The following is a 141,315-nucleotide window of genomic DNA, read 5'->3' as shown; positions in this document are numbered from 1 at the left end:
AAGAAAAGGATCCAGAGGCTTGTGCTTTAGTCACAAAACACATGATCCATGGTCCATGTGGTGTCATGAATCCGAAGTCACCATGTATGGATAAAAATGTGTCACGAAAAAGTTTCCTCGGGCGTATAATGACAACACTTCGGTTGACAAGTCGGGATATATATTGTATCGTCGGCGCCGGAACGAAAATGCGACTGTGGTAAAGAATGGAGCAACCTTGGACAACACTTTTGTCGTACCTCATAACATCGATCTCCTGAAGAAGTACGAGGCTCATATTAATGTTGAATGGTGTAATCGTACAAGTGCGGTCAAGTACTTATTCAAATACATTACCAAGGGTGTTGACAGAGCAACAACTGTCATTAAGAAAGGAAATACGGCCAGTACATCTGACGCAACAGCCTCTGGCGGATCGAAAGAGAGGGTCATCAAACACCGAAATGAGATTCAAGAATACATAGATGCTCGATATCTATCAGCTTGTGAGTCTATGTGGCGGACGTCTGCATTCTACATACATAAGAGAAAACCATCAGTTGAGAAGCTTATCATTCACTTAGAAGGCGAACATAATATATCAGTTAAAGAAACTGATAACCTCGGCCGTGTAATCCGCAAGCTAGGTATTGAGAAAACAATGTTCACTGAATGGATGGTTTTATGCAGAAGGTCGGAGTTTGCACGAACATTAACGTATGTGCAAATACCAGAATATTTCGTATGTGACAATAATACTAAAGTCTGGTCTGAGCGTAAGAGAGGCAGAGCCATAGGAAGAATTATAGCTGTTCATCCATCAGCAGGTGATCGTTACTATCTAAAGATCCTCATAAATAAGATAACGGGTCCTAGAAGCTACGACGAGCTCAAAACATACAACGATGTGAAATATCCTGATTTCAAATCAGTTTGCTACGCACGCGGATATTTGGACAACGATGTCGAGTGGCTCGAGAGTATGTCAGAGGGTGCTTTATGGGCTACCCCATACCAGCTCCGCGAAATGTTTGTCACGTTTCTAAATAATTGTTTTGTTTCGAGCCCTAAAAACCTATGGGAAAAATCGTGGAGATCGATGAGTGAGGAGATACTCTACAAGAGGCAGAGAATCTTAAATCATGCAAATCTGGAGCTGGATGATGATACTCTTGAGCAATACACGTTAATTGAGGTGGAAAAGTTGATGCGCCTGCATGAGCGCTCACTAGGTGATATTAAAGAGATGCCAAAGATCAAACCTGTTTACTAAGAAAACTGGGAAACAGTTTTTGGAACCAAGAACTGGATTACGATGTTGCTGGGGAAACTCTAAGACATGACATGCAATTCAACAAACTTAATCCTGATCAACGTGCGATTTACGAAGCGGTCTTAGACTCTGTTGATAAAAAGGATGGAAAGCTATTCTTTGTATATGGCGCAGAAGGCACATGGAAAACATTCCTATACCAAACCATTATATCAAGGATTCATTCAAGGAAACATATAGTTTTGCCAGTTGCCTCTTCAGGAATAGCCGCACTATTGCTACCTAACGGTAGAACTGCGCATTCACGCTTCAATATCCCTTTAAAGCTCAGTGAAGATAAGCTCTGCAACATCAAACCTAGAACAATGCTGGCTGAGCTAAACGAGAAAACAGATCTTATAATTTGGGACGAAGCACCTATGACGCATAAGCATGCTTTTGAGGCACTGGACAAGACGTTGAGAGACATAATGTCAAAAAAAAAACCTTCTACAAAGGAGCAGACTTTTGGCGGTAAGACAGTTTTGTTAGGGGGTGATTTCAGACAGATTCTACCTGTGATTCCACAAGGCAACAGAGCTGATACTGTCTTGGCATCGATAAGTCACTCATACCTATGGGGTAGCTGTCACAAATTCTCTTTAAAAATAAATATACGAGTCAATCAGGAAGAAAAGGAGTTCTCCGATTGGCTTCTGCAGGTCGGGGAAGGTCATCCACACCTAGAATCGGGGTATGAGTGTGACAACCACCATGAACAGATGATAGCAGTTGATAAATCGTTGATTCGTGTGAGTGGTGATGATTCACTAAAAGAAGTTGTGGATGCCGCATATGGAGACATCAGGAAGATGACTAATCCGCAGACATCCTGCACTGATAAGGCTATACTCACACCCCGTAATGAAACCGTCGATGAAATCAACGCCTATACCATCTCGCAAACCGACGGGGTTTCAAGAGATTATTTTAGCTCCGACAGCTTTGAGATATCGGACACTCGATCCAAACATAATGAAACATTATACTCTATCGAGTATCTCAATTCATTATCGAGTATCTCAATTCATTGGAATTCTCAGGATTACCCTCGCACAAGCTCAGTCTGAAAGTTGGTGCCCCAGTTATGCTTCTACGAAACATAAATAAAAAAAAGGATTATGCAATGGTACCCGTATGATCTTAACCCGCATAGGCGACCGCGTTCTGAAGGCGGAAATTGTCACTGGCTCACATATTGGGAAAGAGATCTTAATACCAAGAATTGTTCTTTTGCATGAAGAAACAAAGCTACCGTTCACATTACGACGGCGACAATTCCCTATCAGACTGTGCTATGCAATGCCAATCAATAAAAGTCAATGCCAGAGTTTAAAAGAGGTCATCTTATATCTGCCTAAACTAGTCTTCGCTCATGGTCAACTTTATGTGGCTCTATCACGTGTCACAAGCAAAGTATGACTAACGATCATCAAATACGAAGATTCGCACCAGCTGAGGGTAAAAAACATAGTATACAAAGAAATCTTCAAAAGCCTTCATCCCCACAACAGTAATTTTATTAATATATAATTCTTCATATCCATCAATTTCCAAAGCTCATTTGAACAATTACTATTTTCAAAGATTTACAGTCCCCAGCATATCAGCCAAACGATGGTACAATCAAATGAAGAAGAGCTTACAAGGAGTTTATACCCAGCTATGCCATGTAAATATCTTCTTATATAAATAACCATGGCTTAGTTTATACTTATAATTAAATTAACTAACTCAATCTTTTACAATTTCAGGCTATTTCTTTTTTATGGTCCACACATCATCTCCTATTATCCAAATGACTTGAACTTCTTCTTATATTGTTTTTGATTACCTAGACCATTTTTTTTTAAACAATAGCAGAATATTGATATTCACCATATTTCTTTTTTTTTTTGGAGAATACAATTCTTTCATTCAAATCAAAAACTCAAATTTTATAATCGTAAAAAGAATGTCAAACCAAAATCTAGAACTCAATTGTAAATACAAAGTGAAAGCACACCAATTCAAACAAAAATATAAATCTGTTAATACCTACTATGTTAGAATAGTGATGTGATGTGTTCTCAGATTTGGCACATGTAATACATGGTTCATTTCTGTCACAACCAAAAGAACTTTACTTATGACTAATAATTTGTTTCATGATAACCCAATATATAAGATAAAACAAAACTAAGCCATATATAAACAAACAAAACATCCGAAACCCATAATACATACTAAACTCATTCCGCCGCGTAGCGCGGACAAAGATTCCAGTCATTAATAATAAAGCAAACTAAATGATTTTTCATCTCATAAAAAATATTGAATTCAAGTTTATATTAAATAAAACTTCCAATAAAAGTGCTACGGCATATCAATAATAAATTATAATCTGAACGATAAACTTAAGAAAATGATAAGAAGATTAGTCAATATGAATTCATCAACACGATAATACAAAATATAAAAATACAACTCAACAAAACAAAAACAAAGAAATCTTACACAAGATTACAAGAAACATTCAATGTAAAAGATATACTAAATTTTTTTTATTAGAAGTTACAAACTACAAAATCAATTCTCAAATTATGTAATAGATTACAAAAGGTGTTACAAATCTTCATGTAGAACTACAGAACAAGCAAACATTATTTATCTTACCATCAACTAATATGTGACATACTTTTGGAAAGTAAAACCAAATCTATTTAATTCCATTATACAGTCATACATACAAAGTTCACTACTATATATCATAGTTAACTAAATAAAGTAGAAGATAAATCTAATACGCTAGATTCTTTATATTATATCTCAACATACAAAATATTACTTAACTTAGTAAAACTTAGTTATATTTGTATTTTTTATCTAAGAAAAACTATTTAATATTAGTTATGTTTAGCAAAATATTTATTGTGATTGAATTTTTATATCTGAATATTAATACTATCACATACATACATTTGTTAAAAATAAGGAAAATTATTTCAAATACATATCTGCACACAATAATATATAACAATCGCACATTCGGTTTTAAAAAATTTCTAAATAAAAAGCAAAGTTAAATACTACGCATATAGATTAATCTCTTATGTCAGTCAAATAAATAAAATAGGTAAAATAAATGATAAAAATATTTAATTAAAATAGTATAGTTGTGCTTATAAGTATTGAGTAATCTATCTAATAATTAAAAATTAAAAATTTTCTTAAATAATATAATTATGTGTAGACACAAATTATAAATAGATAGATACTATATGGTAAAAAAACTAAAGAAAATATTATATACAAACACAAGTAGAGAAAAACAAAAATCATCATGTTTTAAACATTTTCATAGACATAAATATTCTATAAATTAATATATTTTGTAAATTTAAAATTTAAACTAAAATATTAAAATAGTATAAAATCTAGTTTTCAATACAAGTTAACAACCACTTCTTTTTCAATCTACGATGATATACGTTATAATGCCTTCATTGTTTCGAAATATGTCTATTAAACTTCGAAATGGAAACGAAAGAAGAGTGCTTGTGATCATACATATATCCAAAATGGCATGAGAAACTTATAGAAGCAAAAAAAACTCATATGTGAAAACGTAAATTCGAAAAACGTACTTTGCGGCGGATGCTGCAAAAATAAAACAAAACTTAACGTGTTATTCTTTCCTATAAAAAAAGTTTCATCGAAAATGCCTTCATGTATTAGAGAAGGATGAAGACGCATCAAAGTTCTTTAAAATTTCTTCACAGATCTTCTGGACTGTAGATGTCCTGTGAGAACATAAAGAACAAGTCGAGTTGTTACCCAAAAGGAGCTGGTTCGTGATTCATTCCAAAAAAAAAGAACAAGTCGAGTCTAGTGATATAGTTCCCTACAATATTCCCCTTGGCATAAACGTTCCCAGAACACAGTATTTATATATAAACGTTACTTTATTCCCAATCACGGATTTATCCGGGATTTCAAGTTTAGTCCCGGGGTTTGCCTTCACTGACACTTTCCCCTTGAGAACAACACCGGAGCCGAACCAGACATCACCAGCGACCTTAAGACTATCAAGCTCAATTATACTCGGGATCGACTTGAACCGGCTAAGGAAGCGTGACCGAGGTACACTCACACCTAAACTTACATAATCTTCATCAATTAGTGATGAAGTGTAACTCTTACGTAAACTTAAGAGTTACACTTCATCACTAATTGATGAAGATCATATAACATACTATTAAATAAAACTTATTTGAATAGAAATAAATACTTGAAAATGAAAGCAATAACAGCTTAGATAATCTTAAAACAATATCATAAAGAAACAAGCCAAACCGGCAACAAACATAACATTGTTTTATCTAAGGGCCTTCCCTTAGACATCAAATTATTATAAGTTTTTAAACCAACCAAAAGCATGAAAGATATGAGTTTGATTCAATAAAGAATCATCAGAGAATAGTCTTCTCACTCAAAAACATTAAAAAGATTTAAAGAGAACGAAACTAGTTTGAGAACTGTGAAACAGCTCTCACTGACCATCATCGCAGTTAAGCATGCCTTTAACCCTTCGAATAGTCGAGCTAAGCAAGGTATGGACTTTGGTGGTCCATTCATTCATTTGGTCTTCTTCAAACATAGTCGGACCAGTGACGAGGATCTGGAAAGCCACCGTGAGGAGCGTCTTACAATTGTCGAGGCCACCGTCTAGCTCAGCGGCAGAAGGAGGACGGCCGTCACGGGAGATGACGAAACCGGATGGGAGGATTGGAATGCTTGAAGGATCGACATTGCCTAAAAAGGCAGCGTGTGCTGTCCTTAGGTCCACTGGTGCGTAGACCACCATACCTCCTAATGCGTCTATGAAGCTGTCTTGTATTATCATCAAGGCACCATTCTCCGTTGCACTTGAAGGCTACATAACATATTCATATACAGATAAACGAACCATTAGTTATCTTGTCAAAAGAATCAAAGTTAATGCAATGACAAATACATTAAACTGCAATGTAAATACTTCCATGAGAAAGTAATATAGATGTGGGTTACTTTGAAAACATAGAATATTTGATCTACTAAAGAGATGATGAATCAACTTGCGGTTTGTGACACCAAAAATGTGAAACATATATGAACGTTATTTAACTTAACTCTATCCATTGAATTTTTTTTTGCACCTTATCTATAACAACATCGCTATTGAAAATGTTAATGTATATTATTAGCTCTTAAAAAGAAAGAAAGAAAGAATGAGTAATGTATACCTTGAGGATATTCACACAATTCTTATTGTCTGCTCCAGTGACAAAGCGAGCGACCTCAGTGACCGGACTCGCTTGGCAGAGAACGTCCCACTATTTTTCACATACAACAAATAGATTTCTTGTTAATTGACAACAATGTGAAAATAACTACATTTGTATCAATAGATATGGACTTGTGCAATCAAAAGATTCTTGGACTTCCAAGATTCTTACCTGGTGGCGAACCTCAAGATTTTTGAGGAAGTTGTAGACTTGGAGAGGAGCCAGAGGGAGACATAAAGATAAACCAGCGCAGACAATGAGACCGGCAGGTTGACCTACTTCTTCGTTTACCCGCACCGATATCCTAACTCCGCTACTGTTGGTTGCAGTCTGTTGCGAAAAACCGGATTTTTCAGGCATTTTTAATATCCATGCGAAATTCTTCGACATTCTTTCTCCTAAATCCATGACCCTCTTTCTTCCGTCCATGGTGTCCACAACTATATAAAAAAGAAGAAAATAAAGTATTTAAAAGATTAATTAGGCACTATAAGAGATTCATGTTTAAACGGGTGCTTAGATGTAGCCTACACCAATTTTTAAAATATCGTTTTAAAAAAATTTAAAAAGACGTCTAGATGTAGTCTATATTAATTTTTAGAGCACTAATATATGTATATATATAAGATTTTTACCTAATAAAACTAGCATTTGTCAGCATCGTTGTTGCATATTAGAGTTTTTTTCCCAAAACTCAAAATATTACTTTCTCAAAGAAAAAAACCTCAAAAGATTATGAATAAAAATAATTTGTTTTGTTTTTTTGACAAGGGTTTAAAATCATTTGGCTCACACATCACAAATATTAATTTGACCAGGTTGATATTATATAGTATGGGATTCTGATAAATAATATATGTACCTCCGGGGAAGTCGGTGGTCGGCAAGCCAGAGACGGAGTAGAGAGACAGCCTCTCACACATTCTCTCAAGAGTAGCGGTCCAACGACGAGCTCCGTAGCCAAAGCCGCCGCATAAGAGGTCTCTGTAAATCCGATGTGACCGGACTTTATCATTTACTTCCACGTGCTCCATCCACGTCACCTGCTCATTTTTCTCTCTCATAGTTTTAGTTTCTATATGGCATCGCCAAAATATATTGCCATGTTTTACATGTTTTGACTATTTTGTTTTCCAGCAAAATAGTGTGGTATGTTTTAAAATAATGATCAAATCACATTCTAATTTTTGATTACGAAGGCAACTGAAAAGCATTTAGGACTATAGTAAACGAATCAATCACATTCTAATTTTTGTAAATAAACAAATATATTTTCTTTATAACCTCACTAGACGTCATTAGTCAAAATTTGAAGTGATCTAACACCGAACGATTTTTAATAGTTTTTGATGTAAAAAACCTGGCTAGATGCTACCTTAACAAGATATATGAAACTATTTAAAATAAGTGAAAGCATATTTATATATATATATATATATATATATATAAATTCTATTTAGACAAAATATGAGACCTTAGAGTGACCATTGGGCAAGGCTTGGATGAGACAACCGGAAGGACGTTTGACGCAAGCCGGAGTCTCAAACTCAAACTCAAAGGCTACTTGATGGTACGAAACGTCAGCAATCACCCATACATCTTCCTCCAATTGTTGGCAACATCTTAGGATCATAAACTCTCTCGGCGGCAGCAATGGCGACAGTATGTGCAGTTGCTCATACATCTATTTAATGTATCAGCCCGTTTTTATGTGTTCACCAAGTACTTATATGTATATATTAAGAGTTAAACATAAAATTATAAAATATTATAAGATTCATACCAATTTCGAGAAGTTTCTTCGTGGATCCATGGATTCTAGCACGTGAATCGTTTTAGCTTCACTCACAATTGTTGAGAAAAGATTAGCCCATTTCTCCTGTAACAATTTATATATTAAAGCTGAAATAATTTATAAAAACAGTTTTCTTTCTTATTTGCTAAAGAAAAGGAGTTTTCTTATCAATTTTCTTATAATCATGGCATATAGACTAACAAAAATTTACCCAAACTTTTTATATACATTAATTTTAGTGAAAGGACAAAACTATAATAATAAAAGTTTAATAAAAATTAGTGTGTAATTGTAAACATCTTCATCATTTATATATGTTAATTTAAATATATACAATATGGAAGAAAACAAAAAAAACAGCAAAAAATTGTCAAAATATAATAAAATTCCTATGTAAAATGAATTTAAAATATAAAATATCATAAAATAAATATGGTGTAAAACAGATTAAACTAAATAAATATATAATTATTATTAAATAGTTGATTACTATAAATATAGATGTAAAATATGATTAACTATTCGAGTAAAGTAAAAGATAAATGTTGGGTCCGTAAAATTTGTCATGTGAGAAGGGGTACTAGGAAGCAACATTTTTATAAGCATTGAACACGGCTCTAACTATTTAATATAGAACAAATAAGAATATCATTTTTTAGTAAAGTTTAAATAACATTACGTACCGTATCTAAAAGCATGTTAACCAAGTTTTTGGCATCCATTGGAATCACCGCGACTTCCTTGGAAGACTCAATACGAGAACTTGGACTCTTAAAATGACTGGGATTGGTAAACGTTTTCTCATAGTTCTTTTGATCAATGACGAGTCTACCATCGATTGATGACTGGATCCACATCGATTCTTCAGTTTGAATTAGAGTTATTACCTCCGTCATGGCAGTTACCATCGCTTCAGTCATCGTTACTTTCTCCATTTGAGATAGCGGCTGGAAACGTTGCAGTTGTATAGGGTTTCGCGGTTGAGGTGGCTGGCCAATGTTTATGCGTTCACGAGAGTATGGTTCTCTAACCAAGCTTGATGGCTCCACGCGATAGTTGGAAGAGCTTCCATATGTGACATGTGGATTGTTGGAAGCTGAAGCATACAGTGATGGAGCATGGTGATAGGCCAAAGCATTGAAGCTAGGTCTCGAGTGGCCTTCGCTCTTGTTTACCAGACTTGAGAGTCTATCTCGCTGATATTCATATTTTGATCAATAAAAACATTAGTAATGTAGATTTATACACTTTAGTTTGAGAAAAAGTATGACAGTTCGTAAAACCATATTAACAAAAAAACAAATCGACAAGCCAAAAAGTTCAACTAAGAAAATCATTTTAAATTAAAAGACTTGTTTGTTTTGTATATTTTATAGATTTATTTATATTGTCTATCCATGACCATAAATATATTAAGTTTAACTCTAACCAAGATATTATAGTGTTAGATTTAAGATATTCATTTAATAAGAGAACAATTGATGAAAATCACAATACTAATTGAAAACTGGAAATTTATGCATGAAGACATACCTCTTCTCTGAGATATGTGTTATGTGTCCGGAGGTTTTGGAGATAGAGTGCGCGTTCTCCCTTCCCAGGACGAGGGCCACCACATGGCGGGCAAGTCACAGTGTTCAATGCTTCTTGCAGAGCTTCATTCTCACGTCTTATTTTCATATTCTCTGTTCTAAGTGATGCATTGTCTGCTTTTTCACTTTGAGTCTGTAATTTATTTATTTAAAATAAAACAAATATATGTTAACAATTTTGAACTCATCTAAAAATATTCATATTTTTATTTTGAGTATGCAGATACTGTTTAAACTCTATTGTAGTAAGAAAGAAAAAAAATCTGATATACATCCAATACTTTATTTTTAACGAATTAAATAATGACTGGTAGTGTTTCAAAATAATAATAATAATGACTGGTAAATTACTCGCACTTGTTTTAGTTAAAGAAAATTAGTTCATGTCATGTACGGAATTATAGTATGTAGAAATAAATACTAACTACAACAAAAAGTTACTTTGGCTTGTGTTCTTTTGTTTTGAAACCAAAATTTGATTTGTTTTGGTTTAAGTTTCAGTTCTTCTCCCAATTTAAGTCGCTGTGAATCGTCTGGATGATGACACTCCTTGAAATACCTAAAGTTTACAAAATATTAATTAGTTTTTTTTTTTTTTTGTCATCAAGAAGTTTTTCATTTTTTAAAAATAACTATAAACTAAATTAAGATCTTACGCTTCGAGCCTTTGAATTTGATGGTTAGAGTGGCGATGGTAATTCTTCTTATCCCCATCGCTTGTGTTAAACGAAGTTTCCTGTTCATCACTTGAACTGCTATCACGACTAGAAGCCATTTTTCAGCCCAAATGAAAGAAATATGCATAATCTATTAACCATGTAAAAGCTATTTATATAGAAAACAGTGAAAGACATATGGTTTAATTTTTTTTTTATTATTATTTTTCCATGGTGTAAAAGTTTTTTCTATGACCTCAAATTTTTATTAATAATAAACGAAAGGCATAAAACCTCATTTTTGTCAAATAAAAACTCAAAAACAAGACAAAATAGAATCATTTATGAAGAAAATCTCATTGCAGATTTCTTTTTTCTTTTATAGACGTTACTGTAAAGGTATTATTGAAATATTTTTCTATTTATATATTTACTAAAAAATAAATTATTTTCTATTACATTTCGGATTTACAGTCAGTTTCCACCTAGCGACATTGGATAAGGATTAGAGGACATACTTTTAAATTAATAATTTAAATATTTTTTTTGTCAACAAATTAATAATTTAAGTATATTGCCTAGCTATGATTTAATCAAGGTGAGGTGTTGACAAACAAATGTTGAAATGCGAAAACGGATTTTTATCATCCCCTAAATTAAAACATAATAAAGTTTGGGTGTCCACTTCTAATAATAAGCATGATTTATTTAAATGATTAAAGTAAATTATAGAGGGATTGGCAGAGAAATTAAGAACAAAGGGACATATATATTGGCAAAACAAGTTATCCATGGAAACCAATTGTTTCAGTTTCATTATTATGTTCCAACATCAATATCCAATGTATTGCATCACGATTATGTATGCTCAAATTCAAATTAATGAAAATATAAGTTGACTAAAAAAAGAATAATTAAACAAAAAACTTCAGATGATTTATTAAATTACGTTTTACAAATCTAGAGTTGGACTTTTTTCATGTAACTATATGTATATATATTGTCAAAAAACTGTATAAATAATTTATGCACCAAAAAATTATATATTTTAAAAACTTTATATACACAAATATGCTGAGCGCTATATTTAGCGTATTTAGTCAATTTTTAAAATTATGAATTCAAATTTAATAAAACCAAACTTTAAATATACAAAATATAACTATAAACATATTTATTTCTTAGAACATGATACTTATAAATATTAATATAAAAATTCTATAAATAATTTTACAAAAGAAACAGACGGACTATATGTTAGTAATATCATGTTATAATTTTATATTAATTCAAATAGTTACCATGATTTTTTTTTTGAAACATGTTCTATACAACTGTATTTGAATTTTTTTGCTTGGTATATTCAAAATAATATTTTGTGTGCATATTCAAAATATTATTCTATCCATATATCTTTTGTGTGCGAACTCTAAACATTGATAAAAAAAACAATAATATGGTATTAGTACGGAAAAACCAAAAAAAAAATATATCAAAGACCAATATTAAGGAAGTTTAGTATGTTCTTTGTGAAAAATCATTTTGGTATATCAAATAGTATTTAAAAACATGAATAAAACAAAACAAAACAAAACAAAACATAATTGATTTCTAAAAGTATTTTTTATATGGTATTAGTGAGAAAAACAAATATTATAGACAAAATTTGAATGTTGTTTAGTATGTTCATTGTTTATGTTTTAATATTTTTGAAAAATCAGTTTGGTATCAAAGAGCATATTAAAATTATGAATATAACAAAATAAAATATAATTGAATTCTAAAAAAAATTATAGTTGAATGATATCAACATATATATTATCTAATTTAATTTTTATTCTAACAACTATTCAATTGCTTATGTATTAAGTTTTGATTTAATTTCATGCTAATAATTATTCAATTATTTATATATAATAATATTGATTTATTTTTGATTATATGATATAATTAAAATAAGCTTTAGGTTTATACAGAAAAAATGACTACACTATTTTAAAGGATTTATTCATTTGCTATATAAAAAAATTAAAATTTTACTCATATAAGTATAAATTTTAATAAATAACTTTATGAGAATATTGGAAATCTATTTTTTTAATAAGCAGAATCTATAAAAAAAGATAATTAGATTTTTATGTAAAAAATTATAGGATTAAAATATAATTATTAAAACATATATATATATATAATAAAGATATATGTAATTCATAAAATATAAGAAATAAAAAAATTGCAACATATGATGATTATAACACATATTAAAAATCGACATATGAAATATTATAGCTATAATAATGTACTTACATATATATATGTATATATATATATATATAAATTGATTTGGTGCATAATTTTAAAATTTTAATATTTGATGTCTTTATTTTTAATATGTTTTATCTAGTGCATAATTTGAAATTGTAATATTTGATGTTTTTATTTTTAATATGTTTTATGTAAATTTTGTGGTAGTTTTGGCTTTTCTTTCTCAAATTTGTCAAAAATTATGAAATTATTTAAGTAATTTTTACATTATATTAAACAGATTTTATAAAAATATCTTATCATATTTTATAATCAAACTATGAATAATAAAATAATTTCAGTAAACTTTATTTAATAAGATGATTAAGGTAGTATAGTGTTTATGGTATATATCATTAATTATCAAAACTAAAAGTACAGACAATGAATCTATGGAATACAATGATTTTTAATAATATAAATTGATTTATTTCTTTAAAAAATATATTCCAAAACTAATTATTACAATTTGTAAGATAATTTTACTTATATAAATTTATTTTCATATATCTGTATATAGAATAAAATATTCTAATATATAGAGTATTATTTGTCAACCAAAAAATATAGAAAAAAATTATTTCTTTGTCTTTATTATAATGACCAGAAACCAAAATTACAGAAAACAAAGTTTTTGTAATAAAATTATTCCAACTATACTAATTTATCTATTTATATATATTTATAGTTAATAATAAAATCACATAAAACAAATAAATTGTTGAATAGAAAAAAAAAATAAGAATTTATTTTCCTAATCAATGAAATAGGATTAGTTTCCTATAGATAATTGATACTAACAACGCTTAGTTGGCTCCAACTGTACCCGCCAAATAATATAATAAAATACTATAAAACTGATTTTTTAAAATTTTATTAATATTTATACGGTAAAATTTGAAAATATTTTTTAAGTTAATAAAATACCATAATTTTAATATTATTAATTTATTGAATTATTACTGTAGAATATTTTTCTAATCCATGTATATTTTCGGATTGGTACCAAAGATTTTCATTCCTTACATATTAGATATGTGTCACGCATTTATTCAGAAAGACCATTGACCAAATTGATATTATTCATTCTCACTTCCTAATCTAGATATATTTGTTTCCTTACAAATTATAAATTTGGTCAATGGTCTTTCTAATATGCAAGGAATTTGACCAAATTTATAATATATAAGGAAACAAATATATCCGAATTAGGAAGTGAGAATGAATAATAACAATTTAGTCAATGGTTTTTCTGAATAAATGCGTGACACATATCTAATATTCATAAAGACCATTGACCAAATTGATATTATTCATTCCCACTTCCTAATCTAGATATATTTGTTTCCTTACAAATTATAAATTTGGTCAATGGTCTTTCTAATATGCAAAGAATTTGACCAAATTTATAATATGTAAGGAAACAAATATATCTAGATTAGGAAGTGAGAATGAATAATAACAATTTGGTCAATGATCTTTCTGAATAAATGCATGACACATATCTAATATTCAGAAGGACCATTGACCAAATTGATATTATTCATTATCACTTCATAATCTAGATATATTTGTTTCTTTACAAATTGTAAATCTGGTCAATGATCTTTCTAATATGGAAGGAATTTGACCAAATTTATAATATATAAGGAAACAAATATATCCGGATTAAGAAGTGAGAAAGAATAATAACAATTTGGCTAGTGATCTTTCTGAATAAATGCGTGACACATATCTAACATTCATAAAGATCATTGACTAAATTGATATTATTCATTATCACTTCCTAATCTAGATATATTTGTTTCCTTACAAATTATAAATTTGGTCGATGGTCTTTCTAATAAGCAAGGAATTTGACCAAATTTATAATATGTAAGGAAACAAATATATTTAGATTAGGAAGTGAGAACGAATAATAACAATCTGGTCAATGGTATTTCTGAATAAATGCGTGACATATATCTAATATTTAAGGAATGAAAATCTTTGGTACCAATCCGAAAATATACATTGATTAGAAAAATATTCTACATTAAAAATTCAATAAATTAATAATATCGAAACTATGATATTTTATTAATTTATAATATTTTCTTTTCAAATTTTACCATATAGGCATTAATTTAATTTTTAGAAAATCAATTTTATATTATTTTATTATATTATTTGGCGTATATAAAATATGTTTCATAAAATTTATGGGTTGTTTTGGATATAATATTACCAATATTAACAAAATATATTGAAATTTTAAGAAAAAATGAATTTTATTGTGAGTATAAATAAATAATATAATTTTTGTTTGTACTTATATAAACTATATATATATATATATATATATATATATTTACATAGGATTTTCTATTAAAATATTTTACTATTATTTTATCGATTCATGTATACATGTCCAACTAAAAATATAAAATATTTATCATTTTATCGTGTATTAATTTATGAAGAAAATAAATCAATTTTAAATAAGAAATTAAAATAATTCTTTTAAGAAAAGCCGAGGATAGTATCCTTCAACTTAACTCATATAAGATGATAAGACTTTGTGGTTTAAGAAAATTACAATTTGTAAAGTTTTATCAAAATCTAAATTCAAAATTATTCATATAAAAATACTCTAGTTTGACACATTGACTATATGTAACTGTCATAATATGCTCGACAATGAGGCTTTAACAAAACGATCAGTAAAATATGAACAATAGAGGAACAAATAATCCATATGGACTTAATCATATACAGTAGTACACCTGTATAGTTTGAACAATACATTAAGGATACTAAATACCTGACACAAATCAATTCGATAAGATCATGCATTATCCTATTAGACACTAATTTTCTTTTCAGTCTATTACATTTAGTTAACTAATACGATTTTTGCCACAACTTATTTTAACTTTTATATTTTGTTTAGTCACAACTAATTTTAAAATTTTATATATGTAAAAAACCTTCTTATATAATAAAATTTTAGATATCAATATTTTTGTCGATCATACGAGTAAACATGACCACGTAATTGAAAGTGATCTGCTGCACTGATATTTATAAAAATAGTGGTTCTCTATTTATATAATATTTTTATATAATTAAATATTAAAATCTAAGAGAATATAAAAACTAGATTGAAAGAAAATTTTACCAATGTTTCCGAGAACGAGATGTATAGATGAGCCGAATTCAAAGGTATGAGAAATATCGTATGTGGATGCCAAAAAGATAGAACCAGTTTATATTCATGACAATATTTTTTCTCTATTCTATAAATTTTTTGTGTATATATAGGATAATCCGAACGTTCTAGAATTACAAAATTTGACCTAAATATATTTCTTACTTTATCGTATCCTGGACCGGTCCTGGACAAAGCCTAACGAAACATTGGCCTTAGATTCCCAAAAATTTTAGAAATAATTACATAGAAAAAAGCCTCCAAAATTTTTTTTTAGACCCCCAAATTTACCCAAAAAAATTTATAGTTGAAATTTTTTAAAAACCATCTACAATCCCTAAATTTCAGGGCCGGCCCTGATCGTATCTACAGATGTCATTCGAGCTGATCTATTATACTTTGACCCAAATTCATATAAGCTCGTAAATATATGAGTCCAATCTAAAGTTATATTTACATTCTAAAGTTCAGCCCAATCCTAACTAAAAGACTTTTTTGGATTCTTCGGGTTTTCTTTTTTCAAAAAGCAAAACAGTATAAAAATAATTAAGTATAAAAACAAATAAAAACCAATCATTAGTATATTTTCATCAAAGATAATATAACTAGAATTCTTAATGATTATAGTGTTATTATCTTTTATCTAAAAAATAACAGTTTTCAATTTATAAGAAACATGGGATACTTTCAAATTATAAAATATTTTTAGAATACTAATCAAATCTTCCTAAAAATAATTATTAGGCTATATAACCTAAATATTTGTTTTACTAAGATTTTTGATTCATCAAAAAAAAACTCAAATTGTTAGTCCTACAAAATTTCGAAACCTCAGGTTGAGAGATGTATATAATATTTTTTGATAGATCAATAAATTTTAAATTTCATCAAAAGAAAAATTTTGAAACCTCAAAATGTTCAGGCCTAGTTAAATTGCTAAGAACCTTAATATTTTTTCTTATAACACAAACATTCATTCATTAACTTCTAATCAAAGGTAGTTGGGTCATTATGGTAAGCTCAGCAGACAAGCCCTGCTTGCCAACTTATTTTAACTTTTATATTTTGATTAGTCACAACTAATTTAAAAAGTTTATATATGTAAAAAAATTTCTTATATAATAAAAATTTAGATATTAATATTTTTGTCGATCATATGAGTAAAGATGGCCACGTAACTGAAAGTGATCTGCTACAGTGCTACTAGTAAAAAAATACTGATTCTCTATTCCTGTAATATTCTTTTATATATATTTTTTTGGTCGAGTAATATTCTTTTATATAATCTTTATATATTATTTGAGAAGTCAGTTTCTTATGTGTCGCTTTCATGTTAATTTTCACGATGGTTTATTACACTTATACCCGTAATGATTTAAAAATATTACATTTAAAATACTTTTTTTTAGTTTCCTTTTAAAATTTTTCCAAAAAGAATATACATATAATAAAAAAGTAATTTTTTTATAAAGCTAAAAAGAATCAAAAAACGAAAATATATGTATATATAATACGATTTCATAAAAAAAAAAAATTCACAAAATAGTAATATTACATCTAAAAAGTATTTTTAAGTAACATAAAATATATATTTGAAGTAATAAAATAATTTCTTTATATATTTATATTTTCTTAAATGAAAAATATCTCTATAATATTATTTGAGAAGTCAGTTTCCTACATGTCGCGTTCACGTTAATTCTTAAGACAGTTATTTACAGAGTTACCATTAATAAATTTAAAAGATTGAATTTAAATAGTATTATTAATCTTTTTAGTTTCCTTTTCACGTTTTCCAAATAACACATATAAAAAAAAATATATAAGTTAAAAAAATGTAAAACGAAAATATCTGTATATATAATATAATTTCATTAAAAAGAAAAGTTCACAAAATGGTAATATTCCGTTTAAAACATATACTTACATAGCAAAAATATACGTTCAAAGTAGGGAGAATTGCCAAGTGTGACTCAAAACTTGGAGTCAAACCCAAAACAATACCCCAACTTGGGTCAAACGCAAAAGTAACCTAAAAGGCTATTGAAATTACAACTATCCCCTTGTGACCAAACAAAAAAACGGAATTTTTTTTACGTTTCTACCCCTCGCAAGTCGTCTGTTTAGACGACTTGAAAATAAGTCGTCCAGACGACTTAACTGAAAGTCGTCTGGACAGTTAGTCTTAAACATAATTTAAAAATTTTGTAAAAAATATTTTGATAAGTGAAAAATGAGAATTATGTAATTAACATATGTCTTAGGAGGTATAAATTAAGATATAACAAATTTCAATTGTTTTCAGCATAGATGAGTGAAAGTAGTGAGTCATGATATTCTTTAGTTTATGTTTCATCAACATATGTTGTAGTATTGTATGTGTTCTTAGGGTTAGATTTTGGAAAGCATTAAAACCGTTTTTGAAAATTTTTAAAATTACTTATGCGTGTTCATTTCTGTGTATAGTAAACACTATTTAAGTATAATTTGATTTTATAACGTGGTTAGTTAGTTAATCTAGTCATTTTAGTTTAGGGGTTCATTTTAGGGTCTAGGACGACTTAATATTTTGTCGTCTGAAAACAGACGACTAAATATTAAGTCGTCTGTTGTACATTATCAGCCAGAATAAGTCGTCTAAACCGGACCAAACCTTAAAGTTTACCAATGTACTTTTAAAGCTAACCGGATTATTTACCCAATATATAAGGTGATTTTTTTTTTTTGTTTCATTTTTCGCGAAATTCAGAAACCCTAACAGTTCTCTCTCAAAACCCTAACAGTTCTCTCTCAAAGGCGATTTCGAATTCCCACGATTTCCGAACAAACCATCGTTCTCAACGTCGGCTATCTATCTCACTTCATTCTCACCGTTGTCGCCGCAGCTTCTTCTAACCCTAGCGCCGCCGATTCCTCTAAACCCTAGCGCCGCCGATTCCTCTAAACCCTAGCGCCGCCGCTTCCACTATTTCCGAACAAACCGTCGCCCTCGCCACCGTGGTCACCAACGTTCTCACCGCCGCTTCCTCTAAACACTAGCGCCGCCGCTTCTTCTAAACCCTAGCGCCGCCGCTTCTTCTCTGTAAACCTTAGCGCCGTTTCTCTGTAAACCCTAACGCCGCTAAGTCATCAATCTCGAGGAAAAGATGAACATAAAACGTTGTCTCTATCAATTTACTCATTCTCACCGTTTCACGTTTATTTTTTCAGATCTATAACCGCAATGACGAGTACTCCAACTCCTTCTGCGACTGGAAGACTTGTAAGTAATTTAAGTCGTCCGGCTTTGTCTTCCAACTGGACGACTTAGTAGATGACTTAAATATAAGTCGTCCATTTGGAAGACTTTCCAGACGACTTAATTATAAGTCGTCTACTAAGTCGTCTGGACTTATATTGTTGTCTTTGATTATTTTGCAGACAAAAAGGATGGATATTCCAGAACTCCCCCGTAGGTTATACACATCAGGGGAAGAGCCAGAAGCCCACAATAGCATTTCGTATCATACGGATAACAGCAAGTTGCATACTGCTCTTAGGAAAGCTCTTACTGATGACGAATTTGAAGAGCTCAAGGAGTCGAGTTTGGGAGTTTTCATCAAGTTCAAGGAGCAGGGATTTGGTTGGGCTTCAAGGCTGGTTCACTACATGCTCAGTTTCAAGCTGGACATTAAGAAGAAGTATGAGATGTGGTCTCTCGTTGGTCCAGAACCTTTGAGGTTTTCACTGTTAGAGTTTGAAAACCTCACTGGTCTAAACTGCGAGTACATCGAGGACCTTGAGACACCAAAATGTGACGTTACCCCAGAGATGGTTTCTTTCTGGGGGATGCTGGGAGTTCATCTGGAAGCTGGGCCAACTACTGATCAGATAATAGCAGCACTGAAGAGATGCGGGGATTGGTCCAGGGAAGATCGCAAGCGGCTCGCGTACCTCTCCATCTTCACTGGATTCATTGAAGGGAGAAAGTTTTCAACCGCTACACGATCTACTCTGGCAAGGCTAGTGATGGATTTAGAACGGTTTGAGAATTATCCATGGGGGAGAGTCGCGTTTAAGGTGCTGATGGACTCTTTGTGGAACAAAGAAATTGCTGGCTGTTACACTGTGGATGGGTTTATACAAGTTCTTCAAGTCTGGACGTACACAGCTATGCCGGAATTGGGTGCTAGTATTGGTGGTCCCAGAGCAGACAGTCCGTCTCCACCGATACTGGCTTACGAGGGCAGCAGAGGCCGCAGATCAATGAAAGCTGCTATCTTGAGTCAGGTATTTACTTCAATCCAAAAGACTGCGCAGACGACTGGAAGTCGTCTGGAAGGTCGTCCAGCTTGACGACTTATCGGACGACTTATAATAAGTCGTCTGGAAAGTCTTCCCAGCTGGACGACTTATCGGACGACTTAATTTAGTCGTCTGGAAAGTCTTCCATCTGGACGACTTATTAGACGACTTATAATAAGGCGTCTGGAAAGTCTTCCCAGCTGGACGACTTATCGGACGACTTAATTAAGTCGTCTGGAAAGTCTTCCATCTGGACGACTTATTAGACGACTTATTATAAGTCGTCTGGAAGGTCTTCCATCTGGACGACTTATTAGACGACTTATAATAAGGCGTCTGGAAAGTCTTCCCAGCTGGACGACTTATCGGACGACTTAATTAAGTCGTCTGGAAAGTCTTCCATCTGGACGACTTATTAGACGACTTATTATAAGTCGTCTGGAAGGTCTTCCAGCTGGACGACTTAGTAGACGACTTATAATTAAGTCGTCTATTTAGTATTTTTTTTCAAATATCTAACTCGATTCTTCTATTTACTGCAGACCCGCGTGATCAACTTTGTTGAGAAGGACATTAGTGAAATGTGGCCAAAATGGGACTCTGAGGTTGAGGACCTGCCCGCGGAGAACATCATTAAAGTCATGTATGAGCGGAGACCGTGGAAGTGGACCATGGATTGCTGGGAAGTCACTGGTACTAAGGTCAATACAAAACCTAAGGTTGTGACTCCATCGAAGAAGGCCAAAGAGATGGTTGTGTTGGAGGAGGAGGAGGAGGAGGAAGACAATCCAAGACCTCGGAAGAAAGCTCGTAAAGAGGCTCCTGAAGAGGCTAGAGAAGAGGCTAGAGAAGAGGCTAGAGGGGTGACCAGAGAGGAGTTGGAAATTATGTTCAAGGGCGTAGCTGAGGCTATGAAAAAAGGGTTTAATAAGTGCATGAGGGAGTTTAGGAAGTTGTCTGATAGATTGGAAGCTGTGGAGAAGAAGGTTGGTGTCACCAATCAGGCTACCCCTCCACCTCTAACCAATCAGGCTACCCCTCAAGATAAACAGCCTACCCCTCTTGCCAAAGAAACCGGGGGTAGAAACAAACAGGCTACCCCTCATGCCAAGGAAACCGTGGTTAGTAACCAGCCTCCTCCTCATCAAACCAAACAGCAGCCTCCTCCTCCTCAAAAGAAACAGCAGCAGCCTCCTCCTCTTCAAAAGAAACAGCCTCCTCCTCAAAAGAAACAGCCTCCTCAAATCAAATATGTTAGTATCAAATCCAGGGTTAACTAGTTGTCCAGACGACTGTAAAAGTTGTCTGGACGACTAGTTGACCCTGGACGACTTAAACGTAAGTTGTCTGGACGACTAGTTGACCACGGAAGACTTAATTTTAAGTCGTCCAGGGTCAACTAGTCGTCCAGACAACTTTTATTTAAGTCGTCCAGGGTCAACTAGTCGTCCAGACAACTTTTATTTAAGTCGTCCAGGGTTAACTTGTGTGCAACTTTTATTGCAGAGATGGTTGCCGGAGGATACAGCAACCGAGGCGAACTCGGTAAATAAAGCAGATGGTGTCACCTCCAAAGAGATTGTTGCTGTCACTTCCACCGATCACCAACCGAGCCTCGCTTCCACAGATCAACAACCGAGCCTCGCTTCCACCGAGCCAAGCGATCCAGTTTCACAACCGAGCCTGGTTGTATTGGACAAGCGTGCAAAGAGTAAACGAGCGAAGAAACCTGCTCCTACTGTGAGATCTCCTTATATGGCAGAGAAAAAAAAAGATAAAGTGGCAGCCTATAATCCATTTCCGCCAGTAAACAAAGAAAAGTTGAAGGAACTCGCTGATTGGTTGAAAACTGATCCGTAAGTGATTGCTTTACCCATAATAGCTTGATTTAGTCGTCCAAAACTGATTGCTTTTTTGTTTGCAGTCATTATTTAACTAAGATCGAGGACAAACCACGTACATCACCAACAAGGTGGTACCACTTCCTCCGGACAGCCAGAGGATGGCTGGAAGACTGCGTAAGTCTTCTGCACACGATTTAAGTCGTCTACAAAGTCGTCCAAGTAGACTACTTTCCAGACGACTTAAAGATAAATCGTCTGGAAAGTCGTCTACTTGGACGACCACGTAGACGACTTAAATATAAGTCGTCTTCGTCTGGTAACTTCTAACTTGTTATATTTAATATGCAGCATATAGATGCTTGGATTAATGTGCTAAGGCAGAGGTATCAGGAGAACCCACAAGCTTTCAGGAGCGAGCGAATGTGCTTCCTGGATCACAACTTTTCTCAGTCTTGGAGAGAGCAGTATCAGCTCTTCAAAACATCGGAACCTGATCACAAAGGTTTAGGAAGAGTTCTACCTGGTGGGGCGTCGTATTTTTATGACGGATCAATACCTTCATTTTGCCAATCAAACAAGAAGTGGGGGGAGGACATTGATGATATCTATGCGCCAGTGAACTTGGACGACAAGCATTGGGTTGCTATTTGGATATCGATCCCTAAGAGGCACATAGTCGTCTGGGACAGCATACCTTCATCTAGTGTACCAGACGCATGGGATGCGATAATGGAGCCTTTTCTCCAGATGGTCCCTTATCTGCTTGTTGAGTGCGCAGCCACCGACGAAATGCGGGTCAAATACGGGTTGGAGCCATACACATATGAGAGACCGCTGAAAGGTGTACCCACGGCCAACAATGGTGATTGTGGCGTGTACACTGTAAAGTACATTGAATGTCATGCGCTCGGGGGCTCCTTTGACCCTAAAGACTTTGCTAGGTGCAACGCGAAGAAAATGAGGGATAATATGGCGGTGGATATATGGAAGGAGCTTGTTGATCAGCATCTGAAAGAAAATGTGGATGGTGATAAGTTCGTGGGCATGTATGATTAGATTTGTATTTGAACATGATTTTTTAACATGATTTTTGTATTTGAACATGATTTTTTAACATGATTTTTGTATTTGAACATGATTTTTAACATGATTTTTGTATTTGAACATGATATAAGTTGTCTGGAAGAAATAAGTCGTCTGGAAGGTTTTCCAACTGGACGACTTACAAATAAGTCGTCTGGAAGGTTTTCCAACTGGACGACTTACAAATAAGTCGTCTAGAAGGTTTGGACGACTTATTATAAGTCGTCTGGAAGGTTTTCCAACTGGACGACTTACAAATAAGTCGTCTAGAAGGTTTGGACGACTTATTGTAAGTCGTCTGGAAGGTTTTCCAACTGGACGACTTACAAATAAGTCGTCTAGAAGGTTTGGACGACTTGAAGGGATAGTAGAAGGTAGTCTAAAAATAAAATACACTTGAAGGGATAGTAGAAGGTCGTCTAAAAATAAAATACACTGGACGACTTAGTAGAAGGTCGTCTAAAAATAAAATACACTAGACGACTTAGTAGAAGGTCGTCTAAAAATAAAATACACTGGACGACTAAAAATTTAGTCGTCTGGACGGGTAATCAAGACTGGACGACTTAAATTTAGGTCGTCTGGACAACTAGTCAACTGGTTGTGTACATTGTGGTTTCGTATGGCCAGTTTCCTTGCAGTTTGAGCATCTCCGTGCCCTGTGTTTCTTCCTGGGTTTGTGTCCTCTCATCCTAGATAGCTCCAACCAAGATTGCCATCTTGATTTCTTCGGTCTCCCCCGACCACGCTTTAGTTCTGGAGGAAAGCATTCTCGTTCCTCAATATGTTGTGACACGATAGGATATATATTCTCTGAGTATCCTGCATACAGATAATTCTTTGAGTACAGTGGACATACAAGTGTGGAGATATGCAAACCAGCATGTATTCCAGCAGCTATAGCATGAGAGCAAGGTATTTTCTCCACTCCATAGACACCACAATCACACTTTGCATGTTCCAAATCAACCACACAGTCCATTTTGCCACCTTTGACAAAGAAATGCCATCCATCAATTGGTTCGACCGTCATCGTACCCGCTATCTCTTCTCGAACAGCAAGCAAGTATTCAACACCCCCGCTATGTTCAGTTGTGAGACTCAAAGCATCTTGTCTCCTTTTCCAATACCATTTTCCTAACTTCTGCCTTATGAACTCCAGCAGGAACGTAATCGGAAATCCTCTTGCTCGCTTCAGTGCGGAATTAATAGATTCAGCAATGTTGCTTGTTTTTATGTTGAACCTGTTCCCCTTACAATAAACCCTTGACCATAGCCTGACGTCGGCTTTCTCCAAATACGTTGCAAGTTCCGGGTTTGCACTCCGTATCTCAGCCATGTACCGGTCAAAATCGTAAACCGTGTGAGCATAAGCAGCCCCTTTCACCAAGTACATGAGATGTTTCCCTTTAAACTTTTTGACAATGTTATCTTGAAGGTGATAATAACATATTCCTCGGGTTGCCCAAGGAAACACCTTATCACACGCACTTTTAATGGCCTTGTGCCGGTCGGAGACTATCACCAGAGGCTTGTCATGAGATATACAACTAGCCAATTTTGTGAAAAACCATTCCCAAGAAGGTATATCTTCCTCATCCACGATCCCAAAAGCCAATGGGAATATCTGAAAATTGCCATCTTGTGCGGCTGCAACTAACATAGTTCCTCCATACTTTCCACTTAGGTGAGTTCCATCCACCACAATGACCCTTCTCTGATACTTAAAACCTTTGATAGAAGCTCCAAAAGAGAGAAATAGATACTTAAATCTTTTCATAGAATCAAGTTCTATCGCCGTGATAGAATCAGGATTTGCAATGGAGATTTGCTCGAGATATGATGCCAGACGCGAATACCCTTCTTCTGCTGATCCTCTCACCAATCTTTGTGCATATAACAGTGCTCTGTATGAAGTGGTGTAATCAAGCGCCATGCCAAACATGTTCCTCATTGCATCAGTGATATGCTGCGGAGTTATCCCATCAATGATTCCAACACGATCAATGAAAAGACTACCTACATACTTCGGAGTACAGTGTCTCCGCTGAGCGATTCGGTCTCCCGCTGAGCATAAATGTTTTTCCACATACTTTGTTACCCAAAACGTGTTTGTCCCATGTTTGACACTCGCTCTGACCTTCCATCCACAATAGCTAACCGGACATGTTGCCACAACGAGAGTTTTCGTTGATTTGTATAATCTGAAAGAAAACTTACCCCTCACTGCTGCCAACCGCAGCTCTGAAAGCAGTGCACCCTTGCTAACAAAACTCTGGTTGACATAGATACTGGTACCATTCGATTTTCCTCCTTCAATAGCATTTGTCTTAGCATATGTCTTTTGGATTTCTTCAAAACAAATATTATCATCATCTTCCTCGTCCTCATCTGGAACCTTTCCATAAAGACTGTAATCCCCACCATTCTGATCCGTTTCACCAACAATAGAATTATCAGCATCCTCCTCCCCATTTTCCTCCTCCTCATTATCACCAACATCTTCAAAACATTCATCAGCTTCATCATCATCACCAACATCTTCTTCCCATTCACCAGCTTCATCATCATCACCAACATCTTCTTCCCATTCACCAGCTTCATCATTATCACCAACATCTTTTTCCCATTCACCAGCTTCATCAATATCCCTTTTCTCTGAAACCGTTTCGACCTTGCTGCGGCTTGATACACAAAGACATACTCTATGGGTTTTGAGTATCTCCAGCAAGTTTCGAACTTGTCTATCACTTGTAACATGAATGGGAAGACTGCCTGGAGCCATCATCATTTCTGCTGGTAATGAGTAGCTAATCTCCACACTCACTGTTCTCATGTCCAGGTTATAATCTTCTTGAGCCATTGCAACAAGTTCAGCATGTGTTGAATCTTCATTCAATAAAAACAATCTTGCTCCTTTGAGATCATCAACCACAAAATCCCAACGGAAATCTCTCAACAACCATTCTCCATACACTGCATGTAACTGAAAAATCATCTGCAAATATTCAAAATAAAACACATTAGTAAACATAGAGAAAATGAAGAAGTTCAATAAACATTGCCGCAGACGACTTAGCATTAAGTCGTCCAGAAGACTTAAAGGTAAGTCGTCTAAAGAGGTCACTTTTGCAATTGAAAATTAAAAGGGACGACTTAATTCTAAGTCGTCCGGCTTTGTTTGTTAAAAAAAAAACTTCAGACGACTTATATATAAGTCGTCTACGAGAAACGGGCTAGTTTTGCATTTGACCGAATCGTGTCAGATCTTTGACTATTTCTGGACGACTTATAATTCAGTCGTCTCTGGGAAAGTTAAAATTTCAATATTTTATGAAAACTTGACGACTTACGTGTAAGTCGTCCTAGGTTAGTTTTGTAATTGAAAAATAAAACTTGAAATTTAACTTTCTCCAGACGACTTAGATGAAAGTCGTCCAGCTAAACGACTTAATTTAAGGTCGTCCGGGATAAGCAAGGTTTGACCAGAAAATTGGGAAAAATTCTGGACGACTTCGCTTTCCCCGGACGACTTTAAATTAAGTCTTCTGGAGGGACGACTTTATATTAAGTCGTCTGGTTAAAGTTAAATTATGAAGTTTTATTTTTCAATTACAAAACTAACCTAGGACGACTTACACGTAAGTCGTCAAGTTTTCATAAAATATTGAAATTTTAACTTTCCCAGAGACGACTGAATTATAAGTCGTCCAGAAATAGTCAAAGATCTGACACGATTCGGTCAAATGCAAAACTAGCCCGTTTCTCGTAGACGACGTATATATAAGTCGTCTGGAGTGTTTTTTTTTAACAAACAAAGCTGGACGACTTAATTTAAGTCGTCCGTTTGACCAGAAGACTCATCAGTAAGTCTTCTACATACAGATGACTTACTAGTAAGTCTTCTACGCGAACAGATCTTGAAAAAAAATTCAAATTCGTACCTTAAACTAGGTGAGATGACTTTGTTTGCACACAAGGTCTTCTCCAACCACCCAGAACCTCAAACGAAAGCAACCGTAAGTCAAAACGAAAGAAATATGGCTCTGTCAACCATAGCCCATATTTTGAATCAAAAGCTTGAGTTTTTTGGATGAATATAGAGAGAAAGTGAAAGAAATGTTGTTTTTAGTTCATAACAATTGAAACAGAGAGAGTGTAAAGAGATTTACGTGCATTAAAGGGCAATAAAAGCTCCAAACAGTTCGTACAAGGTTGTTGCCACTATTCATTGCAGTGGCAATATTGTAAATACTTGAAGAAGATGAGGTTGAGACAGTAAAGAAGCCATTTTGAAAAAAAAAAAAAAAAATGTTAATGGCATTTTCGTAGATAAAATGCAGGTGTGGGGTTAAAATCTCAAAAAAAAAGGAGTCAAAAGAAAAGGTTAGTTTTCTGTTTGACTCCAAGTTTTGAGTCACTTTTGCAAAAAGCCCTTCAAAGTAATAAAAATAATAATTTCTTTATATCTCTCAATATATAATAAATATATTTTCAAAGTAATAAAAATATTTTTCTATCTATCTATTTTTTTAGATGATTACATAAAATAATTAAATAACATAAACCGATATATGTGTAACTGACTAAAAATAGTTTATAATAATTATTATTAAAACAAAATTCAGAATCTTTAGCTGATTATAATATCTTACAATTACAGCAAAAAACACCTGTAAATTATATTTAACTTATATAATATGATCTCACAAAAACAATCATAATTTAGTGCTGATTTTAAGAGATATTAAAAATGAAACATAAAATAATTTTTTATGATAAGTAAATTTTGATCAAAAGTTACAAAATCCTTATTGAATTTTTTTCTTCATATTTAGTTTCTTTTTGATTTTATGTTTTATTTATGTTTGTGGAACTTAATATACTCATAATCAAAATACCCAAGCAAATCTGAATTCTTATTTTTAGGCATACAATTATTTGGAAGTTATAAAAATATTTTAATTATTGCAAATATTGATATTCGTTCATGAGCTTAAAAACATTATCAACTATACTTATGTACGTAGTTTCCTATTGATCATCCCTTTATTATCTAATATTTGTTTTTAAAATTAACATATAATTTGATTAATATTATGAAAATACATGCACATTTAAGCAAGAAATAAAAATAATTTGATTTGACTTAATTAAAACAAAAAATAATTATACTTGAGTTTGAATTTGAAAAAATATATGTAACTCAATAGTTAATAACTTAATATACTCACAACATGAGTCACTAGACTAATTCAACTTATATCCAAAATCAAAAAATTAACTACAAAAAGGAAAATAAATTTTATAATAAGGATTTATTTATCTTATACATATAAATTACAGTATGACTCAAAACATATTAATAAATAAAAATAAAATATTTACCAACTGTTACAATATAGTTATATATATATATATATGCATAAAACTTCAGAATATTATCGTTATATTCATTTATGTAATTTTGAATCAAACATTTAAGTTTATTTTTATTTTATTCTAAGCCCAATGTATAATACGTTATAAATAATCTTACTAAAATATTTTTAAATTTCTAAGAAAATAACCAATCTAGATGCAAATAAGAATTTAATAAAAATTAACTATATTTAGAATAAAATATTATAGTTGAATTCAGAGAAATAGATGTAATCCAATATACCCAAGTGATAAACAGATTGACCAAAAAAAAACCAAACTGGCTAAATATAACATATCAAATATATATGTCTAATTAAAATAATATAATATTATAAATATAAATATATATATATATATATATATATTTTAAAATTATTTAAAACCAAAAGTAAATATCAGTTAATTATAATATAGTAACTTTATAAAGATTTATATCCGTGCATGAGCACGGGAGAATCAACTAGTTAAATATTAAAATCTAAGAGAATATAAAAACTAAATTGAAAGAAAATTTTACCAATGTTCCCGAGAACGAGATGTATAGATTCTAAAAAAAATTTCGGAGGATCTACAAGAATATTTATCCGGAAAGAAAAAAGATTGGAAAAGATGAGTTGAATTCAAAGGTACGAAAAATTGTATGTGTATGCTAAAAAGATAGAACCAGTTTATATCCATGACAATATTTTTTTTCTCTATTTTATAAAAAAATTGTGTATATATAGGATATGTCGAACGTTCTAGGATTACAAAATTTTACTAAAATATATTTCTTACTTTATCGTATCTACAGATGTCCAGTCTAAAGTTATGTCGAGCTGATCTATTTTACTTTGGCCAAAATTGATATAAACTAGTAAATATTTGAGTCCAGTCTAAAGTTATGTTTACGGTCTAAAGTTCAGCCTAATTCCAACAAAACAAAATATTGTTTGGACTCTTCAGCTTCTCTTTAAAAAAAAGAAAAGAAAAACAAATATAAAAATAAGTATCAAAACAAATCAAAATCAATCATTAGGATAATTTAATCAAAGATAATATAACTGGAAATCAAAATATGATCAAATAAATTTAAAAAATTAATATTATTAGTTGAGTTTAGACTAAAATTTGCTTTAACGTTTCCGAAATTGTACTATACTTCACTATAAATGGCTAAAAGTTAGGTTTTAAAAATGATGAAAGTGTTTTTTTAAATGATGATAGTGTTATCATCTTTTATCTAGTAAAATAATAGTTTTCAATTTATAAGAAACATGGGCTACTTTCAAATTATAAACTACTTTCAGAATACTAATCAAATCTTCCTAAAAATAATGCTTAGGCTAGATAACCTTTTTTTTTTGGACAACAGGCTAGATAACCTAAATTTTTGTTTTACTAAGACTTTTCCACTCACCCAAAAAAAATAAAAAAAAATAAAATGTTAGTCCTACAAATTTTCGAGACCTCAAAATGTTTGGGCCAAGTTAAATTGCTAAGAACCTTATTTCAACACACATATTCATTCATTAACTTCTAATCAAAAGTAGTTGGGGTCATTATGGTAAGCTCAGCAGACAACCCTGTTTCGCCAACCTATCCGCTACACTGTTTCTCTCAAGCGAGATCCAGCCAAAAGAAATGAATTCAAAAGAAGATGCAATAGCATCAATGTCAGCAACAATGCCATAAAGCTTTGCAAAGGAGCAGTCAGAGTTAATCGCTTTGATAAGCTGAGAGGAGTCCGATTCACATCGGATCCTTGGATGGCCAAAGTCTCTGCATGTTAAGATTTCTGTCACGAGGCCTAGTCCTTCCGCCACAAGAAGAGAACTTAAAAACCTTGTGAAAGAAGAGAAGGAAGTAGCTCTGATCTGATCTACGATAATCCAGCCTAAGCCCGCGACTTTCCCTGCCCCGTTCCAAGCTGCATCAGTCCTTACGAGTAAGGAGTTAGTTTGAGATATCTATGTAGTCGGTACGCACCAGTTGGTTGTTATGTTTTCTGTTTGACTTGAAGCCCATTCCGAGGCTACTGCAACTGCCATAGTAATATGTTTTACATGTTCTTGAATGTAGCTTATTCCTGGTTCAACGTACAACTTGGTATACTGTATATACGATTTAGCATACTATTAATTGTATGAGTGCATTTTAAATAAGCTTTCAGCCAAAGGAATACACAACTGACAAAAAAAAACTAACGATATATAATGAAGTGCACTTTCTTTGTTTTTGCCAACTAAAATTTTGATTTGAACTCTTGTAAACATAGAGTGCACTTTCTTTTGTTATCGATGTAGTCTTTGCTTATTGGTTTTTTTAAAGATGAAGAACTAGTGAAATATATGACGCTGCATTAGGCCGACTCAATAATAGAGGCGAATCAAATAACATCACCTTTACAGTTAGTTCTTAGTTGGATAGTAATCATATCATAGATCGGTAAACAATATTATTACAAACATCAACCATGCACTACGCAGGATCTTATGTAGTAAATGATGAAATATGATTAAATTAACCAATACCGTGTTGGCCAATACGCGTCATCTTCCGCGTTCCAACAATGTAAAAAAGTAACCAACGTTTGGTCTGAATGCATGGACCAACCAATTCATGAGAAAGCATTTTGTAACACATAGTCACAATTTAACAATGAATGTATTCCCAAAAGAAAATAAAAAATGACTTTTTCCCCAGATCCCATTCATCAATCACTTGGCAAGCATTGAATATTTTCATCGTGTTTCTAAATCAATTTTCTTAAGAATTACTGATAAGGAAACAAAATAATCAATCGTATTTTAACTTTTATAGGATCCATATGCTTTTCATGCGTTTCCGGGCCCTCCATGATTCTAATTTTGATTTCGAAACACAAATCGAACTTCAAAACAAAATTTCTCAAACTAGATATTGGGTGTAACAGTGAAAACGAAATTACAGGCACTGTTCTGTTAATTCAAACAAAGTATAGGCCCTTGGAAGAAATTTTAGAAAAAGGAAACTTCCAAAAGTTTGTTAATTTCATAATACCCATGTAACCCACATGGTTAGTTGGTTACCATACAGTATCATTTTTGTTATTAATATAGAAAACCCATTAGGTGTTGTTCATTTCATTCCATTCATCACTTTCTCTCTTATCATCATCTGTTGTTATTCTCTCTCTCATCGCCGTGATGGTGCTCTCTCACGCCGCATCGGATTCGGACGTCTCCGTCCACTCCACATTCGCATCACGCTATGTCCGAACTTCACTTCCTAGGTAACATATAAAACAATCCTGATCATGTTATATATATATGTATGATCTTGACTATAACGAAAACGTAAATATCATCAGGTTCAAGATGCCCGAAAACTCGATTCCGAAAGAAGCAGCATATCAGATCATAAACGACGAGCTGATGCTTGACGGCAATCCAAGGTTAAACTTGGCCTCCTTCGTAACGACGTGGATGGAGCCTGAGTGTGATAAACTCATCATGTCCTCCATCAACAAGAACTACGTCGACATGGACGAGTACCCTGTCACCACTGAGCTCCAGGTATTGATTTGATCATATAATATACATGTCATGTCATGATCGTTTCAAAATCGAGTTTTTAAACATAATTATGTCTCGATTTCTATATGGAGAGAAATGATTATAGGATCTTGGGAAGTTTTATTTTTCAAACGATTTTTTGATATTATGTGGCGGAGATATTATGGTATGTTTTGATTGATGTTTTGGATCTGTTCACACCATAATTAATGATTAGTATTTTCATAAGATGCACTGTTATTAAATCTTGTTCTTATATAGTTATATGTAAACCAACCACATGTTGACGTATTTTATCAGAAAAATATGATGACATTTTCTATAGCTGTGATTATCAAATTTGGGACTATATTTTATTATTAACACTTTATCTTGGAAATACTAGCCATTTGTGTTAGGTAGTTGCGTTACTTTGAGGGTTTTCTTTTAATCTAAGATCTTGACTCGATATTTGATAGTATTATTATTAGTTTGTAGCTGTATTAAGATGCTTAATTATTGAATATTGGTTCTAAATGTATACATATGCACCAACTATATATCTTGACTTTTTCTATGACCGTATGTTTCATCAACTTTGGATTAATTTGGACTAAAGTAGTAACTAGTGGGAATAATGGCACCACTTTATTTCCGCAAATGCCAGCCATTGTGTTCCTACTAATATTTAAATTGGCAGCCGGACAAAAAATAAAGTTTAGTGTTATTTTCTGAACGGGCCATCACTGAAATACAAATTATTTGTAGAAAACTGAAATTGTTCTTACAAATGGTTCGTGTTTAAAATTAATAATCTAAAGTCTATGACATAAAAAAAGTCTATGACAGAGAAAAATAGTAGGGTCAATTACCTGACCGTAATTATTTACATTATCAGATTTACACGATCTCATGTTCGTCTATCGAATAGTTATAATTATCATGACTGGTTAATCTCCACCACCTAAGTTTGAGTGTGTACTATTTTAGTTTTACTCTAAAGACATGTCACGTTGCAATTCACTGAAATTATTATAGTTAAGCATCAATCTCGATGACAATACGTCATTAGTCAAGTGGGTTTTCACTAATTAATCAATCTTTATTGTTTTAATATGTTAAAAACAGAACCGATGTGTGAACATGATTGCACATCTATTCAATGCTCCGCTAGGAGAGACAGAGACAGCCGTCGGAGTAGGGACCGTTGGATCATCTGAGGCCATAATGTTAGCCGGTTTGGCTTTCAAACGTAAATGGCAGAACAAGCGTAAAGCTGAAGGCAAACCCTTTGATAAACCCAATATTGTCACCGGAGCCAATGTTCAAGTAATTAACGATTGCTCAAGTTTAATAATTATAATTAAATTTGTACTTGTGATCAATATATCTTACAATAATGAATCAAAATGTTAGGTGTGCTGGGAGAAATTCGCTAGGTACTTTGAGGTTGAGCTTAAGGAAGTGAAACTAAGCGAAGGATATTATGTGATGGATCCGGAGAAAGCTGTTGAGATGGTCGATGAGAACACTATATGTGTTGCGGCCATTCTTGGTTCCACTCTTAATGGAGAGTTTGAAGATGTCAAACTCTTGAACGATCTCTTGGTCATAAAGAACAGAGAAACCGGGTAAATTAATATTGGTTTTCATACTAATGGATTGTATAAACCAATCCATGTGGATCATTCAACTAAAAATATGCGTCCATTTGCATGTTTTTAATAGATGGGACACACCAATCCATGTGGATGCAGCAAGTGGAGGATTCATAGCACCGTTTTTGTATCCAGAATTGGAATGGGACTTTAGATTGCCGTTGGTGAAGAGTATAAATGTGAGTGGTCACAAGTATGGGCTTGTGTACGCAGGTATTGGCTGGGTCGTCTGGAGAAACAAAGAAGATTTGCCTGAGGAACTCATCTTCCATATCAATTATCTTGGTGCTGACCAACCCACATTTACACTCAATTTCTCCAAAGGTATATATATATTGATTTTAATTATTTTTTCTTGCTAGTCTTAATATTTTTTTTTCATTTTTACTCGCCATGATTTTAACAGACTAACACTAAGGTGATGGAAATTCACTTAAGCACGTCGTATTTGTTTCATTTTCATCAATTTTTTTTGTTAGTTTTAGTACATGATCATCATCAAAGTGATGGAGCTTGCCATTGAGGTCAAACTTTTTTCCATTTAAATAGGGAACATCATTTTTAATCTCCAGTACATGTTTTACTTTGAATAATGGGTAGAGTACATGAACACATCAAAGTATTGGAGGTCAAGTTGTACCATTTTAAAATAGGGGAAAACGTAACTCTTAGACGTTGTTGTCGTATTCTCACTTAGGTTAAAGTTTTAAAATTTTGGACCTTTTCTTGATTGTAGCTTATTCCTGATTCAACGTACTACTTTACTCTCAATTTTTATTTCTTTATTAAATTTTAATTCATTTTATTTAATTTATATTCTTTGCTCAATGAACGCAGGTTCGAGTCAAGTCATAGCTCAATACTACCAACTTATCCGACTGGGCCACGAGGTGAGCCGGTCCTCGATTATTTAAAATGTTGTATTATTTGTATATCATGCTAGCTAGTAGTTAGAAAATAGTCAAAATACTTAATAATTAAAATTTTATTAAACAGGGTTATAGAAATGTGATGGAGAACTGCAGAGAGAATATGGTCGTGTTAAGGGAAGGACTTGAGAAGGCAGGAAGGTTCAATATTGTATCAAAGGATGAGGGAGTGCCACTTGTAGCTTTCTCATTGAAAGATAGCAGTTCTCACACTGAGTTCGAGATCTCCGACATGCTTCGCAGGTAAAGATTTCAGATACTCTTTGTTATCATCTAGAAGCTTTCGTTGTGTTAATTATTCATGCATTTAAGAGTAAAAAAGTAACTAGACCTTATTGATATTTACAAGATTATATATATTTATGATGAAGATGTAGTTTTTTTTGGTCAAATAAAAATATTTTATAATGTATGATGATGAAGATGTAGTTAATATAAATATTTTATAATGTAGATACGGATGGATTGTGCCTGCATATACAATGCCTCCAAACGCACAACACATAACTGTTCTTCGAGTAGTCATCAGAGAAGATTTCTCAAGAACACTCGCAGAGAGACTTGTGATCGATATTGAGAAAGTGATGCGTGAGCTCGATGAGCTTCCTTCGCGAGTAATCCACAAGATTTCGCTAGGAGAGGAGAAGAGTGAAGCTAATGGTGATAACTTGATGGTGACGGTGAAGAAAAGCGATATGGAGAAGCAGAGAGAGGTCATCAACGGCTGGAAGAAGTTTGTTTCCGACAGGAAGAAGACAAATGGTATCTGTTAATTGAATATTAATGAATATGCTTGGACTGCTTTATTTAATAATGCGTTTGCATGATCCGGAGATTTGAAGTTGTTTTTTTTCCTTTGTTGTTGTTGAACTAAGTTTTATTTGATTAACTTGTCATATCTTTTGATATTATTGCAACATATTATGAACAAATTTCTGCGTCTTTTGTTACTTGTTCATCAAACGTTGCAAATAAGATTAGTAAATCTAGTATCTTAATTGATCTTTTTATCCCGTAAGTTCGTAAGAGAACATAAAAAATTGGGTAATAACTTTTTATTATGATATAAACTTAGTACCATCTAATTTATAAAATTAATAAGTAAACTCTAAACTTAAATTGTACAAGGAAAAAAATCAAAGTGAAGTTAAAATCCAAAGACGGTTTTCTCAAAATAAACACAAAATTTTAAAACAAGAAAAAAACTAAAACTCCCTAGGACATCAACACTTGAATAATTCTATCAAATAGCTAAATCACTGAGCCGGTGAAGGAGCCTGCGAAGGGGGCAGTAAAGGAGCATGTGAAGGGGCCTGTGAAGGGGCCTGTGAAGGAGCATGTAAAGGAGCATGTAAAGGAGCCTGTGAAGGAGCATGTGAAGGAGCCTGTGAAGAAGGAGCATGTAAAGGAGCCTGTGAAGGAGGAGGTGAAGTAGATCCAACAACGGTGGAGCAATGTAGCTTGACATAGCCGGTCAAGAAGGGGTCATGGAAAGATCCAAAGACGGTCTTCTCACAATCTTTGTTCATCTTCTTGATCGCGGCGCAACATTCCGATCCAATAGCGGCTTTCCTGGTGAAGAAAGTCTCAGCGATATCATTAAAACATGTACCTGCCTCCTTCTTGTCGTTCAAGCATCTGGTGACTACCTGTGGCAGATGGAACGGAGTTAGTGGGAAGTGGCCTGCAGGGAAGGCTTTTCCGGAGCCACGGAACGGCCAATGTTGCTTGGGGTGAAAGCGAGGTAAGTGCCGCGATAGGAAGAGCTCTTGGTTAGTTGATGACTCTAGTTCTGTTGCTGTAACTTTGGATGTGACACAGCTTAAGAAGAGGATCATAGCAAGAACAAGTGTGACATTCTTCATTGTTTTTTTTACTTTTTGAAGCCTTGAGTTAGCGAAACGAGAAGAAAAGTTTTGATGGTTATTGAGTGGTAAGGCGTTAGGGTTTATATATATATATATAAATAAAATATACATCTACATGTGGTATTATGAATTTATAGTAATGATTATCGGACTACGAAAAATATTATTTATTTTGATAAATATATGGACTGGTATATATTAATATTATCACTATCTTAAGAAATAACATATATTTTTATGTATCCATGGTACCTTATTTTCTTTTAATTAAAATTGTTTTAGTATATATAAATAAGTTTTTATAAGGATTTTGATAAATAAAAGAAAGATTTTAATTATTCGCAAGTAATTTTTTAGAATATTCTAATACGATGATAATCATGTGTTTGGTCTATTAACTCTAACTAAATTTGTAAAGATTTTGATAAATACAAGAAAGATTTTGATGACTTTGGGCCATCGTTAGCTTTCCCCAAAACGTTGACTTATTCTTGCGTTCACCATTTGGGATGAATTTTTAGGTTCATCATACAATAAAATTGTGTTATTTCATATTTGATACCTTTTAAAAAATGAAACAAAATATTACTCTATTTGTTGCTAAATAAATTTTACTTTGACATTTTTACACAGATTAAGAAAAAATAAATGAAATATAATTAAGTTTCTATTAATTACACATGTTTGACCAATATAGCATTTGAGATAAATAAAATTATTTATAAAATCAATGCACTTTGCAATTAATTTTAGCTGAAAAATAAATAAATTTTGCATTGGAATTCTAAAGTAACAATTTTTTTGTAACAAAAAAATAATGTTACAATGACACTTAATATGAAACAGATGGAGTATTAAATTATATTATGTTTTTAATATAAAAAGGTAAAAAAATAAATAAAAATAGTAGTTGTTACAAAAAAAATATTTTTAAAAAAATAATTTGAACGTCGTCAGCAAAACACTAAATCCTAAATCATAATTCCTAAACCCTAAACTCTTGGGTAAACCTTAAACCTTTGGATAAATCCTAAACTATAAATCAAAAACACTAAACATTTAAACACTCAAGGGTTTAGAGTTTAGGATTTAGGGTTTAGTGTTTTAATGTTTAATGTTTAAGATTTATCCAAAGGTTTAGGGTTTACCTAAGAGTTTAATATTTAGGGTTTAGGTTTTAGTGTTTTGCTGACGCTGGTAAAAATATTAAATTTTTTTTTTGTAACTATTATTATTTTTTTATTTATTTTTTATCTTTTTATTTGAAAAACATAATATAACTTGACAATATTTTGTTTCACTTTCTAAAAGATATCGAATATGAAATAATGAAATTTTATTGTTTGGTGAACCTAGAGGTTTAGGGGGTGAACGTTGAAGGGTAGATCACTATCAGTTTTTTCTATTTTGATTTAATTTCTTTTTATTTTCGTGTGTTAACTTAAGTTACATATCAAATATTTTACTTTTTGAGAAAAGGCAAGTTCTCAAATATTATTCAAAGATCTTCTACTCGCATCCATACAGTAACATCAAGGAATAATATTTTCTCTATATATTGAACATATTAAATTATATTTTCTCCAAATATAAATTGTTCTTCATTTCTTACGTTGGCTAAAAGAAACATTCAAATAAGCATAAACCAATCAACAGTTCAAAAAAAAAAGAGAGCATAAACCATGATAACAATGCACAAAATTAATAAGTAAAAGCACTGATATTATTATTAAAATTTAAAAAGGAATAACGTCAGATCTACATTATAATATGGCAGTTGCATCACTTCTGAAGCGACACGTCAGCAATATGTGGGTTCCACTTTTAAATCTACATTATAATAGGGCAGTTGCATCACTCCTGATGTGACACATCAGCGATATGTGCGTCCCACTTTTAAAAAGTGTGAAAAAGTGTCAAGTCTGTCACTCAAACCCGGGTTATTGAAATCTAAACAACAACATTTATACCATTGAGCTAAAGGATTGTTTGTACATTGATGGCTGAAACAAATATATATTTATGAAGGTAGGAAACCTTTGCTTCTTCGGTTTTCTCTGTGGGACCCACACTTATTTATTTTATCTAATGATTTAATAAATACTTTATAACTCACGTTTTGAAATGGGCTTCGTTAAAAAAAAGGCCCAATAGACCTCTTTGGTCTGTAAACATTCTCTTCACTGGAAGTTTAGGGATTTCAATTGTTAATCATCGGTTCATGACTCATCTAAGAAACACAGATTGGCTCTTTGAGTTCCATGAATCAATTTATCTTCTTTAGTCTCTACATCTCCCTATCTTTAATAAATTCATCATCGATCGGTTCTTTTATTTTGCCTGATAAATCATGATTGTGTAGTTTTAATTTTCTTTGGTCATCCTTAGCTTGCACCCTTTGATCTAACCAAGAAGAAGAAGAAGACATTTGTCGTTCAGGATGCCATCGAGGACTCAGCTGAGTCACACGGGAGACATACTATTTGTTGCCTGACTGTTTAAAAAGAGTTTATGTGCTGTGAAACATATTTGTTTCTTTTCATCAGTTGCTTTGTTTAATCTTTTTTCCTGCAAATAATGATGGCTTTGACAATTTATATACGGGAGCCAAGAAGTAAAAGAAGAAGAAGCCAGTGAGTGTTTGACATTTTCTGCCTTCCTGAGTTTTTTTTTTCCATTCATTAAACTTGGATTTCGAAGATTATGTGCCTCACATTCTTTTTATTTTGATGGTTGTTAGGTTGAATGAAGATCATTGAATAAAGAAAATTTCGATGCTCCAGAAGATTTGGAAGGTACTTTATATTTCTTTCTTTGATAATTCTAGCGACATAAATTTGAACCTTACAGAGGGTATATTGCAGAGCATCCTAATGACGAGGAAGAGGTGGAGGGAATTGATCTGCACCAGCAACGTTACCCGTGGGAGGGAAGTGACATGGATTACTTATACGACGAGGTAAGCATATCATTAGATGGTTTGCGGTCCATCTTTGAGAGCCGTCGATTGTAAGTGTCTATCGTTTTGAAGTTCCACGACACTAAGATGTAAAGAATTACTAATCACGATTACCTTACTAGCAGAGTTCTTTTGCACAGCTATTGTCAATGGAATTAACACTGAAAATTGATGGTGTTATATTTCATGTTCCAAATGCTAACGCAAGCTCCAATGTTGATTCTCAGCTTTAACATGCCAAAATCACAATGCAGTGGGTGTTGTAGGGTAATTCAGTAGGCACAAATGTTCAGTTGAAAAAAATTCTAAACTGTATTTATGCATCAAACTTATCATTCGTAACATAATAATATGTTTTTTCTGTGCTAGGAATCGTTTGTAAATAAATGTCTCGGATGTATATGATTGCTGAGTTTATTGCTTTTGACAGTGAAATAACTAAGCTTGCAATGTGTCAGGACAACAAAAGCATCTCAGCTGATGGTTAGCTTTACAATTTCGTTGGTTTCTTTTTCCTATTACGTTGGATGGATTATTTTAGCTAACAAATATCGCAACAGAGCGCTGGCAATAACTCTAATAGATTTATATATACATTTAGAATTGGAAGTTTGGTGAGAACATGAACAAATACTTCTGTCACGCTATTGGACAGTTATACGCCATTTCAAGAGAATTGATTTCTTATATTTCTCATAATCAGTAAGATTTTAACTGTTTTGTCTACTTTGCATTCATACATCATTCTCCATCTAACTTCTCGGTGCTACTATATAATGATCAAGTCATTTTCTGCACAAATAGGCAAGTGGGGATGTTACGTTGGGTGCTTGGCTTATTTGGTTTTGCTATACAAAGTCTGTTGTGACTCTAAAACTTTTACCTCATTTAACATTGATTCTGGTTCTTGGGAGAATTGCAGATTGTGAATGAAAGGCACAAGTAGGGAACATATGTGTAGCTGCGTTCAACTCGACATGTAGCGGTATCTGCAGATCCGCTGATCCCATTGTGGAGGTTAACATGCAATGTGTTGACCTGGAAATCATTATTTGGAAGCTACATTTCAAGGCCTTTCCTCAACATATAAATAGACCATAGACAGAGTTTTATATTTATAATATTCTGCAGAGAACAGTCATTTTGCATGTTCTATATGGAACCAAGAGATATATATCCTTTGTATGATGATTGTATTATGATAGCTAGTAACATAGGAGATGACTAGAGAAAGAGAAATGAGTATGAATCTCTTATATGGGTAGCTTTTGTAAACACATTTGGATTTATTAACAGTTGTGACAAGCAATTATGTTTATAGTAAAGGAAACTCGTCGCAGCGTCAATAACAAATGCGCCTGTTTTTTGGTTATTTGGGATTGAAATAGCTTATGGGTTTTCTAAATCAATATAATTGATTTGACTAAAGCTATCTTGGATGACAAAAAGAAGGATTGCAAGTTTAATAACTTCTACTTTAGACTTTAATTTCAACTAAATTATAATCAGTCTTTTATCCATATCATCTTAGTTATAAACGTAAAGATTTATTAGAATAAATAAATAGTTTCAACAATATTTAATATGTGTAAACAAAAGAACTTGTAGGATTTTTAGGATTTAAAGAGATTGGAGACAATAATTAATGAATATGAAAAGAATACGAAGCAGATGATGAAAAATGATTCGAGCAAATTAGTGGCAACACAGAGCTAAGCGAGATAAAAATATCAATCAATAAAGAATGAAAGAAGAATGAGCAGGGTTAAGTTATTACACAAACCAAAACTAAGACAAATCAAATGACAGAACGTGAAAACAAATGTAAACAAGACAAGAAGAGATGGTGAAAATAAAATGCATTGAAAAATTAAATGCTAGATTAGTAAGCAAGAGGCAAGAGATTAAAATGCAAAAATCCTGCGCCTTGGCGCGGATAACGATCTCTAGTAGTTAATAGTAACATAGCAAATGCATACTAAAATCTAAGAAAGATATAAAACCGACTAAGAAATCATTACTTGTAACTTGTAAATAATAAAAATGCTTAAGCTGGCGACGGAGCAGAAGGAGTCCATCCAGCTTTGGTGGAGCAATGAAACTTAACAAAGCAGTATAAATGTGACTTTCGATTGCCTTTGGTGAAGAGTATAAATGTGAGTGGTCACAAGTATGGGCTATTGTACGCAGGTATTGGTTGGGTGGTCTGGAGAAACGAAGAGGATTTGTCTGAGGAACTCATCTTCCATGTCAATTATCTTGGTGCGGACCAACCCACTTTTACTCTCAATTTTTCCAAAGGTATTTTTATATTGCTAGTCTTAATATTTTTTGTTTGAATTTTACTAGCCATGGTCTTAGTAAACTAACATCAAAGGTATTGAAAATTCACTTAAACATGTCGTATTTTTTATTTCATCATTTTTTTTGTTAATTCTCGTAATTTTAAAGAAGTACATCAAAATGATGGAGCTAGCCATTGAGGTCAAACCTTTTCCGTTTAATTCTCCACTACATTTTTTACTTTGAATGATGGGTATTACATGAACACATCGAAGTGGTTGAGGTCAAGTGGTTTTTTTTTTCTTTTTCTAGTTGTTTTCATTTTAAAATAGGGGAAAACGGACTTTGTTGTCGTATTCTCCACTTAGGTAAAAAAAAAAAAATTCTGGACTTTTTTCTTGAATGTAGCTTATTCCTGATTGAACGTACAAATTTACTCTCATTATTTACTTTTCTTTGTTTAATCTCTTATATTATTTGCTCAATAAACGCAGGTTCGAGTCAAGTCATAGCTCAATACTACCAATTTATCCGACTGGTTCACGACGTGAGCTGGTCTTCCATTATTTAAAATGTTGTATTATTTGTATATCATGCTAGCTAGAAGTAAGAAAATAGTCAAAATACTTAATAATTAAAATTGTATTAACATAATAACAGGGTTATAGAAATGTGATGGAGAACTGCAGAGAGAATATGATCGTGTTAAGGGAAGGACTTGAGAAGACGTGAAGTTCAACATTGTATCAAAGGATGAGGGAGTGCCACTTGTCGCTTTCTTTTTGAAAGATAGCAGCTCTCACACTGAGTTCGAGATCTCCAACATGCTTCGCATCAAAATCGGACCTGAATAGAGGCACATAAAGTAAGTGCTTGGGAACATACAAGATATTTATATTTAAAGGGTCAATAATACTGTAAACTTTACACTAGTTTTACTGTTAAGAGCCCCATTAGGCCTGGGATTTTTATCCATAACCGAATACCCGAACCGGAACCGACCCGAAATGGACCGGTTCGGTTCGGTTTCGGTTCTAGGCAATTTATCCGATGGGTATTAGTGTTAATTATCCATGGGTATCGGTTCGGTTCCGGTTTTTACCCGAAACCGAACGGGTACCCGTTTAACCCGAATTCTATGCTTAAAAAACATAGATTTGTATCTTTCGAGGGTTGAACCCGGGTTGGATAGGCAAAGCAACAACTGCAATACCACTAGACTAGTTCAACTTGGTTGTATTTAATACATATTACTAATATATATACGATTTCTATTAACTTTTTTTTTAAAAAATAAAATAAATAAATAAAAAACTGGTATATAATTATTTTATTTTGTAAATATTTATATAATTCACATAAGAAACGGGTACCCGGAACCGACCCGAAACTGGTAGTACCCGATTCGAAACCCGAACCGAAATTTACTAAGTACCCATTGGGTATAGAATTCATTTATCCGAAAAACCCGGACCCGATCGGATCTTATCCGAACCCGAACCGAATATCCGAAGTCCCAGCCCTAAGCCCCATGATGCGTATAGGAGGTGCAAATTTCGGATCGCTAAACTACAATATAATTTTCTTTTTTCTGATTTTTAAAAAAGATAATGGGCCAAAAAAATTATTTTAGCTTCTGAGCCAAAATTTCTCGGGCCCGGCCCTGCTTCGCAGGTAAAGATTTCAGATACTCTTTGCTTTGTTATCATCTATAAGCTTTCATTGTGTTAATAATTTATGCATTTTATAGTAAATAAGTAACCAGACCTTATTGATATTTACAAGATTATATTTATTTATGATGAAGATGTAGTTAATACTATAAATATTTTTTTAATGTAGGTATTGATGGATAGTGCCTGCATATACAATGCCTCCAAACGCACAACACATAATTGTTCTTCGAGTAGTCATCAGAGAAGATTTTTGAAGAACACTCGCAGAGAGACTTGTGATCGATATTGAGAAAGTGATGCGCGAGCTCGATGAGCTTCCTTCGCGAGTAATCCACAAGATTTCGCTAGGAGAGGAGAAGAGTGAAGCTAATGGTGATAACTTGATGGTGACGGTGAAGAAAAGCCATATGGAGAAGCAGAGAGAGGTCATCAACGGCTGGAAGAAGTTTGTTTCCGACAGGAAGAAGACAAATGGTACCGGTTAATTGAGAATATTAATGAATATGCTTGGACTGCTTTATTTAATAATGCGTTTGCATTGATTTGGAGATTTGAAGTTGTTTTTTCCTTTGTTGTTGTTGAACTAAGTTTTATTTGATTAACTTGTCATATCTTTTGATATTATTGCAACATATTATGAACAAATTTCTGCGTCTTTTGTTACTTGTTCATCAACCGTTGCATATAAGATTAGTAAATCTAGTATCTTAATTGATACTTTTATCCCGTAAGTTCGTAAGAGAACATAAAAAAATTGGGTAATAACTTTTTATTATGATAAAAATTTAGTACCATCTAATTTATAAAATTAATAAGTAACTGTAAATTTAAATTGTATAAGGAAAAAATCAAAGTGAAGTTAAGATCCAAAGACGGTTTTCTCAAAATAAACACAAAATTTTAAAACAAGAAAAAACTAAAACTCCCTAGGACATCAACACTTGAATAATTCTAACAAATAGCTAAAATCACTGAGCCGGTGGGAGAGGCTGTGAAGGGGGCAGTAAAGGAGCCTGTGAAGGGGCATGTAAAGGAGCCTGTGAAGGAGCATGTAAAGGAGCCTGTGAAGGAGCATGTGAAGGAGGAGGTGAAGTAGATCCAACAACGGTGGAGCAATGTAGTTTGACATAGCCTGTCAAGAAGGGGTCATGGAAAGATCCAAAGACGGTCTTCTCACAATCTTTGTTCATCTTCTTGATCGCGGCGCAACATTCCGATCCAATAACGGCTTTCCTGGTGAAGAAAGTCTCAACGATATCATCAAAACATGTACCTACCTCCTTCTTGTCGGACAAGCATCTGGTGACTTCCTGTGGCAGATGGAACGGAGTTGGTCGGAAGTGGCCTGCAGGGAAGGCTTTTCCGGAGCCACGGAACGGCCAATGTGGCTTGGGGTGAAAGCGAGGCAAGTGCCGCGATAGGAAGAGCTCTTGGTTAGTTGATGACTCTAGTTCTGTTGCTGTGACTTTGGATGTGACACATCTTATGAAGAAAATCATAGCAAGAACAAGTGTGACATTCTTCATTGTTTTTACTTTTTGAAGCTTTGAGTTTGCGAAACGAGAAGAAAAGTTTTGATGGTTATTGAATGGTAAGGCGTTAGGGTTTATATATATAAATAGAATATACATCTACATGTGGTGTTATGAATTTATAGTAATGATTATCGGAGTACGAAAAAATATTATTTATTTAGATAAATATACGGACTGGTATATATTAAAATTATCGCTATCTTAAGAAATAACATATATTTTCATGTATCCATGGTACCTTATTTTCTTTTAATTAAGAGTGTTTTAGTATATATAAATAATTTGTAAGGATTTTGATAAATACAAGAAAGATTTAATTATTCGCTAAGTAATTTTTTTGAATATAGTATAACCTCTTTAAATTAATACTCTATAAATTAATATACACTAAAAATCTCTTTAAAATAATATAATTTTATAGTTCCAAATTGAATTTTTGGTTCAATTAGTATATCGATAAATTAATATCTCTATAAATTAATAAAAAAATTATAGTTTTGGTCTATTAACTCTAACTAAATTTGTAAGGATTTCGATAAATACAAGAAAGATTTTGATGACTTTGGGCCATCGTTAGCTTTCCCCAAAACGTCGAAGGGTAATATATCACTATCAGTTTTTTCTATTTTGATTTAATTTTTTTTTTTGATTTTCATGTGTTAACTTATGTTATAAAAATATTTTGTGTATAATATTGATATTCAGTGGTATTAATTAGGCTGTAAATATTGTGCAAGTGTAAGGGTTAGTCTTAATTTGTATTTCTTTTTTAATAGATTAGATTATAATTTGATTGGTCTATGATTTTTAATTTTTATTTATTTTAGTTAGATCTAAATTAATGATAAGTTTATAAGCAATTAATATCACTTACCAAATAATCTATAGAATATTGCTGATAATAACTTATGGTAACTAACTATTGAAATTATAGAAAGATTAATAATGTTTGATCACTTGCCAAATAATTAACACAATATTACAAATAATGATTTATGCTAACTAATTTTTTTAAATTATAGAAAGAGAAATAATTGATCATTTTTTATATTTATAAAATACATAAAATATAATCGACAAACAGTTTATATAAATCAATATAATGATTTTATATTCTAATTTAAAAACATTATATTTTGTATAAATTATCATAATAACTATTTTGTATAAATCATTTATAAATTTTTTTATCAAATTATTTATCTTTGCTTATTGTATATTTTAAATTATTATAAGAGTTTGTATGTCATCTATGAGAGCTTAAAAATTAATTTCTAAAATTTAATTTAAAATCTAATCTTACTATCTTACTATATATTAATTGAAAAGTGACTTAAGAGACTTTTTTTCTTATGTATCAATCATATATAAAATCCTAAAAAACTGTTATAAATTGATTGGTCGATAACATTTAATATATATCAATTTTTTTATATTTATAAAATACGCAAAAGAATAAACGACAAACAGTTTATATAATATAATGATTTTGAATTCTTACTTAAAATCATTATATTTTATATAAATTATCATAATAACTATTAACATCTTCTAAAGTTCATATTATAACATGCTTTATAAAACATATATAAATTTTTTTATCAAATTATTTATCTTGGCTTATTGTATATTTTAAATTATCATAAAATTTTGTAAGTCATCTATAAGAATTTATAAATTAATTTATAAAATCTATTTTTAAAATCTCATCCTACTATCCTACTATATATTAATTGAAAAGTCACTTAAGAGATTTTTACTTATATGTCGATCATTTATGAAATTTTTAAAAAATGTTATAAATTGATTGGTCGATAATTTTTAATTTTTATTTATCTTTTTTTAATTAGATTTAATAGAAACAAATAAGTATATAAACAGTAAATATCACTTGCAAAAAATCTATATAATATTACAAATAATTATTTATGGTAACTAATTGTTGAAACTATAGAAAGAATAATAATGTTTAATCATTTTTTTATACATTTGTTAACTACATAAAATAATACACAATTTTATTATTAAAATTGATATATTGATTTTATATTCTTCTATAAAGCCTTATATTTGTATATAAAGTATTATAATAACTGTTATTGTCTAATAAAATTCATACAAGCTTTATAAATTATTTATAAAAATTATAAATACATTTATAAAATTATTTATCTTAGATTGTCATATGTTTTAAATTATGATAAGAGGTTTAAATTCATTTATACAAGCTTATAAATTAATTTATAAAAACTATTTTGAAATTTCATTTTAAATTAAATGAGAAATCACTTAATTTTTTTTGTTAGGTGTCGATCATATAGAGAGTTTGAGAAATAATATTATAATCATTATGCAAACGACCTAAATATATTGCACACAATAATTTTTGGTAATTAAATATGTAATTTATATAATATATATCATGCTTCATAAAATAATTTTTAGGAATCAAGTATTTCTAAACTATATAAAGTATTTCAAAAGTTTCAGTATTATACCTTCAAAACTTCAGTAATTTTATTAAAAACTGAATCATGAATATTATATATAACTAATTTTAGTACAATTATCAATACAAAATATCAAAAAGTATTTAAAATAGTCTTATTTATCCTTTTTAAAAAGCATTCATTCTTATAAAAATATTTAACAAAAAACACATAATGATAAAAATATATTTTAATTTGAAAAATTATAATAAATATATTGTTACAAAACATTTAAACCCGCGAAATTGCGGGCATCCACCTTGTCATTATTAGTTTTCCAATTTTTTTTTTTTGCTTATGTTCATATAAGTCTCCAAAAAGAATTTGGAGAAAAGGCTAAATTATGAAATATTATTCGAAATTTGCGGTCACGATATGAAACATACAAATCGACCCAAATACCCTAAATCGACAGAAATCATTACTTGTTATTTGTAAGTAATAAATACCCTAAGCCGGCGGAAATTTACGTCATCTTCGAATCGGACTCAGCACAACTCATCAAGGCGTTGAACTCAACGGTGGAACCTCCAGAACTTTACGGGATTGTGGCGGATACTAGGATTTCTTGTCTTGCTTTTGATTTACTGACTTTTGTTTGATCCCTCGAGCTAAAAACGCTGAGACTGATCGCTTGGCGAAACAGGCCTTATGCCTTGTAACTGGTGGTTCAACCACATAACTCTGTAACTGGTTTTAGTTTATAGGAATACGTGGAATGAGATGAATTAAGAAAAATGGAGTACAAGCAAATGGAATGATAGCAATTACAGAAATAAGATGAATGGAATTACAAATATTTGTTTAACATAACTGGTAGTCTTTTACGGGAATATAGTGGGATGGAAACAAATTTAATTTAAACTTAATAGAACAATCTAAATAATATAAAATTGTTATTTTATTTTTTCATTCCTCTTGTTCCATCCATTCACGAGACTTTTTTTTTTTGCAACAAACTGATTATATTAAAATTAAAAAGCCCTACGGCTTAGACGAACTACAACTGGAACAGTGTTCAACGACAAGAAGATAACAACTGGAGGTATACTCGACAGTGTGACTAACAACAAATGTAGAACAATAACACAAAGGATATATATGTTACAAAGGGAGACTTGCTCAAAGTAAAGAAACCTCTGAAAAGACTTCACTTGTACCCTTGAAACAATGCTCACAGCAGCGAGCAAGAAATAGTCGGATTCGACGTTGAAGAGACCTAACAGATAGGTTTGGACGGCAAAACTACCTGTTGAGGAGCTGGATGTGGCTGAGCAGCGCATTAGACCAGCGAAATCGGTACTAACACCGACTGAACTTTCCGACGAGACTATGTGAATCTCAAATAAGTCAGAAAGCATGGCCGTTAAGAGTTGAGAAACTCCGTAACAGTGACCAGAAGGCCTGAAATGCCTGAATTTAGATTTAAAATTCCAATATAGGGTTTTGCTGAGAGGTATGTCGCACCAGTCGTTCTCAGATTTCTCACCGGAGAGCGATGATAAATCAAACCCTCCACGTCCTGTGGGACTCGTCGTTGTAGTCCAGAGCACAAGGGAGAATCGTTGTTGCAGGGCACACATAATGGAGATGGATACAGGTATACTTCGTCGAAGTGAGATAGAGGCGGTGGTGGTATTATCATTACCGGTGGGGAGGAGGTCAACATGAATGGCGGTGGAGAAGCAGGGAGCAGCAAGTACGGTGGAGCAGTAGACTCTACCGGCAAGGCAGATCTGGTTTAGCTTTGCCTCAACGCCACAATGTCGTCGGATCTCGTACATGAAGCGGGTTGAAAGACCACCGGAGGTGAAGAGGAAGGGCTGAACATCCACAAAGCAAATCTCCATGCTGAGTATTGGAGCGAGACCAGCCTGGAGACGTTTTCTTCAACCAAAATCTCCACATTACTACACCAATCTTGCAGAGGTGGAGACCCGGCCCTTAAAGCTAGGTTTGGCACGTAACGATCAAGCTGCGTGTTCATGGATCTGAAGGGACGATAGGGATGCGTACTGGTTCGATTCAGAGGTGAATGGAGTAGATCTGGCGGGACCGGTGGGTCTGGTGGCTCTGGGGAACGAGGAGGAGGAGCGACGAGGTTCCCCGACAAGGTCCTCTCACCTAGAACGAACCGTTGTTCTGCTGAATCTACCTGACTCGAGGGGAGTAGCTTGAGCAGAGTCACACCTTCAGACAGCATGGAGCCAAACAGAGAAGAGACGCCGGAGTGAAGTGACGGAAAGTCCGGAGTGAAGTAACGGATAGACCGGAGAGAGTGAAGTCGCGGCAGTCAGAAGTGGAGCGGGGCGGAGGAGGGACACCGGAGGCAGAGGCTCATGTTGAAATCTTCGATCTGGCGGCTGCTTTGTAAGTCGTGCCTGGGAGCGTTAAGCTCTAGGGCGAACTACTCACTCACGAGACTTTTTGTTTATGAATGATTTTTAACTTCATTCCATTCCTTTCCATGTATTCCATTGGAATTGATGGAATAAAGATTTTTTTTCATTCAACCCAAATGGTAACTTTTCTGTGGAATCTTCATGAATAGCTCATTCCACATAATTTTATTCCAAAAAATGTATATCCAGTTGCAGCCTCTATGTTTAATGAAAGTAGAGTTCCAAAAAAAAAAAAATACCCTAAGCCGGCAAGGGAGCATAAGGAGTCGATCCAGCTTTGGTGGAGCAATGAAGCTTGACAACCCAGTCAAAGAAATGGTTATGGTAAGCGCCAAAGATAGTCTTATCACAGTTTCTATCCATCTTCAGTATCGAAGCGCAACATTCCGTTCCAATAAGAGGTTTGCGAGTGTAAAAAGCCTTAGCGATATCCGCCAAACATGTTTTTTATCTTCTTGCAATCAGACAAGCATTTGGTTACTACCAGTTGTGGATGGAACGGAATTGGGTGGAAGTGGGGGTTGTAGCCGGCAGGGAGAGGCGGAAAACCCTTTCGAGCAGAGCGCGGGAACGGCCAATGCGGTTTAGGGTGGTAGTAAGGGTAGTAATGGCAATGCCACCATTCAAGCTTTTCACAGCGCAATGATGGGTTTGATAACAAGTCGCTTGCTGTGACTTGAGATGTGACACAGCATGATAAGATTATCATAGCAATAAGAACTGCGAGATTCTTCATTTTATTTTGGATTCTCGAGAGATTTTTGTAAGGTTTGGATATGTGAAATGTGAATTAGGTACGGATGGTTTTTGAGATGAAAATGACGTATGGGTTAATATAGGGGCTCTATTTAGGTTTCTAAGATTACATTTCTGTGTGATGTAGTTACGAATGATGTATATTTTTAGAATATTCTCTGAAATACTCGATTCAGTTAACGTGATGTTTACTTGTGTTTGTTGTGATTTTGTGATCCTTTTCACTACAGTTGTGGTACTATGTTATTATTATTTCACGGGCCTTTTTTATTGAACTGATCACATGGAATTAGTCTGAGTTAAGACGGTATCAGGCTGAAGGGATTTTTTTATTCGTTCGCACAATTGAGTTTACGAACTGGAGTGTTGTACTCAAAGGGCTAAAAATATTCAATACAAATCTGCCCATAGTAAAGAGGTCGTCTAACATAGGTACACAAATGTGTGGCTCGCATGCATGTAGAAAGATCTGCAACTAAGAGCATCTTTATTGGTGTCTCTTTAAGCTCAACTCTGAGATGAAAACATATTTAAAATAAATAAAAAAAAAGAAAAAAAAAGAGCGAACATGTCTTATTTAAGGACAATAAGAGCATCATTATTGGGAGTCCCTTAAAGCATCCCTTAGAGGAAGGGGTGGGAACCGAGGAAGGAAGAGAAGAGAAAAACCCATAATTAAGGGCTGTCTCTTAATATCCAACAACCAGAAAAAAAAAACAAAAAACAAAAAAACAAAACAATGGACTATCTTTCTCTCTCTTCATCCACCAATAATGATGCTTTAAGAGACGGTTTTTTACTGCCACATGTTTGACATTTATTGGTTTAAAAATATGTTGTTTTATTTTATTTTATTTTCCTTTGACGTAAAAAAATAGATTTTTTCTTCCTCTCAAGATCGACGCTCTAGACAGTATTCACTGTAAATTTGGGTTTGATTTTCGCAGTTGCAGACTTTTGTGGTGTTTTCAATCTGAACCAGAGCTGTTCTTCAAGTATTTTCTTTTATCTCTGTTTCAGATTGATTGAATAAAGCTTCTGGTCGTTTTGATCAGATTTTGTTTTCTGATTTGTTAAAAATCAGAGTTTAAAGGAGTTCGCGGTGAAAATTGAAGTTTGTGAAAAGATGGTGATCGAGGAAGGAGTGCTCGAATTGGTACAAGATGTTTGAAGCTCAAAGTCACGATGAAGATGAAGGGGATGTGGCTAAGAGACCCCAATAGGATTGTACCAATATAGGATAGAAAATTAAAGGTTTCCAATTACGTCAATTAAGTTAAGTTAATTGATATAATATTGGTTAAGAGACCCCAATGGGGTTGTACCAATAAACATGCCCTAACATAAACTAAATACCATCAACCAAACCAGGGACCTGTTTAGGATTTGGTTGAAACTTTACTTTGTTGAACCAACGATAGAGAACAAAATGCAACCTTGTTGAAAATTTAATCTGAGTTATGGTCTATCAGCCTGACTAGGCGACTAGCGACTATCCATAAACCAAGATTATCAGAACATGTATAAATATAATGGAGATTATAATGTGTAGTACATCTTTATCTTTATATATAAAAGAGACTTTCAATCACTCCGGGTGCTGCCAACAGGGACGACACGTCAGAAATTCGTTGCACGAGAGGACGACACGTGTCCGGCCAATGACACACCGTTTCATTTATTTATTTCTCGAAATCTGATGGGCCTGGCTTCTTATTTTGTCTGAGCTTTAGCTTTATTGAGCCCATACCACTATAAGCTTAATATGATGTGTACGAAACGCGGCGTTTCTTATTTTGTCGTTTCATCGATCTCCTTTCTCCGCCGACCGCCTTAGGAGATTATAGGGTTTCCATCAATTCATTCGTCTCCTTTCTACTGATCCAGAAATCGATCAGTTACGGATTCATTACTATCAACCTCTGGCCTTCATTGTCTTCTCATCTACCCTTGCTCGCAAATCTCCCATTCGAAACGGTTTCTCTGTTATTTAACACCATCCTTCCATCATGGATCCCCACTACGTATTCATCACACAACTCCTCTGTTAATCCCAATTTCTAATACTATAAATAGGGATGCAGAGCACACCCTAATCTCATCGTTATTTACCATCTCCTGCTTTCAAAATTGAAGCCTGGTCATTTTTAGAGAGGCAATTTTACCCGGTTAGTTTGGTTTTGGGAGGCAGGGAGTGTGAAAAAGGAGAGGAGCTCATGTGGCCTAACATGTCGCTGCTTGATGAAAAGGTTCGCCTGTAAATATTAAAATGGTTTCTTACGTTTTCGTAGCAGAATGTTTCTTTATTTGTCGTTGATCTCTTAGCATGTTGTGAATTGCTTTGTGGTCAAGGTTGTAATGGAATTTGGGATCGTGATGGTAAACTGATTTTCATCTATATTGTCGTAACTGGTTTTATCACCGCTTCTATAATCTATAGGATTCTTCAAAATGTGGTCTTTTATATCTACATGTGCTAGGATCTGACAATCTGGTCCATAATAGGGTTCTAGCTTAGTTCTCCCATGTTATCTCATTATAAAAATTGAGCAGTGAATCTGACAGTGTCGTAGTTTCCTTACTTATTCCAACTCTGTTTTGATTCAATTGAAAACCATATCATGTGTAGATGCTGCCCGCACCTGCAAGTTAGAAATGGTTGTGGCTACACATGGTATGTGTACTTACCTCTGAAAATTTTACTTCTATGAAGAAATTAGATCTTTTTTATATGATAGCTAAAAGGTGTAGCAAAAGATCTTTAGGAAATTAGAACGAGCTTTCAGCATTGACAATCTTAGTTCAAATTACTTATTTTGATCTGTAAAAAGTATTTGGAATAGATAATTCATGTTTTACTAAGATAATTCATTATTTGATGTTTCAGCTCTTCTTCTTTTTTTTGAACAGTATGTTTAACTCTTCTTGCAGACTACTGAAACAGATGATCTAGAAAGGAGATTGGCTTGCTAGACTAATCGGAGAAACATGACCGTATTTGTTGGTGACCCATATGCAATAAATGAAACAGCTACCTTTTCTGAGAAATCATGATAATGTATACTGATGTAACAAATGAGTTAAAACTGGATACACTTTGTTTTTGTATCATCTTCAACCTTGCAAGTAAATTTCGTACACTGGTCTAAATCAAAAGCCTCGAGGTTCGATGAAATTAAGAAATAATTAATTTATAAACAAGGATCAAGTTAAGATGCTGACACATGATATTCTTTGATTCAATCCCCAATACTTATCATATCATATCACATTATATATATTTAAGATTCAGTCTAGCTTTAAAAGTCTCAAGAGACTAAACCTATCTCTTAACTCCCTCTCTCTCGGTGTTAAAAAAAAAAACTCTCTCAATATATATATATATATACGTGAAAAACATATATAAATGAAGAGAACAAATAAAAATCATTTAGAATATTAATATTCATGCATGTAAATCGTATTTCAGCCTCTCGAGTTCGAAACATAACAGAAATAAAATAATCCATAAATTTGAGTGGGTGATTAGTCTTGGTGCATATATGAAATACAGTTAATGTGTGTATATAGAAGATTAAAATAAATATTAAAATAAACAATTAAGTAAAAGCATTCTAAATACTATCGTAACATCATATTATCATAAAGAAACTAAATTTATAAAGATTATTAAATTTTTAAAAATAAATAAAATAAACTATTAGAATATATAAAGAAATTCATTATCCCAAATTAAAAATAAGCGGAGTTGAGTATTTTTTGGTTCCATAAAATATAAACTTATTTTAAATATTAAATTTATCGACATTTAACAAAAATAATATTATTTATTTACAAAAAAAACTACAAAATATTCAATTAATCGCTAAAAATTAAGAAACTAATAAAAAAATAAAAATAAAAATAAACTATTTACATAATAGTAAACAAATATAATGGAGCTTCAAAAAGACGTAGATTATTTATGCATCAAATGTATTTCCTTTACACCTATGCAACGGCCTTAAACGAATTGAAATATTTGAAACAAAGTCTATAATTATACATTTAAGTGTTAATGTAAAATATAAAAAGTTAGATATACACTTTCACTATTTTACTCAGTTTTTAAATATCATACTCAGCCTAACATAAACCGTAATGAAATGCAATCATGACCCTAATTTATCCATACAAATGATAATCATGAGAACCATAAGTCTATTTTTAATAACCCAATATAGTAAACCATAATCAACCAACCAATTTTGGATTTAAAATTATCAAAAAACTTACAACAAGAGCACCACTTATACCTCATCCACCCATTATAGTATGTTATATGCCGCAATCAATTAACGTAGACACAAACATCGAAATCAAACATAATTAATCTTAATTGGCATACATAATCTTTTTATACCGTAACTTCTCAAAAACCATGAACATTATTATATACTTCTTTTGCAAAAGTTTATATAACACACACAAAAAAAAATATACAATTATATAATTATATTTATTACACGTAACGTACATCCCGCGCGTAGCGCGGACCTACCCTAGTAAAACTAGATTTAAATGATACAACCTTTGACAAAAGAGAAGTTGTGCATGATGAAATGAATAAAATGTGTTGATTATATGCCTTAATGTGCTTAGACAAAAACTTCAGTAATGGAATTTGGACAAATTTGAGTAATTTTCAAAGTTGTCAAAATAAGTAAATAGTTTTATCGATTAACTTTAAATTATTAATATTCACTAGAGACCAAAATCATGAAATTTTGGGACGATCTCGTGGCACGTAAAACTCAGTGGAGAAAATCACGAGTGGCAACACAATTTGACAGATTCAAGGGAAATGTTGGATGAGAATCATTATAGACGAGTACATATATATCTAGTTTATTAATATTGCTTTTGGTTTTGGTACACATAATTAAAATTTAAACATCTTAATCTCACAAAAAGTACGCACGATATGAATTATTCAGTAAATCTTTGACCCATTTTCAAGAGATCCCGCACTGAATCTGACAGCAAAAATGATACGAAGCCGTTAATAAGAGATGTTACCAATGCAACAACTGTTTTTGTTTTGTTAGAAAAAGGCATAAGTTGCAAGAACCGCATAAAGTGATGATGCATGCTAAGCATTCTCGTAACCACGACATCCTAGTGGAAGCTCGTATTAGTGACATTCATAATATGTATTGTTACAAGCACTGTGATTTTAGTAACATGATTTGAAAACGGTCACTATGAGTGTATGACTTTAAGTAGGAAGAATAGTGTACCTAGGGTGTAGTTAAAATTGTTTACAGGTGATCAGAATTGTTGTTGTTATGTAGTAGAATGACATTAGTTATAAGCAACTTAAATCCTTGAAATGGAGATAATGAAGTTATCAAATTAATTTCAAACTAGTCGATTTGAATTATAAAAAATCAGCTATGCAGAGATCATATGGTACACAATCGTATTCTGAAAACATATTAAGACATGAACATATAATTCTTGACATAAATTTGTAACAGAAAAATGAAAACAGTCCCATGGGTAAGGGGAACAGTCGCATCTGTAAGTCAAAAGATCCTCCAAATCAGACGAAAGGTTCTGTAGAACAATCAACCAAATCGAAAGTACGAAGGAAACGAGGGACAGGTCCCACACGCAACTTACGTAAGTGGGAAACCTTCTGGTTTTGTATCTTACCATTAATTTCGCATTACTATTACTGGTTAATATTATACTCCTTATCATTTCAAACTTGTGACTTGTGAGATAACAACGGGAGGTAATAATACTATTATGTTGCGTTGCGCTTTTCCTTCCATACCCCCAGAGTCAGGTTATATATTATTCATATTACGTGGTATGATTCTATTTTTTAAATCTTTGTTAGACCTAGTTTATGAAGTTATCATTATGCCAAGATATATATCTAGTATTGTTGCTGCAATTATGGATTCAAACCTTTGTATAATCTTTGCTGCAGTTATAATACAAAGCTTTCCGTGTAAATACTTCATTATATTATGCAATCTCTCTGTTCGCGAAAGTAAGATTTTCTAAAGTGTTCACGCTTATTACGAATTCAATAAATGTTTATAACTTAATTTTCTTTTAATTTATTATACACTTTCCAATAATTTTTCACCAATAAAATTTAATCAATTTAAATATTTTCATTTAATGTTTCTTAAAAACATAAAAAAATACTTTAAACATATAGAAAATCTATCTTTGTGGAACAACATCTTACTTTCGGGAACGGAGGGTGTAATAGGTTACATAGTCATAATGTAATATTGATGATAACCATACGGGAATATAAAGATTACAGTTGGATAGTTAACTTCTAAACACAGAAAAGGTTGCATAACCTGTAAGTCTGTAACTTTCGTTGACAAATATTTGGTCGCATGGTATAAGTTAGAAACTTCGTTTCGGTCGTTTACAACTTATAACTTCCATTAAAAAAAATTGTAGAGTCAAGTGTGATAAGAAGAAACGAAGAATGTGATGGCCATATAGACTAGTGAAAACACGGAAATATATTTTGAATATAATAAAATGGAAAGACGCGCATTCAACCATATAATGTCAACCTGTGTACGCACAACTGTCTATCTAATCTCCACCTTACGAAAAACATTATAAAAATACTTTTTTAACAGTATTCTTCCACGAACATTCTCTTGTATATATAACACTCATGCCTTCTTGGATCTTCTCCTAACACACTTCCTTTCCATTTGTTTACAACTAAGTTCTCCTTTTCTCTCAAATAATAAACTTCCACCTTCCTTCACGTAATGGGAAACTACGTTTCTTCCGCTCTAAGCAAAACGTCTTCTTCGTCTTCCCCGGCGGCGAGAGTGATTCTCCCTAACGGTGAGGTCCGTCGTATCCACGAGCCGACTAAAGCCGCAGAGCTAATGATGGAGATTCCAAGCTTCTTCCTCGTAGACGCCAAGTCGTTAAAAATCGGCCGGAAGTTTAACCCGTTAGCCGCCGATGATGATCTTCAAATAAAAAGCTGCCACGTGTACATCGCTTTCCCTATGACGCGTGCCACGTCAGCAGCTAACGCTTCGGATATGGCAAGATTGTTCGCAGCAGCCAAGAAACGACAACGCAGCCGAGTCGGACCTAAATCTTCTGGTGTCGGAACAGCCGTGAAAAGCTGTCACAACGGAAGAGTATCGCCGGACGGAGGAGAAGATGACGTCAAGATGATATCAGCGGGATCAAAGCTGAACTTGGAAGACATAGAAGAGTTTTCGGCGGCGGAGTTTATGCATAGAATCTCAGTTTCGAAATCTAAGAAGCCGAAGTTAGAAACTATAGTTGAAGAATCTTTGTCTTAACCAACAAAATCAAAACATAAATGGAAATTTGATTTTTGTTCAGACTTTATTTTATTTTATTATTTTTATGTTCATTATCCTCTATGCGCAAGTGGTTTCTCTTTTGTGGTATTGATGAACAGAAAGAGACATTAGTTGAGAATGAACATGTGATCGCTTCATTTTTTGTCCATTAATGTGAATTATGATTTCTAGCTTCTTAAATTGGTAAACTCACGCCTTTAATTACTTCTTCAATTTAATTTTCAGAATTATTCTTTGTTTATAACAGACAAATCTCACGACTAATATATAATATACACATTTGAACTTCCACTTGCGCCTAAGAATGTTTTGGCTAACAAATGTTCTGATATACATGTGAACGTTGATGATATCTTAAAACGATCTTCAGGGAAATTATTGAGTATTATTTTAAAGAATTAAAAAGTATAAACTGTTTCTATTGATAAACATAGATAATATACGAATCTGTGACTTTATTCATTAGTAGTCATTTTCACGTAGAGATGTGAAATCACTATTCGGTCGTGTTGCATGTCGGTTAATATTTTTTGGTTGCAATATAAATAAGTGCGTTACAATTAATATATTCATATCAACATGATGCAAAAAATATTCATATTCGATAAAAAAATGTAAATTCTCATAAAATTAAGGAAATAATATTTCTATTTGTAAAAATATTAAACTAAAGTAGTACAGTGCTAGTTAGTGAAATAACTATAGTCATTTATCTAGTTCAGTATTGCAATAACAAATCATATCTTAATAAAATAAAATATGTAGCCATTTATCTAATTCGATAAAAGAAAAAACCCAAAACTTATGACTATTTAGCTAATTCACCTATTATCTATTAATATATAAATATTAAAAATTTAATTTAATTACTTTTTTTTTCCGACAGAAGTACAACCCACGAATCGTAACGTGCGCATTGGTTTTTGTCTCTTCGACACGACGCCGTCGCCGGTCGCCCCCGTTCGTGAGTTAATAATCGGCGGGTCAAGGTCATACATCTTCTGATTGCTACTAATAGGAAGATTCTCGCCGGAGATCCAGTTTTTCCATTGTAAGGTTCGATTTATTTATTTTTTAATTATTTTACGAACCGGTGTTGAACAGAAGAACATCGGTGACGATTTAGGTTTTGCCGTTTTAGGAAGAGTATTGATCAATCTTTGATAAAGCAGAGTCTTGCTGGATTCGAGAGGAAGAAAGGATTGATTTGCATGTGACGTTAGGAACAGTTTGAGAATAGTTTGCTTCAGGACAAGTGAAACGGTTGTCTTCTTTTGAGGAGATTTAACGATGGGTGATGAGAATCTTGCTGAGAAAGTTTCATTACAAGGGTCATGTGGTAAGGAGGAGATTGTGGAAGAGCTTAGGAACTGTTTACCCAAATGGGTTACACAAGAACAAGTAACAGATATGGTTAGAGGGACGTGTAGGAACGTAGTTGAGATAGTTGATGATTTCTACGAACACGAGACTATATTCTACGAGCAAGTCCCTGCTGATGTTATATCTTTTACTTCTAGAGATGGGTTTAGTTCGGGTAATCACGAAGCACTTGTTTCGAAACTGGAGCTTCTAAACTGCGAAACCGAGGGAAATGAAACTTGTCAGTCATCGCAGTTTCACAAGCTTAAGAGCATGGCTAGTTCACAGAAGATCAGCCTTTCTCCTGTGAAAAGGAACAGAAAGATCAAAGGTAAAGCGAAGAAGAAAGGAAAAGCTTCTTCTAAGTTTGATTCTGCAGGTCCAAAGCAAGCTTCGATTACTAAGTTCTTCAACAAGGTTCCTTCAGATGATACCAAGGCTTAAGAAGCGGGTTTTCAGAACATTTTGGAAGTAATACTGACTGCATCAAGAATCTTGGAAGATTTGCAGCGACCAATGAATGTTGGACTACAATTGTTTAATCTTCAAGGCAACGGTTTCCTCACGATCTTGCTCTCTGGCACGTTTTTGAATTGTAAGAAGCTTTAGTGTTTTGTCTACATTAGCCTCTTTGAGGAAGCTATAATCATATTAAGGTTGTCATTCAGTTGCATAGTTATCAGTTTTTGAGTTAAATGTAGATTCCAAAGAGCATTACGATTAGGTTTGAACGTTATCTGGTTCCTGCTTTCCATTCCCTGATCTTATTCTAATAATGATCATCTGTTAATTAAAACCACTATTTGATTGAAGTTTTTTCCCTAAAACTCATTAGCATTGGACTTCTTAACAAGTAAAGCAACTGTTACAAGAACTTTATAGGCTCGGGAAAGTCGCATAAAAAACCTTGAGAGTGGCACGTAGTAACTCTGATGATGTGTCGGTTTTTTCGAAAAAAATAATTCTTTAATTAATAAAATAAATATTTTAAAAAAAAATCAGAAAAATTAAATAAGAAATCAGACAACTAAATAAAAATTCAGAAAATTAAGGAAAATTTCAGAAAATTGAATAAAATTAACAAAATTAAATAAATTTCAAAATAAGTTATATTAAATTAAAATACAGAAAATTAAATAAAAATTCAATAAATAAATAAGATTAAATCGAAATACAGAAAATTAAATGAAAATTCAGAAAATTAAACCAAAATTAAAGAAAAATCACAAAATTAAAAAAAAAAATCAAAAATAGTTTTTTCTTAATTACAAGTTTTTTTATAAAAACAAACCTATCGTTGTTGACAATAAAAATTTCAAACATATCACTGATGAAGATGGTGGTTTCTCATATAACCATTAACAATGACGTTTTTGACATATCTCTAACGATAATTTTCGATATCATCGTTAAAATGATGGTAGATAAATCAATAATGATGTTTTCGATAACCATCTTTTAAAACATAGATATGTCAAAAAGTCAGTGTAAATGGTTATGTGAGAAACACCATCGTTATTAGTGATATGCTTGAAAATGTTATTTTCAACAATGATATGTTTGTTTTTTATTAAATATCTTGTAATTAAAAAAAATATTATGATTTTTTTTTTATTTTGTGATTTTTATTTGATTTTCTGAATTTTATTCAATTTTCTGAATTTTATTCAATTTCTGTGTTTTTATATTATCTTATTTCTTTATTAGATTTTATTTAATTTTATGTAGTTTAATTTAATCTTATTTGTTTTTGAATTTTTTATCAAAAAAATAATTTTCTAAATTGTTTTTATTTTCTGAATTTTTTATTTAATTTTCTGAATTTTTATTTAGTTTTCTGATTTTTTATTTAATTTTTCTGATTTTTACAATTTTTTTTATTTATTAATTAAATAATTATTATTTTCGAAAAAAACCGACACATCATCACAATTACCTGTTGTACAGGTCAGTTTTTAGCTTGATGAACAAGTAAGCCAAGTTGAAGGTTTTTTATGATATATATGTCACTTTAAAAGTTTAAAGTGCCGGCTAAAAAATTTCAAAGTTTAAAGTGTCGCTACGTGCCACTCTCGAGGTTTTTTTATGTGATTTCAAGGTTTTTTTATGTGATTTTCCCTTATAGTCTCAATATCATGGTTAAGCCGCAATCTATTGAATATAAATCTCTCAAGTTGTTTTCTTGGCAACTCTGTTCTCTCTGTGTTCTCACAGTCTCCATTAAAGATTAACATGCACAGTATATTACAACGAAGGAAAACATAAGGAAGAACCGGAAACAGTGTTTTTATTCAATTTGGTAATAGTTTAAAACGAAAACGCTTATCGTTTTCTGTTCCAACAATACAACTTCCAAACATTTACACACCACAAGCTTCTAGTTCTTGTGCTGCAACCTCCCACTCTCAGCACCAGCAAAAGGATCTATAATAACATTAACCACCGCTGGTTTTCTAGCAGCAAAAGACTCAGAGAGAGCAGATCTAAGCTCGTCGGGCGTTTCCACAATATACCCTTTGCCTCCAAAAGCTTCAATAAGCTTGTGATACCCTGCATTTGGAACAAACGACGTTGGTGCTGGATCTTCTTTATGAGGACCCGAGATCTCTTCAGGACTCCTCCTGTCACCGCCATATACACCACCGTTGTTGAAGACAATCACCACCACAGGAAGATTGTATCTAACCAATGTCTGCATCATAAAAGACAGTATGAAAAATCCACATTATGGTCAGTTAATGTTTTGTGTTACTACCTCAACTTCCATGGCGCTGAATCCAAAACCAGAGTCACCTTCAACAGCAACAACAAGCCGATCAGGACAAGCAACAGCAGCAGCAATACAATAACCCAAACCAACACCCATTGTCCCCCAAGTCCCTGCATCAAGCCTCGTCCTCGGCTCTCTCTGAACCAAAACCGATCTCCCCACATCCATCGTGTTAGCCCCTTCCGACACCACAACAGGACTCGGTCCTTCCACCGCCAAAATCGCGTCTCTGATGATCCTCATAGGAGTCAAGAAGTTGAAAGGAACCACATCTTTCGCAAGCTGCATCTCCATCTTCTCACCGTTCTCTCTCGCCTTCTTGGAGATCGCCTCCACCCACGGATTCGTCTTCCCCAGACAAAAAGGATCGTCCTTTATCTCTCTGTTCAACAAACCCACCACCGTCTTAGCATCTCCGACGATCCCCAAGTGAGGCTTCCTCAGCTCAATCTCCTCCTCGGAGACATCTACCAACACAAAGCTCACATCTTTAGACCATTTCGGAGCCTCCCCGAAGTGGAGAAGCCAGTTAAGCCTAGCTCCAACCACCAAAGCGACGTCGCATTTCCCAATCGCAAGCGACCTCGCCGCAGTAGCAGACAGCTCGTGGGTATCCGGCAACAAGCCTTTCCCCATCGGAGTAGGGAGGAAAGGTATCCCAGTAAGCTCCACGAGCTTCTTCAACTCATCCTCCGCTCGCGAATACGCAGCTCCTTTACCGAACACAATCAACGGCCTCTCTGCCTTCCTCAGAAGCGTAACCGCAGATTCAATCTCCGAAGCACGTGCCGAAGTCACGTGCTCATTAAAGGTACCCACTTTCGCCACCAGATCATCCGCCTCGGACTCAACGATCCTCTGACGCAACACGTCAGACGGAAGATCCAGATAACACCCGCCGGGTCGACCCGACCCGGCTCGATTCAAAACCCTAGAAACGCAATTGGGGATCTCGCGAACGTCCCTCGCCTTCTCCGATAGCTTCGAGAAGGCTTTAACAGCCTCGATCTGATCGAGCTCCTGGAAATCCCCGCGCCCGGCGTCTCTCTGATCGCACGAGCCGGAGATCATCACCATCGGCCAGGTGTTGGCCCAGGCGTTGGAGAGACCCGCGAGGCCGTGGACGCACCCCGGGCCCGAGACGGTGAGGAGGATTCCCGGTTTGCCAGTGAGGTAGCCGTACGCGGAGGCGGCGTACCCGGCGGACTGCTCGTTGTGGAAGGCGATGAAGCGGATGCCGAGAGCCATGGCGCGGGTGGCTAGGGAGGTGACGGGGATTCCAACGACGCCGAACATGTGGGTGACGCCGAGATGGGATAGGGATTTCGCGACGAGGGTGTTGCCGTCGATTGACGGTGGAGTGGCTGCTGAATCATCCGCCATACCTTTTTTTTTTTATTGCTCAACTTGCTTTTCTCAGTTTCTTATAGTTCTCTCTCTCTCTCTTATAAAGGCTTTCGCTTTGTCACTATAGTTATCTGATTAGTAGTATCTGTTTTTGCGTTAAGTGTCGTTACTAATTTTAAACAGAGTCGTTTCTTCAAATAAGTGTGTTATCGGGGCATTTCCGAAAAGTAAACTCTATTTCAAAGTTTCCAAAACTCTTTATTTGAAGTTTCAAAGTGTTCTTCTCGGGAAACAAAATTTCAAACTCAATTTCAAAACTATTTGAATTTTATAATATGTACTTTATATTTGTCATAACTAATTTGAATTCATAAAACTTTTATAAAGAACTAGCACATATATAAACATATTACAACAATATTAATTAATAAAATATTCTATAAAATATAAAAATTTAAATAAAAATAACTTAATTAATATTAAACTTCAAACAAAATATCACATTATTCCATAAAATGATTTTTGTAATGTATATATGATGTATTAGTGTATTTCGAAGTAAAAATGTTTCTCCTCATTTTCACTTTGTAGATTACAAGCTAAAAATTGTTGAAATCGGATAATATTGATACTTGTAAATACATAAGATCAGAACAAGAAAGTAAAAGAAAAACATAAAATATTGCTAAAAGACTAATTTTTTTTTGATGAAATTAATACTCGTGAATATATTTGATATGAACAATAAAGATTTGTACGAAAAATACATAAAAACAACAACAACAACAATCATCTTCAGTTACACAAAAAAAATTGGACAATATTTGAAAATTTTGAAAGTTTCGGATCAGACTTACCTGACTATTAGTGTTGTTGTAATATTTAAATTTGTGTACTAGTTATGTCTTCATGTAATTTTAAAAAATCTTTTTTGTTAAGTTTCTTTTGTATATTATTGTTGTTTAAATCTAGTTTAAAATATTTTAAAGTTTTATTTAATTTTATGTGTAAAATTTAAAATCTGTAAACAAAAATTAATATATATATGAGATATAACTTTTTAAGGATTAAAACAATAAACAAGAAAATATTTATGAATCATAAAGGTGATGTGTGATTGTAGGGACCAAAATGCAAATAAAATATGAAACTTCAAATTTGAAGTTTTGAGTAGTGAAACTTCAAATATAGAGTTTCACTCTTCAAAACTTCAAACTTCAAATTTGAAGTTTTGAAGTTTCTTTTTGAGAGCAAAAAACTTCATATTTGAAGTTATAGAGTGTCTTTTGGAGATGATCTTATTAAGCTTTTATTTTGAAAAAGGTTATCTAATAGCAATAGTAAATTCAATAAAATTATCACCAAACTATCCATTAACTCTCATCAACTTTTTGAGTTGTATGAAATACAAAGGTATAGTATTGTGTGATACAAACAAACGTTAAATTTAAAAATGGGTGGTACTGTATGCATATCTTTGGTCACTAGCAAGACATCCTCACCTAATAATATTCTCAATAATTGAATTTGAATGTGATAAAATGATAAGAAATTATAGTTCGTTTTGGTTTATATACTCTTGTTTAAATTGAAAACATTGTTTTAGTGAGTTGTGCGTGCCTCACTCATGATGATGATTGGATTAGTCTTGAGGTTTGCCAGTTGCCACCATAGTTAGCAAAAAGAAAAACAATTCGAAATTGGATTTGTGCTTCTACACTAGGTGGAGGATTTTGACCACGACTTAACAAAAGCCACCTAAAGATCTCTCATGATCAGATACATTTGATCTTTACACGCGAGCGACTCTAGAGAACACAAACATATTTTCTCAAACGATAGTAAAATTCCTACAGTTTTCAAACTATTTTACTGATCTGCATGGTCCACGCAGTATGGATAAACTTTCCGATATTCTGACTCCATACGTCCAATTCAAATACAGTTTTTTTTTTTTAAATATCAACATTAGATAGTGGAACCTAATAAACTTGCACTCGATTACTTTAACGAAAAAAAAATATAAGATATCTTTTAAAATAAAATAAAAAAAGAAACATCGTGTGGAACCATTAACAATCAACATATATTTAGTGGCACGCACGTCTTCTAAAATTGTCCTCGCGTATTCATATATACATATGCTCAAACATTCAAGAACCAAACGCTAGGCGTTGCAGAATTATTATTCCATTTTAGAGACAAAAACATGGCAAGATCGCTCAAGAAACCAGCCAAGTTTAGCCTACGACGAGTCCGGATCAACTCACCGTCCATTAGGTTCAAACCTGACTCCAGTTCCATAGAGAGAGACCAAAGAATCGAGTTTCTTGGTCAAAATGCCGATGATGCTGGATCCACAGGAGAAGAAAGCAAAGTCCAAAACAGAGAGAGCGAAGAGACAGAAGACAAACAAGAAGAAGAAATCGTCAAAGTAGTGATAAAAGAAGAGAAAAAAGAGCAAAAAGAACAAGATGACGTCAAGAGCTTTCAAGATGGAGGCGCAGAAGGGAAGAAAGAGGCGGGAGTAGCGGTTGAGACGGCTAAGGAGGAGGAGACTGAAGGGGGAAACAGAGTAATGGTGGTGGTGGATAAAGCGCTTGCTTCTACAGGAGCTTTAGAATGGGCTATAACACACACCTTACAACCACAAGACACTCTTTTTCTGCTATATTTTGCACAACCATTTAGAAAAGGTTCTTCTATGTTTCCTTGCTAATGTTTCTTTGTTTTGGCCTCTTAACGTTTTCCAAATTTGGTTTTAGGGGAAAGGAAGAACCGAAAACGGGAGGTGAAAACTGATGAACTAGTCCATACTCTGAAGAAACTATCCCAAACAAAACGACCAGGGGTGAGTTTCACTCTCCATTGTTTGTTATATATGTCAGGAGTTAGAGATAGTGTTAGATTTGTGTATATAATGACAGATAGAAGTGGAGATAAGGAGGCTAGAAGGGAAAGACAAAGAGAAAGGAGCAAAGATAGTCGAAGAAGCAAAGAAACAGCAAGTGACTCTTTTAGTAGTTGGACAAGAGAAGAAACCTCCTGTATGGAGGCTACTGAAGAGATGGGCTTGGAAGAGACGCCGTGGACACGCCGGTGTTCTCAAATACTGTCTCGAAAACGCTTCTTGCATGACTATAGCTGTTAAACCAAAGAAGCGCAAGCACGGTGGTTACTTAATCACCACCAAACGCCACAAAAACTTCTGGCTTCTCGCTTAATGAACACCAACCTGCAAGCTTTTCATCCTTTATTTTTTTTTTGTTTGTATCATCAAAAGCTTTCAAATAAATCCTTTATTAAAATAACAAATGTATCTGCACAAGAATTATCAACAATTTTCCCTATCCTCATTGGTTTTAAAATGATTCTGTTAATAAACACAACACATTGGAATGTAAGTGAGACTACTGAACCAAATGCTTATAAGCAATACGGTGAAGCTGATCATACCCCGCAAGCACTCCGGCTCCTGCAACTCCAAGAAGCATGTTGGCAGTAACTCCTCTATACAGCGCAAAGAATCCTTCATACTTCATTATCTCTCTCAATGCGTGAACGGCGTTCCTGTATTTAACAGGCTGTCCTGATGTAAGCATCATTCTCCTCCTAACCGTGTCAAAAGGGTAAGCAATGACGCCTGCAGAGGTAGTAATGCTCCACCCCAATAAAAAGCTAGCCAAGAAGTTTCCCTGTCAGAAAATCAAATAAACCATTTATAACTATTGTTTGCTCATAAGGGGATAGAAATGATGATATTAATATTACCTCTAAGGAACCGACTAAAACAATGGGTTTGAATGTATCATACATCCCAAAATACATCCCTCGGTAAAGAGTGATTCCCAATATCGACACGCCAAAGCCACGGTAAAGGCCTTTAACACCGTCGCTTGAGAGAGTTTTACGGTAAACATCGACCATCCCTTTGAACTGTCTCTTGCCACTAACTGAACATTCCTTCGCATCAGTGCCTAAACGAGTCCTCGCGTAATCAAGATGATATAGAAACAAGGACGTTGTAGCTCCAGCAGCGCTTCCAGAGGCTACGTTTCCAGCGAACCACTTCAAGTAACCGTCCTTCTCTTTGGAGCATCCGAGACGGGTCTTGAAGTAACCTTTAAACGCAAAGTTGGAAGCCTAAGAGAGGAATTTAAAAAGAGTCTCTTAACACACAAAAACAAACACTCAAAAGTGTCTAAAGATTAAAGCTTTTCTTTAATTAATCAAACCTGGGTAGGGAAATAACGTATGACGTTGGCTTGGTTTCCTCTCCAGAAGGATAAAACACCTTCTTCTCTGAAGATTCTGAGGAAGCAGTTGCCTAGACCGGTGTAGGGTCTGGTGAGATGTCCTGTTTTGATCATTTCGCCTTGGTTCTGGAGTAAAAGCTTCACCCTTTCGATAGGAGCGGCTGCGGATTTGGCGACAATGGCTGCTGCTCCTCCCATCATGAAATCCGTAGAGAACTTCTCGGGTTTTCCGACAAAAGCCATCCGTTTTGCCCCCACCCAATTCGGAAAATGTTCTTATTTTAAAGTATTAGAACCAAACAGGATACGAATGATGAAAAGGAAAGAGAAAGGAGAAGACTTTGAAGTGACGAAACCTGGAGATGATTCCTATATGATCTTCGCCGCAGAGAGAGAGAGAGGGGAACTCGGCGGCGAAAGATCGTCTCCAGGTGCAGGAGAGGAGAAGCGGGTGGTTTCGTTTTTGCTTTGTGATTCGTTTTAGAGCTCTCAATAAAATAGAAAAGGAAGAGATAATCATTTTTATTTGGAGGACACAACAGACAGAACAGGAGGAAAGGTGTTTGTTTTCTTTTGTCTTTTAATAAAAAAAAAAAAAGGTTTGTCCTTTTCTAATTATTAAAGCAAAAACGAATAAACACAGCAAGTGGGATTTTGCCGCGGAGAGAGCGAGTCCCTTCACTCGCTCAACGTTCGACGTCGCCACTCGCAGCGAAGCTCCTCTCCTTGAATGAACCTTGCATCGCCGAGATCTATTAGGTTTGTTAACTTTCGATACTCTTTCTTCAGCTAATTCAATTTTGATTTGATGGCTAGGGTTTTCAAATCAATGACATCTAGTTCCTATAGCATTGCTGAAAATTTTCTGCATCGCGCGGTTTCGTAAGCCGCTGTGAAACTTTTGAATTAACGAGGATCTGAGAATATCTGGTTCACTCAAACCGGACTTTACTCCTCTGAGTTTATGGTTTAAGTAAAACCGGAGCTGGTCCGAATATGGTGGCTGATCTCTGTCTCCTTTTTCCATAAAGCTTTTAGCTGCAGAGTTGAATTGAGTGAAAGCGAAGCAATGGAGCCAATGACGCCAATCACATGCCCTACCACTCCTCCTTGGAACCAAGACAGACCGTTCCTCACAGGTGTTGCTCCATCTTTAGATTGTGGTTTTGATTTCGTAACTTTAGAAAGAAAAGGTGGTTAGTTTTGACAATGAGTTTATCATCTCAGAAAACGAGGTCAAGCTCCAAATTTGCTGATCCAAAGCGTTTTCGTTCAGACTCGTCTAGGTATTCTGAAAGTTAATTTGCTTTTTCCTCTTGTGAACGCATTCCATAATATGACTGATCTTTGTGTGTGTGTGTGTGTGTTGCACTGTCCATGTGTGGTTTCAGCAATTCTGGAGTGGAGCAGGCAATAGGCTGCTACGACACACCGGTTCAGGTTTGTGTTATTTTACAAAGTCTGTTCTTTTTTTTGTTTTTCTCTTGTCTTTCACTTAAGGGTTCTTTGATATTTTTATCCTCTGTTACCTTGAAACTGGTGGTTAGATACTTAAACCGTGGTTTTGAAGTGTGTAGCTTTTACAAATTTGGCATAGTATAGTAGATGAAAATGGCTTGTGAGTTGTACCTTGCTTGCCTAGGTTGAGACTAGGTGCCATCTCTCTGAATAACGTTTTTTAATATCCCTTTTTGGCATGCAGGAACTTCTTGTCATCGATGATCTCTTGTCTGCGTTGGTTGGAATTGAAGGGAGATATATATCAATTAAAAGATTCTATGGGAAGGAGGATAGTATAGCTTTCCAAGTTGATCCATCAATGGATTTGGCATTACATGCAAGTACTACTCAACACAGTAAATCTTGTATGAGTTGTATCTTATCCTGAACATTATTATTTTATGTTGTAGAATGGGGTTTCTCTCTTTTGTGCAAGGAGTTAGAGATGCTATCCGAAATTATTATTGTAACTATTATTCTACCTGCCTCTTCTGGAATATATTTGCTGATGTGAACAATTTTGCAGGAACAAGCAAAAAGAATATTCCCATTATGCGAATGTTTTCTGCTGATTGACCAGTTTGTGGAGTCAAGCTCACAGTTCAAGAACGGGCTAGTTAACCATGCATTTGCAGCTGCACTCAGAGCATTTTGTGGGCTCTGGTGTGCTTAATCTCTTACAGAGTCAGGTAGATTCTTGCTTTGATCATAAAAGTTCTCTTTGGAACTAGCTTTTTTCTTGTATGTCCTAATCTTGAAGACTGTCATGCCTAGGCTAAAGCGATGGCTGGTGATAATTCAGTAAGGTCATTGTTAGAGAAAATGACCGAGTGTGCAAGCAATGCATACCTCAGCAGATTGGAAAGGTTGATTTTCTCATGCCTCATTCGTTCTTGCTCGTAACTAGACTCATAGTATTCTCAGATGTATCAGCTGACTTGAACTAATGTTTTAATTAAGGTGGGTCTATGAAGGGATCATTGATGATCCGTATGGAGAATTTTTCATTGCTGAGAACAGATCTCTTAAAAAGGTACTTTGATTTTTTTTTTTTTCTGTCAGCTCGTCTGCACACTTTTCAAATACTTGATCATACAATTTCAAGTTCTTTTTGTACAGGAAAGCCTCAGTCAGGACTCGACGGCTAAATATTGGAGCCAAAGGTACAGCCTCAAGGAGACTATTACTGGCTTCCTTGCAAACATTGCTGCAACAATATTAACCACAGGGAAATATCTAAACGTTATGAGAGGATGTGGGCACAATGTTCAGGTATGATTGTGGATAACATTTTTCTTTTCTATAATTAACAGTGTTGGTGATGTTGGAGACGACATTGGCTGATATTTTTTGACAGGTTCCTATCTCAGAGAGATCTAAGCTAACGATATTTGGTTCAAATCATCATTATCTTGAATGCATAAAGGCAGCTCACGAATTTGCCAGTAAAGAGCTTGTGAGTCTCATCATGGATAAGGTAATGCATTGTGTTAATGATGGATGCTTCTTTAATTTCAAACCTTGTAAATTCGCCTCTCTGACCATCAGTATATGTTTCAGTACGGCCTCATTGGAAGACTTCGTTCTATAAAGCACTATCTTCTTCTCGACCAGGTATGCTGGCTCTATTCATGAATAACCTTTTATCTTCGGTGTTTGTAATTGGAATGTTTTCTTCTGTCATTGATAGTGTATCATCTGTTTAGTTTCTAATTATCTTTGGTGCAACAATGTAATACACTACAGGGTGATTTCTTGGTTCATTTCATGGACATTGCTCGAGAGGAGCTCAACAAAAAAGTGCATGAAATATCTGTTGAAAAGTTGCAGGTACTTTGCCCCTAATAGAACACAATCAAAAGATTAGAGAATGATTGCTACCATTATTCAATCGTTTGTTCTCTCTCTCTACATGTTTGGTGGGATCTGAATGTATGTGTATTTTATTAGTCTTTGCTAGATCTTGCCCTGCGTACCACAGCGGCTGCAGCTGATCCTCGCCACGAGGATTTGACTTGTTGTGTGGTGAGCAGTCACTTTGTCTTTTCCTGGATGTGGTTAATATACATAGTTCGTGCATAATTTGTATTCACTTTGCATTGACATAGTAGGATCGAACTTCATTGCTTACGACTTTAGGAATGCAGAAGGACCTGGATAGCAATAGTATAGAGGACCCAGTGAGCATCACTGGTCTTGAAACATTTTCCTTGGGCTACAAGGTCTGCTCCTTTCTTGCCTTGTCTGCATCTTCCTGTTTGTTACAAAATTGGCTACTCAATCGTTTGATATGTTTTAAACCAATTTTGTATGGTAATGTTGGTTATGGCTTTGTGTTTCAGGTTCAATGGCCACTATCTATTGTCATATCAAAGAAAGCCCTATCAAAATACCAGTTAATTTTCCGCTTTTTGTTTCATTGCAAACATGTGGAACGCCAGCTTTGTGGTGCTTGGCAGAGATACATCAAGTATGGACTAATAATTATATAGTAGCTAGGGAATTTTGTTTCTGTGTGTTATGAAACTTTATTATTATATTTGCTTCTTTAAGAAACTGGTGTGTAATTCTACAGGGGATTCGGTCTATGAACTCTAACGGTACAGCAATTCGTAGATCATCGCTTCTCTGCCGTAGCATGCTTAAATTCATCAGTAGCCTTCTACATTATCTTACATTCGAGGCAAGTAGTGAATTTTTTTCTCATTTTTGTGTTTGTTTTAAACTTTTTATGTTTGCTGATATAACAGAATTTAGATATATTTATGTAAAGATTTTGATTGTCTAGCCGTAGATCCTATATAGGTCCTTATGAGATGATTATGATGTTTAACTAAGCGTAACATTGTATTTGCTTCTATGTGGGATGTCTCTTCAGGTTCTGGAACCAAATTGGCATGTGATGCACGATAGGCTACAATCCACAAGGAGTGTAGATGAGGTAAGTGTAGAGGTCTGCTTTGTTATTGTTGGAAGGGAAAACATGCTTACACTGAACAATGATTGTGCCATCATCTTACACAGGTGATACAGCATCACGACTTCTTTCTTGATAAATGTCTGAGAGGATGCTTGCTTCTTTTACCTGATGTCCTCAAGGTATCTGTTTTATTTAGTGTTATGTTTTCTCAGGATCAACGTAATTATGTACTTCTCTATGAAGCTCAACGATAGTAGAAAATTCTGAATGCAGAAGTATATGTATATGATGTTTTCAGTATTTAACTAGTCTTTACTGGTGTTGCAGAAAATGGAGAAGTTGAAATCAGTGTGCTTGCATTACGCTGAGTGGCTGATATCGTCGTCTATCCACATCAATAGCCAGTCTCAGAAGACAATGATAAGAGACACAACCGTCACAGAGTCCATATTGTAAGTAGTAGCTAGCAAGGAACTGATTAATTATGTTTCTTCGCGTATCACTTGGATCTTTTAGATTCCTTTTATCAACAAACATCTCTACAAAAGCAGTTGCTGTTCCAATTATAGTATTGTTCTAATTTGTCTGGTTACGCGTTTTACCAGCAATTTCGAGAGAGAATTCAACTCGGAGTTGCAGAGCTTAGGACCAGTGTTGAGCAAAGGCTCTCAGGCTGGAGTATGCCATACTTGACTCATCTATCCCAGTGGATCCTTGGTGTTTCTAAAGAATGAGAGAGTGAGACTTGTACTAAACAAACTCAGGCTTTTCATGTTTTTAATGTTTTATCAATTGATATTCAGCTTGAAGCTGTTATGAGATGTGAGTGTTGAAAAAAAAATCACGGGCTCTCTCTGTTAAAAGCAACTAACTACTTCCTTTGAGAAGTCATCTGTAAATCTTTTATTCTGCACATCTGTGAATCTTTTACTCTGTCTTCCCATCAGACCTTTATGAAGCAATGACCCAAAAGGAGAGGAAAGAGTTTACCAAAGAGAGAACACCAAAACATATCCATTGTTAATAGCATCTGAGATGCCTGTAACAACTCCGACAATGTTTATGATCAAGACTGTTTGTCGGAGGGATAAGCAGAGAGTTGTCCATTTGAATGCTCAAAGGTCTCCAAAGTCATCATCATCTGTTGCTTTTGATGTGACTCTGAAGTTTGTGTCAATGCCTGCTAAGTGCTAAGATTTTGAGAAGACCTTGTCCAACTGCAAAAGAGCTGAGCTGAGACCATAAAACTAAGATCTTTCAACTATTTTTTTCTAAGTGTCGTTCCAAACTGTAAACGTTGGACCCACTTCTCCATGGTAGTACATATTAGAGCCAACATTATTCGACATTGCCGCTGAAGAATCTCCTTCAGGCGACTGCTGAATCTGCTGCTGCTGCAGAGCAAAGTAATAACGGTTTCTTGCATTATACGCAATCTCAGCAGCAGGGAAAAGTATCACAGTTAACCGGGGCTGCCAAGGAAATTCCCACAAACAGTAACCGAGTAATCTGAAGCAGAGCTATGATTGATCAATATTAGTCATGAGGCTCTGCGTGCTGCTCAAGAAACGGTGCTGATCCTCCTCTTGTTTGAAACAAGACAAGTTTCCTCCATTGTACCTCTCTTGGTTTATCAGTTAACTATAATTTGCTACCTTGTATACTATAAAACTTCCCTAAAAAGATTGCCGGATCTCGGAGAGCAATACGTATTGACCCGTATAAATGAATCGCAAGTAAAATAATCTCAAACGTTATTTCTAACTCTTCTAAATCATCTATAAATGTTTATTAATCATTTATAATAATTTATAAAGTCAATTTTTTAAATATTTAACCCTAAACAATAATCACTAAACTTTAAACACAAATGTTAGGGTATTTTTAATTGAATGTATTTTTGAAAAATAATAGCTAAACAAATTTAACATTTCATAAAAATAGCTAATTTATGATATTTTAAACAAATTTTCAAATATTAATCTATTTTTGGAAAGCGGTAATTGGTTTTGAGCTAATTAACTCTTCTATTTAGTTGTTCCACTTACGAACAATCAAATCAGATGTCAAAAACATTCGTCCAATTAGTGTGAACTCTTCTCAGGCTATCATGTTTTTTCTTACTAAAGATATACTATACCATGTTTTTCTTTTTGGGAGTGTAAAGACGAATGTGGAAATGATGAGGGTCTGCAAGAGTCTGCCTGAACGTACAAATTTTTTTGGTCATTTTAATTACCAGGAGCATTGCCCCCGCGCAAGCGCGGAGTTGTGGACAAAATTCTTGTTTCATCTAGGGTTATTGTAGTTGTGAATTTTGCGTTTTGTGTTAATCATTGTTTTTCAAGTTTTTAATTGTTATAAGGTTAGAGCTGTGATGATGAACTGTGTAGCAGAGCCGGCCCTTGGGCCAAGCCAAGGAAGCAGTGGCTTCCGGCCTCATTATTATAAATAAAATTTCGGCCACAATTTTTCAAAAATTACCTGTAGTCTGGTGGCAACATATGAATGTTGCATACTCTCTTGGCCCAACCTGGGTTCGAAACTCAAAAGAGTGGCCTATTTTTTTAAACTTGAATCTGGTATGGGATTCCTTAGGACCGGCTCTGCTGTGTAGGCATTGTTCTCCACTTATGAAGGACTAAACTGGGTTAGTAATGTGATTGATATAGTTCGTGGTGTTGCTTGTTGTGTCATTGAGACTTATTGTTTGTTTGTTTTTTTAATTTGATTCTTGTACTGTTGAGAGTACATAAATTATATTAAGGTTGTTGAGAGTACTTTTTGTTTCTGGATATTTTTTCTCCAGTTTAGTTGCGTAAGTTGTGTATATTAAGTAATAATTTTTATTATTTTTATTATGTTTGTTATATGGTTTTCATTTTATTTTTAAACTTGTTGCTTTTACCGGACCTTTAAAATAAATACATGAAGAATTGTAGAAATAACTATAAAATGAGTTACAATTCTGAGTATTGGGGTCTTAATGGGTTTTAACGAATTTATGTATTTCTCATAAGAAACAATAGCATTGGCCTGTTGACATTGGGCATGTAAGCTATTTTCATAAGACAAGAGGAGTGAGCAGGTGGAGATGTTGTTGCCACCTTTGTGTCTGTAAGAATTGTCTCTTGTATCTCTTGTTGTGCATGTGTTTGTTTCTCTTTTAGTTGATGGGTAATATGTAAACAAAAATCATTGCTAGTTGTATTTATCAGAGTTCGTAACTTACTCTGCTTTTTCGTTTAGGTGATTTCACTGATCTTGGTTGCCGTCTTCGTCTTCTTCGTAAGCATCTGCGAATGTAAGTTTGTAAATTGTTAAACGGTCGTGTAGTTTGTATTTTTTTAGCTGACTCGACGTATGTGTCGTTGACTTTTAGTTCAGGTGATTGGTTTGGTATATTTGTTTTGAAGTTTATTTGTAAGATTAGACAAAAAAAAAAGAGGTGATCATTAATGATTCGTCTTTTTTGGGATTCTTGTTTTTGGTGTTTTGATTGTTTGGGTTGTTGTGGTTTCTTTTAAGCTGTAAAATAAAGGTTTGTGTGAAATTAGTTTGATAAGTAATGGAGATAAATAGACGACCACAGATCTTGGATATGAAATATTTTTGATCATTGATGTTAGCACAATATAGAGAGTAATATGAAGGGAATTGTGTGTTCATTGTTTCTTATGGGTCAATGAGAAGATGGATCACGACTCGAGATGTTTCTTTGGTGAGGTCAGAACCCTGGACATAACGTATTTGACCAACCACATATGCGAGTTTAAATATCAGTTATGATATCGAAACATAATATAAAACCAGCTGTAATATGATAATATACCTGAGAGTTCTAGGTTTGTGTTCGCAATCACTTGGAGATTGTCGAACAGTCTAATCATGACTGAAAATTGATCTCAGGAGCACTTGTGATGACTTCATCAATAATGGTTGGTGGGATGAAACGAATGAGGAATGGATGATCAGTTATCTTGTACATGCTTGAGCACCTAGCAACCTCAAAACGACCGACTTTCACAATAAGACCAGCTTTCAAAGATGGCATGTAATGATTAGCACGTCCGGCAAAAATGAAGCTATGAATCACGGAATCTGCAAATAATATTATTCAACAAAGAATCAGAAAATTAATTAAAACAATTATGTTAAATGAGTATGATAGATCGAAGATTAACTTACTTTTTCATCAAGGAAGAGAACCACAAACTCACTGTCTTTTTTGAAGTTCAGGGAATCCCAGAAGCGGAGGAGGCCAGCGGCTATGCTCTGACTACTACGACCAAGATGGAGAGACTTGAAGGTTGAGTGACGGACCCCTGGGACGCCGGTTTGAGAAACTGGAGAGGTAGAAAGAGACATTTTCTAAAAGATGGTTAAAGTTAAGTGGAATTAATGAGTTTTGTGGAGATGCAGATTGGGTTCATCAAAGACGGAAATCATATATATAAGATTTACAGAGGATATATAAATTAGGAACATTTATGATCAAGCGATTTAAGATGCGGAGATTACGAATAGACACATGGCGCAACTTTGTAACTCAGACCTGTCTGAGACAATGATGAAAAGAACCCTAACTCATGTTAAACGACGACGGTTTACAATATGGGAAAACTATAGTTATTGCAAACTTGAGCTTTTTCTACATATAACGTGATGAATCTCATTTAAAAATGAAATCCATAATACACTTGCAGGTATGGCCTTCAAAAGAAGCCGAAAAAGCAAGGGCTTCTGACCTTCATAAATATATATTAGTTTCGCTCATCAATGTACAAATTATTCTTTAGTTTAGTGGAATAAATATCGGTGTTTGTATCTTAATAGCCCGGGATCGAACCATGGACTTGACACTTTTTCACACTCTTTTAAAATGGGATCCACCTAATGCTGATGTGTCGCCTTGAGAAGAGAAGAGAGTAACTTTTTCATTATAATATAGATTACAGACTATATTTGCGACAAAAACATTTTAGGATTATCATAAAGAATTTTTCTTTTATATATGAAACACACTTAATTTTATATGTAAATTCCAAATATATATATATATTTCATTGAAGTAACTTATTTTGTATATATATAAATAATTTACTGTATTTAGATTTATGTATTGTTGACAAAAAGAGAAAAAGGAAAAGATTATTTATTGAAGGGTCTTTGACAAATGGGCAGAAAGCAACCAATATGTATATATACATCCGCTAGACCTAATCTATATCTCTTCTATCTCTCTCCCTCTCACATTCATCCGATCCCTCGCTTCGCTTGCTCATCGTTTGCCGTTTCAGAATCGAGGTCAGTGATCATGATTCAACCTGTGTGAAATCTAATCTATCGTCGTCGATTAGATCTAACTGCGAGATTTATGATGTTGATTTTGCAGGGGAAGCGAACCAAATCGAGAACATGGAGGTGGAGAAAGCGTTGGTGCTATGGAACATCAGCAGCTGTCCGATTCCAGATGGTCATGATCCTCTTATGGTGGTTCAGAGAATACAAGCGGCGGTGGAGAAGTCCGGCTACGTCCGCCGCAACGGTGAGATCTCAATCACTGCCATTGGCAACAAACTAACAGAGGTCCCTGGCGAAGACGTCATGAGGAGGCTCTCTTCCATCGGAATCGCTCTTAAAAACGCTGACGGTTTAAATCTTTCTTCCTTTGTCTGTGTGTATAGTGCAATTAATTTGGATATCAGTATTTTAAGATTCAGCTTTTACTTTTTTTTTTACTGCAGAATATCAAATGGATTTGTATAATTGGGCCGACGAGAACCCTCCTCCGGGTACTATGATGGTCATAGACGGTCAAGAGCAACTGGGATGGTTAGCAGGAACACTTTCCGAGCTTGAAGATAAGGGATTCAGAATTCTTCTTGCATATCCTCACCGTGACCTAGCAGCCACACCCTTCCCATGTAAACAGTGGGATTGGGCTGCCTTGTTCTCAGATGAACAGGAGACGACAACAGCAACAACAACAAGCCTTATCGGTGGATCTCCCTGGTTCTGTGAAGTATGCTTTGTTGCTGCCCCAAGCCTTGAAGATTTCACCACCCATCTCAAGTCTGTAAAACATGCATATGGTGTAAGCATCTCTCTCTCTCTCTCTGCTTGTTTCAATACAATACATTTTACCATTTGTCTTATATATATTTGTTTGTATGTAGGAGTGGGACAGGCATGCTAGTAAAAACAATGTGGATCGTACTAACCCTGCTAACCTGCCCTTTGGTCGATCAAATGTATGTGTTTAAATCTTCTATTCTCATCTTAAAGTTGATGATATCTACAGCCCTCTCTTACGCTGATTTTTCACTGCAGGAGTTGGACTTGCTGCTTAATCAAGACATGCTTAGACGTCAGATGTTAACGTCCGGGCGCGGGCGCGGGCGCAGGCGCGGGCCGCTCGGCCCTCTTAGGCCTCAACACACATTTAACCTAACGCATTCCAAGGCAAGTTGACATTTCTTTTCCTTTTCTGAGTTCCATCTTATTTACTCAGCTATGAGTTTTGATTTTACCTTGACATTGTTTTTTATTCTAAAAGTATTGAAGGAAGAAGAATAATAAGCTGGAGAGTGGAGAAGAAGCGTGGAGGGTGTTTCGATTTTCATATGCTTTTATGTAGTAAATAAAAATACTTGCTACTGTGCTATCTTTTGTTAATCGCAATTCAGTCTTACATATCTCCATCGTTTTATATTTGTCATTTCGAAAGTATGCTCTCACGTGTACAAGGCTTTTAGATACTTAGTTGCTAACTGTCTAGAGCTAATGACACTTGTGACAAACTTCCAGAAATGTCTATGCCCCAATATATAAGCTAATATACACAAACTAATGTTAGGATTATCAGTAAACTAATGTTAGGATTATTCTTTTGAAAGCTTGACCGGCAAGCATTACAGCCTCTAATAAACCAACAGTTCCGCACCCAATAGCAGCCATCTCTCTCTCTCTCTCGACTCTCTCGATCTAGAGAGAGAGATCTCGAGAGAGAGAGAGAGAGAGAGAGAGAGAGAGAGAGAGAGAGAGAGAGAGAGCTCCTAGAGAGAGAGAGAGAGAGAGAGAGAGAGAGAGAGAGAGAGAGAGATCTCTCTCTCTCTCTCTCTCTCTCTCTCTCTCTCTCTCCCCTCTCTCTCTCTCTCTCTCTCTCCCTCTCTCCTCCTCCCTCCCTCCCCCTCCCTCCCTCCCTCCCTCCCTCCCTCCCTTGAATTGTGTTTGTATACTATTATTGTCAGATAGAAATTGTAATAGAATCGATCTTCGTAGGCAGAGCCTTGAATTGAGAGCAGCGGCACTTGCTAGTTGATACCTACTTTAAAATCAAAATCTATTGCGCAAGAGATAGACATGACGAGTAACATATGTTAAAAGGTTCACTAGATATAAGATGACGAAGGTACCACCAAATAGTCTCGTCTCTCCCGAAGATATAAGGCTCTTACAGTATTACCCACCACCAGAAAAAGATTGCATAAACGGACAGGCTCTCACAGGTGGTCGGTTTCATGCAATGCATCACAAATATTTTGTATCTAAGAGTTTTGAAGAAAAGTCACCAAAATATAAAACAGGTAACAACATCTCACGGACCATCAGTGCCAACATGTCAATTTGGAGCCTTCGTTGGAGCATCTAATCGTTCTAAGATTTTGACTGATCAGCCTTCATGATTGAAATCGTGAATCCCGAAAAAAGGAAGTACCGTCAGCATAGCAACATGAATATGTAACACTTAACTAAATCAAGGAGAAAACTGAAAGTTACCTGCCACCATATCAAGAGAATTCATAAAAAATCATGTATACACCCTCTCAACAGCAATTCCAAATTCCAGCTGCAATTTAGGGACAGCTTTTCCAGCAGCAATCATAAGTAAAATATGAGAGAGATAGAATGAAAAATACAGATATTAATAATCCTCAAGATTTTTCAGTTATTTATTATGTTTTGATGTCCAAAAGTGAAGTCATTACAAACCGAAGGAAACTCATCTCCATAAAAACTGAGTATAACCTACGTAACTTATAAGGAGGAGGCTCCCTGGAGCCGTAACAAACTTCATCCACATTTGGATTTTCCACCTGATATCTCTAGATCACTAGCTTGTTTCTGGTGTGTTTAGAGGGAAAAAACGTATTTCACTCTCTTTGCTTTTAGCATTTATTATGTTTATCATCACCGTCGTCCTCATTACCATCATCATCTCTTATGATATTCTTCTTTTGTAGAGGTTGAACCAGAATATTTTGGTGCTAGACAAAAATTACTCAATTTTTGCTTAAACTCCTCTTTTTAATTTTAAAATTGCACAAAAGTTACTCAATTCTTACTTAAACATGGAATGATTTTTTTGCAATGGTGTGAGTTGGTGGTGTTTGTATTCGGTTTACAGCTCCATAATTGATTAATTCTAGAGATTAGGATTTTTAAATCACTGGTGAGTGCATTCATATATATATATATGTTGTTTTGCAACATTTTACTTTTTATCTTAACTAATTCTGATACTGGAATGTACATGATCACTCAAAATTGAAGGCAATGAAATATGGAGACAAGTCTCTCAGGTAATAAAGAATTGAAGAGAAATCCAATTTTTCTCAAAAGTTTATTAAGAATAAAAGATTGGTTCAGTTAGTAGTAAATTATATATTTTCTCAAAGATTTAATAAGGATATAAGATTGGTTCCGTTGACATTACATTCTTTAACACCAAACTATTGGTGTTATATGTATATTTAAACTATATCATATATGAAATTATTTGATATATGTCAACTGATTGATATACATCTCAAAGTTTTCATGTTTGTTTAATAGCATAGACATGGAATTCTTCACAACACAAAATGTAATAGTTGTGTAAACATATGTCCGTATGAATGTTTGTTTGATTTACACGATAAACAAATCAACTGTTTTTAATTGTCTGTAATTTATTAGTAGTTCATATTGGGTGGATATAAAACCAATCAAAATATTTTTTTATAAAACATATTCGTCAATTAATAATTTTTTAACTACTGTTAACTAATTCTATGTATTCATTTATAAACTAAAACACCAATTATTATGTTTATTATATTAATAAATTTATTTTTCAAATAATTTATAGAGTTTCTACTATATCTTAAAATAATGTTAATTATCTTTAGAAAATAATGAAAAAAATAAATTGAATCCTTATCCTGATAGGACTCCAAATGTACTATAATCCTACATGGATGTGAACTTTGTCTTATTCTTAATCTCGGCCTCTATATATTGAATTCTAGTCATATACAATACGTGAACGATCTTTAGAGCATGATTAACCCCGGTCTCTTAGCCGGGGGTTCTTAACTCATAATTTGACTCTTTTTTTTTACACTTTTTGGCTAAGTAACGGCTCTTATCTCTTATTTAAGAGACGGTTCTTAGCTTTTAACTAAGAAAAGTTAAGAACCGTCTCTTAGCCGAAGTTAAGAACCCAGTTAAAAGACCGGGGTTAATGATGGTCTTACGAAGAAATCTTCTCAGAGGAAGACATGCCGTATATGTTTTGACGATGATTCTGAAGTTGATCAGATGCTTTCCGTCGCTGCGGTCATCAATTCTGTGTAGTGCATGAAACAGTATGTAGAAGCCATGCTACTCGAGGGAAGAGTACTGAGATGTCCTCATTATCAGTGCGAGTCTAAGCCAACTCTTAGAAGTTTTGCCAGTCTTTTGACACCTAAACTAAAAAAGATGTGGGAACAAATGATCCAAGATGACTCGATTCCTGTACTTGACAGAGTTTATTGCCCAAACCCGATGTGCTTGGCTTTAATGTCGGTATCAGAGCTCTCTAAATCTACTAACGGACATATGAGATGTTGCTTTAAATGTTCTAAACCCTTTTGCATCAACTGCAAAGTCCCATGGCATAATAACATGTCCTGCGGTGATTACAAGAGGTTGGGTCCAAATCCTACAACAAATGACATGATGCTAAAAACTCTAGCAAATCAGAAGATGGGCGCATTCATGCAATTTGCAGGTATCAACATTATCCCAGCACCACATTCTTTAGCTATTATATAATCCATCAAATTTCATTATATGAATATTTATTATGATGGATAGATGTGATATTCGTTTACAATTTGCAAGGGGGTTGTTCCCATCGAAGAGAAATTTACAATTTGCGTTTATATTCTTTCCTTATTAATAATTATTCTCACAATTCTTGCGATATTATTCTGCATAGAACAATAGAAATCGGTTTTGTAGATTGTTTATGTTGCTGGAAAAACGATTTTGGCATAAGAGAAAAAAAGGACGTAGATGAGGCTTGGTTAAGTTTTACCTTTCATGGCTCATCTCCTTGTAACAATAAAAGGATAAGGAGAAAAATCAATAGAGCACTGATTAGTACTAAATTTATGAAAACTTTTCTGTATTAGACAGAACAGAAGTGATTCTTGAGTCTGAAAATTTATCCAACTAATGGAAACTAAAAATAAGTCTTAAGAAATTAACCAAGAAAAAGAAAAAGAGAAAGAAAAAAACATAATCAAAGTATCACACTGTTCACCAGCACACAACAACGCATATAACTAAAGATCTTTAACTATTTTTTCTAATTGTCGTTCCAAACTGTAAATGTTGGAGCAACTTCTCCACCACCTTCCCCATGGTAATACATATTAGAGCCAACATTATTCGTCATTGCCGCGGGAAAATCTCCACCTGGCGACTGCTGGGTCTGCTGCTGCTGAGCAAAGTAATAATGGTTTCTTGCGTTATAATCAAACTCACTAGCAGCGTAGGCATCGCAGTTAACCGGGGCTGCAAATCCTTGATAACCACCATAACCAACAACATTTCCACAAACAGTAACCGAATCATCCGAAACAGAACTTTGATGATCGATATTAGTCATGAGGCTCTGCGTGTTGCTCAAGAAATGGTGTTGATCATCCTCTTGTTTGAAACAAGCCCTAGCACTCTCCGAAGACAAGTTTCCTCCATTGTAATAATAACCATTGTACCTCTCTTGATGTTGGTGCAATAAGCTCAAATCTACTCCCTGATGATGCTGAACCGCAGCGTTTTGCCAACCGCTAGCACTATTCTCACTCTCTGAAACGTTATTACTGATCATCATCATACTTGGAACCGGACGGTTAGCCTCCTTGAGACGTTTTGCGGCGCTACCAATAGGAAGACTAGGGCTTTCGAGGATTGCTTTAACGTTGTATCTGTTCATGTCGAAGTTAGTCACTGCGGTTAATCCTCTGAATTTGATGGCCGCAATGTCGTATGCCTCTGCAGCTTCTTCTTGTGTGCCTTCATATATAATATATGTACAGCTTACTTAGATATATGTTGTAGTTTTTAGTTGATATCTTTTGTTATAGATTTGATTGTGAAGTTTAGTAAGAGAAGACTAAACGTACCAAAAGTTCCCAAGTAGAGGTCTTTGTTACCGGCGACTCTTCCTATCCTAGCTTGCCATCTTCCATGTTGGTGATGTCTTTTGGACCCATTAGAAGAAATATTCATAATATAAAATGTGATATCTTATAATTATATTTTTATATATATATGTACGTAACAAAATAGGATTCGTTCTCTCTGTATGAATACCTTGTTACTCCACGATAAATCGATGCACCACGAGAGAAACCACTACTTTTCCTGCATATTTTAATGTCTATTATATATAGGTGTATGCTGATAATCTGACGTGAATACGGACATATTTTTAAATATAAACGTGAGCGTGATGGGTTCTATATATAAAATACTAATATACATGTATAATAATAGATGTCATATGCAATAATATCAGAAGTTCCATTATATACCTGCGCAGTGAGGCAACATACTCTTGCCTTGTCATGTGCTTCATCTCTTCTACCTCTTTTTCATATTCGCTCATCTACATATTATATCAAACCAAAAGTACTTTTTATTGTAATAAATGTAACGATATAAACATGGCAATTAATAATAAGATAATAGCATCTTATAAAAAAAGAATAAAATTGGTTCTAAGTTATGAAATCTTGTACAACATTGATTGACTTACGGGGAAGTTAGTAGTAGTGGTGGTTCCCCAATACTTGAGTGCGGCTAAATCATAAGCCCTAGCTGCTTTTTCTTCTTTGTCATAACCTCCTGCATGATTAGACAACAATTGAATTAGATCGTATCGCTATTTTGATTATATAATTAAGTTACAAAAAAAATAAAAAAATTTGATTATATAATTTAGATTTATCCATCACAGCTTCATCCAATTTATAATAAATTACTTACCCAAATAAACTGAGAAGACAACCACCAGGTGCAAATTTTGATAAAAACATGAAAAAAATAAAAAAACCTATATTAGTTTGAAAGTAAATCGTGTATGAAAATATGATCAAATTATCAATGAATATATATATACCTTGTCTTCCTTTGCGCGTTTGGCCTTCTCTTTTACAACTATTATCCCATAAATGTGCCTCATATCTTCCTGTCCACCGATGCCTTATCATTTAATACGAACATACATGTCATCAACAGCTACCATGTATATATATATATATATGTATTATTCTATATAAGCCCATAATAACAATATCTCTCTTTGATACTATATATCAAGGAACATTCCGTAGCACTCTCGCAACAGAGCCATTAGATCAATGTCCCAGACTTTACCAAGAAGATAACAATTCAAGCGACATTTTACACATTTTAATTAAATAAATGAAGGGCACCTTGTAACACCGCGGTATATAGACGTCCTCTGTCCAAAACTCTCAATAGTTTTCTTCGGTGTAGCTTCAACGCTATCATCAATAGTCTTCCCTTGGGCAACAACGTTGTTATTGCTGTCGTTGTTGTTATCACAAGAAGTAGATGAGTTCATTGAGAGGGACAGGCCTTTTGCAGCATTGCCATTTTCTTGATTATCAACATTATCCACGGGTTGATTTCTCAGCCATGTCTTTATCATCGAAAGTCCTAGTGAGCCACCACCACCGTCTCCTCCTCCATAACAGCCACTTCCACTTCCATCTCCAACGTTTTCGTTGGTGTTGTAAATCGTGGTGGTGCGGCCAAGGAAATTCTCAAGCTTTGGTCCATCTTGCTCATCGTTGTGGATGTTATTGCATGCACAACCATTGATGTCCCAATCTATAAAGAAAAAAAATCAAAGATTAATGGCCTATATTATCATAATTTGTTAAATTTACTTTTCATCACCGATCTATAATATACAAATGGGTATTTGGTTATTCTCTCCTTCAACTGTAAGAAACAAATATACAAATCAAAAGGTACACATGTATGTGATCATATTATGATATTGAATAAAGGAGGAAATGTCAAATTTCATTTCATATCCATGTATAACTTTAAAAAAAATCTATGTATAACTGGCATATGTTTTAGTATTACTATATGCAAACAAACATCAAACCCCACACATTGATATTCTCAAAATAAATGAAATCGATAAATAAGCCCAAGGAAAAAATAGGGCTAGTATGCGTGCGTGTGTATTGGTCTTTGTTCTACGCATTGGAAGAAGAGGAAACTAAACAAATAAACAAATCAAAAAAAAACAAGTAGTTCTAAAACAATAACCTCGGGAGTGACTATTGTTGTCTCTGGTGAAAGCATCGACGACGACACCAAAGGGAGAAGGAAACGATGTTTGGATGGCTGAAGACTCATCGGAGGCAGCGGTCGGATCGTAACAGTACTCTCCGGCGACATCTACGACGGTTGTGGTGGTGGAAGAGTAGACGTCCTTACGATGGTGATTTTGTTCATAAGGAGAGAGAGAAAAGCCTAACCAGTTATTATTCATTGAGTTCAGAGAGTGATCTAACGAGTTCTTGGTAAAAGGTAAAAGAAGAAGAACTTAGTTAGGGTTCATGCATGAAGAGGAGGAGAAAAAGGTTTTGGTCTTAAAGAAGAGAGATGAACTAGAAGAAGAAAAGTCAAAGATATAATGTTTCATTTCTTCCGAGGCGTCATATTATGCGCATTTATATAAACGAATATTTATTTAAATTCCGAAGGAACAACAAAAAAAAGTTGTTTTACTTGAAAACTGTGGAGATGTATTGGTCGGTTTGAATGGTGGTGGTGGTGGTAATGTAATTCGATGCCTAATCTCTTAATTCTAGTTTGGTTTAATACATTATAATTAATCAGTCAAAAGCCCTTTCAAACCTCTCTTCATGTGTAAATAAGGTTAGTGACTTTGTGTTAAAGTGAGAGTAACACGAGAACTAATAATAAATCCCAAAATCACTCGCTGTTGAATTAAGACCCATAATGCTAGTCACATGTGTATGTGTGACCCTATGACCGAGCGAGCGATTGCGTTTGGCGTTTTGCTTCCAAACGTGCAGTAGTCGCTTCGAATATTTTACAACAAATTCAAATATTCATGGTTTTACTGCAGCTGGTATTTGAACTACATGACTAAGAAGAGATGGACGCTTACAAGAAAAACATATATATATGTTCTCTGTAAAGATATATACTCCATCCGTATCAGTTTAATTGATGTTTAAAGATTTTGATTTTGTTTCAAAATAAGTGACATTCTCGTAATTCTAGGTGAAATTTAATGTTTTATTTTTATTTTTGACCAATTATAAAATACCGTATTTTTTTATTGGTTGAATTAATTTTATTTAATGTTATTTTATGTAACCAAAACTAATTACATAAAAATTTGTATTTTTTTTTAATATTTATGCAAAAATCTTAAACACCTCTTAGAATGATACAAATCTATTTATATAAAGTATGGTTTGCTCTCTCCTTAGAGAGACACCTATGATCCACGTAGATAAATCATTTCATATCGTAATGACATGTGTCCATAAGGCAAACCGCACGTTTCATTAAACTTCAAACATTTTCGGTTTCGTTCTTTAGTGTGTTCATGGGCTGTGAGATTAGAAGTGTTTCCGGCCCAACGATAATGAGCTCCGTCTATCCCTAATACGACTGCAGCGAGAAAACGAAATTCATCGCTCCTCTTCGTGCGACGGCTAGGCGTGACTTTTGCGATTCGTCTCCCGACCTGCAACGGTTTGGTTAATGGCTTTGTGTTAAATCCTATTAACTCTCCTCCACGATTCATCTTCAATGCTTTGCTTAGATCTGAAAGGCGGTGTGTAAACAGTATAAATAGATGTGAGTATTTCTTTTCTTGAACTCATCTTCTCTTCTTATCTCTTAAATCATACTAATTCACTGTTTTATGGCTAACCTATTTGAGGGTTTCTCTTGAATCGTTTCATCTCTGCGGCGGAAATTTTGGCAAATAACGATGCTAACTCCCGATAACGCCGAGGTTTCCGGTTGTTGCTTGAGCTTCCACCTACACAAGCAGTGGAGCTTCTCCATTTAATTGATTCGTAGTCATCATATTTTCAAGCACTGGGTAACGAATCGGTGGAGAGATATCAAACCAATGTTTCGAACCAACCGCTTCCTGATCTCTGCATCGATAGTATCGCAAAGAACCTCACCGGATTGTGCCCACATTCAGATCAGTTTCAAAGTTAGAAGTGAATAAGCAAACAAAGAAACAAGAAGAGTTACTTACCTATTGAAAGTCTCTGGCTTTGGGTAATGAATCCGAGTAGTGATACGAGTTCGAACAAGTTGTGAGGTTTGGACACTAAACTGTTTAAAGCAGACGGAGCAAATGTAGAGACCACAGACCATTGCAAACACCAAAACTATCATCTTTAAGAACATATGTGATCTCTTTGGTTGTTTTATTACAATTTCTGCACTGTCTTGTTTACATCAAACATTAAAACCTGAGAATATAAGTAAACCTTTAGAGCTTAAAAAACCATAACTTTAAATCTTATGAAGAAAAAAAGAGAAAATTTTTGAAGGTTGATTCCAATGACAAAACTAACATGCAGAGTAACCTAGAAGCTTAAATCACGAAAGATTAGATGAGAGTGGTAGAAAGAGATAGCCTTTCCGTATAAACAGATAAACTCTCGGCCATTGATGCCTCTGGAAGCTTCTGAAACAGAGTGAATGCCTTCAGTCAAAAAAAATCTTCTGAAACAGAGTAACCGATGGAAAAGAAGAAGAAGAGGAGCTTAGATAGGGGGAGGAGATGGATTCATAGATCCTCCTCTACAGAGAATCTGGGAAGAATGAAAAAGAAGCCAAAAGAGATTAGCATTTTGGGTTTGAAGAGAGATTTTTGTATAAAATTATAAAGTTTCTTCCCCACATGGAAAGTCGAGAATGACATTAAAACATGGAGACTATCTTTTTCTCCTTCGCTAATAAATTATCATCATCCATATATATATATATATATGTCAAATAATTTTCATATTAGTTTCATAATTTAATGATATTAATAAGTTTGAAATAAATATAAATGTTTTTAGTTTTATACAGTAAGTGTACATAAAAAAATGCAGAAGATTATTTGTCGGATACCCGTTCAGGGTCGGTCCGGTATTTCAGATTTTTGGGTATTTCGGTATAGGGTTATTGAACCCGTTTGGCTATTTCTATACTTCGGATCGGGTTCGGGTATTTTAGTTCGAATTTGGTTATTTTGGATTCGGTTCGGATATTGAGATTTTGAAAAAAAAAATTTAATTTTTCATTTTTAGGTTTATTCTGTTTAAAAATATAGATTTCACTTAACTGATTTTTTATTTTTTAATAGATTGAATGATTGATAAATTTAGAGATAACAGTTCAAAAATAAATAAACATTAATTTGGCTATTGTTTTAAAATTTTGAATGTAACTTTTGTTAATACATGAAACAAAAAACTTGACATGCATTTTAATTGAGTGACAAATCATTTTCTCCGTAATTATATGTATATTATATGATCTTAACGTATGTGTAACATCAATATAAATATTTTAAATAAAATGAGAGATGTAAACAAGAAATATAAAGGCAAATATACATATGTTCAGTTATTTTCAGATATCCATTCGGGTTTGGATATTACCCGTTTGAGTTCGGATATCCAATCTCTCATAAATCAATACACATTCAAACATTTTGCTATTTCGGTTCGGATTTTGGTTCGGATTTTTCGGGTCGGGTTCGAATACGGGTTCAAGTATCGGGTAAAATGTCCACCCCTACTATATATATAAACAAAAAGGAACATAATTTATTAAAACTAATAGTTTTACTAAATTTGGGAGTAGTATTATATTTACATGATAATATTTTCAAGGTTAATTTTTATATTTTGGTAAATAAATATTATTTAATTACAAGTTATAGTAAAAATCTGTTTTAACATGTTGTACATATAAAAGTCATTTATTTTAACGGATCATAAAATCTAATAATTAAAAAAAACATAAAAAATTACAAAGTTTAAAGTTTGACCTAAAATAAATACCATGAGTAAGCCGAAATTACAAATTCATCTGCAATTTAAACCACATGCGAAAAGGAAAGACTAAGAAAGTAGAGATGACATCTCGGCGTTCCGTCGATGGCTGCGACAAAAATAAATCCAATGGAAGATAAATAGCAACATTTTTTTATGTTTTTGGGAGACAAAAAAAGGAGAATTGTGAAACGGATCACGAAGAGCAGGTGGTAGCGAATATTATGCCATCTCCAACATCGGAGGCTGTAGAGGATGAAGAGCTGATTTCGAGTTCAACAATGGAGAAAGATGCTGCAACTAAGAAGTATATCGAAAACCATTACAACAAACGCATGACATGAGACACATAAAGGCTAAGGCTCTGGCCATAGAGGCCAAACACTTGCTATGATTTTGATTGAATTCACTCATTTTTATGTGTTTTGTGTTTTGATGATGAGTCAATATAACAATGCATCAAGGTTGCTGAGAAAGAACATGTTAACCCTTCAAACTATTTTGATTTTTACGGGAAGGTTCTTATAGGTATTGTAAGTAAAGAAGATATTGTTTCATATGCTAAATGATTCAATAAAGTCTCTCTATAAACTGTTTAGTGTTTTTATTACTTTTAATACTAACTCAGTTTTTCTTTTATGTATTCCTAAAATTAAAGTGCATGGTCAATTGTTGTAAACAAAGCTTAACATGCTCAAAAAGATTTGAATGCTCCAAGGTTAAAATACGCTCCAAAGTTAAAAGACTAAACGTATAATCTTTAGATATTGATCTTTAACATGAATCTTTTCGTAACTATAACACTTCAACCAATACGATTTTATATATCTAAATTGACCTACAACGCACTGTGTCACATATACGTATTATTTCAGATCTTTAACTTCAAGTAAATAATCATTTCACATAAGGACAAATACCGACCCTAGTGGAGTATTTAATACAAATAGTATGCAATCCGCTTCACATGTGATCAGTATCACATGTGATATATTTGAGACATAGTAATAGACTAATAGTAATGATAAACTTAAATGTTTAACAAAACCAAATAATGTCCAGTGGCTGTGGTTCAACCAATTAAAACGTCCGAAAAGTTTCAAAATAAAAATCTGATTCCGCCCTCCAACTATAACATTGTAAACGCAAAAAAAGGTAAAAAAAATAATACTCCTACTTAAAAGTTAAACCACACGTAATGACATTGTGGATGACTAGTAGGGGATGGTAGAGATGTACATCCTAAGCCATAGTAGTAAAGTTGTTGAGCTTATCCGATAATATCGAATTAAGAAAGTTTATAGTAGGTAGGTAGAGTAATTAGGGAGGAAAAGATAGGGTATACACATGGATCAATGAAACGATAGTGAGCATGTGCATGGGTTTACAATCTTTCAAATGTTTATACAGTTTTAACTGTTTTGGACTTTCTTTGGTAAGATACGATTCAATGGATTCTCATTCTATATTTTATAATTTAATTTAATCTCCTCCATTATTATGCCTGCAATATCTAACACACAACCAACACACGTTTGAGAATTGCCTCGTACCTACAAACCCATACTATTATTTTCTTACAATTTGTTCTTTTATTATATATAGTATATGCTATAACCCCCAAAACCTTTGGCACCCAAATGTTTTAACATCTCAACCCAGTTAGTGGATCTACGAATTAAAAGATTCTTACACTTACGATATATGGTTTAAACTATTAAAAAACGTTATTCACTTTAGTTTATGTTTTGTACGGGACAATATATATTAAATTTTGTAGGAAAAATATGTTTTAGTTCTAACCTGCATGTTTTCGTCTGGATAAAATATCACAGAATGTCTTCATGTATTATGCATTTCCAGTATAACCTTATTTTCCCTTCTATGTTTTCTTCTAAGTTAGAGCAATTCTATCATAAAATTATATTTTGTACCAATACATGCCTTTATAACCTGTGTTAAAAAAAACATGCCTTTATAACATAATTTTATTATAAAGAAAACTACAGAAAATGTTATTTTTATTCTAAATATAGAAGCAAAAAGTAATATTCCTCTATAATTCTCTCTATAATAGAGAAATTTTATTATAAAGGTAGACATTGAAACAAAGTTCACTTTTATAATAATAAATTTATAGTTTATAAAAAAAATATAGAAGAAAAAACAAAGTTGGATTGGAGATGGTAAATAATGGTAATCAGGAGTAAAAACGAAATATCCGGATGGTGTTAAAGTTCTGCGTAAAACGATTATTACTTGACAAAATCAAACGATTATTTTGTTGTGCTTTCCGTAAATACAAAAAATAAATAGTTGTTTCTTTAAGTGAGACGCACCTGTAGATTCCATCTGAAAATAAAGGAAACACCTGTAGATGAAGATATATACAACTGACAAAGAGCGTGTGACCAAAGAAAATCTTGAAACAATTAGAAAATAAGATAGAGAGACTAAAAGTGGTAAAAAACAAAAGAAGAAAAGATGCAGAAGAGGAAAATATTATTGAAAGTTTGAGATATTTGTCAGTATAAGTGCAAGTGTTCTGCTCTGCCATTCCCCAACCCAATACTTTTACTTTACCCATTCATTGCATGCACAATTTCACTATTTATACAGTGACATACATAAACAACACATTAGTAACATGTTTTTCTTTTTGAGAAAGGGTTTCACATTAGTAACATGTTCTTATTCAGAAGTATTTTGTTATACTCCAGTATATGTTAAATGTCATCGGATATTATGATTAAATCTAGCCGGCTATTTAAATACCATTTAGTAGTTTTTTTCTGCTGTAAAAAGGAAATTATTTGTTTGTCAACCAAATGTATATAAATATACTAGATGGATCCTAGATAAATTAATCTGTCGTATAAGCTACTTATGTTTAGCTAAACAAAAGATGTCTCCTTAATTAATTATTTCAAACATTAGGTTTTAGAAATCCTATATATTCTGAGTTTATAGTGCTTTTCATAGTTAATTAGGTCCTACAACGACAATGTTTTTTAAATGTTTAAATTAGACTATACAACGAAGATGTTATAATAGTAAACTTATGAGACTAAAATCTTGGTTTACATAGTTCTAGAAATTCCCTAAGATAGTTTTTTTTTAAATTTATTTTCACAAAAATAGTATTTAATGAAAAAATGACTAAAATAAATTTTATTAAAAAATAAATTTACATTTATATCATAGGATTAACTAATCTATATTTAGGGTTTAGAGTTAAGGGATGAAGTTTTGATAGTGAAGTCTCAAAATTTTTTTTTTATAAAACTAAAATTAAAAATTTTAAAATAAAAAGAGCTATTTGATCATTTTCTTTTTTGAGAGTTATTTTGGTGATAAAAACTTAAAATGACTATTTAAGAAAATTGCTCTAATTTTAATTATTATTACACTAGATTTTGACCCGCGCTTTAAGCGCGGGTCAAAATTCTTTTGTAAATATTTTATTTTATAGTCAATAAATTTTATATTATATTTTGGTTTATGAATCATTATTACTATTTTAAATTTGTATGAAAAGAAATATAGATGTATTTCATGATGTATTTTATATTATCTCTGATTTTTATTTACTATATTGAATCAATTTTCAATAATATTATAAATTTTTATATAATTATTTCTCAATATTAAATTTTTTTGGCTGTGTAATACTTTTTACTTATGAAACACCTAATTTATAAAATTCGAATTTGATTTCTTTTTTTTTTGGAAACAAATAAAAATGTGGATTTAATATATTGATTGGTCTCTGTAACTCATTTTTAAACTTTATTTGAATACACTTAATATACAATGTGTATTATGTTATATTTATGTCTGGGTCATATGTGTATGTATGGTCAATAAAGTAATATAGAATATATAATTTTCAGAATAATTTATAAGTATTAATTTCAAATTCATTTTAAGTGGCAGAATATATAATATTATAATAATAACTGATAATCATTAACTTTACAATTTTCTCTTATTTTCCGTCAAATATTATCTAGTGTGGAATTAAATCTTTTGAAAGTACAATATCTATATAAATTTTTCTACGGTTTCAAAATATATATGTAATATCTATAAAAAAAATTACAATATCTATAAAAAAAATTCTACAGTTTCAAAATATATATGTAATATCTATTTCCCACACTTTTTAGTGATGTTTTTCTCTATTAATATGACTATATCAAAACATGCTATTATTTTTTTGATAGATGTCTAATATCAATATAAATTGAGAATGTTCATATTTATATATTGATTATATTATGCATATCATATAGTTGTATATTAATAATAACATCGATAGTTGAGAATATTATGGGCATATATTAGTTATAAGTAATATCAACTTACGGTTTGAAGCATGTATTAATTTGTTTTGATGTTTGTCTTTTAAGCTAATCAATAAATTTCTAAATTGTCCAACATAAGTATATATTGTGAGATATGAGCATTAATAGGGGAAGTAAGGTTTAGTTAGTGCCATGTTTTAGTTTTAGGAAATTTTGGTATTTAATTAATTGGGAAAATCGTGTATGATATTTCAAATATTTTCCAAGAATTTTTAGTTAAATTTAATTGCAGTGGCATTAGCTTGTAAATATTTAAGAAAAATGGGTTAATTCAAATTTGTACTACTGTTTTAATAGATTAGATATAGACTATGATTAGTAGTACCGTGAAAATGCACAACGATACAAGCAAATATATTAAATGTGGAAGAGTTGAATTAACTGTAAATTTTCAAACTCAGTGAATCAAAATCATGGTTTCGTGAGATTGATAAAGAAAAGAAGCATAAACTGAATTGCCAAACCAATCTATTCATTGATTTTACTTATGAACAATCAAATCAGATGTCAAAAACATTCGTCCAATTAGTGTGAACTCTTCTCAGGTTATCATGTTTCTTCTTACTAAAGATGTACTATACCATGTTTTTCTTTTTGGGAATGTAAAGACGAATGTGGAAATGATGAGGGTCTGCGAGAGTCTGCCTGAGCGTACGAAAACCCATAACATTGTCACATTGCAATATTTGCACCAGCCAATGTCATTGTCATAATATTTTGTATTCATAACTCTATTATTCCATAAATTTTCAACTTTTCTTATAATAATAGTAAGAAAAAGCTTCTTTATTTTGGTTCCCCCGGTTAAAGCGGGCGAGTTCTTGTATTTCCCTTCCACATCAGACCTATTCTTTGCATGTCTGACATCTCATTTTAACTTTTTTGTTTCTTTTCGTTTTCTAATTTTTTATTTCTTGGAAAAGAAAAAAAAATTCATTCGTTCAGAAATATATAAATCAACCGAATGGTTAAAACTGGCGTGCGCATACACAAGGTCCCATGATTGGAGTGTTTTTTCCCCCTTTATGATGAAAAATCCCTATTCTTGTGATGACGCAACACAAATTGATCTTCGGAGGAATTCTGACTTGAGACAACTAAATAAAGCTCACAATTCACGTTAAAAGCCCATATTGAAAATCTCAAAGCCCACCCAAGTAGGCACCATACGTACATAACTCAAGAGCCCAAAAACACGGCGAGGTAAATTCGGATCCAAACGCGGATTCGGGTCTACGGGCAATCAAATTCGGAAAGGGTAGGGCTGGGACTTTTAGCCGGAACCGTTTACCCGAATCGGATCCGACCCGAAATAGACCGGTTTGGTTCGGTTTCGGATATGACCATATTACCCGATGTGTCATTGCTTATAATACCTGTGGATATTGGGTCGGTTCCGGTTAATACCCGAAACCCGATCGGGTATCCATTTAAACCGAAATGGATAGCCTAAAACTCAGAATAACAACTCGAATTCGGATTGGACAGGTAGAAAAGTGATTATTTTACCACCAGACCACTTCAATTTATATGTATTCTTTTATATTGTAAATATATATAGTATTTCAGTATTAATTTCTTTATAAAATTGACATTTTAAGGATTCAAATCGGGTTGGCCACACTAAAAGTAGAGTATGTAACCACTGAACCACTTCAATTTACACGTAGATTATTTTATCTAGTAAATATGTTTACGATTTACATAATAAATGGGTATCCGAAACCGATCCGGAACAGGTGGTATCCGACCCGAAACCCGAACCGAAATCTACCAAATACTTGTTGGGAAGAGAATTCATTTATCCAAAAAACCCGGACCCGAATGGATCTTACCCGAACCCGATCCGAATATCCGAAATCCATGCCTAGGGGAGACGTCCACTTATTTGTTTCTTGAAAAAAACCCCGATACTTTTGCAGTTCTCAAAATAAGCCCAAATTATAGTTGGGGGGGGATCTGTAATTATTTAACTATTAAGGGACTATAATTGAGAAAGACTGAACCCTAATTTCCCAAAAAGAAAAATCTTATACACCAAATCGAAACCCAATCTCTGTGTCGGATCGATCAGAAAGAGAGAGAGCAAGTAAAGAGCGGATATCGATCGAAGATGGACGCCATGAGAAAGCAGCTCGATGTGCTCATGGGAGCCAACCGTAACGGCGACGTGACGGAGGTGAATCGCAAATACTACGACCGCGATGTTTGCCGTCTCTACCTCTCTGGTCTCTGCCCTCACGAGCTCTTCCAATTGACGGTGAGTCTATATTAGATCTTCGAGCTTTGTGGTACAATGAGTATCTGATTTTGCTAGCTGCTCGAGCTCTACAAGCATCTGTTTAGTACGTTTGCCACTTGGATTTGCTATTGCATAAGTCATTGTATAGCTCTTTTATGCATATTTGAATACTTCAAGGTTCAAATTTTGGCTCACTGATGTTAATCTTTTTCTTATCTGTGAGTTTGCTAATGTGATTTTTTTGTTATGTATCAGAAAATGGATATGGGTCCTTGCCCAAAGGTGCACTCTTTGCAGCTCAGGAAAGAGTATCCTTTTTACAAAGAATTTTAAGATTTCGCGCAAGTCTGGAGCCTTTTGGCTTAAGATGCACGAGTTCTTCATTGCGACTTTTACTTCTTTCATTTTCTTGCCTTAACTCTTGCTTAGATATAAAGAGGCAAAGGCAAAAGGTGTTGACAACTACGATAGGGAGTTGGAAGACGCGATAGACAGGCTTATTGTTGAGTGTGATAGGAAGATTGGTAGAGCTCTTAAGCGTCTTCAGGAAGAAGATGCAAAAGCTGCTATTGCAATTTCAGTTACCGAAGTTACTCAGGTGATGTTCTAAGTTTTAGTTCGTTGAGATCTTTTTGAGTTCTCTTTTTTTTCTTTTTAACTCAGTCTTTCCTTGATCATTTCGTTGTTTTACTGCAGTCACCCGAAATTCTCGAACTATCAAACCAAATCAAAGAGAAGATGAAGGAAGCAGACCTTCATGGTAATATAATTATGTCTTTTTAAGCTACTCAAGTTTTAGCACACTTTTGGCTTCTTTTCTGCAAATCGATGTTCGGTGGTGTGATGCTCTTGTAATTCCACAGAGATAGTTATAAATGCTTGGTCAGATAATGCTTAGGTTCCTTATGACTAGAAGTTCACTGCAGCTCATGCGAATTGAACCTTTTGTGGTTTCCCTTTGTAGTCATTATAGTTGATCGGTGTGTCTGTAGACTTCTCCGCTATAACTAGAGTAGGCTATCAGCTTGGAAATGTCTCGGATATATGCTTGCTTCCATGAACAATGTAGTTGGTTTTTTTTTATCAGGCCACATGATGCTTATTTACTCAGTTTAAGAACTAAATCTGCCAATCTCGGGTTTTAAGAGTTTAGCTGATCAAGCGGGTATGATATATTTAGGTTTTTATCTTCTGGAAATAAGGCTGAATCTATGGTGTTACCTCTTCACTTTTTAAAATTGTTCCAAATTTGAATGTATCGATTTTTTTTTTTACTAATTTGCAGTGTCTTGGATGCCTAGCTTCTCCTGATGATTTTTTTGTTTGTGGTTGTATATGCTGCTTTAATCTTTAAAAATGATTATGTCATATCACAGATCTTGAAGGAAAAACGGATATGAAGATTAGGGCTCTTGAGTTAGTTGAAGAGATGAGGACTAAGAGAGCTGATTTACAGGTCTGTGATCACGTGCTTTGCTATTTGTCGCGCTTGGTCATGTATTAACAGTCGAGTCCTTTGTTTTCTTTCCCTACAGGCTGTGCTGCTGTTGGAGGCCTTTAACAAAGATAGGGCAGCCTTGCCACAGCCCATTCCTGGTCAGCAGCCAGCTGCAGCATTGCCTCCGCCGGATCCTCGTACGCAAGAGATGATCAATGAGAAATTAAAGAAAGCTGAAGAGTTCGGTAAGGGGCTAACTTCTAACTTGCATCTTTTTCGCAATTTGGTAATTTTTGGTCTATAGTTCTTCAAGTGATCCCTGCAGTGGTTCAATACTGCCGCCTCTCCGCTTTTTCTTTTATCTTCTTCTTATGGATCTTTACATTCTAACTTTCTTTGCCAACATGTGAGTTTCTGTTGCTGATCGAAAAATTTACTTGGCCCGTTAATAATTGCTATGATATATGAATGTACAAAACTGAGCTTGGGAAACATTTGTTACATGCAATTTTGGGAGCCAGTATGTGGTTATATACCTAAATAAAAACGTCTGAACTTTTGAATGTTGGAAACAGCCAATGTACAGATATAATATATATATGTTATTTCAGGCGAACAAGGAATGGTTGATGAGGCGCAGAAAGCACTGGAGGAGGCTGAAGCTCTTAAGAAGGTTTGTGTTTTTTTCCATAATTAGTTTTCTGTTTGGCACTTATCTTCGTGTTACGTCACACCTCATAGGGTGTTATGAAGTCTGTTGACGCATGTATCTCTCTTTTGTCTTGTTTTGGGTAAATTGCTTGAATAAGTCGACATGCTTTCTATTTCCCCCTACTTAAACTGTTTATTATTTCTCTTGTAAATTTTCAGCTGACTCCTAGACAAGAACCTGTGGTGGATTCAACCAAATACACTGCTGCAGATGTGCGCATTGTAAGTTGAGATCGCCAATTTTTATCTCCTTATCTTCGACATGATAAATTATCTAGATTCATTATTTGTAGGTATTCATTTCATAAAGTTCTTTAGCCGGATGACTGGTTAGACTGTTTAAGGGAATTTTTTTTTTTTTTTTTTTTGTGAAAGCTTGCTCTCAAAACCTGTGATAGCCTCACTCTCTGTTACTTTTTGTTGTCTCAGACGGACCAGAAACTGCGTTTATGTGACATATGCGGAGCATTCTTGAGCGTCTATGACAGGTTAAGTTTGGTTACTTAAAAAATTTATGGTTAATGGTTCCTTGGCATTTAAAGAAAAAGCTAGAAATAGATCTTGTGGGTTGGAAATGGCTCATTATTTGACACCGACTGTTGTACCTCCTTTTCACCAGCAGGCTATTTGGGCCCAGTTTTACGAGGATTACTTTTGCAGCTAATGAATAATGTGCGTTCTTTCTTGATTTATTGTGCCTGTTAGAGAATAATAATAGAGCTTTAAACTATATATCTTTGGTCATCAATCTGTGATTTGCATTTGGCAATGTCAAAAATCTTTTGTACTGCCTTTAGTGATCGTCGGTTAGCTGATCATTTTGGAGGGAAGCTTCATTTGGGTTACATGCTGATCCGTGATAAACTAGCAGAGCTTCAGGTAAAATACAATACAATTTCTCTACTGTGGCTGTGGGTTTCTCAATGTAGACTGTTTAGTTATATCCCTCTTTGTCTTCTTCAGGAGGAAAAGAACAAAGTTCACAAGGAACGGGTCGAAGAGAGGAGGTTAAACTTTCTTAAGCTTTTCAATTTACTTCAATAAATGCCCAACATGTTTACTGAAAACTTACTAATCACAGATCAAAGGAGAGGAGCAGAGAGCGAGAATCAAGTAGAGACAGAGACAGAGGAGGTAGCCGTGACCGTGGAAGAGATATAGACCGTAGAAGTAGAGATCGCGACAGGCACCATGACCACCGTGAACATGACAGAAACTATAATCAGTCACGTGGCTATGACTCAAGAAGCCGGCGCAGCTCGAGGTCCCGGTCTAGGGAAAGAACGAGGGATTATGATCGCCGCAGGTAACTTTGATTCACAAAACAGATACATTATTTTCTGTAATTCTTTGGGATGCATCTAAACTTGTTTGTTTAAATCATGTTACAGACGTCATGACCGCTACTAAGACGCTGTCAGAGAAGGTTGCAAGCAAGTTTGAGATGTTTTCAAAGATGCGTTTAGGATCACCAATCTGGAGTTACAAACACTTGTTTTCGTATGTGTTAAAAGATATTTGAGATTGTAAGTTGCTAAGTTTGTAAGAGGAGTTTCGTTGGATTTCTTCAAACTTTTAATATGTTGTTGACATTAAAGACTTGCGGTAGAAAAGACCTGTGGTGATTACATGGCTCTCTCAGATATTACTTATATCTTCTTAAAAATTGCCATAAAACTGATTAGTATTTGTTGGGCAAAGTGGTTTATTCTACTTCTGCTGGTTACCACAGATTGGTAACTATAACGAATCATTGTCAAAATCAGGCAGGAAATATGCTAGACACAAGTAGCTTAGAATCATGAACTGTCCGACCGACACAAGTGGCTTAGAATCCACGAGCGATTTTAATGTTTTAGTATAAAGTTTGATATATAACTCCTATAAACTATACAGAATAAATAGCATGGGTTGATTCAACGTCAACTCAGCGTACTATGTACTTCTCTCGGTTTTCTGCGTATAACTTGTTTTTCTGTAAAGTTCTCAAGAATTATTGACGTTTAGATAGATCAAGTTAAAAATATAAGAGGATGATTATTGGAGGTTTTTAGAGTGGGGTTTTTAGTGGAATATAAGAATCTGTCTCTTAACTTTTAACTAAAAAAGTTAAGAACCAGCTCTTAAAACTCTTATTTAAGAACACGTTCTTAATCTTTTTAGTTAAAAGTTAAGAGACATATTTTTATATTTCGTTAAGAACTTCACGCTAAGAACCCCCAATAATCATGTTCTAAAAAAAGAGACTTGCATATATACCGGCAGTAAGTTTACCCGGGGAAAGCTAATAGTGTTTTCAAATTTAATCATTTCATTTTTCTCATCTTATTGTCTCAGAATGGTATATTAGTTGAAATTCAATGTTTTTTATATATTAATTGAAAAACATTACAACTTCTTTTTGTAAACACATGTTATCACTAAGATGATTCTTAGAATCATTAGAGAAGTAGGTTGGTCCATCTGATTATATAATATATTTTTTATTAAACTAACCATAAATTTATTATTAATAGTCTTTATTATTTATTTAAATAAAAGTACGGAATTGCCTAATGTGGTTAACGTATGTATGACAATTAATGATTTTAAATAATAAAGATTTGATAAAAAATTAGTGTATCTTATAGCATATTTGTTTAATTTTAAACTATTAAAAGAAATTAAACAAACACAATAACCATATAATAAAAATTTAGGATTTTGTGTATATGTTATATTTTGAATTTTTTAAAATGACAATAAATTACCAAAACTGTTAAAAGTCTCACATTCAAATTTTGTGATCCATGGTTTAAAATTTTTGTTATGACAAAATACAAATGATTATAAAATCATATAAGTAAAAAGTCTAATTTAATTAATTATTAAAATTAATATATATATATATATATCGTTTTAAATTAACCTATAAACCACATAAAATTCATAAATATTTTAGTTTCAAAATTTATTTTGAACAATATTTTTGATACAGTTTTGAACGAACAATGAAAATTTTGTTATCAGTAATTTAAAGTTTTTGCAATTAAAGATACAAATGATCCAAAAAACCATATGAGTAGAAAACATCATTTAATAGACATTAATATTAAAAATATACTATATATGTTAATATCATTTAAATTTAATTACATATCTTATCAAATAGAAAAAAATTATTATTTGGATTAATAAAATTGATTTATATGTTCGCACCAATTCAATTATATATATAATAGTTACTGACTTTTTAATTATTCAATATATATTCATTATTTTATAATATATAAAAATATATAATATATAAAATAATTTTTATATATAATGTTTATCCCAAGCGCAGATCTTAACCTAGTTAGTCTTAATCAGCAGAACAACCTAATACTCACGCAAACATCTTTCACAAAATATATCTCGATATAATTGATTATTGGTTTTATCTATATATGTAAAGAAAATATGGCCTGAACTTACATATATTCATTTGTAGAAAAAGGGAAGGCCAAATATCATTGGTAACTCAACATCACACTGTATCACAAAGCATCTAAAGTTCTAGCATTGTTGAATGATTTTATTCAAACAATAAGTAACGATCATCGCTCATTTCAGTTTTTGATTAAAGCATCTTATAATAGTATTATATATAGTTTAACGGTTTCTGATAAAGGAATCTTAGAGCATTAGCAGTGGAGGTTTCTCACACAGCTTCTTCCCACAAAAATAATAAAAAAAAATCAAAAAGGAAAAGAGAGATGATAGAAATAACAGAGACGTTTCGCTAGGAAGAAGCGTTTGAGGTTTGGGAAGAAACTGTTAATTTATAGAGATTAGTCCATCTTCTTTTATTTTTAAAATTTATTTCTGTTATTCTATAATATTAATATAATATTGATGAGATACTTTTGGTAGAAAATCTACCAGTAATGATGCTATTATAGACAATTATTGAGACTTTATTTTAAATTACATAAAAATGGATGACAAAGCCATAATCTTTGAATCGAAACGAAAGCAAAGGCCAATAAAAAAAGGAACTTTGTTTAATAAGGCCAATAAAAGAGCTTTTCGCACATCATTTCCTCACTACAATACAGATTACTCATGTTTTAGTTTTATAAAATTCGAGTTCTGATTAAAGACTACGTTGCAGAACTATTTCATCTCTTGTAGAAGAAAAATGATACAAAATCCATGAAAATGCATGCACGAACAAAATAATTGTTAAAATAAGATGTACCTTTTTTCCTTTTTTTATCATCGATCTATTATTGTTTTTTTTTTCACTTCTGTTCCTAATACACCTTTTCTTCTACAACATTCTCGTGGAAAATAGTTATAAAATAGACCACTAAAAGAATCAAGAAAGCCTATATATACATGGAATCTTGTATGCATGTCACGTAACTCTCTTCTCTTCTCTATTAAGAAAGGCTATTTCTTCTTCTCTCCTTATATATACCCACACACACACTCATACACATATACATATATTAACATTTACATACACATAAAAATATATTGAAACCCATTTGATCTTATAGTAAATACATAATTTATTTGGTGAAGCTAGAAGAATGGGTGCATTTGATTATATATCTAGCTTTTGTTCATATACATACTCTAATGCCAAAACCAAGCGTAAGCCATTGCAGGTTTGTTCTCCTCACTCTTTATCTTTTTTTGAACTTTATCTTTCATTATTTGTTTTAGAGTCTTATCTATATACATATATATGATATATATTAATTCTAATTGATTTGGTTAACTTCAAAATGCTAATACGTTTCGTGTACAGTAAATTTAAATGTCTTAGAACGTGACCATGTATTTTTATCCGTGTCGTCTTCTTAAACATGTTTCTTCAAAACTTCATCAACTTTTCGCTGTATATTATATCGCTACATCATTATTCATAGGCGATATACATGATGAATTAACAGATATAGATAATATTAAACAAAAAACTAACTACTGATATGCTTCAGTTGCCTCTTTCAAAAAAAAAAAAAGAGATGCTTCAATAGCCAGATTACTGCTGAACTATATGACATGAACAAGCTTCGAAAATTAGTTTGAAATCTATGACTACAGGTTAAATAGTATTTATAATTTTATATTAATAGAATAATGGTAATGAATGTTTTTTCTTGTATAGACAGTGGAAATCAAGGTCAAAATGGACTGTGACGGCTGTGAAAGAAGACTTAGAAACGTGGTTCGTCGCATGAAAGGTTCTCTTTCTCATCACTCCCACAGTATTTGAATAAAAACTTTCGCCAATCTCTCTTTTTTCTTTATTCTAGCTGCTTTAATTTCTCTTTTTAAGATTCTTATTCTACCTTAAAATTACATTTTCATGACTGGCCTAAATATATATATATATATATATATATCTATAACTACTAATCATTTGCTCAGATTTTTGGTCTCAAATGATTAATTATTGTTCAAAAAGTTCGGAATGTTTTTTTATTTATAAAAGATGTTTATACTATCATTTTGTTAAAAGTTTTTACTAATTTTGTAAGTTATTTTTAAATATAAAAATTCTAATAAATTTTAAAACTTAAAAGTAAGATTCATCTATCAAAATTTAGTAAAATAAATTATTAAGGAAAATCTACTAAATTTAATTGTTAGGTTTGTTCGTCTTAGTTTTTGTTCAAAGCACATATCGTTTAAGAGTTGAGACAATTGGTTACTTATTTTTCATGTTTTGAACCGACTGGTATAGGCGTGAAAACGGTGGAGGTGAACCGGAAACAGAGCCGGCTAACGGTGAACGGTCACGTGGACCCAAACAAGGTGTTGAAGAGAGTGAAGAGCACAGGGAAGAAGGCAGAGTTTTGGCCTTACATACCTCAGCATATGGTCTATTACCCTTTCGCGCCTGGCATGTACGACAAACGTGCTCCTGCAGGCCACATCCGCAACCCTACACAAGCGTTTCCAGCCGCAAACGCACCTGGTGAAAACTACGTTTCCCTCTTCAGCGACGACAACGTCCACGCCGCTTGTTCTATCATGTGAAATATGTAAGAAGCAGAATATAATATATAATCTATATTTTCTTCTTTGTGTACACATCTACTTTTGCAAGTTGCAACTATTCTCATAATACAGAAAAGGTCATGTATAATCTATGTAATAAATTATAGAGACAATATTTTCACATATGGACTAAGATGGTCTATGTTCACTTTTGTATGTTTAGAACGTTAGAACATGGTAAACCAAATGTGGCAAAGTGGTATTATGATATATCTATTATGGATGACCTAGCTCTAAACCAGAAGCTTAATACTTTTCACGTCTGCAAAATATCTTTATGCTTTACTCAAAGAGAATATATTTTTGTTTGTTTTGGTGGAGTGATCTTCCATGAAGTCAAAACAATAACCATAAGGCTAAATGGAATCTTAAGAGGTGAATATTGGTAGCATAATGGAACAATTAAGCAGTAAATGTTGGTGAATTTGTCTAATTTCTGTTGGACTAGAATGGTAACTTTGACAATTGTATAATTTTATAAATAAACAAAGAGGAATATTAGGAAGAGACCCAAAAATCAGCATCTTGTGATTTGTTAAGCAAATTGCTTTGTATTTTGTTTTAGAATATAAGCTTCAAAAGGCAAGAGAGTGTCAACATTACAAGTTCCAACTTTTGAACACCAAAAAGAAAGAAAAAAAAACTTTTGAAGATCAAAAGCTCATAAAGCTGTATTCTTCCCCTCCCCCTCAAAAAAAAAAAATGTCCAATAGGGACCAAAGCATCTCTAGCTTTTCCTTCAAAGCTTCTTTCTTTAGAAGAAGGAATACTAAAAAGTCCAGAATCACTCTAAAGGAAAGCTGCTTAATCACGGTACCCGATTATTTACAGGATTGGCATCAAGATGAAACAGTCATAAGACTCTTACAGTTGCATGATACATTTTGAATCAACACAATTACAGGAAATAGATTTGGTACTTGAATCATTAAGAAGGAACCTGTCAATATGATGTTACCTTGTAGTCTATCAGTATCTTTGAACAAGCAACCGCTTCTGAGCTTTCCTTCTTCTGGACTGTGCCTTCTGCCACTTCTTCCTGGGCACTAGTTTACTCTCAGGCTTCAACTTAATCTCAGGTGTGAATTTGAAGTTTGGATCTCTCATGCGAGTCTGCATATCCTTGAAGAACTGCATGTTCAGTCAGCTCCGAGATTGTCCTGTACTTTGGTTTCTCTTCAAACTCAAACAACTTGTCTGAGTACTTATCAGATGCTTCGCTTGGGTGTGGATCTGTTGGAATATCGTCGTCATCATCTCCAGTCCATAAAGTTTTCTCCTCATCGGTTCCGGACCAAACACTGTATAATTTGTCACTGTCATCTGCATCAATTAGAGTGGAGTTGTCTAGCTTTCTTAACCTCTTTCTCAAGCCGGTTTCTTCCACGTTCTTGTTGAGTATTAGCATTGTATTCGTCTTCACTTCCTGACCATAGAGTATCATCATCATCATCATTCTCCATCTCTTTCTCCCAGGCTTTTTTAAAGTCATCATCACCTGGCTTCACATTATCAAATAGGTTGTAGTCTTCACGTCTTCCACTCGCATATGATCGAGTTCCTGCAAGACAAGTAAATATAGAGCCATGAACATCACTAATAACCAACTCAACCTATATAAGCAATCCATTGCGTTAAAAAAAAAAAGAAAAAAGAAGAAGCAATCCATTGATGTAAAAATCAGTGAAGAAATTACAAGGAATCCTAGATCAAGACCGTGAGTCTTGTCAACTAATGTATATGTCTAGAATCAAATCTTTTGGCTGTAGTTCCCAAACAAACAGCTAGTCAGAGAATGTTTTGTGTATAACATATGCTGCAATCGTTCTTTAGGGATGAATGATTATGCTACGAATTTGATCACTCCATTACTTAAGGAGCAACACAAAAACTTAATGAATCAAACAAATAGTGTTATACCATTTTTCTCATGTTATGACACTTTATGTAGCTTCCTACCACAGTTTCATTATCACTCTCCAACACAAAAAAAAAAAATTCGAAACTTCAAAAGAGCCGTGAACAAATATAAGTTCTCTCTGCGGCATTTCCACGAACATCTTGTCTGCTATTACATCTGAAGACACGAGGAGAGTCCGAGAGCGCGTAATGAAACCTTGTAAGTGCTGAAGAAATACACAGTTTCGAGGAGAGGTAAGTGGACTCGAAAGGAAGCGACTTTGTGATCTACAAACAAAAATCCGTCAGCTTCGAACTCGTTTGGGCTTTAATATTGATTACAACAGTAACTGATTCTCCCGCCCGCGCTATCTCAATTCTTTTTATACAATTTCTTGTAATGATGTGGCAATGGGCTTTGATTAAAGAATTAATGTTCTGTGATGTAGCGACACTTGTCCTTATCATATAAAATTTATACTAAAATTTCTTGTAATGATGTGGCAATATTTTATTTGCTTTCACGTACGTGTGTATACAAATACAAACATAAACGTAAATCTTTAGTTGGGTTATACATATCAGAAACTAATCCAGACTTGGATTAGGAACTTTTATTACAAATTAAAAAGGAGGAAAAACATTAGTTAACAACCAAAGACATTAGACATACATAGTAGTAGTATAATGACGAAGACAAAGTTAAATGGGAATAGATCTTGAGACTTTAGGATAAACCACAGTGGCTGGATGACCCATTATACGCCGACCCTTGCTATGTTTAAAGATATAAACCACCGCACCAACTGGCCATTCGATAACTCCGGTCACCAGAAAAGCCACGAACCCTAGCGTCGGTCCCACCACTTTGCACCTACACGGGTTTTGTCTCGTCCCGCACTGAACACACGAAGGAAACGCCATTACTTTACTTATTTTTGCAGATTCAAAGAAAGAGTGGGAGAATGATTGTGATTTGTTGAAAGAGTAAAACTAGAGGAGGATATCTTTATATAGACGAATGATATTGTATGATTAATTTATTTCTTTTCTTTCCACGTAGGGTCTGTTTGTTATAATTTTGAATTATATAGCAGATATTATAATTTTAGGTCGGCTGCTCATTATTTATTATCTCAATTTTGAAAAATTTAAAGAGGTGTCGAGATTATAGACACGTGTCGTGTCAAGCACAAAGGTGACTAAACATGTGGCTTGAAACTCTTGGAACTGAGCTATGAAACTCTCTTACGTTACGCTTTTTATTCGTTTCCCCGACTTATATTATCATATATCATATCGACTGTCCACGTGAGACGACTAAGATTTTTCTCTTTCAAGTTTATGCTGAGTAATCTTCGTATGGTATTGTTAATAACTTATTATCAGAACACAATAGGTTTAGTTATATGAAGATTGCTAACTGAAAAACTTCTCTCTCTTCTCTGTTCCCTCACTGACATCTTTCATGGAGATATAGATGAAATGAAGCTTTTCTTTTTCGCCGGTTTGTTTTTGGTATCTTTCAACCGGTTTTAGATTCTCCGACCGGGTCTCTGTTTCCGGAGACGCATCTTTTCTTGGTGGTTTGCCGACTCTGTTTCCAGCGTTCTCCTTTCGTCTCTGCGTCACTCTTCTGACTTTTCTTCGTCAGAGTTCTCCCAATTTCTTTAATCAGTGTTTTTCACAGCTTCATCGCTCAACCGTCTCTCCTCTCTCGCCTCTGATCGATCCCTTTTCTCTTGATTAGGGTTGATTCATCTTCAGATTTATTTTCATCTTTAAAGATGTCTGATTAATGAAGGAAAATCAGAAGCTGTAGGTTGGATTGAAGATCATTGATTCCAGTTTTGAAGTGTTGATTCGGTATGCGACTAGGTTCGTTGAAAAGATGGCTCTGTGTGAGCGATACTTCATCATCGGCCGCTGTTGACGGCAGATTCTCTCGTATCACCTCGTTTTCTCCTGAGGAAGCAAGCTGCCCCTCGGCCTGACGCGTTTTCATTGATCGCCGGGAGATCGAACACGTGGTGGTGTTGCCATCTTGCATTTCTTCTACGGTTTTCCTCTTTGGACTTACGGTTGTAAAGTGTTGGTTTTTTTTCTTAGACTTTTATGTTTTATAGTTTGTTGGGCTTTGTCCATTTAGGACTTTGACCCATTAATAAATTTCAGTTGACAAAAAAAAGATTTAGTAATATGTTATACCTAAAAACAAAGCATATATATGTATATCCATGTAACCTATTATCATTTTCTTATCTACATATTTGAGAATCATAATTTTCTTAGAATAATACCAGCACTGGAGCCGGTCCGGAAATGTTTTAATAGAGCACTTACACTGTTTCTAGAGCCACCGCCATCTCTTTGCATGTCATTCTTTCCATGCAAAGAGATGGCGCACGTGTACCTAATGAATCGTCTCCTCCATGCAGGACCCATAATATTCCCCTCGACGTTTCATCTTCCTTTAGCAATATAAGGACGAGGAGCATGCCCTCTACTGCTCCAAAGGCAACCCCATAGGAGGCCACTCTGAGCTAACTTTTCTTCTCTCGAGTACTTGGCATTTAACACACTGTCTAAAGTTGAAAGCTTTTTGCATATAATGTTAAATACTTTTAAAACTTCAATTTATCAGTTTCTGGTATAATATAGTTTTTTCTTCTTTTGAAACACTGGTATAATATAGATAGAGAAAAAAAATCTGAATAGACTGAAGATATAAACTGATCATTTAAGATTTAATTTGGTTTTTGTACAAACTATTTGTTAATCCTGAGTATTGTAAAACCCTAACTAGCAACTTGAATATATATTTTTTAAGAAAGACTACGTCACACATATTATCTATGCGAAGTGATTTTTCGCATTCAGACTCTCACGGTAAAAATTAAAGCGGTTGAAGTCATTGTTGCTTTAATGAATTTTTATATATAATTTATTATATATTTTAAAACGAATTTTATGTTATATTAGATCAATATTTTTTCAAATAAGTTAATCCTTATATATATTGTGTTATCATCTAGATATAATGTTTTTTACTATAAAAGTTAAAAATTAAGATATAAATAATTTATAGAGGAGATCCACTAAAAAAAAGCAAATTTGTTTTTATTAATATTTGATTATAAATTATTTATATCTTAATAACACTTCTATGTCGGTGATTATTTTGCTTAATGATTAAATTAGAGTTACATTGTTTTCCTCAGCTTCTTTAGCTATTCAAAGTTTGGCTGAAAGAGTAGAAAGATGCTCGAGCAACAGTCCGATTTCTTTATCAGTTTCTGTCGAAGCTAATGAAACACCAAAACGGTGATAACTACGATACCCTCTTTTATCTGGTACCGGAAAACAGCTACATTAGCAGAGTAGAATGGGTGAATCTATACATTTAAAATTAATAGCTTAATGTAATATTTTAAATTATATTAAGTTGTGTCCTGATTTAGAGAAAAATATAGTCGTATATATAATAATAATTAATTTTTTATAATGTCCATATATACTTTATAAATAATTATGCTTTGAAAATTAGATGAATTATATATTTAACGGAGCATGTGAGAACATTAATTTTAAAACCATTTTTTCATTTACGTCAAATAATATAGTGAAGAAAATAATGTTATGATTGAAAAGAATTCTACTATGGGTTTTTGGTTCATTGATTGTATGATTTGTATTATTATTTATAGAGAGAAATAAATATCGGCAAAAATTAGGAAAACAATAGCAAAAATTTAATAAAAATAACAAAATGATAACGAGAAAAACAAAAAGATGTCGAAGAAGATGCATAATATGTGTCGGACAAGTTAATGTGATAATTATATATATAATTTGGCAAGCATTTATTGTTACTAAATATTCATCGGTTATTTTCCATCAAATTTATGGAAACTTTACGATTGAAAATTAATCTGCAACAAAATTAAGGGAGTTTATTGCGAGGCGGATTTCTAAATATTTTTTAAATTTTCAGAATCCTTTGTTATTGGTTAGCGGATTCTTAAATTCTTAGTAAAATTCATTGTTATTGATTAGTAGATATTTAGATCTGCATATTTTTTTCTTTCTAATTCTATTATACAATCTATTTTATTTGAAGATGGATTCTCTACATTTTTACTCATGTACCAAAACGTTCAAAATATCAGTGACATACATGAGATTCTCATAATTCATGGTTAAAAAATGCATATGCATTCAAACAAAACAAGAAATATGGGGATGTGGAAACAAACTATCAAAGATTAAATAAGGTAATAGATAAGACAATACAATGATTATAAAGAGATTTAAAAAATATTTTTTATTCACTGATTATGTGTTTATTAATCATTTGATCAAAATCATAAATATTATTGAATTATCACTAAATTTCATGCTACTAAAACAATATTGAGATTTTAGATTTTCAAACTATTCGAAGTTAAATATATTTTTTAATGTTTTTAATTATTATTAAAAATTTCTGACATTGTATACACAATATATATTTTTATGCAATATTTATACGAATTTGCAGGCAAACCACCTAGTTTCTGGTAAAGTTAGTTTAAATTCGGACTGTTTGCTTTCAATTGTTTTGTTTAGTGTTATTCCTCCAGAAGTTCCTAACTAAAAGCATACCTCAAAACTTTTTTTGTCAGATAAGTGTTTATATAATTTGATAATAATTTATTCCTCGACAAAAGAAAAACGAAGAAACTTGAACATCATAAAGATACAAACACATTATGGCTGATGCGTCAGAGAAAGCCGAGCACGACCATATTTCAAGAAATATTTGATGCTAACGCTGATGGTAAAATCTCAGCAGCTGAACTCGAAGAAGCTCTCAAGAAACTTGGTTCAGTGACTCATGATGACGTGAATCGTATGATGACTGAAATTGATACTGATGGTGATGGAAACATATCGTATCAAGAATTCATCGATTTTATTACTTGGATAGCAATGCATGGAAGGCTCTCAAGTCTCAACAGAGGATAGGATGAGGAGATGCATCATGTGTGTGTTGTCAGGAACCGCTGGAGACTTTGCATCACGTGTTCTTTGATTGTTCTTATACAAAACAAATTTGAGAGGCACTTATGAGATGTAATGGAAGATCAGTACACAGCTGACTGGGAAGGAAACTAAGGTTAATGACGAGAAAATCAAACTGGAGTAAATTTCAGATCTTCATTATAAGATATATTTTTCAGTCGACAGTCCACACTGTCTGAGAGAAACATGAGAAGGCATGGTGAGATTTCAAGTCCAGCCACTCTCTTGGTAAAACGGATTGATAAAAATATGAGAAACAAGTTCAGTATACTGCAGAGGAAAGGAGAAAAAGCTTTAGAAAGAGGGGTGGCTTTCTGATTTAGTACTAGACATGGGTAGAAGGAAGCTTAAGAGATGAATTCTAGATAGCAGTTTAAGAGATGAAAAATTGAGTTACTTGGAAATTTCTTTCAACTATATGTAACATTTGATGTAAAAAACAGTCTTTTTTATTTTGAATTAATTTTAACATTCAGTAAAATAAAAAAAATCACCGATTTTGCAAGTGCCAATCGTGGAGCTACGAAGGATGTTGCCAAATTTTTCTAAAATAGTACTTGTCATTGTCTTTTGTTTGAGAATGTCTCATACCTTTTCAATATGAGATATTTGGTTCTAAGCATTGTCAAAAAAAAAATTGTTACTCTTACTCCTTTTTGTAAGTGAATTTATTTTATATCCTACAAATTCAATGTGATCATTGCGATGTGAGGTGAATGCTAAAATGTTTCTTTTTCTTCTTCGAAGTTTCTTTAATTTTTTTTTTGATGTTTTTGGTGTGAACCCAAATGCTTTCTAGGCCCAAGGACTAATCACCAATCCAGATTTTCTTACCATTTAAGACGTCTACGGGTGGCAAAGGGAAATCGAACCCAGTACGGAAGCTCCGATTTCTTTAATTTAACTCAAAGTCGAGGTACTTCAAGCGAATCCAAGATCAGAATATCAGCCTCACACATTATAACACATGACATGGAGAAGAGCTTGAGGCACTTGCAAGAACGTGCGTCTCTAGTGACCCTTCCAAGTAAAACATATATTATTCTATCTGTCTTTTACTTGTTGTTAAATTTACATAATAATTAATAAACCATCATTTTGGTGTTCATGTTAAGAGTTTAAGATATTGATCCATGGAAAAAAAGCACTGATAGATGATTCGGGTGCCTGGTTCAAGAACGAGTTAGTTCTCCTGGTGAGTCCGACCTAGTGATCCTCTGACAAGTAAACATGATTAAAAATTAGTGGCATGCATTAATAATAAATCTTTTTATGAACATATATTTAACAAAAAAAAGAAATAATAAGCCACCGTCTATTAACTGTTTTTTTTTTTGCTCCAGTAATTGAAGATATTGTTTTGTAGGGGACAAATTCAAGATATGTTTGTAGTTTCTATTTTACACATTTCTAAGCAAAAAAACGGTTCACCCCATCTGATCAAAAGCTGACAATTCAGACATCAAAACCGAAAAGTAGAGGCTGGACTCCGGCTTTTCAGTAAACTCAAGACTCAAGAGAGATTAGCTACTTCATCTCCCCTAAACGTTTGTAGCCTCTATTAAATAACCGAGTCGCTCCAAAGTCCTTTGCATGCGTTACCACATCTTTGAGGAGGTGCAATATCCCATTAAATAACGTCAATTCTTCATTTTATTATTGAAGAAAAACACTAGCTCGTGCTTACATACACACATCACATTTTCCTCGTTCTCGAATCTCGACGACAACTGGGCCCAATGGTATTAAAAAGTACGGAAAATGCGGGAGAAAATTATGGGCGAAATAGTCATCGAACGAAACTAGTGGGGTAAGTCACAGTAAAACAAGAAAATAAAGGTTACAAATTGCAATTTTATTTCCTTATATTTTAAGAAAAACGTTTTTTTTTCCTGACGTATGTCGTAATCTTCTACCGCCGCCGCTCCGCCGTGACGTCGCTGACTTTCCACGCCGAAGCAGCAATAAGCGGTTTCGTCTGCCACGCAAGCATTAGACTTCCGTCATTCTCGTCGACCCTATACCCATCTCCGCCGCCGGATAGCGCCAGCAACAAACTCGCTTGCTTAAACGCGTCTGATCCGAGACTAACCGGGTCAAACCCGGCGGATCCCAACCGCTTCCGCCACTGATCCAGCGTCTCGTGCCGCTCGATCCGATCGGTTCCTTCAGCAGCCACCACGTTCAGGATCTGCCTCCCTAAGTAAACCTCCGACATTACTCGGTCTTGACTCGGTATTATAACTCCGTCCTCTAGCGAATCAAACAAGCTAGAGTAATAGTGAAGCGCCTCGTTAAACCGTTCCAAGAAAACGACGCCGTTGTGGTTCGCTTCTTGTTCCACCACCGTTACAATGCTCGGTTTAACCGCCTTAACCGTCGCTAACAGCTTTTCGATCGAACCGGGTCGAGCTAAAAGCGGATGGAGCTCGAAAACCGAATTAACCACCAGAGTCTCCGATTCCGGTCTGGTCTCGAACATTTCCGGTTCGAGATCGGTTAAACTCTCAACGGTAAGACCTTTGAATTCGAATTCAACGCCGATGGCTTGAGCCAGCTGAGCTAGCTTCCAACCTAACTGCTGAATCCCATCTCCCTCCGACGGACCTCCAACGCCGGTGAGACGGAACGACGGAGATCCTCCGGGACGGAGAGCCATAGCTTGCATTAACGCCGGCCACTGCATCCCTTGGTTTATCCCGAGATCGATTACGTGTACGCCACGCGCCGTCGCGACTGCCTCTAGAATCGCCTGGTTGGCCGTGAAATGCGCGAACTTCAGGTAAGGGCAGGACTCGTAGAAGTGCATCTGGAGAATCTCTTCGAAAGAAGGATCAACGGCGGGGGAGGAAGGGCGGATCCGGTAGATCCGACGAGCGAGCGCTTCGGCGAAGTAGGTGGCGACTTTCCCCATCGCTCCCGCCTGAGAAGCCGCGAGTGATCCCACGCGTTTCACGAGAGCGTCGGCGAGGATCAGATTCTCCTGCTGGACCGCCTCGGCGCACGCCACCAGCGCCTGGACGAGTCTGACACCGGTCTCCTGCGAGTCAACGCCGAGCATTACCACGGGTCGAGTTGACTCGCTTGAGTCACACCAGGGACCGAGTCTGATCCTCTTGCTGTTGTTTTCGCTGTTGGTGCTGGAACACTCGTTGTCATCTGAGAATGGTGTTAGATTGCACATCCGGGTCGGGTCAAGATCCAGAGAAGGCGGGTAGTAGTTAAGCTCCGAGAGCATGGTCTCGGCCCAGCTGGAGAGATCAGATGGATTGTAATGAACGGTGTCGTTTAATGCATTAGAGCCAAGAACATCATCGTTGGAAAGAACCACTTCAAGCTGCTCAAGCTTCTGTGCAACATCCGCCATGTCGGAAGATCGAACCTTGTACCCTAAAGCAGATAGAAACTCGTCCATGTTATTATCGTCTTCTAGCTTCTTACCCATTGAATGAGCTTCTTCTACAGAAGTTTCTTGATGGCTTCTCTTCATAATCAAGAATGGTTTTTTTTTTTTTTTTTGCTTTGGTCGGTTGATGTGTGGTTATGGTATGGGAGTGAAATTATTGGTGTTAGAATTAGTAGACAAAAGTGTGGAAACAAAGGAGAATCAGAGGAGAAGAATTTAAACACGAGAGAGGAAGAGAGAGAGGTCCAATAAGGGGCAGTGAGGGACCTGGAGAGTGTGCAAGTAAAGAGATAAGGCCATTATACTTAGCCATGTGTTTTCTCTTCTTATTTCTTTCATAATTCCGAGATATATATTTTTATAATATAACTATTATTATCATCATCTCTTTATGCTTTTTGAATTTCTGATCCAAGTTACAAAAAATTCGTCGCTCGATGCTCTATTCTTATGATTATCTTTTTGTTTAATGGTCCAATGGACTGTCATTGTCTATTAAACTATTTTTACTTCCTACTAGATGTTGAATTTAGAGTTTCCAAAAATATTAAAATTAGTGCACAGCGAGATATTTATTTAATTATTATCTCAATAAACAGTACTCGAAATTGAAATATGCTGATTAGTCCACAGCTGAAGAAATTGAGCAAGTTTGTGATTTCCGGACTAGTTTGCCTTGTTAGTTTCCAATTATTTTGTTCGAATAGAAGTGAAATACTAATGGAACTCAATACCACATCATGATAATTAATATAGATGACATAAGTATGTAATTTTATTATTTATCTAACAATATTTTAGTATTTTCAGTAAATTGATAATAGATCACGGTTTCCAAAGGAAGTACAGCTCAGATTATTTGAGTTTGTGAACAACGTGACCACCCTCACAGTCGACATGTGGCGGCAGACATAGCTTACGATCCACAACATTAGGTTACTTTCAAGTTTTTATTTTATTCAAAACTGCAGTTTATACTATACGATGACATACATCCAGTGCCGGCCCTTGCCATGTGCACAAGGTGCTTATGCACAGGGGTGAAGATATTATTGGTTTATATATTTTGATTGATTTAGAAATCTATATAGTATTTATAAATCCAGTTAAAATATGCAAATCCAGAAATTTTTCCTCGGATTTGAGTTTTTGTATTTTTAACTAAAAATCCATTCAAATCTATTATAAAATCAAATATATTAGTAAATCCGTACGATTGAATAACACTTGATTTGATACAGAATTTATGAATCATTAAACCAATAACACATGATTTTAATACAGATTTAAAAATCATAGAACCAATAACACTAGATTTAGTTCGGATTTTTAAATCCATTAAAATACAACAAAATTTTTAGCAAGAATTTAGGGTTTTTTTCTTACAGATTTAAGAGCCCTGTTTACCAATTATTTTTATTGGTCTTGTAAAAATAAAAAAAAAAATTGCACAGGGTCTGTAAAAAACATGAGCCGGGCCTGATACATCATCAACATGCAAATCACGAGTTCTTGAAACGAAAAAGACTTTTTTTATATAATTGTTGAAATTTGATCGCTTGTATAATGAAAAATAAGATGTTAATCTATAATTACCGTATATAATTCAATTGGTTATAACATTTAGATTCCTCAACTTCGAATAAAAATTTAGCAAAAAAATAAATTTCGAATCAATTTCATAAAGACAAATAGAAAACTATTCATAGTTATTACATTTGATGAAGGTTCGCGATGATCCACTGATTTATCATCTTATCTTAGAATAGATATACAATCCGAATGTTTTAACATAAACAATTATCCAAAATGTGTGGTAAGAAGATATTTATCCACAGTGTTCCGCAATAATCTAAAAAAGAAGAAAACGTTGAAGCCTATCATCAAACTAAAACCCTGATATATAACAGTCAATTATCTATAAAATAACTCAACAACTCCCCTAATATTATGACAAAACCTTTGATTTCATTCTATATATATACTAGATAGTTTTCCTCAAACAAAATCAGTAATAGATATGGCAAAAAAAATCTTTCCCTTAACTATCCTTTTGTCCTTGCTCTTGTCATCAATATCTCTAACCCTAGCAACAGATTATCCACTCTCCACGAAGTCACGATGGATAGTCAACAAGAGTGGCCACCGTGTGAAGCTAGCTTGTGTGAACTGGCCTTCACACCTTAAGCCAGTAGTGGCCGAGGGGCTGAGCAGCCAGCCAATGGATTCAATATCAAAGAAAATAAAAGAAATGGGTTTCAATTGTGTTAGGCTCACTTGGCCACTTGAGCTAATGATTAATGACACTCTAGCCTTTAATGTTACCGTTAAACAATCATTTGAGAGATATGGATTGGATCATGAGCTTCAAGGGATTTACACTCACAATCCATCCATTGTCAATACTCCTCTTATCAATGTATTCCAGGCAAGTATACACAATTAATCATGTGATAATTCATATGAAAAACAGTTTTTATAAGACTCCAGATTCTTGTTTTAACTATATGTTATAACTTCTTACGCAAGCAACACTTTTCTTAGGCCGTGGTGTATAGTCTGGGGAGAAACGATGTGATGGTGATACTTGATAACCATAAGACCGTACCGGGTTGGTGTTGCAGCAACGATGACCCGGACGCGTTCTTTGGCGACCCGAAATTCAATCCAGATCTATGGATGTTGGGTCTTAAGAAGATGGCCACAATCTTTATGGACGTGAATAACGTTATTGGTATGAGCTTGAGGAATGAACTTAGAGGTTACAATCATACTGCAAAAGATTGGTACACGTACGTAATAAATTCTATTTTTTTTCTTTATCATAATGCCCATGTGAAGCTTAAACACCAAGAAATTATGCACGTTAATTAGATATTCATCACTGATTTTATTCCCTTTCGCTATAAATAATTAAATCCCTAAAAATAATTAAGTACAACTCCAGCTATAAAAAATATCCATATGTATGTATAAATATTATATATATCGGTTGATATGGGAATCCAAGGTTCATAGATTAAACAACAAGAATCAACGCAGAGAAAGAATTTATTAATTTACATGATTTCATTGATTCTAACATCTCTATTATTAATGTTTAAATTATTAGTATGGGAAAAGAATTATTAATATGGCAATTGGAAATGTTTTTTTTTCCTTTTTGCATGTACCTTAGGTTCATAGATTAAACAACACGATATAAGAATCAACGCAGAGAAATAATTTGCTAATTTAGAACACATTTTCTAATATTAATGTCAAGATTATTAATATGGGAATTGGAATTATACTTTTTCACACGGTAGGTACATGCAAAGAGGAGCAGAAGCAGTGCATGGATCAAACCCTAACGTTCTGGTCATACTCTCCGGGCTTGACTTCGACGCTGACCTAACTTTCTTAAAAGATCGTCCAGTGAATCTTAGCTTTAAAAAAAAACTTGTTTTGGAGCTTCATTGGTATGCTTTCACCAATGGTACTGGTCAATGGAAATCACACAATGTCAACGATTTTTGCAGCCAAATCTTCACTAAGGAGCATCGTACTGGAGGTTTCCTTCTCGATCAAGGCTTTCCTTTGTTCTTGAGCGAGTTCGGGACCGATCAAAGAGGTGGTGATTTTGAAGGAAATAGGTATATATTACAAATTGGTTGAATACACATTTGAGGGAAGTCCAAAATATATAGTTTAGTATTGATTTCAAAATATAAACATTAAAGAATAAAAGGGTCAATTGTTATTATTGCATTGACATTCACTTAGGGTAATATAGTTTCCAAATAAACCCATGATTTAAAATGTTTTAACATTTTAGTAAGTGAAACCTATACAGATTGGTGTCTGAAACAATCAAGGATTCAAGGCTTGAAATATTATTATCAACTGTGACATTAGGTACATGAGTTGTATGCTGGCATGGGCGGCCGAGAAAGATATCGATTGGGCGGTTTGGGCGCTTACCGGAGTTTATTATTTCCGTGAAGGCAAACGTGGTGTAGTTGAAGCTTACGGTATGTTAGATGCGAACTGGCACCATGTTCATAACCATACTTATCTCCAGAGACTCTCCGTCATTCAACCACCACATAAAGGTAAATCAATCTTGCTTTGCTTGTAAACTAGCCTAACTTATCATCATGCATGTGTAATAATACAAGTTTGAGAAAGTAACTAAACTGTCACAGGACCCGGTATAAAGCACAATCATCACAAGAAAATATTCCATCCGTTAACCGGACTGTGTCTAGTGAGAAAATCACCGTGCTATGAGTCAGAACTCACGTTGGGTCCATGCACAAAGGACGAGCCGTGGAGTTATTCTCATGGAGACAGACTTGAAATCAAAGGAGGTCACAAATCTTGTGTAGAAGGCGAAACATCCGTTGGAAGTAGCGTTAAACTCGGCAAGAAGTGCACAAAGATTAAGCGAATATCGGCCACAAAGATGCATTTGTCGTTCAAGAATAACGATGGTTTGTTGGTATGCTTAGACGTGGATTCGGATAACAATGTTGTTGCTAATCATTGCAAATGTTTGACTGGAGATATTAGTTGCGAACCTGCAAGCCAATGGTTTAAAATCTTCTGAGGTATGTTTATTGATTTTAGTTATGAGAATAAACAAAAGTGCATAGAATAAATTACGATTACTGGATTGATTGTGTTTCTTTTTTTTTGGGTTCGAGAAGACGATCCAATGCTTTTGTATTCTTGAAGTTTGGAGTTCGGTGGAATGAAAATTAGTATATAATTTAATTTCCTCTAAAGATAATAAGTTTAACCAATTGTAATATTATTGTGATTCGTCATGAGATTTTTGAGGGCTATAGACAATTTAACAAAAAAATAATATTTGTTTTTACAAGTTTAAGAAAAAAAAAAATATATATATATATATATATATATATTTTTTTTTTGCAACTTAAATATATATAATTTTTCATAAAATTTTGGAGATCATATGCCAATATTTCATTAGCTTATTCTCATGATCAAAACTCATGTATTTAGAATCATTTAACTTCGTGCCAGCTGATCTTGACCTAAAAGAGAGTGAGGTTTTGTCCATAGCAAATTAAACCATGGACAGCAAATTAAAAGAGAGTGAGGTTTTTATTTTTTCACAAAAAATAAAATTAAACCGTGGGCAGAAGGGAGCACTGGTGGTCCATTATGCGGTGTGACAACTCACATAAAAACTGGCCAAAGAAGATGATTCACTGATGAGAAATCTACACCGCGATCTCCATGTTTTGGAAAGTGGTAAACGTGCTGCGGTTTTGGAAATTTAAATACTACACGTTTTTGAGGGTTTAACGGAACAAAAGTAACCATTTTACTATTACAATCATCCGTAACAAAAACAAACCAATGCATACATACATAACAAATCCACATTAGTACATAAGCTTACCTACTACAAGCTTTAGAACCTGAAGCTCTTACACCTTTGACAAGATTCGCTTATTAGATAACAAGCCACTCCATCTCCATGTATAATGAAGAACTCTCAGGACACTATTCAATAAAATTAAAACACACATCTAATTAAAGCTACATTAACATTAAAACCGAGTAATGCTTACTTGGCTTCAACATCTGATGGTTCAGCTAGCGGCAGACTTTGAGCCTGACCATCCTGCCATGTGTAGCATCTTGAATCTAGTTGTTCAAACTATAACTTCCACAACAACCACATTGGTCACTTAGCGGCTGTTCAAATCGAACTCCCCTGCTTCACGCCAGTTCTCCTGTTCACCAGTCTCTCCGTTCTCATTCTCCTCATCATTCAAGAAATCTTCCGAAGGCTCCTTCTCCTCTCTCTGACTATTGTTTCCCCACCCATTCATCATCTCATCAGGGTTCATGCCACGTCCTTGCTCTCCCATCTCGTGACTCAGCTGAATACTCCCACCCTGATTCCCAACCGCGTTAGCCCTCAACGGGTTACGAGCCATTATCTCGGCGTGGGACTGCGACTGCCCAGCCTGAGCCAACGCGGCCATCCGCAGCTTAGCCTCCTGAGCCTCCCTGCCAGCCTTCTCTCTGTCCATCTCTGCTTTAAGCTCCAGCAACGCCTTTCTCTCTTCTTGCAGCAGAGCTTGCTCCACCATAAGCCTCTCCTCGGATCTGAACTCTCCCATGGCTCGCTTTCGAGTGATTATGTTGAAAGCTAGGGCTTGTTTCTCAAAGGTTGCAGTGAACTCAGCGACTTTAGCGGCGATGTTGTTGTCCCACTGCTGAGAGCGGGAAAGGGCTTGGCCTGTTGGGTCTGAATCGAGGATTCTATCGTCCTCTTCTGCTTCGTAATCTGCTACAACATGATAAGGCAGTAACCTGCATAAGAGGTATGATAAGAAACAACCCAAATACAGAAACGTTCAATCAAATTCAAGGCAAACAAATCTATATAAAAACCCCCAAAAATAATATGCCAATTGAAAGTTGCAAACTTTTTTTTAGCACAAAATATAAATGTCAAGGAATAATTATTAGTATCAGAGAATCAGGTGGTTATACTAAAAAAAGGGAAAAAATCATTAAGTTTTTGTAATCCTAAATCAACCACAAAACAATGCCACGACCATGCAGAGATACCACCACATTAAACTCAGAAAGAGTATTGGATCTAACAAGGACAATATCAATAAAAAAAAGTAAAGAAATTAACTAAAAGGCTAACAACATACAAGTTGCAGACTTTCCGACAAGGGTCAGTAAGTAAGTCATTAACAGATCACTGTTTTCATATCACAGATCAGACAGCCATATATCAATAAGTAATTTTGACTACACCAGAGATTGCAAAGATTGAACGGGCGAGAATCTCTTTGGTGGATTTCTATAAAAGGAAATAAATTTACAAAGAAATGTAAGTAATTCGATAATTTAGAACTAACCTTTCGCAAGCGTCTTCGAGAGAAGAGAAAGGTCGTTTGAGATCAGGGTGGCAGACACGCCAAGCGTCCTGATAAGCGAATTGAAGCTCGATGTGATTCAACGGACGCATCAATTTCTGCTGCTGTTGTTGTTGCTGCTGCTGTTGCAGCATCTGCTGACTCGCTACAACCTGCTGCTGCTGCTGGAGATTCGGTGTAGGCTGTCCCAAGCTAGGGTTGGGATTAGGGTTCTGCTGAGGCGGAACAATTGGCCGAGTCTGGATTGAGCCTGGGGGGCGGAGATGGACGTCGATGTTGGAGGGGAACCTAGACATGGCGGCTTGTTGTTGTTGCTGTTTCTGCAACTGCTGTAAGAGAAGCATCTGCTGCTGTCTCTGTTGTAATTGATGTTGGTAGAGAAGCTGCTGTTGTTGTTGTTGCTGCTGCTGCTGCTGCTGGGGATGATTCCCTGCCAATGGCTTCGTCTCCTCCATCTTTCCTTCTTTCCTCCGTTCTTTCCGGATCTCTAGGTTATTTCGGGAAAGTCGTGCGAGTCATGGTGTGGTTTAGGGGCAGGAGAAAGAAACATGGGCCTTATACGGGCTCTAAAAGCCCAATAGTTTTAGCTCAATTACTCAGTTTTAAACTAATCGATAATCAAGATGAATGACCAGATTTCACGAGTTTTTATTCTTCATAACATAAAATATCGTAGGAGTAGGGAGGAATTAACAAATTTATATGGTTTAGTGTGATTAAGCTTAAGTAATGAAGTGGCACTAAATATGCGTTTTATATAGGAGCTTGGGACAAATACAAATAACATAAATAAAATACATGGCTTGGTCTCCTTGATACAATCAAGTAATCCTCCCTCTGTGTACTTGCTTGAAGCAAACCAACGGTGTTTAAGCTTCTATTGAGTTATGACCCAAACACCAACTCCTTCAATGATCTAAACGGAGAGCTGTGACCATGGGCTGCTGAATCTCTCCATAAAGCAAGTCCTGTTTTTTACACACGATCAAAACAATCAAAGTATTTTCAGACATATGTTGAAAACAAAGGATGATGATGATGTAAGATAGTTTCTTTGAGTGTTATGAACCTATCCATGAGATCAAACCAATTGTGGATGCTGCAAAAAATGACTTGCTCGTGCAGTTAGACCTGCATTTTGATAATCCCGGATGTTACTGATAAGCTTATGTAATCGTGAAACAAAACATTCTAGCTTCAAGAGAGGTGTGCGAGGATTCTTACAGGTATAAGCACAGAATGTTTCCATATCCATAAAAGAGAGTTGCCCATATTGAACCAGTAAACCTACATCACAGCAAAGGTGGATATCAAATTGCTTGTTACTATGAGTGAAAATAGTGTTAAACTGAAGCTTAGCTTTTACCACATCAAATCACGGATAAATAATGCTCTTGGAAGCATAAGCCCGTTCCCCATCATCGAAAGCAACATTGTGATTGGCGATAAGCCTTTTATGTTGTCTGGACTTAGGAAATTTGTCCACTGAAATATAGATGAACATCAGATATCCAGTAGTTGGGAGAACGTTCAAGGAACAGGAGAAGTAAGACTCGCTGTTATACCATTTGGGAAACTGGCATCCACATGAACATAAGTGTCGCTGTCCATCCAGATAAAGACTCGACAAATTTAACACCTTCCTCTGAGAGTTTGCCGGTTCGAGCCTGCATTCTTACCAGAAGAAAGTTAAGATAAAAGGAAGATTACTACATATCTTAATAGTTGTTGTAAAAGATCTGTGAAACTGGGACTAAATAGGTCAGAGAGTCCAAACACAGACCTATATAAACAACATCTAGCAACTCAATTTACAGTGCCGAGGTCACCATTTCCCCCCCTTTCTATAACTGAAAACTCCCATATGTTTTTTTTTTTTTTGCTTATTAAGTCCGAAAATTCAGCAAAAAGATTTTTAAAAAAATGACTTCTTTGTAAGTAGGCTTCGAAAATAATATCCAAGAGAGTAGAGTGAACCCTGAAGAATGTGTAGGCAGTCTATGAGGAGAAAGATAAAGCGGAAGTACTTGAAAGCTTACCATAAACACAGCGGCTACAGCAATAACAAAAGCAGTTGTCCCAGGCAAGATACTGTTTGGTACAAGAGGGACAAAAGTAGACCACATGACCTGCGATTTCAAAGTTCAGAATTTCACTGTCGAAACAACAGTATATGTGTCTGCTCTAATGCCTCTATTGCAAAAAACCAAAACTTGAGGTAAAGGGGTAAATAAACTCACTTGAGGTAGAACACAGAGTCCACCAACAGTGATAAAATCTTCCCACAGTCGCCACAGAGTCGTACTAAGCTTACCAAAATAGAACAAAGCGTTCAATATAATACCAAGGGTAACAACAGCTGAAGCAGCAACAAAAAACGGCAAAGGCATAGCTCCAGCCACGGTGAGCTGGGAAAGGACAACGTGAGTGGAGATGACTCCGAGTGTTTGCACAATAGCAGCTTCTTTTTCTCTCTTCTTTGCGAAATAAGAAAGCAACGAAAGGTTTCCTAACAAACCAGTCAACATCCCCTGTATTCCATCAAAAACGTTCACTTTCACATTCTATCCAACATAAGTTGTGTATCAAAGAGTTTTTACCAGCCATGGGACAGCCGAAAGTGCGGTGTTGTTTCCCGCCATAAGATTCTGAGCATTGAGGATGATCTGCGGCAATTGCAGCATCAGAAACGGAATATTCGCTCCGCCGGAGAACTTGGCCGTCCATGAATCCCATTCTTCGTATTCCTTAACCTTCTCTAAACCTAGAGATCCCTTTTAGAGAATAAACCCCCCCCCAAAGTCAAATAAAAAAAATTAGCGATTGATGTTAGAAGACTCTACAGAGCCATTCGAGTGAGCTTAAGATTCAATTTGAAACCTCACTTCCGAGTTAGTTGCACGAACAGGGACGAGTCGTCGGCGATTCGAAACAATCGGATTCCACCGAGTCAGAGCCGATCCACGGAAGCCATCGACGCCTATACAAGCACGCTTCAGCGGGAGGCGGGAGAAACGAGAAGTAGGAACGAAGGAAGAGCGAGGATAAGTCGGGAAGATCAACGAGCGGTTACTAGCGAGAGACATTGCCATGGTTTTAGCTTCCATGGGAGTTTGGAGAACTTTTCTCTACTTAACGCCTTTGTAACAGAGAGGGAGATGGCGACGAAGCAGACGGGAGGGGTTATACGAGTGAAAATCATCTTAGAGAGTAGTGATGTTGGGAAATGAAAAGGTGACACGTGGATGTTATTATATCGTTAACTGTTGCTACTTTGTAGTGATCCTAGATTTTTAAAAGATATTTTATTTTCTTCAACCTTCGATTTTCCCCGTACATGATACAAAATTAAAAAAAAAAAAAAAAAAACAAATTCGAATCTATACTATATAAAATTTGAGGCTATAAGCCATCGAGAACGTCCACGTATGATTTAAACGACCAATCGTAGTATGACAAATTATTATTTAATTTTACTATTTTTAAAAATGTTAATATTACCAAAAAAATGTTTATTTCAAACTAAAATATAAATCAATATCGAATAAGGTAAATTTACAAAAATATAAATACTATATTAAGTTAACATAATGTTTAATATTTTTCAAAAATTAAAAAATGAATAACGAAAATAATAATAAATTTAAAAATACAAGACTTTCACACAAGTATAACTATATAAATCTAAATTTAAACTCATGATTTTCAAAGTTTAGGTTATATACTATTGAAAATATTCAAACTAACATATACTATATATAAGTTGATATTATAAATCATTGACAATGTTCACATATTATTTTAAATCACCAAAAATATACCAAATCGTTTTTCAATTTGGTATTTCTAAAAATGTTAATATTACGAAATTTTTTATTTCAAAATAAAATATAAATAATTATCAAATAAGTTAAACTTACAAAGTTAAAAACATCATGTACAAATCTATACTATATAAAATAAAGTTTCGAAAATTAACATAAAAATAACAAACAAATATAATAGTTAATTTAAAAATGCAATACTTTCAAACAATTATAACTATATAAATCTAAAACACATGATTTACAAAATTTAGGTTATATACTGCTGAAAATATTCAACAAAAATATGTACTATATGTAATTTTATGCAATAAATCATTGAGAATATCCACATATTATTTTAAAGCACCAAAATATGTCAAATTACCATTTTAATTATTATTTTAAAAATTTCAAGATTTTCAAAAAATGTTTATTTCAAAATAAAAAAGAAACTACTATTTAATTTAGTGAAAATGCAAAATTATTAAAGGAATCAATTTGATATATAAAGTAAACTTTTGAAAGACCAACATAAAATCAACTAACAAAAAAAATCTTAAAGAATACAAGATTTTAAAATAATAAAAACAATATGAATCTAAATCACTTTTCATTACATATGAATCTAACAAAATATGATTTCAAAATGGAAGCTATTTCTTTCAAAAAAATATCAATAATAAATTTTGTAAGCAAAATTGCCAAATAACTAAAATAATCAGTTTATTATAAGAAATAAATGTTTGGAAGATCAGCATAAAATTAAGTAACAAAAATAATCTTAAAAATATAAGGATTTCAAATAATAAATACAATGTAAATCTAAATCACTTTTTCATTACATATGAATCTAAATAACATATGATTTCAAAATTGAGGATATATATTATTTAAGTGTTCACATAGAATTTAAAAATATCATTACAATAATATAAAAGTCAGCATCTTAATTTGATAAAGTAAATAAAAATATTATTAAAGATAATTAACTTGATATACAAAATAATTATATATTTGAAATTAAACAAAAAATTAAAAAAAATAAAAATATTCAAAAAGAAACAAAGTTTAAAAAAACATATTTATAAATAATCACGTATGTAAAAATAAATAAAAATCAGCACAAAACTATAAAAAGATAAATTAAAATTTGTAAAACTTATCTTTACAGTTAGATTGATATTTGTAGCTAATTATTGAAAACTTAATATAATAAGAGATTGTTCACGTACCTTATAGGAATTGGTATTGATCGCATATTATTAATAAAAATATAATTATGTATGTAACCTTTAATATGATATGGACTATATGCTTTAAACCAACAGAAATAACTGAAAATATTCACAAATAACATATACTATATATAATTTGATGCCGTAAATTATTGAGAATATCCATATATTATCTTGAACCACCAAGAAAAATATGTTAATCACCATTTTATATATTACTTATAGAACTTTCAAAAATTGTTTCTTTCATGATCAATGTAAAATTTAAAAAAAAAGCCAAAATCATTAAAGGAATCATATTGATATATAAACTAAATATTTGGAAGAATAACATAAATTTTACGTACAAAATATAATATTAAAAAATAAAAAAATTTGAAATAATTATGAAAATATGAATCTAAAGCACATATGATTTTAAAATTGAGGCTATATGTTATTTAAAGTGGTCACATAGAAGCTAAAATTATTATTAATAATATGTATTCTCAAAATGTTAATTTGATATTTTTAAATATAAAATTTCAGATATTTTATTTCTCTCAAAATAAAATTAAATAAGTTTAATTTTTTTTGCCAGAAATAATTAACTTTATTTTTAAACTAAATATTTGAAAATTAAAAATAAAATTTTATCGAACAAAAATAACATTTTAAAAAAGAAATCAACATAAAAAAATGTTCTAATAATCATGTATGTGAAAGTAAAATAAAAATAAATACAAAATTAAAAAAATGATAAATTGACTAATGTATTAATTATCTTAAAAATTATATTGGTATTTATACCAAATTCTTGAAAACTTAACATAAAAAGAGTTCAACAAGAAAAAACAAATTATGTCTACAACCAATATTACGATAAGGGCTATATACTATTAAAAATATTCATATATAAATAAAAATACGAAAAATATTCCAAATCAGTATCATTGTTTAATATTTTTATAAATCTTAATATTTCTAAAGTAAATCTATAAATTAATTTCAAAATATAAACTAAAATTAACTAACTTGATATATATGCTAACTATCTTAAAACATAACACTAAAATTTATTTAAAAAATTCATAAAGTATGTCAAAACATAAAATAGTATATAAATAAAAATAAAATATATAATTAATATTAAAATAATTAACCTAATCAAATAAGTAAAAAATAAAATTTTAGTATTTTTATATTGGTGTTGGCTACAAAATCATCTAATTTTATAATAAATTATAAAAGGTTCTTAAAAACATTGGTCAATTTTCGTTTTTTTCTTACCGGACCAATTCAGTTTGGCTTATAATAAGCTTACAAAGTTCTATTAAAAATAAAATGTGGTAAGAATAATCCACAATTAATACACATATTGTTAATTAAACAGTTTGTTTATATGCTTTTGAATTGCCTTTTATCAATTAAATAAATTAACATAGTTATTTACTCATCAACATTTAGTTTTTAATAATTTTTGAGACAATTGTTATTAAAAAGTCATAATCCAAATATTCATTTAACTAACCAAACATGTGTTTATGAAACATACCGAAATTTTTTTATTATCTAAAATATTTTTTTTTTAAATTAGGTCACTAATAATAATAAATCGAAGTACATGGTAACCCTTTTCCGAGAAAAGTAACTTCCCAATCGGGGAAAACATTTTGTGAACCGCTAAAACATCATAATCCCACCACTAATTTATATTGTAACTATATCGAGTAGGCGATATATTTAATTTTTTTAGATTTTTATTTTTTATTTTAATAAATAAAATATTACTTAATATAAGCATAAATTATATATATATATATATATATATATATATATATATATATTTTCTCCTTTTCTTATATCTAACAAACAGATAGTTACTATTATTTAAATTTCATCAAAATATTTATTATGATTTAGACCTAAATATACATTTAAAACTATTAGATATGCATTTAAAAGAATTAAATAAGAGTATTTTAAATACAAATATGCATAAAATAAGTATATAATAATACATTCATTCTAAAAATTTGGTAAATACAAAAAAGTTAGATATATTGCATAAGGATTAGTCTTTTATGTCATTCAAATAGAAATACATATAAAATTATAATAAAATATTTATAACAGTGTTGTATTAGTTAATAAGCATGGAACAATCTATATGACGCTTTTAATTTTTTTATTAAGAAACAATATACACATGTTTATAAATACATTTATACATTTACGTATACAAACAAACTGATATCTAAATATTAGTTATTTAAATGGTAAAATTGTATAAAAACTTAACTATGAAAAATAATAAAGCACACTTTAAATAAATTTCGTAGAAAAATGTATATAAAACAATTTTCTATTATATTATCTTAATATTATTAAAAAATAAAACTAATTATTAATAAAGTATTCATAGTAGTGTATAGCATAGTATAGTAGTGTATATGTACTGAGAAATCTATGTGATATTAAAATTATGTACTTATAAGAAACTATAAATACTTTAGTAACAGTAATTTTACTTTTATAATACAAACAAATAAATAGCTAAGTTCAAAAATAACAAATTTATAAAAACAATGTAAATAGGAAATCAAATAATATTTTAATAATATTAATAAAAATTTTTTTTACGAAATTCATCTTTTTCTTAAAAAATATTGCAAAATTAAATTAAATTATTAAAAGAGTAGCGCGAGTAAAAAATCTAGTCTATAATATATATAAGTTGAGGCTATAAGCCATAGAGAACGTCCACGTAGGATTTAAACGACCAATCGTAGTATGACAAATTATAATTTAAGTTTACTATTTTTAAAAATGTTAATATTACCAAAAAATGTTTATTTCATACCAAAATATAAATCAATATCGAATAAGGAAAATTTACAAAAATATAAATACTATATTAAGTTAACATAATGTTTAATATTTTTCAAAAATTAAAAAATAAATAACGAAGAATAATTAATTTAAAAATACAAGACTTTCAAACAAGTATAACTATATAAATCTAAATTTAAACTCATGATTTTCAAAGTTTAGGTTATATACTATTGAAAATATTCAAACTAACATATACTATATATAAATTGATATTATAAATCATTGAAAATGTTCACATATTATTTTAAAGCACCAAAAATATACCAAATCGTTTTTCAATTTGGTATTTCTAAAAATGTTAATATTACGAAATTTTTTATTTCAAAATAAAATATAAATAATTATCAAATAAGTTAAACTTACAAAGTTAAAAACATCATGTACAAATCTATACTATATAAAATAAAGTTTCGAAAATTAACATAAAAATAACAAAAAAATATAATAGTTAATTTAAAAATGCAATACTTTCAAACAATTATAACTATATAAATCTAAAACACATGATTTACAAAGTTTAGGTTATATACTGCTGAAAATATTCAACAAAAATATGTACTATATGTAATTTTATGCAATAAATCATTGAGATTATCCACATATTATTTTAAAGCACCAAAATATGTCAAATTACCATTTTAATTATTATTTTAAAAATTTCAAGATTATTAAAAAATGTTTATTTCAAAATAAAACGGAAACTACTATTCAATTTAGTGAAAATGCAAAATTATTAAAGGAATCAATTTGATATATAAAGTAAACCTTTGAAAGACCAACATAAAATCAACTAACAAAAAAAACCTTAAAGAATACAAGATTTTAAAATAATAAAAATAATATGAATCTAAAGCACTTTTCATTACATATGAATCTAACAAAATATGATTTCAAAATGGAAGCTATTTCTTTCAAAAAAATATCAATAATAAATTTTGTAAGCAAAATTGCCAAATAACTAAAAGGATTTTTGCTGAATTGACCTATAACTTAAAGTCAAACACAAAACTAACCTCCTTTTTTTTGAAAATTGGTTTTGCCTTATTCACCCCACAAGTTCATATAATTTACGAAAATGCCATCAATTTTTTTTTTCTTTTTTTTTCGAAAATGACATTTTTACTCTCTCACCCTTATCATCTTCAAATAATTACAAGATTGTCATTGTCATCAATACCACAACCACCATGAACAACCAATTTGAAGCTCTTAATGCTCCCAAAATCGATTTACCCTTCTTCTTTTTCCATTCTTGTGAACTAAACACAACATATCTCTCACTTTCTCTCCACAATGAGCTAAAAAAACCCAAGATTTTGATTCTAAATTTTTTATGGTTCATAGAGTCATAGAAGCTAACGATTCTGGGTGGGTTACCTTCGTTTGTGATTCTGTGTGCTTGGAGAAGCCTTATGTATGCTAAGGAACTTATCTCACCAATTTAAGGTATGACATCGAGTTTTTTTCCAGATCTGTTCGCCAGACGACATACTTGGGAAGTCGTCTGGCTGTAGACAACTTACCTGGAAGTCGTCTGGTCAACGCAGAGGTTATTTTTGCAATTGACTTTGAAATCTGTAACCTGAGACGACTGAAAGTTAAGTCGTCTGTTTTTGTTTGGTTTCAAAAAAATTTCCAAAGAACCTAGACGACTTACATTTCAGTCGTCATAGGTTAGTTTTGCATTTGACTGGATAATTTCAGAAGTTTGACTTCTCCAGACGACTTACATTTCAGTCGTCTGGCGAAAATTAAAATAATAATATTTTTTTAAAAGTAGACGACTTACAGTTAAGTCGTCATAGGTTAGTTTTGCAATTGAGAAAAAAAAACTTCAAAATTTAATTATACACAGACGACTTATAATTCAGTCGTCCAGGATTTTTTTCCGAGATTCTGGTCAAACCTCGTAAATCCTGGACAACTTACATTTCAGTCGTCTCGTGGACGACTGAATTATAAGTCGTCTGTATATAATTAAATCTTGAAGTTTTTTTTTTCAATTGCAAAACTAACCTATGACGATTTAACTGTAAGTCGTCTACTTTAAAAAAAATATTATTATTTTAATTTTCACTAGACGACTGAAATGTAAGTCGTCCAGAAAAGTAAAAGTTCTGAAATAATCTAGTCAAATGCAAAACTAACCTATGACGACTGAAATGTAAGTCGTCTAGCTTTTTTGGAGTTTTTTTTTAGCCAAACAATAGTAGACGACTTATTTTTCAGTCGTCCGAAATAACAGATTTCAAAGTCAATTGCAAAAATAACCTCTGCGTTGACCAGACGGCGTATAGTTTAGTCATCTGGACAACTTAGATTGAAGTCGTCCGCGTCTTCTCCGCTAGTTTTTAAGTCTTCTACGTTAGTTTTTGAATAACTTGTATTTTTAAAAGTGATAATTAACTTCAAGATATGTAAAACTCATATTTACAAAATATGTTCTCTCCCTTAGTTTTACTAAATTTGACTAAGTTTTTCAACGCAAACTTATAATAAAATATGATATGCTTTGACTAGTTACTATTGTTTGTTTCCATCTCTTAAGTATTATTGTTATAGACAATAATGATGACTATTGTTATGAGTTGGAAGAAGGGTTAAAATGCTTCTTAAAATGTTGTATCAATATAAAGCTACCAACATTCTTGTTTATTAAGATGAGAAAAAGACCATTGGAGTTTATTATTGCATATGAGAGATCCAAAGATAAGAAAAATGCTACTGAAGTCTATTATTTCATTGATTTGTAAATGTGTAAACACATTGTTAGCACATTTAATACATCTTGGAAAACATTATTACTGATTTTACAAAAAATTCACAACTAAAAGAGTAGACATGCAATTCACAAAACAGACCACAAACAAAACTATTATAGATCATTCCTCTACAAAGACAAGCTTGGATTCCACTTGAGTAGACAAGACCACACGACTTTTAAGAAGTCCAGACGACTTCTAAGAAGTCCAGACGACTTTCAGGAAGTTCAGACGACTTTGTCAGAAGACTTTTAGGAAGTTCAGACGACTTCCAGACGACTTTACAGGAAGTCCAGACGACTTTACAGGAAGTCCAGACGACTTTACAGGAAGTCCAGACGACTTTGTAAGAAGACTTCCAAGAAGTCTAGACGACTTCCAGACGACTAACAGGTAAGTCATCCCAGAAGTCTTCCAGATCTGAAAAACCTGCATATTAAATCCAGATCTGAAAAACCTGCATATCTAAAAACGTTCAAATGGCTTAAAAACAGAAAAAATGAGTGAAAGATTAGATAAATCTACCTTTACAGAACACACAAAAATACATATCTAAAAATAATAGATCTACCTTTAAATTAGTGGAAGATGAGTACCATCTAATTAAAAACCTGCAAAAAAGATAGATTAGTAAGAAAGACATGAGACAAAACTGGAAAATTCATATAAAGTTTGGTGTTTTCAAGTCAAAGAGATTAGAGTGGGTTTGGAGAGTTTTAGTTTGGGAAAAAAGTAAGAACTTTACACAACAAGAAGTTACCAAATGAAGAAAAATCAAACATAAGAACTTACCAAAACGCTCAGATCTATTATGAAAGGGAGACTTCGTCAGAAGACTTCCATGAAGTCCAGACGACTTCCTGGAAGTCCAGAAGACTTCCTGGAAGTCCAGACGACTTTGTCAGAAGACTTCCAAGAAGTCCAGACGACTTCCAGACGACTAACAGGTAAGTCGTCCAAGAAGTCTTCCAGATCTGAAAAACCTGTATATCAAATCCAGATCTGAAAAACCTGCATATCCAAAAACGTTCAAATGACTTAAAAATAGAGAAAATGAGTGGAAGATTAGATAAATCTACATTTATAGAACACACAAAAATACATATCTAAAATTAATAGATTTACCTTTAAATTAGTGGAAGATGAGTACCATTTGATTAAAAACCAACAAAAGAGATAGATTAGTAAGAAATACATGAGACAAAACTGAAAAATTCATATAAAGTTTGGTGTTTTCAAGTCAAAGAGATTAGAGAGAGGTTGGAGAGTTTTAGAATGATGAACATTACATTTTTGTTGCAGCCATTTGAGAGGAGGAGAGAGAATGTGTAAATATTTCTTTATATATGGAGACAAAAAATCCAATTAGGTTAAATATTTTTGACTCAGACGACTTCCTGGACGACTTACATTTCAGTCGTCTGGTGAATAAATTAAAACAGACGACTTACATGTAAGTCATCCAGAAGAGTTTAATATTTTTAGCGGGAAATTAAATATTTTTAGCGGGAAACTAAAATAGAAGACTTTCCAGACGACTTACAAGTAAGTCGTCTGGTTTAAATTATTTAAGCGGGAAAATATTTTTTAAAAAAAATTTTAGGCGGAAATATTTGGACGACTTACATGTAAGTCGTCTGTTTTAATTTTTTCACCAGACGACTGAAATGTAAGTCGTCCGAGTAAAATGATCCGGTTAGGTTAAAACGTACATTGGTAAAATTAAAGGTTCGGTACGATGTGGACGACTGAAATATACGTCGTCCGAGTAAATTATTCAACATACGACTGAAATATAAGTCGTCCACACCCTAAACATAACCCCTAAACTTAATTATCTGATTAAAGACTTCATAAAATCAAATCAAACTTGAAAAGTGTTTACTATACACATAAATAAACAATATAAGTGAAAACTAATTTTTGAAAAAAAACATTTTAGTTTTCCAAAATCTAACCCTAACAATACATACAATACTACAACATATGTTTGCCAAACTCCTAAACCAAATTATTTCATGATTCACTACTTCCACTCATCTATCTTCAAAACAAATCAATTTTATCATATCTTAATTTATATCACTTAAAATTGTTTATAATTACTTGATTTTTATTTTTCACGCATCAAAATATTTTTTTACAAGATTTATAAATTATTTTTAAAATAAACCGGTACCAGACGACTTACACTTCAGTCGTCCAGACGACTTCCAACATCTCAGACGACTCAGACGATTTACTAGGGCTATATTCGTAAAAATGGCTTCTGTTTTTTTGTTTGGTCACAAGGGGCTGAGCTGTAATTTCACTAGGCTTTTAGGTTAGTTTTGCATTTGTTTCAAGTTTGGGTATAGGTTTGGGGTTAAAATCAACTTGTGGGTTAGTTTTGGCAAAAACCCCATAACTAAAAGAATCAGTTTATTATAAGAAATAAATGTTTGGAAGATCAACATAAAATTAAGTAACAAAAATAATCTTAAAAATATAAGGATTTCAAATAATAAAGACAATGTAAATCTAAATCACTTTTTAATTACATATGAATCTAAATAACATATGATTTCAAAATTGAGGATATATGTTATTTAAGTATTCACATAGAATTTAAAAATATCATTATAATAATATAAAAGTCAGCATCTTAATTTGAAAAAGTAAATAAAAATATTATTAAAGATAATTAACTTGATATATAAAATAATTATATATTTGAAATTAAACAAAAAATTAACAAAAATAAAAATATTCATAAAGAAACAAAGTTTTAAAAAACATATTTATAAATAATCACGTACGTAAAAATAAATAAAAATCAGCACAAAACTATAAAAAGATAAATTAAAATTTGTAAAACTTATCTTTAAAGTTAGATTGATATTTGTAGGTAATTACTGAAAACTTAATATAATAAGAGATTGTTCACGTACCTTATAGGAATTGGTATTGATCGCATATTATTACTAAAAATATAATTATGTATGTAACCTTTAATATGATATGGACTATATGTTTTAAAAAACAGAAATAACTGAAAATATTCACAAATAACATATACTATATATAATTTGATGCCGTAAATTATTGAGAATATCCATATATTATCTTGAAGCACCAAGAAAAATATGTTAATCACCATTTTCTATATTACTTATAAAACTAGAAAACCGAGGTGGGGCTTTTGCCACGTCACGGTGTAAATATGGTTAACATATTATATAAATAAAAATACGAAAAATATTCCAAATCAGTATCATTGTTTAATATTTTTATAAATCTTAATATTTCTAAAGTAAATTTATAAATTAATTTCAAAATATGAACTAAAATTAACTAACTTGATATATATGCTAACTATCTTAAAACATAACACTAAAATTTATTTAAAAAATTCATAAAGTATGTCAAAACATAAAATAGCATGTACATAAAAATAAAATATATAATTAATATTAAAATATTTAACCTAATCAAATAAGTAAAAAATAAAATTTTAGTATTTTATATTGGTATTGGCTACAAAATAATCTAATTTTATAATAGATTATAAAAGATTCTTAAAACATTGGTCAATTTTCGTTTTTTTCTTACCGGGCCAATTCAGTTTTGGCTTATAATAAGCTTACAAAGTTCTATTAAAAATAAAATGTGGTAAGAATAATCCACAATTAATACACATATTGTTGATTAAACAGTTTGTTTATATGCTTTTGAATTGCCTTTTATCAATTAAATAAATTAACATAGTTATTTAGTCATCCACAATTAGATTTTAATAAATTTTGAGACAATTGTTTTTAAAAAGTCATAATCCAAATATTCATTTAACTAACCAAACATGTTTTTATGAAACATACCTAAATTTTTTTATTATCTAAAATATATATATTTTTTAAATTAGGTCACTAATAATAATAAATCGAAGTACATGGTAACCCTTTTCCGAGAAAAGTAACTTCTCAATCGGGGAAAACATTTTGTGAACCGCTAAAACATCATAATTCCACCATTAATTTATATTGTAACTAAATCAAGTAGGAGATATATTTAATTTTTTAGGTTTTTATTTTTTATTTTAATAAATAAAATATTACTTAATATTAGCATAAATTTTTATATATATATATTTTCTCCTTTTCTTATATCTAACAAACAGATAGTTACTATTATTTAAATTTCATCAAATATTTATTATGATTTAGACCTAAATATACATATAAAACTATTAGATATGCATTTAAAATAATTAAATAAGAGTATTTTAAATACAAATATGCATAAAATAAGTATATAATAATACATTCATGCTAAAAATTTGGTAAATACAAAAAAGTTACATATATTGCATAAAGATTAATCTTTTATGTCATTCAAATAGAAATACATATAAAATTATAATAAAATATTTATAACAGTGTTTTATTAGTTAATAAGAATGGAACAATCTATATGACGTTTTTAATTTTTTTATTAAGAAACAATATACACATGTTTATAAATACATTTATACATTTACGTATACAAACAAACTGATATCTAAATATTAGTTATTTAAATGGTGAAATTGTATAAAAACTTAACTATGAAAAATAATAAAGCACATTTTAAATAAATTTCATAGAAAAATGTATATAAAACAATTTTCTATTATATTATCTTAATATTATTAAAAAATAAAACTAATTATTAATAAAGTATTCATAGTAGTGTATAGCATAGTATAGTAGTGTATATGTACTGAGAAATCTATGTGATATTAAAATTATGTACTTATAAGAAACTATAAATACTTTAGTAACAGTAATTTTACTTTTATAATACAAACAAATAAATAGCTAAGTTCAAAAATAACAAATTTATAAAAACAATGTAAATAGGAAATCAAATAATATTTTAATAATATTAATAAAAATATTTTTTACGAAATTCATCTTTTTCTTAAAAAATATTGCAAAATTAAATTAAATTATTAAATCTAAGCGCGAGTAAAAAATCTAGTATCCTTTAATAACTTTTGAGTAAAAAGCCTATAGCTTTCGCGGGAAAAGCCCATAACGTTAGCCCATTTAGTCAAACAATCAATAACTTCTGGGTTTTACTATACTTCTACAATAGACTTCATATCAGCTCGCTTCCGTCGCCTGGTTTGGTGAGCTCTATAGTGTGTCTCCAATGAAAGGTAGAGTTTCTCAAAAATTGACTTTGTTCTACAATAATCTTTCTCATGAATTCTTTTTTCAATACAGTAACATTATTTTCAAATAATAAAAAATCCAAAAGAACCTGAACCGATCCCAATATAAAATAACCAAGTATTCAAGTTAATTTAACACCTAAACACAAGCTTTGCATTGCACAATGCAAAGAAAAACATGGTCTCCAATGGCCTGACCAGGCCACGAAACCTGCTTCGACTATCACATAACACAACAGTTTGGTGAAGACTCGAGCATATCCGGAGACCTGTGAACATATACGAAAAAAAGTCAAGTCTAATTAGCCTTTAAAGATCATAGAGATTTTCCAACTTAAGAAGAAGACTTACATCTGTCCTAGACTAGCGAAATCAAAACCAGGATCCATCTCCTGCACTATATCACTAGGTGGTTGTCCACACTCTTGCATCTTCTGCATTATCTCCATGATCTTGGTCGAATTGTTTGGTTCGTTCTCGTAGACCAAGTTGAGCTCTTTGATCAGTTCATATTGGCGTGAATAACGTTCGAAATCTTCTTTGCTTAGAGTGCTTTCATGCTCTTCCAGCCATTTCGGGTATCTTGCGCCGATCTCTTTCATTGGTTCGTGGAGAATATCCTTGGACAACAGCTGTTGCATCATCGTGTCCACAATTGACTCCAAATCCTAAACAAAGATAATATGATCAAGACAGATAGATTATTTATCACAATCTGTCCTATTAACACAGCCTCCAAAGCTAATTTGCAGCATGGGGTACTACTCTGCCATAACCTCAACTGGTTTGAAACATATCTCAGCTAAGAGGATGCAGAACAGTGCTAAATGGTAAATGAAATAAATCCTAAACGTGAATAGAGAAAACAAAAAGTAACAAGTAAGTTAGTGTTTGATAATTTACCTGAGATCCAGTAAGATCCTCGAACTGTTTGATCCAATCTTCAACCATAGCATCATCAGAAGAGCCCGGCGGCAGCAGCTGCTTGGATGACAAGGACTCGAGCCCTTTGACGGTTTCTCTAGTTTGTTCCCTGAGTTTATCAAGAGCCTCAGCAACATGGTCCTCTTTAGCAACCTTGTTCTTTCCTTTCTTCTTGGTCCTCATGTCTGGTAATCCCATTCCGAGACCTTGAACCCCACTAGGCAATGACTCCATCTCTTCTTTTCCACCATCTTCTTTATCAATCCCTTCATTTCTACAAAACCCATTAAAGCTAATCACTACCCCAACAATATTAAAGTGTTGATTTTTTAAAGTTATGCGCAGAGCTCTAAGCTCAAAATTGAGAAACCACAATCTTAAAACAAGGTTAGGGCAATAAAGACCGTACCTTTGAGTAAGATTGAGATCCTTGAAATCATCCAAGGCGCCTGCGAAAGCCACAAAGACAATATACACGTTTTCACAAATCAATCAAAACATATAGAATTCGCGACGAAGATGATAGTAAGGATATCAAAATTAAAATTAAAATTAAAATTAAAAAATCGATTACTATCGAGAAGCTCGTCTAAGTCATCGGTGTGTGTTTCCTTGGCCATTATCTGGGAACCTAACTGTGGTTCAAGCACTGATGTGGAAGAGAGAAATATCGCAAGAGGAGAAAGGGCGGTGTTCAATTGATTATCTCGATACGTCACGGTGAACTTAATGATTCAATCCAACGGCTCAGGTTTTTTTCTCCCCTCAATTTTCTTTTTAATATCTATCTAAATTATTTTGTGTATATAAATCTAAAAATACATAATGAAAATATGGGGAAATTTCAATGTTAATTAAATAACACAAAATCTTATAATCTTACTTACAAATATATATAATCAAATAAATACTAAAATTTAGACCGTAATTTTTTTTTTGCTATGAATCAAACAACAACAAATTTTATAGAGAAACCGGATGAAAACGAAAAACACTTATTCATTCAATCTAAAAAATATCTCCTAAGCTCAATTACTTTCTCCGGAAAATAAAGAACAAAGTCTTACCAGTGAACGAGAACCTTCTTAGGAGAGGAATTGAAGTTGAGAGCCGGTGCAAAAGATGCGGGGTGCTGGAAACTGACCGCCATGTCTTTTTTCAGTGCCTTTTCGCAGCTAAAGTCTGGAACTTAATTTTGGTACTACACAAACCGGTCCCTGGGTCCATCTCAACCCCAGCCTCTCTGCTCCTTGCTTGTCATCGTATGATTAATCTCCCACCCACGGGCATAAGTGAAGCTGCCTTGTATCCTTGGGTGTTATGGTTTCTGTGGGTGGCAAGGAATAAACTCATCTTCGAAAATCTAGTGATGAACGAACAGGAGGTGGCAACACTGGCACTCAAAGAAGCAAGAGCTTGGCAGGCAGCTCAGCCAGGAAAACCACGACCCAAACAGAAAGAAGCGGGAACAAAGTACCACAGCCATGTGGTTTGATAAAAACTGATCAATGTTTTGTGGATGCTGCTTGGAATGCAACCAACAGAAGAGGAGGATTTGGTTGCATATTCAAGGACTTTTCCAACATCACTCTCCATCATACTTCAGCAAACCGTTGCTTTGTCGGCTCTGCTTTTATAGCTGAAGCTTTAGCGGTTAAAACTGCCCTTTTAGAGGCAGTCAATTTGGGGTTAAGAACGCTGATCATATGGTCAGATTCACTGTCCCCAATCAACACCATCTCGTCAGGATTGAAGACCATCGAAGTTCGAGGAACGCTCTTTGACATAGAGCACTTATGTACTTTTTCTCTTCTATTATGTACCAAGGCTTAACATTGTTGAAGCTGATGCTTTAGCTAAGTTTGCTTTGCTGAATTTCCCTAACTTTGTTTGAGTTTCTTAATATAAGTATTGGTTTTTTCGAACAAAAAAAGATCTATGAGCACGTAAGAGATGCTTCTCTAAAAAACTGGTGATGTAGCCAAGCAGGGCCTTCCAAAGCCAAGTAGGAGAGAAAACGCCCATCTCACATCACATTTTTTTTTCCAATTTCTCGAGCAATTCGGTTCGACGTAGCAATTCGGTTTATAGATTTGTAATGAGTAGTTCAAAGTTTATAAGGGGGTGTTAGTGGGACTTAAATTTCTATAGAGTTTGTTGATTTTACAAGTTGAGAGATTTCTTTTTGAATGTTGTGAAAATCAATGACAATAAAGTAATATAATGATTCTAAAAATTCAAGGAAAACATGTAGTATTCTCAAAATCTTATTTTGTGAGTTAAATTGTTAAGAATTCAATTCCCAATAACACTTACTTTAATAGATTTGTAGAATCATTAAAATCTAAACTTTTTGAATAACAAATGATTTTTTTATAGAATTATAGAATCATCAAACCAATAACATTAGATTTGAGAATGTGAGAATCTATGAACCAATAACACTAGACTTGAAAATTCTAAAACTCATTATAAATCCACTTCCCACTAACACCCTCTAAATTTGGAAAGAGATGGAGAGAATTTTGTATATTGTGAAAATCTATAAAAATAAAATAATGTAATGATTCTAAGAAATCAAGAGAATATGTAGTATTCTCAAAATCTAGTTTGTGAGTTAAAATGTTAAGAATTCAACTTTCAATAACAC

At 33.3% G+C, this 141,315-nt stretch overlaps 20 protein-coding genes, 1 long non-coding RNA gene and 4 pseudogenes across 22 annotated transcripts; 11 read left to right on the top strand and 14 right to left on the bottom strand.

Moving 5' to 3' along the window:
* Nucleotides 1-5,589: 5,589 nt before the first annotated feature.
* Nucleotides 5,590-12,607, bottom strand: LOC106383785 (homeobox-leucine zipper protein HDG10-like). Its single transcript, XM_048769088.1, has 10 exons — nt 10,641-12,607; nt 10,426-10,543; nt 9,926-10,117; nt 9,076-9,588; nt 8,381-8,476; nt 8,072-8,281; nt 7,460-7,640; nt 6,769-7,037; nt 6,556-6,645; nt 5,590-6,206 (listed from the first exon to the last, which is right to left on the bottom strand). Exons 1-10 carry the CDS (start codon nt 10,757-10,759, stop codon nt 5,823-5,825), a joined length of 2,172 nt encoding a protein of 723 aa, XP_048625045.1. The 5' UTR covers nt 10,760-12,607; the 3' UTR covers nt 5,590-5,822.
* A 19,217-nt stretch (nt 12,608-31,824) lies between these two features.
* LOC106366710 (glutamate decarboxylase 1) lies at nt 31,825-35,813 on the top strand. Its single transcript, XM_022709126.2, has 8 exons — nt 31,825-32,022; nt 32,101-32,305; nt 33,413-33,613; nt 33,701-33,915; nt 34,013-34,266; nt 34,780-34,832; nt 34,939-35,114; nt 35,326-35,813. The coding sequence occupies exons 1-8, from the start codon at nt 31,937-31,939 to the stop codon at nt 35,642-35,644; spliced, it is 1,509 nt and encodes a 502-aa protein (XP_022564847.2). The 5' UTR covers nt 31,825-31,936; the 3' UTR covers nt 35,645-35,813.
* Nucleotides 35,814-36,004: 191 nt separating this feature from the next.
* Nucleotides 36,005-37,031, bottom strand: LOC106362954. Its single transcript, XM_013802776.3, has one exon. The coding sequence runs from the start codon at nt 36,848-36,850 to the stop codon at nt 36,128-36,130; it is 723 nt and encodes a 240-aa protein (XP_013658230.2). The 5' UTR covers nt 36,851-37,031; the 3' UTR covers nt 36,005-36,127.
* A 7,594-nt stretch (nt 37,032-44,625) lies between these two features.
* On the bottom strand, nt 44,626-45,183 carry LOC106448243. Its single transcript, XM_013890156.3, has one exon. It carries the CDS (start codon nt 45,181-45,183, stop codon nt 44,626-44,628), a length of 558 nt encoding a protein of 185 aa, XP_013745610.2.
* Nucleotides 45,184-48,649: 3,466 nt separating this feature from the next.
* Nucleotides 48,650-51,687, bottom strand: LOC125593094 (annotated as a pseudogene).
* A 29-nt stretch (nt 51,688-51,716) lies between these two features.
* On the top strand, nt 51,717-54,007 carry LOC111204607. The gene is made up of 3 exons (XR_007329001.1): nt 51,717-51,834; nt 51,924-53,088; nt 53,771-54,007. It is a non-coding gene; the product is annotated as an uncharacterized LOC111204607 (long non-coding RNA).
* Nucleotides 54,008-57,330: 3,323 nt separating this feature from the next.
* Nucleotides 57,331-58,392, top strand: LOC106449521. Its single transcript, XM_013891269.3, has one exon. It carries the CDS (start codon nt 57,640-57,642, stop codon nt 58,192-58,194), a length of 555 nt encoding a protein of 184 aa, XP_013746723.2. The 5' UTR covers nt 57,331-57,639; the 3' UTR covers nt 58,195-58,392.
* Nucleotides 58,393-59,081: 689 nt separating this feature from the next.
* BNAC09G40580D (DNA ligase 6) lies at nt 59,082-60,334 on the top strand. 2 transcript variants are annotated; one of them, XM_013891270.3, is made up of 2 exons: nt 59,082-59,274; nt 59,391-60,334. In XM_013891270.3, exon 2 carries the CDS (start codon nt 59,509-59,511, stop codon nt 60,022-60,024), a length of 516 nt encoding a protein of 171 aa, XP_013746724.2. In that variant the 5' UTR covers nt 59,082-59,274; nt 59,391-59,508; the 3' UTR covers nt 60,025-60,334. The 2 variants fall into 2 exon arrangements, with proteins under 2 accessions (XP_013746724.2, XP_013746725.2); XM_013891271.3 differs by having other exon boundaries at nt 59,088-59,269.
* Nucleotides 60,335-61,850: 1,516 nt separating this feature from the next.
* LOC106445973 (2-hydroxyacyl-CoA lyase) lies at nt 61,851-63,902 on the bottom strand. Its single transcript, XM_013887637.3, has 2 exons — nt 62,336-63,902; nt 61,851-62,272 (listed from the first exon to the last, which is right to left on the bottom strand). The coding sequence occupies exons 1-2, from the start codon at nt 63,731-63,733 to the stop codon at nt 61,958-61,960; spliced, it is 1,713 nt and encodes a 570-aa protein (XP_013743091.2). The 5' UTR covers nt 63,734-63,902; the 3' UTR covers nt 61,851-61,957.
* A 1,719-nt stretch (nt 63,903-65,621) lies between these two features.
* On the top strand, nt 65,622-67,010 carry BNAC09G40560D. Its single transcript, XM_013887639.3, has 3 exons — nt 65,622-66,393; nt 66,463-66,548; nt 66,625-67,010. Exons 1-3 carry the CDS (start codon nt 65,907-65,909, stop codon nt 66,919-66,921), a joined length of 870 nt encoding a protein of 289 aa, XP_013743093.1. The 5' UTR covers nt 65,622-65,906; the 3' UTR covers nt 66,922-67,010.
* On the bottom strand, nt 66,979-68,461 carry LOC106445974 (ADP,ATP carrier protein ER-ANT1-like). The gene is made up of 3 exons (XM_013887638.3): nt 67,933-68,461; nt 67,469-67,840; nt 66,979-67,392 (listed from the first exon to the last, which is right to left on the bottom strand). The coding sequence occupies exons 1-3, from the start codon at nt 68,194-68,196 to the stop codon at nt 67,108-67,110; spliced, it is 921 nt and encodes a 306-aa protein (XP_013743092.2). The 5' UTR covers nt 68,197-68,461; the 3' UTR covers nt 66,979-67,107.
* A 97-nt stretch (nt 68,462-68,558) lies between these two features.
* LOC106448245 lies at nt 68,559-73,288 on the top strand (annotated as a pseudogene).
* A 4,248-nt stretch (nt 73,289-77,536) lies between these two features.
* LOC106426163 lies at nt 77,537-79,071 on the top strand. Its single transcript, XM_013866876.3, has 6 exons — nt 77,537-77,680; nt 77,769-78,026; nt 78,121-78,470; nt 78,553-78,627; nt 78,707-78,838; nt 78,933-79,071. Exons 2-6 carry the CDS (start codon nt 77,792-77,794, stop codon nt 78,936-78,938), a joined length of 798 nt encoding a protein of 265 aa, XP_013722330.2. The 5' UTR covers nt 77,537-77,680; nt 77,769-77,791; the 3' UTR covers nt 78,939-79,071.
* A 707-nt stretch (nt 79,072-79,778) lies between these two features.
* On the top strand, nt 79,779-82,572 carry LOC106426108 (annotated as a pseudogene).
* A 267-nt stretch (nt 82,573-82,839) lies between these two features.
* On the bottom strand, nt 82,840-86,347 carry LOC106426170 (AP2-like ethylene-responsive transcription factor BBM1). Its single transcript, NM_001315820.1, has 9 exons — nt 86,003-86,347; nt 85,129-85,549; nt 84,813-84,895; nt 84,680-84,688; nt 84,450-84,538; nt 84,226-84,299; nt 84,005-84,055; nt 83,815-83,891; nt 82,840-83,704 (listed from the first exon to the last, which is right to left on the bottom strand). The coding sequence occupies exons 1-9, from the start codon at nt 86,226-86,228 to the stop codon at nt 82,995-82,997; spliced, it is 1,740 nt and encodes a 579-aa protein (NP_001302749.1). The 5' UTR covers nt 86,229-86,347; the 3' UTR covers nt 82,840-82,994.
* Nucleotides 86,348-87,022: 675 nt separating this feature from the next.
* LOC125593093 lies at nt 87,023-89,018 on the bottom strand. Its single transcript, XM_048769087.1, has 3 exons — nt 87,853-89,018; nt 87,651-87,761; nt 87,023-87,541 (listed from the first exon to the last, which is right to left on the bottom strand). The coding sequence occupies exons 1-3, from the start codon at nt 87,926-87,928 to the stop codon at nt 87,210-87,212; spliced, it is 519 nt and encodes a 172-aa protein (XP_048625044.1). The 5' UTR covers nt 87,929-89,018; the 3' UTR covers nt 87,023-87,209.
* A 7,138-nt stretch (nt 89,019-96,156) lies between these two features.
* Nucleotides 96,157-100,180, top strand: LOC106387727 (putative RNA-binding protein Luc7-like 2). Its single transcript, XM_048769086.1, has 13 exons — nt 96,157-96,414; nt 96,652-96,704; nt 96,826-96,994; nt 97,093-97,156; nt 97,773-97,852; nt 97,932-98,079; nt 98,446-98,507; nt 98,705-98,767; nt 98,975-99,033; nt 99,343-99,424; nt 99,509-99,552; nt 99,627-99,851; nt 99,937-100,180. Exons 1-13 carry the CDS (start codon nt 96,268-96,270, stop codon nt 99,953-99,955), a joined length of 1,215 nt encoding a protein of 404 aa, XP_048625043.1. The 5' UTR covers nt 96,157-96,267; the 3' UTR covers nt 99,956-100,180.
* A 2,744-nt stretch (nt 100,181-102,924) lies between these two features.
* On the top strand, nt 102,925-104,706 carry LOC106426161 (heavy metal-associated isoprenylated plant protein 21). Its single transcript, XM_048769085.1, has 3 exons — nt 102,925-103,182; nt 103,686-103,761; nt 104,265-104,706. The coding sequence occupies exons 1-3, from the start codon at nt 103,105-103,107 to the stop codon at nt 104,558-104,560; spliced, it is 450 nt and encodes a 149-aa protein (XP_048625042.1). The 5' UTR covers nt 102,925-103,104; the 3' UTR covers nt 104,561-104,706.
* Nucleotides 104,707-105,112: 406 nt separating this feature from the next.
* Nucleotides 105,113-106,211, bottom strand: LOC106426114 (annotated as a pseudogene).
* Nucleotides 106,212-106,976: 765 nt separating this feature from the next.
* On the bottom strand, nt 106,977-107,488 carry LOC106426165. Its single transcript, XM_013866877.3, has one exon. The coding sequence runs from the start codon at nt 107,402-107,404 to the stop codon at nt 107,183-107,185; it is 222 nt and encodes a 73-aa protein (XP_013722331.1). The 5' UTR covers nt 107,405-107,488; the 3' UTR covers nt 106,977-107,182.
* Nucleotides 107,489-113,179: 5,691 nt separating this feature from the next.
* Nucleotides 113,180-115,247, bottom strand: LOC106426199 (DELLA protein RGL3). Its single transcript, XM_013866914.3, has one exon. The coding sequence runs from the start codon at nt 115,032-115,034 to the stop codon at nt 113,457-113,459; it is 1,578 nt and encodes a 525-aa protein (XP_013722368.1). The 5' UTR covers nt 115,035-115,247; the 3' UTR covers nt 113,180-113,456.
* A 1,432-nt stretch (nt 115,248-116,679) lies between these two features.
* LOC106426180 (glycosyl hydrolase 5 family protein-like) lies at nt 116,680-119,645 on the top strand. The gene is made up of 5 exons (XM_013866888.3): nt 116,680-117,378; nt 117,495-117,742; nt 118,259-118,585; nt 118,848-119,044; nt 119,138-119,645. Exons 1-5 carry the CDS (start codon nt 116,971-116,973, stop codon nt 119,539-119,541), a joined length of 1,584 nt encoding a protein of 527 aa, XP_013722342.1. The 5' UTR covers nt 116,680-116,970; the 3' UTR covers nt 119,542-119,645.
* A 626-nt stretch (nt 119,646-120,271) lies between these two features.
* On the bottom strand, nt 120,272-122,441 carry LOC106426201 (putative uncharacterized protein DDB_G0271606). The gene is made up of 2 exons (XM_013866915.3): nt 121,853-122,441; nt 120,272-121,289 (listed from the first exon to the last, which is right to left on the bottom strand). The coding sequence occupies exons 1-2, from the start codon at nt 122,323-122,325 to the stop codon at nt 120,659-120,661; spliced, it is 1,104 nt and encodes a 367-aa protein (XP_013722369.1). The 5' UTR covers nt 122,326-122,441; the 3' UTR covers nt 120,272-120,658.
* A 118-nt stretch (nt 122,442-122,559) lies between these two features.
* LOC106426192 (maltose excess protein 1, chloroplastic) lies at nt 122,560-125,074 on the bottom strand. The gene is made up of 9 exons (XM_013866904.3): nt 124,756-125,074; nt 124,471-124,644; nt 124,111-124,401; nt 123,910-123,999; nt 123,436-123,537; nt 123,237-123,355; nt 123,095-123,157; nt 122,940-123,001; nt 122,560-122,838 (listed from the first exon to the last, which is right to left on the bottom strand). The coding sequence occupies exons 1-9, from the start codon at nt 124,975-124,977 to the stop codon at nt 122,756-122,758; spliced, it is 1,206 nt and encodes a 401-aa protein (XP_013722358.1). The 5' UTR covers nt 124,978-125,074; the 3' UTR covers nt 122,560-122,755.
* Nucleotides 125,075-137,732: 12,658 nt separating this feature from the next.
* On the bottom strand, nt 137,733-139,441 carry LOC106426096 (peroxisome biogenesis protein 19-2). The gene is made up of 5 exons (XM_013866812.3): nt 139,240-139,441; nt 139,075-139,114; nt 138,645-138,939; nt 138,093-138,409; nt 137,733-138,010 (listed from the first exon to the last, which is right to left on the bottom strand). Exons 1-5 carry the CDS (start codon nt 139,283-139,285, stop codon nt 137,965-137,967), a joined length of 744 nt encoding a protein of 247 aa, XP_013722266.1. The 5' UTR covers nt 139,286-139,441; the 3' UTR covers nt 137,733-137,964.
* Nucleotides 139,442-141,315: the final 1,874 nt, after the last annotated feature.

This window comes from Brassica napus, chromosome C9, assembly GCF_020379485.1.
Source record: "Brassica napus cultivar Da-Ae chromosome C9, Da-Ae, whole genome shotgun sequence".
NCBI lineage: Eukaryota > Viridiplantae > Streptophyta > Magnoliopsida > Brassicales > Brassicaceae > Brassica > Brassica napus.
The sequence above is the reverse complement of the archived record's forward strand: the minus strand, read 5'-3'. Positions and strand labels throughout refer to the sequence as shown.

Coding starts and splice junctions, on each gene's coding strand:
- LOC106383785 (XM_048769088.1), bottom strand. CDS start 10,759: ATGGCTTCTAGTCGTGATAGCAGTTCAAGTGATGAACAGGAAACTTCG. Junction 8,477..9,075: donor TTAACATGCTTTTAGATACG/GTACGTAATGTT, acceptor AAATTGTTACAG/GAGAAATGGGCTAATCTTTT. Junction 8,282..8,380: donor GAAGAAACTTCTCGAAATTG/GTATGAATCTTA, acceptor TACATTAAATAG/ATGTATGAGCAACTGCACAT.
- LOC106366710 (XM_022709126.2), top strand. CDS start 31,937: ATGGTGCTCTCTCACGCCGCATCGGATTCGGACGTCTCCGTCCACTCC. Junction 33,916..34,012: donor ATAAAGAACAGAGAAACCGG/GTAAATTAATAT, acceptor TGTTTTTAATAG/ATGGGACACACCAATCCATG. Junction 34,833..34,938: donor TTATCCGACTGGGCCACGAG/GTGAGCCGGTCC, acceptor TTTATTAAACAG/GGTTATAGAAATGTGATGGA.
- LOC106362954 (XM_013802776.3), bottom strand. CDS start 36,850: ATGTATATTTTATTTATATATATATATATAAACCCTAACGCCTTACCA.
- LOC106448243 (XM_013890156.3), bottom strand. CDS start 45,183: ATGAAGAATGTCACACTTGTTCTTGCTATGATTTTCTTCATAAGATGT.
- LOC106449521 (XM_013891269.3), top strand. CDS start 57,640: ATGGGAAACTACGTTTCTTCCGCTCTAAGCAAAACGTCTTCTTCGTCT.
- BNAC09G40580D (XM_013891270.3), top strand. CDS start 59,509: ATGGGTGATGAGAATCTTGCTGAGAAAGTTTCATTACAAGGGTCATGT.
- LOC106445973 (XM_013887637.3), bottom strand. CDS start 63,733: ATGGCGGATGATTCAGCAGCCACTCCACCGTCAATCGACGGCAACACC. Junction 62,273..62,335: donor TCAGCGCCATGGAAGTTGAG/GTAGTAACACAA, acceptor TTTATGATGCAG/ACATTGGTTAGATACAATCT.
- BNAC09G40560D (XM_013887639.3), top strand. CDS start 65,907: ATGGCAAGATCGCTCAAGAAACCAGCCAAGTTTAGCCTACGACGAGTC. Junction 66,394..66,462: donor TGCACAACCATTTAGAAAAG/GTTCTTCTATGT, acceptor ATTTGGTTTTAG/GGGAAAGGAAGAACCGAAAA. Junction 66,549..66,624: donor CCCAAACAAAACGACCAGGG/GTGAGTTTCACT, acceptor ATATAATGACAG/ATAGAAGTGGAGATAAGGAG.
- LOC106445974 (XM_013887638.3), bottom strand. CDS start 68,196: ATGGCTTTTGTCGGAAAACCCGAGAAGTTCTCTACGGATTTCATGATG. Junction 67,841..67,932: donor TACGTTATTTCCCTACCCAG/GTTTGATTAATT, acceptor TTCCTCTCTTAG/GCTTCCAACTTTGCGTTTAA. Junction 67,393..67,468: donor TTTTAGTCGGTTCCTTAGAG/GTAATATTAATA, acceptor ATTTTCTGACAG/GGAAACTTCTTGGCTAGCTT.
- LOC106426163 (XM_013866876.3), top strand. CDS start 77,792: ATGGAGGTGGAGAAAGCGTTGGTGCTATGGAACATCAGCAGCTGTCCG. Junction 78,471..78,552: donor CTGTAAAACATGCATATGGT/GTAAGCATCTCT, acceptor GTTTGTATGTAG/GAGTGGGACAGGCATGCTAG. Junction 78,628..78,706: donor TGCCCTTTGGTCGATCAAAT/GTATGTGTTTAA, acceptor TTTTCACTGCAG/GAGTTGGACTTGCTGCTTAA.
- LOC106426170 (NM_001315820.1), bottom strand. CDS start 86,228: ATGAATAATAACTGGTTAGGCTTTTCTCTCTCTCCTTATGAACAAAAT. Junction 84,056..84,225: donor TATGTTGCCTCACTGCGCAG/GTATATAATGGA, acceptor TAAAATATGCAG/GAAAAGTAGTGGTTTCTCTC. Junction 83,705..83,814: donor CCTCTACTTGGGAACTTTTG/GTACGTTTAGTC, acceptor TTATATATGAAG/GCACACAAGAAGAAGCTGCA.
- LOC125593093 (XM_048769087.1), bottom strand. CDS start 87,928: ATGTGGGCACAATCCGGTGAGGTTCTTTGCGATACTATCGATGCAGAG. Junction 87,762..87,852: donor GCGGTTGGTTCGAAACATTG/GTTTGATATCTC, acceptor CTGCTTGTGTAG/GTGGAAGCTCAAGCAACAAC. Junction 87,542..87,650: donor CAAGAGAAACCCTCAAATAG/GTTAGCCATAAA, acceptor ACCGCCTTTCAG/ATCTAAGCAAAGCATTGAAG.
- LOC106387727 (XM_048769086.1), top strand. CDS start 96,268: ATGGACGCCATGAGAAAGCAGCTCGATGTGCTCATGGGAGCCAACCGT. Junction 96,995..97,092: donor CAGTTACCGAAGTTACTCAG/GTGATGTTCTAA, acceptor GTTTTACTGCAG/TCACCCGAAATTCTCGAACT. Junction 97,853..97,931: donor CTAAGAGAGCTGATTTACAG/GTCTGTGATCAC, acceptor CTTTCCCTACAG/GCTGTGCTGCTGTTGGAGGC.
- LOC106426161 (XM_048769085.1), top strand. CDS start 103,105: ATGGGTGCATTTGATTATATATCTAGCTTTTGTTCATATACATACTCT. Junction 103,183..103,685: donor CCAAGCGTAAGCCATTGCAG/GTTTGTTCTCCT, acceptor TTTCTTGTATAG/ACAGTGGAAATCAAGGTCAA. Junction 103,762..104,264: donor CGTGGTTCGTCGCATGAAAG/GTTCTCTTTCTC, acceptor CGACTGGTATAG/GCGTGAAAACGGTGGAGGTG.
- LOC106426165 (XM_013866877.3), bottom strand. CDS start 107,404: ATGGCGTTTCCTTCGTGTGTTCAGTGCGGGACGAGACAAAACCCGTGT.
- LOC106426199 (XM_013866914.3), bottom strand. CDS start 115,034: ATGAAGAGAAGCCATCAAGAAACTTCTGTAGAAGAAGCTCATTCAATG.
- LOC106426180 (XM_013866888.3), top strand. CDS start 116,971: ATGGCAAAAAAAATCTTTCCCTTAACTATCCTTTTGTCCTTGCTCTTG. Junction 117,379..117,494: donor CTCTTATCAATGTATTCCAG/GCAAGTATACAC, acceptor CACTTTTCTTAG/GCCGTGGTGTATAGTCTGGG. Junction 117,743..118,258: donor ACTGCAAAAGATTGGTACAC/GTACGTAATAAA, acceptor TTCACACGGTAG/GTACATGCAAAGAGGAGCAG.
- LOC106426201 (XM_013866915.3), bottom strand. CDS start 122,325: ATGGAGGAGACGAAGCCATTGGCAGGGAATCATCCCCAGCAGCAGCAG. Junction 121,290..121,852: donor CTCGAAGACGCTTGCGAAAG/GTTAGTTCTAAA, acceptor CCTCTTATGCAG/GTTACTGCCTTATCATGTTG.
- LOC106426192 (XM_013866904.3), bottom strand. CDS start 124,977: ATGGAAGCTAAAACCATGGCAATGTCTCTCGCTAGTAACCGCTCGTTG. Junction 124,645..124,755: donor TTCGTGCAACTAACTCGGAA/GTGAGGTTTCAA, acceptor ATTCTCTAAAAG/GGATCTCTAGGTTTAGAGAA. Junction 123,158..123,236: donor TTTATCCGTGATTTGATGTG/GTAAAAGCTAAG, acceptor GCTGTGATGTAG/GTTTACTGGTTCAATATGGG.
- LOC106426096 (XM_013866812.3), bottom strand. CDS start 139,285: ATGGCCAAGGAAACACACACCGATGACTTAGACGAGCTTCTCGATA. Junction 138,940..139,074: donor GATCTCAATCTTACTCAAAG/GTACGGTCTTTA, acceptor TGGGTTTTGTAG/AAATGAAGGGATTGATAAAG. Junction 138,011..138,092: donor TTCGCTAGTCTAGGACAGAT/GTAAGTCTTCTT, acceptor ATATGTTCACAG/GTCTCCGGATATGCTCGAGT.